This window comes from Durio zibethinus, chromosome 8 (assembly GCF_047325235.1).
Source record: "Durio zibethinus cultivar Kanyao isolate XHJ-2024 chromosome 8, ASM4732523v1, whole genome shotgun sequence".
NCBI classification, from domain to species: Eukaryota; Viridiplantae; Streptophyta; class Magnoliopsida; order Malvales; family Malvaceae; genus Durio; species Durio zibethinus.
Genome location: NC_143169.1, coordinates 26,730,393 through 26,874,571, shown reverse-complemented (window position 1 = coordinate 26,874,571; position 144,179 = coordinate 26,730,393). Strand labels below are relative to the sequence as shown.

Below are 144,179 nucleotides of genomic sequence, written 5' to 3'. Positions count from 1 at the left end.
TCCAAGGTCTATAGCCTCTAGTCAATGGAACAATGTAGGCAAAGAAAGTCAGCAAAATGGATCCATAACCTCAGGAAAAGGATTGGCTCTGAAGGCTGGGTATAGGGGTCCCAGTCTCGAACCCATCAGCTGTCAGTGCATTGCTCAAGCTGCTCCCACGGTGAGAGCAGGTCACCGCGTCCCGATTGAGGGACGGACTAGGAATAGCTCCCTCGAGGGCCTTCCCTGGGTGATGAACAATCGACTCAAAATTGGTATGGACAAGGGTAATCTGACTATTTAATTAAAACAAAGGATTATGATGGTCCCTACGGATGCTCACGTAATGTGATTTCTACCTAGTGTTCTGAATATCAAAGTGAAGAAATTCAACCAAGCACGGGTAAATGACATGAGTAACTATGACTTTTTTAAGGTAGCTAAATGCCTCTTCATCTAATTAGTGAGGTGCATGAATGGATTAACAAGATTCCCACTGTCCTTGTCTACTATCAAATGAAACCACAGCCAAGGGAACGGGCTTGATGGAATCAGCAGGGAAAGAAGACCCTGTTGAGCTTAACTCTAGTCCGACTTTGTGAAATGACTTGAGAGGTGTAAGATAAGTGGGAGCCCCCGAGTGAAATTGAAATACCACTACTTTTAATGTTATTTTACTTATTTCGTGAATCGAAGGCAGGGCATGACCCATTCTTTTGGGCCCAAGGTTAGCCTCGATCGATCGATCTGGGTAGAAGACATTGTCAGGTGGGGATTTTGGCTAGGGTGGCACATCTATTAAAAGATAACACCGATGTCCTAAGATGAGCTTAACGAGAATAAAAATCTCATGTGGAACAAAAAGGTAAAAGCTCGTTTGATTCTGATTTCTAGTACGAATACAAATCGTGAAAGTGTGGCCTATCGATCCTTTAGACCTTCAGGATTTGAAACTAGAGGTGTCAAAAAAGTTACCATAGGGATAACTGGCTTGTGGCAGCCAAGCGTTCATAGCGACGTTGCTTTTTGATCCTTCGATGTTGGCTCTTCCTATCATTGTGAAGCAAAATTCACCAAGTGTTGGATTGTTCACCCACCAACAGGGAACGTGAGCTGGGTTTAGACCATCATGAGATAGGTTAGTTTTACCCTACTGATGGCAATGTCGCGATAGTAATTCAACCTTGTACGAGAGGAACCGTTGATTCGCACAATTGGTCATCGTGCTTAGTTAAAAAGCTAGTGGCATGAAGCTATCATGCACTAGATTAGGACTGAACACCTCTAAGTCAGAATCTGGGCTAGAAGCGATGCGTACGCCCACCGCCTGATTGCCAACCCACAGTAGGGGCCCATGGCCCTCAAAGACACATGTCGTAGGTGCAGCCCCTGGGGTGGACGAGCCATACGGGCCTCCTTGGAGCTTAATTCCCATCGATCAATGGGTAGAATCCTTTGTAGATGACTTAAATACATGACGGCGTATTGTAAGTGGTAGAGTGGCCTTGCTGCCATGATTCACTGAGATTTAGCCCTTTGTCGCTTCGATTCGTCCCTCCCTCCCTTTCCTCCACCTACCTTCCTGCTTTTCACATCGCCTCCCTCCAATGTTGGGCATGACCCGGGGCCTTCCATCCCTCGGTCCTGATCAAGAATGAACTCTGCTCACCCCAGTTGGCCCATGAAATGAGTGTACAAGCACTAAACCAACCACGAGGGCAAGATGCCTGAGCCAAGGATCCCGCTGCAGGTTCCCCTTGGTTGTTGCCCCAAATGTCGTCGATAGCATCTAGCCCTTAGTTGGTCAAGACTGGGAATGCACTACGTATGCCTAAGTCAACCCATGAAATAAGCGTACGGGCATTGAACCGATCGGAGAGCCAGAATGCGCCAGCTAGGGATCGACCCGATCCCCCTCGATGTGCTGCGGATCCTGCTATGGGTCCCTCGGTCCGATTGGGACTTAGACTGGGAATGAACTTCGTATGCCTAAGTCAACCCATGAAATGAGCATCCGGACACTGGGCCGACTAGAGAGGTAAAATGCATTAGTCAAGGATCAACCCAATCCCCCTCTGCGTGCTATCGATCCTACTGTAGGTCTTTTTGTCCGACTGGAGCTTAGACTAGGAATGAACTCTGTATGCCTAAGTTAACCCATGAAACGAGCGTGCAGACACTGAGTCGGCCAGAGAGGCAGGATGCTCAAGCCAAGGATCGACCCGATCCCCTTCTGTATACTACCGATCTTGCTACGGGTCCTGCTGTCCCAACCCTCGATCTGGTCTGAACTTAGACTGGAAATGAACTCCGTATTCTTAGACTAGGAAAGAACTCCGTATGCCTAAGTCAACCTACAAAACTAGCATGTGGGCACTGAACCGGCCAGAGAGGCAGGATGTGCAAGCTAAGGATCAGTCTAGTCGCCCACTACGTACTGCCACAACCCTCGGTCCGATCCGATCTTAGACTGGGAATGAACTCCATATGCCTAAGTCAACCTATGAAATAAGCAGGCAGGCATTACGTCGGCCAAAGAGGTAGGATGCGTAAGCTGAGGATCAGCGAGGTTCCCCTCTGCATGCTGCCAATCCTTTTGTGGGTCCTGCTGCCACAACCCTTGGTTCGGTCGGAGCTTAGACTGGAAATGAACTCCATATGCCAAAGCTATTTTTATGGCCCATGAATTCATATGAGCCCTCCCTAACGCTCGCGCACCACGCGCGGGTGTCTTAAGCCCAGGCCAAGCACCAATGCGTGCCATGATCGGGTGGTAGGTGGGTTTAGGCACATCTTCATATTTCTACCATGCCAATACCATTTTTATGGCCTGTGAATTCACATGAGCACTCCTTAGCACCCGCACACCATGCGCGGGTGTCTTGAGCCTGTGCCGAGCACAATGCACACCATGATCAGGCGATAGGTGGTTTTAGGCACATCTTCATATTTTTGCCATGCCAATGCCATTTTTATGGCGTGTAAATTCATACAATGGTCCCCTAAGCCTTCATTTGATGTTTCATGGCAAGATGACTCGTTTTCTATTTTTCATGATTTTCAAAAGTTTTTACGGTTTAGGATTTTTTTAAATTTTTTTAGGAGTTTAGCCCTAAATTTGGTAGATGTGATCCTTGTATTTTTTTTGGCATGCACAAAAAAATTTAGCTAAAACCTCAAAGTGTAGAAGATTTTGTGACCATTTGAAAAAAGTGTCCCCATTTCAGACACTTGAATGGCTACCGGTAGCAAACCTGTAAAATCTCATATGCTCATTAAGGGGGTGTGAGTTCTCAAGGTTTGTTAAGGGATAGGGGGCCAATATAAGGGCCAAGTACCAGCACCCATCGCACATCATGTGCGCACACCCCCGGCCCCCCAATCATCGGAACCCATATTGTCGCCAGTCAGGTTCTCTGGCAATGCTTTGGAGAAGGTGCCCCGAGCAAAAAAAATGTGTAATCAGTACATGCCTAAGCCTAGCATGTGCATCATGGCTCAAAATTGAACTTCGGCCAAGGCCTCGACCATCAACGGCACATGACGGCGTATGGTGATGGCACATGCATCGACCATGATCGACACGGGCTGCCCTTTGGTACAGGCACTTGCCTCGACCACCATCGGCACTAGCTGGCCCTTGGTACAGGTGTCACACCCTGGGTGGATGCGCCAGGCACATCAGGTGCACCAACAGGTGAGCTAGACGTTAAGGCCCGCACACCAGGAGTGCTGGCGGGCATTTACGCGCTAGGCCTAGGAGACAAACCAGAACGCCTACCTAGCTTGTAGGCTAGCCTGTGAGGCCAAGGCCTGGCTTATAGGCTGCTCACACCATATCCAAAGGGGCCCAAGGTGAGAGATACGTAAGTGAATTTTTTGAAAGCTTGTAGGATCAGTAGGAGCCTCCTAGCAGATTTGGTTATCCCTAGAATTTAGGAGTTTGAATCCTGATTGATTGTAATATTTGTAATCCCTTGATTTTAGCCTTTATTCTAGGGATATTGCCATTAAGTGTAGCTAGAGCCTTGACTATAAATAGAGGGTTGTTCCACCCTTATTTGTACACCATCAAACACTTCTGTTTCAGTGAATACAAAGCATATTTCTAGCATTTTGCCTTGTTATCCTATTTCTCTTTAACTTACGTAATCAGCCCTTCCCATTGTTCTAGTGTCTGCATGCTTGTGTTTTGGCTAACTTAGGCATAAAAGAGGAGATCCAAGCCTAAAGCTACATGGATTCTGAGTCTAAAGTCAGAGCCTGTGACAGTTGGTATTAGAGCAAGTTTGGTTCTGCATATTTGTGTTGTGCAGGTTAGATCATGATTGAGGAGATGGATCCCAAAGTGACGTTGCTAGCCAACAACCAGAGGCCCAATAGCAGGGGCATGGAAGAGGCAGGAAAGCCAGTTCAAGAGATATATGGTCTACCATGGACGGTAGGCTACCAAGGTGGAGGTCAGCATGGGCGATATGGAAGAGAAGCTTGAGGAAGTGGAGACTCACATTGCATTGCTAGACTTCATGGGGGAGGAGATCCAAGGTAAGCTACAAGCTACTCTCAATAAAGCATGGACTTGATCACCTAAAGGAATGAGGCCTTGGAGGCTGAAATGCTGACTTTGTGCAATGGCATTGAGGCCATGCGTCAGCGGATGGAGGAGCTTGCCAGTAAGCTCGTTGCTTGCAAGACTGCCATTGGGAATGGCATGTTTGCTGGAGTGTCCAAGTCCAAGATGGATGTCCCCAAGCCTAAAGAGTTCAAGGGAACTAGGGTGGCTAAGGAAGTAAATAGACAACTACCTATGGGGTATGAAGAAGTATTTCTAGGCCATGGGCATGCAAGACGAGGCAATAAAGGTAAGCACCGCTGCTATGTATCACACTGATGTAGCCTTGTTGTGGTGGAGGCACACGTGTGACGATGTTAGGCATGGGAGCACCAAGATTGCAACCTAGGTAGAGTTCCAAAAAGAGTTCAGAGAGCAATTTTACCTGGAGTACACCGATGATAAGGCATGGGTAAAGTTACACAGGCTGAGCTAGCAAGGGGACATAAGGGAGTATGTCCAAAAATTCTCTGAACTGATGCTACAGATCTTGGATCTAGGTAAGAAGGATGCCTTATTTGCTTTCATGGATAGGTTGAAGTTATGGGTGAGGCATGAGCTACAACGGAGGGGAGTTCATGACTTGGCTAAAGCCATGACTACTGCTGAGTCCTTGATAGAGTTTAAGCTTCTGAACAAGTTTGAGTCTTTCAAGCCCAAGGGTAAAGGCAAGGACGATAGGGATCAGAAGAAACAGTCCAAGAGGATGGGTCATGATCGGGAGTCCAAGGAAAGAGATCGAGATCATTCAACTAAGGATGGCAAGAGGAAGCCACCAGCAGGCAAGTGGAAAAAAAAAGGGGACTGAAAGCCACTAGCATGCTACCTATGTGGAGGGAGCCACATAGTGTGTAATTACCCATAAAAGGGTAAGCTGGTTGCTATAAACAAGGATTCTGATGAGAAGCCAGAGTCAGGGGCAACAAAGCTTGGGTCATTGGTGCTCAATGTTATCCAAAGTAAGGGGAGCCACAAGCTAAAGGGCTTGATGTTTACAGATCTAATGGTTACGGGTCAGAAGGTGAGCACACTGGTGGACACTAGTGCCTCACATCTTTTTATTTCTAGTGATGGAGCTCGAAAGCTCAGACTAAAGGTGTAGAAAGGGATTGGTACCATTAAATCAATGAACTCCAAAGAGATTCCAACCATTGGAGTAACAAGGGGAGTGGAGTTACAGCTTGGAAACTAGAAAAGCAAGGAAACCATAGAGGTAATACACCTTGATGACTATGAGTTTGTGATTGGGTTGGATTTTCTTGTTCGGATTAACACCGTTTTTGTGCCTTTCGCCAATTGTATTTGTATCTTGGATGCACGGTGCCAATGCCTAATACCATTGAGGAGGGGGTTCAGAGTTGGGTTCCAGGTGGTGTCAACCATCCAATTTGCCAAGGTAGTAAGTAGAGAAGAAGACACGTTCTTGGTAGCCCTAAAGTATGAAGAGCCAAGGGAGAAGGAGATTGAGTCACCCTTGGAGGTGCTAAAGGTGTTAAAGACCTTTAGTGATGTGATACCCGTAAAGCTACCCAGTCAGCTACCACCTAAGAAGGAGGTGGACCACAAGATCGAGCTGGTGTCCGAGGCCAAGTCACCAGCTAGAGCCCCTTACCGAATGTCCCCACCAGAGTTGAAAGAGTTAAGGTAGCAGCTCAAAAAGTTAGTTGATGCTAGCTTCATCAAGCCATCGAAGGCACCAAATGGTGTATCGGTTCTATTCCAACGTAAGCATGATGGGTCGTTGTGGTTGTGCATAGACTATTAGGCTTTGAATAAGTTGACCATCAAGAACAAGTACCCTATCCCACTCATTGCAGACTTGTTCAACCAACTTGGGAGCGCAAGGTGGTTCACCAACTTGGATTTGAGGTCGGGCTACTACCAAGTCAGGATTACGGAGGAAGATGAGCCAAAGATAGCATGTGTCACTCGGTATGGTTCGTATGAGTTCCTGATTATGCCCTTCAAACTCATGAATGCCCTAGCAACATTCTGCACCCTTATGAACAAGGTACTTCAGTCATTCCTTGATCGATTTGTTATGGTTTATTTGGGTGACATTATGATCTACAGCCAGACTTTGGGAAAACATGTAGACCACTTGAGATAGGTGTTCGAGGTGTTGTGGGTGCATAAGCTATTTGTCAAGAGGGAGAAGTGCTCATTCACCCAGCAAGAGATCCCATTCCTAGGCCACATAGTGAGAGATGGCAAGATACACATGGATGAAGGCAAAGTGCATGCCATCTTGGAGTGGGAACCGCCATCCAAGGTTACTGAGTTGAGGTCATTCCTTGGGCTGGTTAACTACTACAGGCGCTTTATCAAAGGTTACTTAGCAATAGCCATGCCATTGACTGACTTGCTAAAGAAAGGGAAAGCATGGGAGTGGAGCGCAAGGTGCCAGGAAGCCTTTGATAGGTTGAAGTAGGCTATGACCGAAGAGCCAGTCTTGGCGTTGCCAGACCATGCCAAGCCATATGAGGTACATATGGATGCATCAAAATTTGCCATAGAGGGCGTGTTGATGCAGGAGGGACATTCAGTCATGTTCAAAAGCAGAAAGCTAAACAAGACTGAACGCAAGTACACGATCCAAGAGAAAGAGATGATTGTAGTGGTGCACCGTTTGCACACTTGACGTCATTACCTGTTGGGGTTGAGGTTCATAGTTAGGATGGACAATGTGGTGACCAGCTACTTCCAGACGCAGAAGAAGCTATCCTTCAAGCAGGTGAGATGGTAAGATTTTCTTGAAAAATTTGATTTCCAGATGAAATACAAACCGTGGCAGGCGAACCTGGTGGCAGATGCCCTGAGCATAAAGGCTAACCTTACTGCCATTAGCCAACCAGAGGGGTCACTGGTGCGTATCAAGGAGGGACTTACGCATGATCCTATAGCCAAGGCTCTTATGGAGTACGCCCAGTAAGGTAAAACTAGGCGATTCTAGGTGCAAGATGGTTTGTTGTACACTAGGGGTAGTAAACTATTTATGCCGTAGCATGGGAAGCTCCACAAGGAAGTTTTGCAAGAGTGCCATGATTCAAGGTATGCTGGACACCCAGGAGTGAGCCACACCTTGGCATTGCTAGAGGACCGGTACTACTAGCCGTACATGAGGGACGATGTGAAGACTTATCTTATATGCCAACAGGACAAGGTGGAGCTCAAAAAACCAGGCGGTTTCTTGGAGCCATTGCCAGTGCTAGAGCAACCATGGGAGAGTGTTTCATGGACTTTATAGTCAGTTTACCCAAAGCAGAGGGGTTTGGAAGCATCATGGTAGTGGTGGATAGGTTTTCCAAGTATAGAATCTTCATTCTAGCAACCAAGGAGTGCCCAGCCGAGGAGGCAGCTCGATTGTTCCTGAAGAACATGGTTAAGTACTGTAGAGTGCCAAGGACCATTATTAGTGATCGGGATGGGCGTTTCACGGGCAGGTTCTAGACTGAGTTGTTCAAGCTATTAGGGTCAGACTTGAACTTTTCCACCAGCATGCATCTGCAGACCGATGGGCAGATAGAGCATGTGAATGGACTATTGGAGTTCTACCTCAGGCACTATGTGAGTGCCACAAAAAGGGACTGGACAAAGCTACTAGATGTTACGCAATTTTCCTACAACTCGTAAAAGAGCAAGGCAATGAACCAGAGCCCATTTGAGGTTTTGATAGGTCAACAACCACTAACACCCGGTTCGATTATCGTAAGTTATACAGGGCCAAATCTAGTAGTATACAATTTGCCAAGGTGTGGTAGGAGCAAACTAACTTGGCCAGAGTCTGTCTACACAAGACAGCAAAGAGGTCAAAGAAGTGGGTAGACCAGAATAGACGGGACATATAGTTTTAGGTTGAAGACTTGGTGTTGGTAAAGCTACATCCCATTGTATGCCACAGGGGGCTGCACAAAGGCCTAGTCCAGAGGAATGAAGGACCTTTTCGAGTAGTCCAGAGGGTAGGCAAGGTTGCCTACAAGTTGGATATGCCACCCAAGTTGAAGGTACATTCGGTGTTCCATGTAAGCATGCTCAAGCCATTCCATGAGGATGAGAGAGATCCATAGTATTTCAACCTAGTATGAGAGGAATCATTGATTCATACAATTGGTCATCACGCTTGGTTAAAAAGCCAGTAGTATGAAGCTACCGTGCGCTGGATTATGACTGAACACCTCTAAGTCAGAATCTGAGCTAGAAGCAACGCGCGCGCTCGTTACCCGATTGTCGACCCACAATAGGGGCCCATAGCCTCTAAGGGAACGTGTCGTAGGTGCAACCCCCACTGTGGACGAGCCACATGAGCCTCCTTGGAGCTTAATTCCCACCAAACAAGGGGTGGAATCCCTTGCAGATGCCTTAAATACGTGACGGGGTATTGTAAGTGGCTAAGTGGCCTTACTGCCACGATCCACTAAGATTTAGCTTTTTGTCACTTCGATTCGTCCCTCCCGCCCTTCCCCTATCAACCTTCCTTCTTTTCACGATGCCCTCTTCTGGGGTTACACATGACCCAAGGCCCTCTGTCCCTTGATCCTGACCGAGAATGAACTCCGCTCACCCCAATCGACCCATGAAATGAGCGTGCGGGCACTAAACCAACCACGAAAGCAGGATGCACGAGCTAAGGATCTCCCTGTAGGTCCCCCTCGATGGTTGCCATAAATGCCATCGATAGCATCTGGCCCTTGGTTGGTCAAGACTGGGAATGCACTATGTACGCCTATGTTAACCCATGAAACAAACGTGCGGGCACTAAGCTGGCCAGAGAGACAGAATGTACAAGCTAGGGATTGACCCGATCCCTCTCGATGTGCTGTGGATCCTACTGTGGTCCCTTGGTTCGACTGGGGCTTAGATTGGAAATGAACTTCGTATGCCTAAGTCAACCCACAAAATGAGTGTACGGGTACTGAACCGACCAAAGAGGTAGGATGCATAAGCCGAGGATCGACTTGGTCCCCCTCTGCGTGCTACAGATCCTACTGCGAGTCCCTCAGTCTGGCTGGGGCTTAGACTGAGAATGAACTCCATATGCTTATGTCAACCCATGAAACAAACATGCGGGCGTTGAGCCGGTCAGAGAGCTAGGATGTGCAAGCTAAGGATCGACCCGATCCCCTTCTATGTGCTACAGATCTTACTGCAAGTCCCTTGGTCTGGCTGGGGCTTAGACTGGGAATGAACTCCATATGCCTACGTCAACCCATGAAACAAGCATGCGAGCACTGAGCCGGCCAGAGAGGCAGAATACGTAAGCTGAAGATTGACCCGGTCTCCCTCTATGTGTTACCGATCCTCTTGCGGGTCTTGCTACACAACCATCAGTCCGATCTGAGCTTAGACTGGGAATGAACTTCATATGCTTAGACTGGGAATGAACTCTATATGCCTAAGTCAACCTATGAAATGAGTGTGCAAGCACTGAGCCGGCCAGAGAGGTAGGATGCGTAAGCTAATGATCAACTCGATCCTCCTCTGCGTGCTGTCGATCCTGTTGCGGGTCCTACTGTCACAACCCTCGGTCTAGTTTGAGCTTAGGCTAGGAATGAACTTCGTATGCCTATGTCAACCTACAAAACAAGTGGGCAGGCACTATGCCGGCCAGAGAGGTAGGATGCGCAAGCTGAGGATCGATCGGGTTCCCCTTTGTATGCTATCGATCCTGCTACGGGTCCTGCTGCCACAACCCTTAGTCCAATCAGAGCTTAGACTGGGAATAAAATTTGTATGCCAAAGCCATTTTTGTGGTCCATGAATTCATATGAGCCCTCCCCAATACCCGTGCACCACGCGCAGGTGCCTGAGCCCGAGCCGAGCACCAATGGGTGCCACGATTGGGTGGTAGGTGGGTTTAGGCACATCTTGATATTTCTGCCATGCCAATATCATTTTTATGGCCTATGAATTCACATGAGCACTCCCCAGTGCCCGCACACCATGTGCGGGTGCCCAGAGCCTAGGCCAAGCACCATGCATGCCACGATCGGGTTATAGGTGGGTTTAGGCACATCTTCATATTTTTTCCATGCCAATGCCAATTTTATGGCTTGTAAATTCATACAATGGTCCTCGAAGCCGTCATGTGAAGTTTCATGGCAAGATGACTCATTTTCTATTTTTCACTATTTTCAAAATTTTTTGTGATTCAAGATTTTTTAAAATTTTTTAAAAAGAGTTTTGGCCCCAAATTTGGTATACGTGATCATTGTATTTTTGTTGGCACGCACAAAAAAATTCAGCTAAAAACTCTAAGTGTAGAAAATGTTGTGACCATTTGAAAAAAATGTCCCCATTTAGATACTTGAATGGCTACTGGCAGTAAACCTGTAAAATCTCATATGCTATTTAAGAGGGTGTGAGTTCTTGAGGTTTGTTGAGAGATAAGGGCCAATATAAGGGCCAAGTACCAGCACCCATCGCACATCATGTGCGCACACCCCCCGTCCCCCCATATTGCCGGAACCCCCGATATTGCCGGTCAGGTTCTCTGGTGATGCTCCAGAGATGGTGCCCCGGGCAAAAAAAATGCAGCACCAGCACATGCCCTAGCCCAAAATTTGCACCGTGGCTCAAAATCAAACTTCGACCAAGGCCTCGACCATCAATGGCACATGATGCCGCATGGTGATGGCACATGCATCGACCATCATCGGCACAGGTTGCCTTTTGGTATGGGCACTTGCCTCGACCGCCATCGGCACATGTTGGCCCTTGGTACAGGCACTTGCCTTGACCACCATTGACACATGCATGCCCTGATGAGCATCGATAGAAGATGGCCCTTGGTGCGGGCGGTTGTCTCGAGCACCATCGGCACTTGTTGGGCATTGGTGCGGGTGTCATGGGCTCCGACCTTAGACTCAGAATTCATGTGACCTTAGGCTTGGAATCTTCTCCTTTATGCCTAAGTCAGCCTAAAACACAACTGTGTAGGCACTAGGACAATAGGAAGGGCTAATTACGCAAGTTAAAGAGAAACAGGATAACAAGGCAGAATGCTGGAAATATGCTCTGTATTCACTGAAACAGAAGTGCTTGATGGTGTACAAATGAGAGTGGAGTAGCCTTCTATTTATAGCTAAGGCTCCAGCTACACTTAATGGCAATATCCCTAGAATAAAGGTTAAAATCAAGGAATTACAAAGATTACAATCAATCAAGATTCTAACTCCTGAATTCTAGGGTCAATCAAATCTGCCAGAGGTTCCTGCTGATCCTGCAAGCTTCCAGAAGATTCACTTGTGTATCTCCCACCTTGGGCCCCTCTGGATGTGGTGCGATCAGCCTGCAGGCTAAGCCTTGGCCTCATGGGCTGGCTTGCAAGCTAGGTAGGCTTTCTGGCCTTGTCTCCTAGGCCTTGCACATAAATACCCACCAGCACGTCTTGTGTGCGGGCCTTAACCTCTGGCTCGCATGTTGGTGCGCCTGATGTGCTTGGTGCACCCGCCCAGGGTATGACATTCTCTCCCACTGATTGTGCAATGCCCTTGTTACGTCTTCTACATGGTACTGCCTGATCTGGTGCCTGAACTACCATAAGTCCTCTGCTGGTTCCCAGCTCGCCTTACTATCTGGAAGTCCCTTCTAGTGCACTAAGTACTATTGTCTTGGTTGGTAGTTTTTCAGTCTCACCTCTCAATCAGCTATGATGCTGTAGACCTCCTTCTCATATGAGGCCCTTGCTCCCAATGGTGCATGCTTTGACTTGTTCATCTTGGACCCCTCTCATCTTCATGGAACGGCTTAAACATGCTTACATGAAACACCGGGTGTACCCTCAGCTTGGGTGGCATATCCAACTTGTAGGCAACCTTGCCTACCCTCTTGACTACTCAGAAAGGTCCCTCATACCTCTGGACTAGGCCTTTGTACAGCCCCTTGTGGGGCACAATGGGATGCAGCTTCACCAACACCAAGTCTCCAACCTGGAACTACATGTCTCACCTATTTTGGTTTGCCCACTTTTTCGACCTCTTTGCCACTTTGTGTAGACAGACTCTAGCCAAGTCAGTTTGCTCTTGCCATGCCTTGGCAAACTTGTATGCTGTTGGATTCAACCCTATATAATCTGTAGCAATCAAACTAGGTGTTAGTGGTTGTTACCCTGTCACAACCTCAAATGGGCTCTGGTTTGTTACCTCGCTCTTTTACAAGTTGTAGGAAAACTATGCAACATCTAGTAGCTTTGGCCAGTCCCTTTGTGTGGCAATCACATAGTGCCTAAGGTAGACCTCCAATAGTCCATTCACACACTCAGTCTGCCCATCTATCTGTGGATGCATGCTGGTTGAAAAGTTCAAGTTTGACCCCAACAGCTTGAACAACTCAGTCCAAAACCTGCCCATGAAACGCCTGTCCCAATCACTAACAATGGTTCTCGACACTCCCCAATACTTAACCATGTTCTTCAGGAACAATCGAGGTACCTCCTCAGCTAGGCACTCCTTGGTTGTTGGGATGAAGAGTTGTTGGAATGAAGATTCCATACTTGGAAAACCTGTCCACCACTACCACGATGCTTTCAAACCCCTCTTCTTTGGGTAGACCGACTATAAAGTCCAAAGAAACACTTTCTCATGGTCGCTCTGGCACTGGCAATGGCTCTAAGAGACCACCTGGTTTCTTGAGCTCCATCTTGTCTTGTTGGCACACAAGATAAGTCTTCACATAGGCCTCCACATCGTCCCTCATGTGCGACTAGTAGTATCGGTCCTCTAGCAACACCAAGGTGCGGCTCACTCCTGGGTGTCCAGCCTACCTTGATTCATGGCACTCTTGCAAAACTTCATTGCAGAGCTTCCCATGCTACGGCACAAATAGTCTACTACCCCTGGTGTACAACAAACCATCTTGCACCCTAAACCACCTAGTTTTACCTTGCTGGGCGTACTCCATAAGAGCCTTGGCTGTAGGATCATGCGTAAGTCTCTCCTTGATGTGTGGCACCAGTGACACCTCTGGTTGGCTAATGGCAACAAGGTTACCTTTCCGCTCAGGGCACCCCGGCTTGTACTCCATCTGGAAATCAAATTTTGTAAGAAAATCTTACCATCTTGCCTGTATGGGGGACAGCTTCTTCTACGTCTAGAAGTAGCTGGTTGCCACATTGTCCATCCTAACCACGAACCTCAACCCCAACAGGTAATGGCACCAAGTGCACAAGTAGTGCACCACTGCAATTATCTCTTTCTCTTGGACCGTGTACTTACGCTCAGTCTCATTCAGCTTCTTACTCTCGAACGTGACTGGATGTTCCTCCTACATTAACGTGCCCCCTATGGCAAAGTCTAATGCATCCGTATGCACCTCATACGACTTGGCATGGTCTAGCAAGGCCAAGACTGGCTCCTCGATCATAGCCTACTTCAACTTATCAGAGGCTTCCTGGCACCCTGCGCTCTACTCCCATGCTCTCCTTTTTTTGAGCAAGTCAGTCAATGGCGTGGCTATCGCTAAGTGACCTTTGATGAAGTGCCTGTAGTAGTTAACTAGCCCAAGGAATGACCTTAGTTCAGTGACCTTGGCTGGCGGTTCCCACTCCAGGATGGTGTGCAGCTTGCCTTCATCCATACGTATCCTACCACCTCCCACTATGTGGCCTAGGAATGGGATCTCCTGCTGGGTGAATAAGCACTTCTCCCTCTTAGAAACTAGCTTGTGCACCCGTAACACCTTGAACACTTGTCTCAAGTGGTCTACATACTCTTCCAAAGTCTAGCTATAGATCACAATGTCATCCAAATAAACCACAACAAACCGATCAAAGAATGATTGAAGTACCTTGTTCATAAGGATGTAAAACGTTGCCGGGGCATTCATGAGTCTGAATGGCATGACCAAGAACTCATACGAACCATACCGAGTGACACATGCTATCTTTGGCTCATCTCCCTCCGTGATCCTGACTTGGTAGTAGCCCAACCTCAAATCCAGCTTGGTGAACCACCTTGCGCTCCCAAGTTGGTCAAACAAGTCCACAATGAGTGGGATAGGATACTTGTTCTTGATGGTCAGCTTGTTCAAAGCCCGATAGTCTATGCACAACCACAATGACCCATCATGCTTACACTGAAATAAAACTGATGCACCATATGGTGCCTTTGATGGCCTGATGAAACCAGCATCAACTAACTCTTTGAGCTACTTCCTTAACTCTTCCAACTCTGGTAGGGGCATTTGGTAAGGGGCTCTAACTGATGGCTCGACCTCGGACACTAGCTCAATCTTGTGGTCCACCTCTCTCTTAGGTGGTAGCTGGCTAGGTAGCTTTACGGGCATTACATCACTAAAAGTCTTCAGTACCTTTAGCACCTCCAAGGGTGACTCGGTCTCCTTCTCCCTTGGCTCATCATACTTCAGGGCTGCCAAGAAGCATTCTTCTTCTCTGCTTACCATCTTGGCAAATTGGATGGCTGACACCACCCTTGATCTAACTTTAGACCCTCATTTCAATGGCACTATGCATTGGCATTATGCACCTAAGATGCAAATGCAATTGGCAAAAGGCGTAAAGAGGATGTTAATCTGAACAAAAAAATCCAACCCAATCAAATTCATAGTCGTCAAGGGGTATTACCTCTATGGTCTCCTTGCCTTTCCAAACTCCAAGCTGTAACTCCATTCCTCATACTACTCCAATGGCTAGAACCTCTTTGGAGTTCACCATTTTAATGGTACCAATCCTTTTTTACACCTTTAGTCTGAGTTTCTGGACTCCATCACTTGAAATAAAAAGATGTGAGGCACCTGTGTCCACCAGTGCGCTCACCTTCTGACCCACAACCATCAGATCCACAAACATCAAGCCCTTTGGCTTACGGCTCCCCTTACACTAGACAGCATTGAGCACCAATGACCCAAGCTTTACTGCCTCTGACTTTGGCTCCTCGTCAGACTCCTTGTCTACAGCAGCCAGCTTGCCTTTTTATGGGTAATTACAGGCTATGTGGCTCTCTCCACAAAAGGTAGCATGCTAGTGGCTCTTAGTACCCCTTTGCTTTCCACTTGCTTGCTGATGGCTTCCTCTCGCCATCCTTGGTTAAAGGGTCTCGATCTCCAACCTTGGACTCCCGATCACGTTCCTTCCCTTTGGATTGCTTATTCTGGACCCTATCATCCCTGCCCTTACCCTCGGGCTTAGAGGACTCGAACTTGTTCAGAGGCTTAAAGCTTAAACTCTATCAAGGAGTCAGCAGTAGTCATGGCTTTAGCCAAGTCATGAACTCCCCTCCGTTGTAGCTCATGCTTCACCCACGATTTCAGCCCATCCATGAAAGTAAATAAGGCATCATTTTCTCTTAGATCTGAGATCTATAGCATTAGTTCAGATAATTTCTGGACATACTCCCTTATGTCCTTTTGCTAGCTCAGCCTGTGCAACTTTACCCGTGCCTCATCATCGGCATACTTTGGGTAAAATTACTCCCTGTGCTCTTTTTGGAACTCTACCCAGGTTCCAATCTTCGCGCTCCCATGCCTAACATAATCACCCCTGTGCCTTTACCACAATAAGGCTACATCAATGAGATACATAGCAGCGGTGCTTACCTTTATTGTCTCGTCCTGCATGCCCATGGCCAGGAAATATTGCCCCATACCCTATAGGTAGTTGTCTACTTCCTTGGCCACCCTAGTTCCCTTGAACTCTTTAGGCTTGGGGACATCCATCCTGGACTTAGACACTTCAACAAACATGCCATTCCCAATGGCAGTCTTGCAAGCAACGAGCTCACTGGCAGGCTCCTCCATCCGTTGGTGCATGGCCTCCATGCCATCGTGCAAGGTCATGACTTCAGCCTCTAAGGTCTCATTCTTTTAGGTGATCAAGTCCATGCCTTTATTGAGAGTAGCTTGTCGCTCACCTCGGATCTCCTCTCCCACGGAGTCTAGCGATGCAATGTGAGTCTCCACTTTCTCAAGCTTCTCCTTTATGTCACCCATGGTCACCTCCACCTTAGCCAGCCTACCATCCATGGTAGACCATATATCTCTTGAACTTGCTTTCTCACCTCTTCCACACCCCTACTCCTGGGCTTCTGGTTGTTAGCTAGCAACGTCACTTTGGGATGCCATCTCCTCAATCATGATCTAACCTGCATAACACAAACACGTAAAACTAAACTTGCTCTGATACCAACTATCATGGGCTCCGACCTCAGACTCAAAATCTATGTGGCTTTAGGCTTGGAATCTCCTTCTTTATGCCTAAGTCAGCCTAAAACACAAGCGTGTGGGCACTAGAACAATGGGAAGGACTGATTACGTAAGTTAAAAAGAAATAGGATAACAAGGCAGAATGCTGGAAATATGCTCTGTATTCACTGAAACAGAAGTGTTTGATGGTGTACAAATGAGGGTGTAGCAGCCTTCTATTTATAGTTGAGGCTCTAGCTACACTTAATGGTAATATCCCTAGAATAAAGGCTAAAATCAAGGAATTACAAAGATTACAATCAATCAGGATTCTAACTCCTGAATCGTAGGGCCAACCAAATCTGCCAGGAGGCTCCTGCTGATCCTGTAAGCTTTCAAAAGATTCACTTATGTATCTCCCACCTTGGACCCCTCTGGATGTGGTACGGATAGCCTGTAGGCTAAGCCTTAGCCTCACGGGTTAACCTGCAAGCTGGGCTGGCATTCTAGCCTTCTCTCTTATGCCTTGCATACAAATACTTGCCAGTGTGCCTGGTGTGCTAGCCTCAACATCTGGCTCACTTGCTGGTGTGCCTGATGTGCTTGGTGTACCCGTCTAGGGGTAACATTCTCCCCCACCTGATTATGCAACGTCCTCATTGTATCCTCTACATGGTACTGCCTGATCTGGTCTTCGAACTACCATAAGTCCTCTGCTAGTTCCCAGCTTGCCTCACTATTTGAAAGTCTCTTCGAGTGCACCAAGTACTCTTGTCTTGGTTGATAGTTTTTTTGTCTCACCTTCCGGTCAGCTATGATGCTATGGACCTCCTTCTCATATGAGGCCCTTGCTCCCAATGGCGCACGCTTTGACTCTGCCCATCCTGGATCTCCATTATCCTCATGGAATGGTTTGAGCATGCTTACATGGAACATCGAGCGTACCATCGACTTGGGTGGCATATCCAGCTTGTAGGCAACCTTGCCTACCCTCTTGACTACTCAAAAAGGTCCTTTATACCTCTGAACTAGGCCTTTGTGTAGCCCCCTATAGTGCACAATGGGATGCAGCTTCACCAACCCTAAGTCTCCAACTTGGAATTGCACGTCCTGCCTATTCTGGTCTACCCACTTCTTCGACCTCTTTGCCGCCTTGTGTAGATAGACTCTGGCCAAGTCAATCTGCTCTTGCCATGCCTTGGCAAACTTGTATTCTATTGGTTTTGGCCCTGTATAACTTACAGCAATCGAATCGGGTGTTAGTGGTTGTTGCCCTATCACAACCTCAAATGGGCTCTGGTTTGTTACCTCGCTCCTTTGCAATTGTAAGAAAACTGTACAACATCTAGTAGCTTTGGCCAGTCCCTTTGTGTGGCATTCACATAGTGCCTGAGGTAGACCTCCAATAGTCCATTCACATGCTTAGTCTACCCATCGGTCTGTGGATGCATGTTGGTGGAAAAGTTCAAGTCTAACCCTAATAGCTTGATCAACTTAGTCTAGAACCTGCCTGTGAAATGCCCATCCCGACCACTAACAATGGTCCTTGGCACTCCTCAGTACTTAACCATGTTCTTCAGGAACAATCAAGCTACCTCCTCGACTGGGCACTCCTTAGTTGCTGGAATGAAGATTCCATATTTGGAAAACCTATCCACCATTACCATGATGCTTCCAAACCCCTCTGCTTCAGGTAGATAGACTATAAAGTCAAGAGAAACACTCTCTTATGGTCACTTTGGCACTCGTAATCACTCCAAGAGATTGCTTGGTTTCTTGAGCTCTACCTTGTCCTGTTGGCACACAAAACAAGTCTTCACATATGCCTCCACATCTTCCCTCATGTGTGACTAGTACTACCGATCCTCGATCAGCACCAAGGTACGACTCACTCCTAATGTCCAACCCACCTTGAATCATGGCACTCTTGCAAAATTTCCTTGCAGAGCTTCCCATGCTACGGCACAAATAGTCTACTGCCCTTGGTGTATAACAAACCATCTTGCACCCAAAATCACCTAGTCTTACCTTACTGGGCATACTCTATAAAGAGCTTTGATTGTAGGATTATGCACAAGTCCCTCCTTGATGTGCGGTAATAGTGACCCCTCTTGTTGGCTAATGGCAGCAAGGTTAGCCTTCCTGCTCAGGGTGTCTGCCACCAGGTTCACCCACCCTAGCTAGTACTCCATCTGAAAATTAAATTTCGTAAGAAAATCTTACCATCTCGCCTGCTTGAGGGACAGCTTCTTTTGTATCTGGAAGTAGCTGGTTGCCACATTGTTTATCCTAACCATGAACCTTGACCCCAACAGGTAATGGTGCCAAGTGTGCAAGTAGTGCACCACTGTAATCATCTCATTCTCCTAGACTGTGTACTTATGCTTAGTCTCGTTCAGCTTCCTACTCTCAAACGTTACTGGATGTCCCTCCTACATTAACATGCCCCCTATGCCAAAGTCCGATGCATCTGTATGCACCTCATATGGCTTGGCATGGTCTGGCAAGGCTAAGACTGGCTCTTTGATCATAACCTGTTTCAACCTGTCAAAGGCTTCCTGGCACCCTGTGCTCCACTCCCATGCTCTCCCTTTCTCGAGCAAGTCAGTCAATGGCATGGCTATAGCTGAGTGACCTTTGATGAGATGCCTGTATTAGTTAACCAGCCCAAGGAATGACCTCAACTTAGTGACCTTAGTTGGCGGTTTCCACTCTAGGATGGCATGCACCTTGCTTTCATCCATGTGTATCCTGCCACCTCTCACTATGTGGCCTAGGAATGGGATCTCCTACTGGGTGAATGAGCACTTCTCCCTCTTGACAAATAGCTTGTGCACCCGTAACACCTTAAACAATTGTCTCAAGTGGTCTACATGCTCTCCTAAAGTCTGGCTGTAGATCACAATGTCATCTAAATAAACCATAACAAATCGATTAAAGAACGACTGAAGTACCTTATTCATAAGGGTGCAGAATGTTACTGGGGCATTCGTGAGTCCGAAAGGCATCACCAAGAACTCATACGAACCATATCGAGTGAGACATGCTGTCTTTGGCTCATCTCCCTCTACGATCCTAACTTGGTAGTAACCCGACCTCAAATCCAGCTTGGTGAACCACCTTAGGCTCCCAAGTTGGTCGAACGAGTCCACAATGAGTGGGATAAGGTACTTGTTCTTGATGGTTAGCTTGTTCAAAGACTGGTAGTCTATGCACAGCCATAACGACCCATCATGCTTGTGCTAGAATAGAATCGGTGCACCATATGGTACCTTCGATGGCCTGATGAAGCCAGCATCAACTAACTCTTTGAGGTGCTTCTTTAACTCCTCCAACTCTGGTGGGGACATTCGCTAAGAGGCTCTAGCTGGTGGCTTAGCCTTGGACACCAGCTGATCTTGTGGTCCACCTCCCTCTTAGGTGGTAGCTGGCTAGATAGCTTTGCGGGCATTACATCACTAAAGGTCTTTAGGACCTTTAGCACCTCCAAGGGTGACTCGGTCTCTTTCTCCCTTGGCTCATCATACTTCAAGGTTGCCAAAAAGGTGTTTTCTTCTCTGCTTATCGCCTTGGCAAATTGGATGGCTGACACCACCCGTGACCCAACTCTAGACCCTCTCCTCAAAGGTACTAGGCATTGGCACTGTGCATCCAAAATGCAAATGTAATTGGTAAAAGGCACAATGAGGGTGTTAATCCGAACAAGAAAATCCAACCCAATCACAAACTCATAGTCATCAAAGGGTATTACCTCTATGGTCTCCTTACCTTTCTAATCTCCAAGCTACAACTCCACTCCCTGCGCTACTCCAATGCCTCCTTGGAGTTCATCATTTTAATGGTACCAGTCCCTTGCTGCACCTTTAGTCTAAGCTTTTGGGCTCCATCACCTGAAATAAAAAGATGTGAGGCACCTGTGTCCATCATTGTGCTCACTTTCTGACCCGTAACCATTAGATCCGTAAACATCAAGCCCTTTGGCTTGCGGCTCCCTTTACTCTAGATAGCATTAAACACCAATGACCCAAGCTTTGTTGCCTTTATCTCTGGCTCTTCGTCAGACTCCTTGTCTATAGCAGCTAACTTACTCTTCTGTGGGCAATTACGTGCTATATGGCTCCCTCTACATAGGTAGCATGCTAGTGGCTCTCAGTCCCCTTTTGCTTTCCACTTGCCTGCTAGTGGCTTCCTCTCACCATCTTTGGTTGAATGGTCTCGGTCCCCATCTTTGGACTCTAGGTCATGGTCCTTCCCCTTAAACTATTTTTTTCGGTCCCTCTCGTCCCTACCCTTACCCTTGGGCTTGGAGGACTCAAACTTGTTCAGAGGCTTAAACTCTATCAAGGACTCAGCACTAGTCATGGCTTTAGCCAAGTCATGAACTCCCCTCCGTTGTAGCTCATGCTTCACCTACAGCTTCAGCCCATCCATGAAAGTAAATAAGGCATCCTTCTCACCTAGATCTAAGATCTGTAATGTTAGTTCAGAGAATTTTTGGACATACTCCCTTATGTCCCCTAGCTGGCTTAACTTACGTAACTATGCCCCTGCCTCATCATTAGTATACTACGGGTAAAATTACTCTCTGAACTCTTTTTGAAACTTTGCCTAGGTTCCAATCTCAGCACTTCCATGCCTAATATCATCACACCTGCACCTCCACCACAATAAGGCTACATCAGTGAGATACATAACAATGGTGCTTACCTTTATTGTCTCGTCCTGCATGCCCATGGCCTGGAAATACTGCTCCATACCTCATAAGTAGTTGTCTACTTCCTTGGCCGCCCTAGTTCCCTTGAACTCTTTAGGCTTGGGGACGTCCATCTTGGATTTCAACACTTCAGTAAACATGCCATTCCCAATGGCAGTCTTGCAAGTAGTGAGCTCGCTGGCAAGCTCCTCCATCTACTGGCGCATGGCTTCCATGCCATCGCGCAAGGTCAGCACTTCAACCTCCAAGGCCTCATTCCTTTGGGTGATCATGTCCATGCCTTTATTGAGAGTAGCTTGTAGCTCACCTTGGATCTCCTCCCCCATGGTGTCTCGTGATGCAATGTAAGTCCCCACTACCTCAAGCTTCTCCCCCATGTCGCCCATGGTCACCTCCACCTTGGCCAGGCTACCGTCCATGGTAGACCATATATCTCTTGAACTAGCTTTCTTGCCACTTTCACGCCCCTACTTCTGGGCCTCTGGTTGTTGGCTAGCAATGTCGCTTTGGGATGCCATCTCCTCAATCATGATCTAACCTACACAACACAAACACGTAAAACTGAACTTGTTCTGATACAAACTATCACGAGATCTGACCTCAGACTCAGAATTCATGTGGCCTTAGGCTTGGAATCTCCTTCTTTATGCCTAAGTCAGCTTAAAACACAAGTGTGTGGGCACTAGAACAATGGGGATGGTTGATTACACAAGTTAAGGAGAAACAGGTTAACAAGGTAAATACTAGAAATATGCTCTATATTCACTGAAACAGATGTGTTTGATGGTGTACAAATGAGGGTGGAGCAGCCCTCTATTTATAGTTGAGGCTTCAGCTACACTTCATGGCAATATCCCTAGAATAAAGGCTAAAATCAAGGAATTACAAAGATTACAATCAATCAAGATTCTAACTTTTGAATCGTAGGGTCAACCAAATCTGCCAGGAGGCACCAACTGATCTTGTAGGCCCCTGTAGTAGTTAACTAGCCCAAAGAATGACCTCAAGTCAGTAACCTTGGCTGGTGGTTCCCACTCTAAGATGGCATGCACCTTGCCTTCATCCATTTGTATCTTGCCATCTCCCACTATGTAGCCTAAGAATAAGATCTCCTGCTGGGTGAATGAGCGTTTCTCCCTTTTGACAAACAGCTTGTGCACCCGTAACACCTCGAACACCTGTCTCAAGTGGTCTACATGCTCTCCCAAAGTCTGGCTGTAGATCATAATGTCATCCGAATAAACCATAATAAATCGATTAAAGAACGACTAAAGTACCTTGTTCATAAGGGTGCAAAATTTTGTTGGGGCATTCGTGAGTTTGAAAGGCATCACCAAGAACTCATACAAACCATACCAGTAACACATGCTATCTTTGGCTTATCTCCCTCTATGATTATGACTTGGTAGTAACCCAACCTCAAATCCAATTTAGTGAACCACCTTACACTCCCAAGTTTGTCTAACAAGTTCATAATAAGTGGAACAGGGTACTTGTTCTTGATGGTCAGCTTGTTCAAAGCTCGGTAGTCTATGCACAACCACAATGACCTATCATGCTTACGCTGGAATAGAACCGGTGCACCATATGGTGCTTTTGATGGCCTGATAAAGCCAACATCAACTAACTCTTCGAGCTCCTTCCTTAACTCCTCCAATTCTGATAGGGACATTCGGTAAGGAGGCTCTAGCTGATTGCTTGGCCTCGACACCAGCTCGATTTTGTGGTCCACCTCCCTCTTAGGTGGTAGCTGGCTAGGCAACTTTCCAGGCGTTACATCACTAAAGGTCTTTAGCACTTTCAGCACCTTCAAGGGTGACTCGGTCTCCTTTTCCCTTGGCTCATCATACTTCAGGGCTACGAAGAAGGTATCTTCTTCTCTGCTTATCGCCTTAGCAAATTGGATGGCTGACACCACCCATGACCCAACTTCAGATCCTCTCCTTAAAGGTACTAGGCATTGGCACCATGCATCTAAGATGAAAATGCAATTGGTAAAAGGCACAAGAAGGGCATTTATCCGAACAAGGAAATCAAACCCAATCATAAACTCATAGTTGTCAAGGGGTATTACCTCTATAGTCTCCTTGCCTTTCCAGTCTCCAAGCTGTAACTCCACTCCCTGCGCTACTCCAATGGCTGGAACCTCTTTGGAGTTCACCGTTTTAATGGTACCAGTCCTTTTCTGCACCTTTAGTTTGACTTTCTGGGCCCCATCACCTGAAATAAAAAGATGTGAGGCATCTGTGTCCACTAGTGTGCTCACCTTCTAACCCGTAACCATCAAATCTGTAAACATCAAGCCCTTTAGCTTATGGTTCCCCTTACTCTGGATAGCATTAAGCACCAATGACCCAAGCTTTACTGCCCTTGTCTCTGGCTCTTCATCAAACTCTTTGTCTACAGTAGCCAGCTTGCCTTTCTGTGGGTAATTGCACGGTATGTGGCTCCCTCCACATAGGTAGCATGCTAGTGGCTCTCGATCCCCTTTTGCTTTCCATTTACCTGTTGGTGGCTTATTTTCACCATCCTTGGTTGAACGGTCTCGTCCCCATCTTTGGACTCCCGATCACGGTCCTTCCCCTTGGACTGTTTCTTCTGGTCCCTCTTGTCCCTGCCATTACCCTTGGGCTTAGACGACTTGAATTTGTTCAGAGGCTTAAACTCTATCAAGGACTCAGCACTAGTCATGGCTTTAGCCAAGTCATGAACTCCTCTCCGTTGTAGCTCATGCTTCACCCATAGCTTCAGCCCATCCATGAAAGCAAATAAGGCATCCTTCTCACCTAGATCTGAGATCTGTAGCATTAGTTCAGAGAATTTCTAAACATTCTTATGTCCCCTTGCTGGCTCAGCTTACGTAGCTTTGCCCGTGCCTCATCATCAGTATACTACTGGTAAAATTGCTCTCTGGACTCCTTTTGAAACTCTGCCCAGGTTCCAATCTTGGTAGTCCCACACCTAATATCATCACACATATGCCTCTACCAGAATAAGGCTACATCAGTGAGATACATAGCAGTGGTGCTTACCTTTATTGTCTCGTCTCGTATGCCCATAGCCTAGAAATACTGCTTCATACCCCATAGGTAGTTGTCTACTTCCTTGGCCGCCCTAGTTCCTTTGAACTCTTTAGGCTTGGGGACATCCATCCTGGACTTTGACACTCTAGCAAACATGCCATTCCAAATGGCAGTCTTGCAAGCAGTGAGCTCGCTGGCAAGCTCCTCCATCCGCTAGCATATGGCCTCCATGCCATTGCGCAAGGTCAGCACTTCAGCCTCCAAGGCCTCATTCCTTTGGGTGATCACGTCCATGCCTTGAGAGCAGCTTGTACCTCACCTTGGATCTCTTTCCCCATGAAGTCCAGTGATGCAATGTGAGTCTCCACTTCCTCAAGCTTCTCCCCTATGTCGCCCATGGTCACCTCCACCTTGGTTAGCCTATTGTCTATGGTAGACCATATATCTCTTGAACTAGCTTTTTTGCCTCTTCCACACCCCTGCTCCTGGGCCTCTGGTTGTTGGCTAGCAATGTCGCTTTGGGATGCCATCTCTTCAATCACGATCTAACCTGCACAACACAAACACGCCAAACCTAACTTGCTCTGATACCAACTGTCACAGGCTCTAACCTCACACTCAAAATTCATGCGGCCTTAGGCTTGGAATCTCCTCATTTATGCCTAAGTCAGCCTAAAACACAAGCATACAGGCACTAGAACAATGCAAAGGGCTGATTACACAAGTCAAAGAAAAATAGGATAACAAGGCAAAATGCTGGAAATATGCTCTATATTCACTGAAACAGAAGTGTTTGATGGTGTACAAATAAGGGTGAAGCTGCCCTCTATTTATAGTTGAGGCTTTAGCTACACTTAATGGCAATATCCCTTGAATAAAGGCTAAAATCAAGGAATTACAAAGATTACAATCAATCGAGATTCTAACTCCTGAATCCTAGGGTCAACCAAATCTACCAGAAGGCTCTTGTTGATCCTGTAAGCTTCCAAAAGATTTGGTTGGAAGCTAGGCCGGTGTTCTAGCCTTATCTCTTAGGTCTTACATGTAAATACCCGCCAGGGCACCTGGTGTGCGGGCCTCAACCTTTAGCTCGTGTGTTGGTGCGCCTGATGTGCCTGGCACTCCCACCCAGGGCATAACACAGGCACATGCCTTGAATGGGTGCGAGCGGTTACCTCGACCACCATCAGCATATGCTGGGCCTTGGTGCGGGCACATGCCTCAACCTCCATCGACACAAGCTGGCCCTTGGTGCGGGCACTTGCCTTGTTCTCCATCGAAATGTGCCATTCCTCAACCAGCATCGATAAAAGATGGCCCCTGGTGTGGACAGTTACCTCGAACACCATCAGTACATGCTGGGCCTTGGTGTGGGTAGATGCCTCAACCGTCATCAGTGCATACATGCCTCAATTAGCATATGCACAAGCTGGAACTGATGCGGGCACCTACATCGATTAGCATCAACAAAAGATGGCCCTTGGTGTAGGCAATCGCATCGAACACCATCGACACGCGCTGGCCCTTGGTGTGGGCACGTGCCTCGACCACCATCGACACCTGCTCACCCTTGATGCAGGATATGCCTATGTTGGAAAAAGTGTCCCTGATTCAGACACTTTAACGTCTACTGGTAGCATATCTGCAAAATCTCTAATACTCTTTAGGGGGTGGTGGTCTGGCACCCCCTCTTCCCCCCACGGTGGGAGTAAGTGTGCGTGATGGGCCTCCCATTGCGCACACCCAAGGCAACGTTCCTCAAGCAAAATATAGGGCGTGCATGCCTTTCGATCATTTTGTCCGATGACTAGTTGTTCCGATGACCAGCAGGCACCCATGGCATCGATCGGTTGGCTTGCATATGAAAAAAGAAAGCCAAGATTGAGCCCATGCATGCAGCGGTTGCTATCCTAGACCCCAGACCAAGTCCCTGAATCGGGCAACAGCTCCCTGGGGTGGTACTAGTAGAAGCTATAGTTACGAGCTTGGCCTAGCCAAGTCTCTCGATATTTGACAGTCTCGCGGTCCCTTTTCATCGACCATAAAAATACCTTGGCCTGGACGAGGCTGTGCATGCAGTCGATGCTGCCCAAGATCCCAGGAATAAGTCCCTAAATTGGGCAATGTCCCCCTGGGGTGGTGTCAGCAGAGCTCACGTGTATGGTCCTGGCTAGGCCAAGCATTGGTGGTATCATGTCGTTGTTGCCTGTCGGATGGTAAGGGCTGTCTCGTGGCCCTTGCTTGTGTTTGTCTCTTGCCATCAGTTGTGGCATGGCCTCGCATGTCATTCCCTCTGCTCACTCGTCGAGTAAATGATCGGGTGGGTTGTGAACCAATGTGCGTGGATGCTGCCACTTGTACGCAATGGGCATATGAGTGGTGCTATGGTTGTGCATGTTGGCAAGCTCTGTGCTTGATGCATCAAACTATCGACCCGTCATCCTCTTCAATCTCCCCCCATGCGATCGTCATACCCCGGGGGCACAATCAGGATCCTGTGCTGCATACCTGAATCGATGCAAACCGGATGTCTCACCATCCCTTATCCATTTCATGTCTCAAGGGGTTACGAGTCAGACGTCAATCATGGCCAGTGTCCCAAGTGTGCCACCCAATCTTCCATGGCTGCATTGGTGCACAGGTGTTGATCATGCTCTTGGATGCGAAACATTTAGCGAGCTCGAGCTTTTGGCCCTCATTTGTTCGATGCTATGCATTTCACGTGCTCGACACGTATGATGCTTGCACTCTGCGTTAGGCTCTCTCTGCCACTCAATCGATGCATTGAGGCCCACACGGTGCCAACGTCCCGAAAGAATGCTACCTGGTTGATCCAGCCAGTAGTCATATGTTTGTCTCAAAGATTAAGCCATGCATGTGTAAGTATGAACTAATTCAGACTGTAAAACTATGAATGGCTCATTAAATTAGTTACAGTTTGTTTGCTGGTACCTACTACTCAAATAATCATAGTAATTCCAGAGCTAATACGTGTAACAAACCCCATCTTCTGGAAGGGATGCATTTATTAGATAAAAGGTTGATGCAGGCTATGCTCATTGCTCTGATGATTCATGATAACTCGACAGATCGTATGGCTTTTGTGCCGACGACGCATCATTCAAATTTTTACCCTATCAACTTTTGATGGTAGGATAGTTGCCTACTATGGTGGTGATGAGTAACGGAGAATTAGGGTTTGATTTTGGAGAAGGAGCCTGAGAAACGGCAACCACATCCAAGGAAGGCAGTAGGCGCGCAAATTACCCAATCCTGACATGAAGAGGTAGTGACAATAAATAACAATATTGGGCTTTATGAGTCTAGCAATTGAAATGAGTGCAATCTAAATCCCTTAACAAGGATCCATTGAAGGCAAGTCTGGTGCTACCAGCCACGGTAATTCCAGCTCCAATAGCATATATTTAAGTTGTTACAGTTAAAAAGCTCGTAGTTAGAGCTAGGGTTGGGTCGTCCGATCTATCTCATGGTGAGCATCGATCTACTAGTCCCTACTGCCAGCGATGCACTCCTAAACTTAATTACTTGGGTCATTCCTCCGATGCTGTTACTTTGAAAAAATTAGAGTGCTTAAAACAGGCCTACGGTTGTATACATTAGCATGGGATAACATCATAGGATTTTGGTCTTATTATGTTGGCCTTCGGGATCGGAGTAATGATTAATAGGGACAATCGAGGGCATTCGTATTTCATAGTCAGAGGTGAAATTCTTAGATTTATCAATGACAAACAACTGTGAAAGCATTTGCCAAGGATGTTTTCATTAATTAAGAATGAAAGTTGGGGACTTGAAGATGATCAGATACCATCCTAGTCTTAACCATAAACGATGTCGACCAGGGATCGACGGATGTTACTTTTCGGACTCCGCTGGCACCTTATAAGAAATCAAAGTCTTTGGGTTCCAGAGGCAGTATGGTTGAAGGTTGAAACTTAAAAGAATTGACAGAAGGGCATCACCAGGAGTAGAGCCTACGGCTTAATTTGACTCAACACGGTGTAACTTACCAAGTCCAAACATAGTAAGGATTGATAGACTGAAAGCTTTTTCTTGATTCTATGGGTGGTGGTACATGGCCATTCTTAATTGGTAGAGCGATTTGTCTGGTTAATTTCGTTAACGAACGAGACCTCATCCTGCTAACTAGCTACGCAGAGGTGATCCTTCGTGGCTAGCTTCTTAGAGGGACTATGGCCGCTTAGGCCAAGGAAGTTTGAGGTAATAACAGGTCTGTGATGCCCTTAGATGTTCTGGGCTGCACGTGCGCTACACTGATGTGTTCAATGAGTATAGCCTTGGCCGATAGGCCCAAGTAATCTTTGAAATTTCATTATGATGGGGATAGATCATTGCAATTGTTGGTCTTCAACAAGGAATTCCTAGTAAGCACTAGTCATCAGCTCACGTTGACTACGTCCCTATCTTTTGTACACACTGGTCGTCGTTCCTACCGACTGAATGGTCTAGTGAAGTGTTCAAATCGCTACGATGTGGACGGTTCACTGCTCGTGACGTCACGAGAAGTCCACTGAACCTTATCATTGGGAAGAAGGAAAAGTCATAACAAGGTTTTCGTAGGTGAACCTACGAAAAGATCATTGTTGAAACCCCACTCGAAGGATGACCTGCGGATGCATTAACAAAACACTGAGGGGATAAAGGTGCCCCATGCCTTGACAACACCGTGATGGTTGCTTTGTAACCCCTATCGGGTGGGCGAAACGATCGGCGTCATCTCGCTTGCTGCCGAACAACAAACCTCGATGAGAATCAAGCCAAGGAACCGAAACGAAAATGAAGCACGCAGGCCGTCACCATCCTGTTCACCGTGTGTATGTGGGCAGCGTCATGACTCTTTTTATCGTGAAAAAATGAAATGACTCTCGGTAACGGATATCTCAGCTCTTGCATCGATGAAGAACGTAGCGAAATATGATACTTGGTGTGAATTGCAAAATTTCATGAACCATCGAGTCTTTGAACGCAAGTTGTGCCCCAAGCCATTAGGTTGAGGGCACGCCTACCTTGGTGTGATGCACCGTCACCCCCTCTGCCCCCTACCCATCGAGCTTTAGGGGAAGGGGGCGGGTGGAAGATGGCCTCTTGCGATCCCGTTGGTTGCGATTGGCCCAAAAGCGATTCCCTAGCAATGACAACACCGTGACCATCGGTGGTAGAGCTCCTAGCGTGCCTCGTCCTCAGTGACAAGCGCTCATTGTCCATCCGGACCCCGTCGAACCCCCCGCATCATTTGATTGATGCTCACGTCGCTACCCCAAGTCAGGTGGGATCACCCGCTGAGTTTAAGCATATCAATAAGCAGAGGAAAAGAAACTTACTAGGATTCCCCTAGTAACGATAAGGAAACCAAGAAGAGCCCAGCTTGAGAATCGGGTGCCCCCAACATCCGAATTGTAGTATGGAGAAGCGTCCTCAGCGACGGACCAGGCCCAAGTCCTCTAAAAAGGGGAACAGAAGAGGGTGAGAGCCCCATTGTATCAGGATCTTGTTGCACCATGAGGCGCTGTCAGCGAGTCAGGTTGTTTGGGAATGCAGCCCTAATCAAACGGTAAATTCCATCCAAGGCTGAATACGGGCAAGAGACTGATAGCAAACAAGTACCGTGAGGGAAAGATGTAAAAGACTTTGAAAGAGAGTCAAAGAGTGCTTGAAATTACCAGGAGGGAAGCAGATAAGGGCCCAAGATGCATCCCAATCGTATATGGAATGCCGAGAGTTGGTCTGTCGATCCGTTCGGGCCGTGGACTGACATGGGTCATGACGATAGCCCAAGCACAAGCTTTTGATGTGCCCTTGGAGACATTGTCTCCGCGATCTTGAAATGCAGCATGGGTCATCTTGACGTGCCTCGACATCTCCGTGCTTTTGACGGTAGCCTGCAGGCTACCCATCCAGTTCGTCTTGAAACATGGACCAAAGAGTCTAACATGCGTGTGAGTCAATGGGCCAGGAAACCCGTAAGGCGTAAAGAAGTTGATTGGCAGGATCCCTCACGGGTGCACCGTTAATCGACCTTAATCTTCTGAGAAGGGTTTGAGTGTGAGCATGCTTATCGGGACCCAAAAGATGGTGAACTATGCCTGAGCGGGGCGAAGCCAGAGAAAACTCTGGTGAAGGCCCACAGCGATACTGATGTGCAAATCTTTTGTCTGACTTGGGTATAAGGGTGAAAGACTAATCGAATCGTCTAGCATTTGGTTCCTTCTGAAGTTTCCCTTAGGATAGCTAGAGCCCCTAGCTAGTTCTATCAGGTAAAGCCAATGATTAGAGGTATTGGGGGCGCAACGCCCTTGATCTATTCTCAAACTTTAAATAGGTAGGACGATGCGGTTGCTTCGTTGAGCCATGCCACAAAATTGAGAGCTCCAAGTGGGCCATTTTTGGTAAGCAAAACTGGCGATGCAAGATGAACCGAAAGCCGGGTTACAATGCCCAACTGTGCTCTAACCCAAAACCCATAAAGGGTGTTGGTCGATTAAGACAGTAGGACGATGGTCATGGAAGTCAAAATACGCTAAGGAGCATGTAACAACTCACTTGTCGAATCAACTAGCCTAAAAAATGGATGGTACTTAAGCGCATGACCTATACCCGACGTTGGGGCAAGGGTCATGCCCCAATGAGTAGAAAGGCATGACAGTCTCAACAAAAGCTAGGGCACGAGCCTGGGCGGAGCGGCCGTCGATGCAGATCTTGGTGGTAGTAGCTAATATTCAAATGAAAACTTTAAAGGCCGAAGAGGAGAAAGGTTCCATGTGAATGGCACTTGCACATGGGTTAGTCGATCCTAAGAGACGGGGGAAGCCTGTCCAACAGCGCGTCCCGCGTGAGTGTTGAAAGGGAATCGGGTTAAAATTCCTAAATCAAGATGCGATGGCTAACGGCAATGTTAGGGAGTCCAAAGACATCAATGGGGGCTTCAAAAAAAGTTATCTTTTTGATTTAATGGCTCGCCCACCTTGGAAACAGCTCAGTCAGAGGTAGGGTCCAGTGCCAGGAAGAGCACCATACGTCGCATGGTGTCCGATGCACCCCTGGTGACCCTTAAAAATATGGAGGATCGAGTGCTGTTCACGTCTGGTCATACTCATAACTACATCAGGTCTCCAAGGTGAACAGCATTTGGTCGATGGAACAATGTAGGCAAGGAAAGTCGACAAAATGGATCTGTAACCTTGGGAAAAAGATTGGCTCTGAGGGTTGGGCATGGGGGTCCTAGTCATGAACCCATCGACTATCGGTGCACTACTCGAGCTGTTCTCATGATGAGAATGGGTCACCGAGTGCCGATCGAGGGACGAACTGGGAACGGCTCCCTCAGGGGCCTTTCTCGGGCAACAAACAATCGACTCAAAACTAGTACGAACAAGGGGAATCCGACTGTTTAATTAAAACAAAGCATTGTGATGGTCCCTACAGATGCTCATGCAATGTGATTTCTACCCAATGCTCTGAATGTCAAAGTGAAAAAATTCAACCAAGTGCGGGTAAATGATAGAAGTAACTATGACTCTCTTAAGGTAGCCAAATGACTCGTCATCTAATTAATGACTCATCATCTAATTAGTGACGCGCATGAATGGATTAATGAGATTTCCACTGTCCCTATCTACTATCCAGTGAAACCATAGCTAAGGGAATGGGCTTGGCGGAATCAGCGGGGAAAGAAGACCCTGTTAAGCTTGACTCTAGTCTGACTTTGTGAAATGATTTGAGAGGTGTAGGATAAGTGGGAGCCCTCAGGGTGAAATTGAAATACCACTACTTTTAACATTATTTTACTTATTCCGTGAATCAGAGGTAGAGCACGACCCCTTCTTTTGGACCCAAAGTTAGCTTCAGCCGATCAATTTGAGCGGAAGACATTGTCAGGTGAGGAGTTTGGCTGGGGCGGCACATCTGTTAAAAGATAACGAAGGTGTCTTAAGATGACCTCAACAAGAACAGAAATCTCATGTGAAATAAAAGGGTAAAAGCTTGTTTGATTATGATTTCCAATACGAATACAAACCATGAAAGCATGGCCTATCAATCCTTTAGACCTTCGAGATTTGAAGCTAGAGGTGTCAAAAAAGTTACCACAGGGATAACTGGCTTGTGGCAGCCAAGTGTTCATAGCAACGTTGCTTTTTGATCCTTTGATGTCGGCTCTTCCTATCATTGTGAAGTAGAATTCACCAAGTGTTGGATTGTTCACCCACCAATAGGGAACGTGAGCTGGGTTTAGACCATCGTGAGACAAGTTAGTTTTACCCTACTGACGGTGGCATCATGATAGTAATTCAACCTAGTACGAGAGGAACCATTGATTTGCATAATTGGTCATTGCGCTTGGTTGAAAAGCCAGTGGTGCAAAGCTACCGTGCACTGGATTATGACTAAACGCCTCTAAGTTAGAATCTGGGCTAGAAGTGATGCGCATGCCCGTCGCTCGATTGCCAACCCGTAGTAGAGGCCCGTGGTCCCCAAGGGCACGTGTCATAGGTGCAGCCCCCACGATGGTAGAGCCACACGAGCCTCTTTAGAGCTCAATTCCCACCGAGTAGTGGGTAGAATCCTTTGCAAATGACTTAAATACATGACAGAGTATTATTTGTGGTAGAGTGGCCTCGCTACCATGATCCACTGAGATTAAGCCCTTTGTCACTTCGATTCGTCCCTCCTCCCTTCCCCCACTGATCTTTTTTCTTTTCACACCACCTCTCTCCAAGGTTGGGCATGACCCAAGGCCCTCCGTCCCTTGATCGTGACTGGGAACGAACTCTGCTCATCTCAGTCGACCCACGAAATGAGCGTGCGGGCACTAAACCAACCATGGGGGCAGGATGTGCGAGCCAAGGATCCCGCTGCAGGTCCCCCTTAGTGGTTGCCGCAAACACCATCGATAGCGTTTGGCCCTTGGTTGGTCAAGACTGGGAATGCACTATGTATGTCTAAGTCAACCCATGAAATGATCATGCGGGCACTAAGCCAGCCAGAGAGCTAGAATCCACAAGCTACGGGATCGACTCGATCCCCCTCGATGTGCTATGAATCCTACTGCGGGTCTCTCGGTCTGACTGGGGGTTAGATTGGGAATGAACTCCGTATGCCTAAGTCAACCCATGAAACGAGCGTACGGGCACTGAGCTGGCTAGAGAGGTAAGATGCGTAAGCCGAGGATCAGCTTAGTCCCCCTCTGTGTGCTGTGGATCCTTCTAGGGGTCCCTCGATCCGACTGGGGCTTAGACTAGGAATGAACTCCATATGCCTAAGTCAATCCACGAAACGAGCATGGGGGCACTGAGCCAGCTAGAGAGGTAGAATGTGCAAGCTGAGTATTGACCCAATCCCCTTCTGTGTGCTGTCGATCTTACGCGGGTCCTGCTACCACAACCCTCGGTCCAGTTCGAGCTTAGACTAAGAATGAACTCAGTATGCCTAAGTCAACCTATGAAACGAGCGTACGAGCACTGAGCCAACCAGAGAGGCAGGATGCGCAAGCTAAGGATCGACTCGATCCCCCTCTGTGTGCTACCAATCCTACTACCACAACCCTCGATCCAATCTGATATTAGATTAGGAATGAACTCTATATGCCTAAGTCAACCTACAAAATAAGCGGGTGGGCACTACATCGGCCAGAAAGGTAGGATGCGCAAGCTGACGATCGATCGGGTTCCCCTCTCCGTGCTGTCAATCTTGCTACAGGTCCTGCTACCATAACTCTCGATCCGGTCAGAGCTTAGATTAGGAATGAACTCCGTACGTCAAAGTCATTTTTGTGGCCCATGAATTCATATGAGCCCTCCCCAACGCCCATGCACCACGCACAGGTGTCTTGAGCCCGGATCGAGCACCAATGCTCGCCACGACCGAGTAGTAGGTGGGTTTAGGCACATCTTCATATTTCTACCATGCCAATACCATTTTTATGGCCTGTGAATTCACATGAGCACTCCCCAGCACCCGCACACCACTCGCGGGTGTCTTGAGCCCGGGTCGAGCACCATGCGTGCCACGATCTGCTAGTAGGTGGGTTTAGGCACATCTTCATATTTGTGCTTTGCCACTACCATTTTTATGGCTTTTAAATTCATACAATGGTCCCCTAAGCCTTCATGTGAAGTTTCATGGCAAGATGCCTCGTTGTCTATTTTTCATAATTTTTAAATTTTTTTATGGTTCGAGATTTTTTAAAATTTTTTTAGCAGGAGTTTTGGCCCCAAATTTGGTAGATGTGATCCTTGTATTTTTTTTTTTGGCATGCACAAAAAAATTCAGCTAAAAAGGCGAAGTGTAGAAGATTTTGTGACCATTTGAAAAAAGTGTCCCCCATTTTAGACACTTGAATGGCTACTAGCAGCAAACCTGTAAAATCTCATATGCTCTTTAAGGGGGTGTGAGTTCTCAAGGTTTGTTGAGGGATAGGGGGCCAATATAAGGGTCAAGTACAAGCACCCATCACACATCATGTGCGCACACCCCCCAATCGTCAGAACCCCTAATGTCGTCGGTCAGGTTCTTCGACGATGCTCCGACGATGCTTCGACGATGGTGCCTTGAGCAAAAAAAAATGTGGCACCAGCATATGCCCAAGCCTAGCATGTGCACTATCACTCAAAATCAAACTTCGGCCAAGGCCTTGACCATCAACGGCACATGATGGCGCATGGTGATAGCACATGCATCGACCATCATCGGCATAGGCTGCCCTTTGGTATGGGCACTTACCTCGACCGCCATCGACACAAGCTGGCCCTTGGTACAGGTACTTGCTTCAACCACCATCGACACATGCATGTCTCGATGAGCATCGATAAAAGATGGCCCTCGGTGCGGGCGGTTGCCTCGAGCACCATCGGTACGTATTGGGCTTTGGTATAGGCACATGCCTTGACCACCATCGTCACAAGCTGGCCATTGGTATGGGCACTTGCTCGGACCACCATCGGCACGTGCCATGCCTCGATCAACATCAACAGAAGATGGTCCCTGGTGCGTGCGGTTACCTCGAACACCATGGGCATATGCTGGGCCTTGGTACGGGCAGTTGCCTCGAGCATCATTGGCAAAAGATCACCTCTGGTATAGGCGGTTGCCTTAATTAGCATCGATAGAAGATGGCCCCTGGTGAGGGCAATTGCATCGAACACCATTGGTACATGCTGGGCCTTGGTATAGGTGGTTGCCTCGATCACCGTCGGTAAAAGATGGCCCCTGGTACAAGCAATTGCCTAGAACACCATCGGCACATGCTGGACCTTGGTACGGGCGGTTGCTTCGAACACCATTGACATGTGCTGGGCCTAGGTGCAATCACATGTATCGACCATTATCAGCAGAAGATGGCCCTTAGTGCAGGCAGTTACGTCAAACACCATCGGCATATGCTAGGCCTTGGTGCAGGCGGTTGCCTTGATCACCATCGATAGTAGATGGCTTCTAGTGTAGGCCGTTACCTCGATCACTATCGGTAGAAGATAGCCCCTGGTACGGGCGGTTGCCTTGAACACCATCAGCACATGTTGGGCCTCGGTACAGGTGATTGCCTTGATCACTATCGATAGAAAATGGCCCCTGTTGTGAACGATTACCTTGAACACCATCGGTACATACTGGGCCTTGGTGCGGGCGGTTGCCTCGAACACCATCGACACGTGCTGCGCCTTGGTGCGGGCACATGCCTCGGGCTGGTGTGGGCGGTTACCTCAACCACCATCGACACGTGCTGGGCCTTGGTATGGGCACATTCCTCGACCACCATCGATACAAACCGGTCTTTGGTGTGGGCACTTACCTCGATCACCATTGATATGTGCAATGCCTCGATCAACATCTACAGAAGATGGCCCTTGGTGTGGGCGGTTGCCTCGACCACCATCGGCACATGCATGCCTCAATCAGCATGCGCACAAGTTAAAATTAGTATGGGCACCTGCCTCGATCAACATCGGTAGAAGATGGCCCTTGGTGCAGGCAATCGCATCAAACACCATCGGCACCACTGGACCTTGGTACAGGTACATGCCTCGACCACCATCGGCACCTATTCACCCTCGGTGTGGGATATGGTTGTGTTGGAAAAAGTGTCCTCATTTCAGACACTTTAACGTCTATTGATAGCATATCTGTAAAATCTCTAATGCTCTTTAGGGGCTAGTGGTCCGGTACCCCCTCTCTCCCCCCACGGGGGGAGTAGGTGTGTGTGATGGGCCTCCTATTACGTATACCCAGGGTAACATCCCTCGAGCGAAATATAAGGTGTGCATGCCTTCTGGCTATTTTGTCTGGCGACTAGTAGCTCCGGTAACTGGCAGGCACCCATGGCCTCGATCGGTTGACATGTATACGAAAAAGGGGAGCCGAGCTCGAGCTCGTGCATGCGACAAATGTTGCCCTAGAGCCCAAACCAAGTCCCTGGATCAGGCAACGGCTCCCTGAGGTGATGCAAGGAGAAGCTACGGTTATGAGCTTGGCCCGACCAAGTCTCTCGGTATTTGACGATCTTAAGGCCCCTTCTCATCGACCACAAAAATGCCTTGGCCTCGATGAGGTCATGCATACAGCTGATGCTGCCCAAGACCCTAGGAATAATCCCTGAATCGGGTAACGTCCCCTGGGGTGGTGTCAGTGGAGCTCACGCGGTGGTCTCGGCCAGGCCAAGCATTGGTGGTATCACACCGTTGTTGCCTATCGGATGGTAGGGGCAATCTCGTGGCCCTTGCTTGTGTTTTTCTCATGCCAAGTGGTTGTGGCGTGGCCTCAGACATCATTTCCTCCGTTTGTTCATCAAGTAATCGATCGGGTGGGTTGTGGACCAGCATGCATGGATGCTGCCACTTGTACGTAATGGGCATATGAGTGGTGCTATGGTTGTGCATGTTGGCAGGCTCCATGCTCGATGCATCAAACTATCGACCTGTCATCCCCTTTAATCTCCCCCCATGCGGTCGTCGTACCTCAAGGGTGTGATCGGGGTCCTGTGCTGCACACTTGAATCGATGGAAATCGGATGTCTCACCATCCCTCATTCGTCTCGTGTCCTGAAAGGCTACTAGTTGGATGTCAATCGTGGTCGTTGTCCCAAGCGTGCCACCCAATCCTCCGTGGTTGCATTGGTGCACCGATGTTCGGTCGTGCTCTTGGATGCAAAATGTTTAGTGGGCGTGGGCTCTTGGCCCTTGTTCGTCCGATGCTATGCATTTAACGTGCTCGACACGCATGATGCTTGTGCTTCGCATTGGGCTCTCTCCATTGCTCGGTCGGTGCATCGAGGCCCACGCGGTTCCAACGTCCCAAAGGAATGCTACTTGGTTGATCCTGCCAGTAGTCATATGCTTGTCTCAAAGATTAAGCCATGAATGTGTAAGTATGAACTAATTCAGACTGTGAAACTGTGAATGGCTCATTAAATCAGTTATAGTTTGTTTAATGGTATCTACTACTCGAATAACCATAGTAATTCTAGAGCTAATACGTGCAACAAACCCCGACTTCTGGAAGGGATGCATTTATTAGATAAAAGGTCGACGCGGGCTATGCCCATTGCTCTAATGATTCATGATAACATGATGGATCACATGGCCTTTATGCTGGTGACACATCATTCAAATTTTTGCCCTAACAACTTCGATGGTAGGATAGTGACCTACTATGGTGGTGACGAGTGACGAAGAATTAGGGTTCGATTTTAGAGAGGGAACCTGAAAAATAGCTACCATATCTAAGAAAGGCAGCAGTCATGCAAATTACCCAGTCCTAACATGAAAAGGTACTGACAATAAATAACAATACCGGGCTCTATGAGTCTAGTAATTGGAATGAGTACAATCTAAATCCCTTAATGAAAATCCATTGGAGGGCAAGTCTGGTGCCAGTATCCGCGATAATTCTAGCTCCAATAGCATATATTTAAGTTGTTATAGCTAAAAACCTCGTAGTTAGAACTAGGGTTGGGTCATCCGATCCACCTCACGGTGAGCACTAGTCTACTCGTCCCTACTGCCGGTGATGCGCTCCTATACTTAATTGCTTAGGTCATTTCTTTGGCGATGTTACTTTGAAGAAATTAGAGTGCTCAAAATAGGCCTATGTTTGTATACATTAGCATGGGATAACATCATAGGATTTCGATCCTATTATGTTGGCCTTCAGGATCGGAGTAATGATTAATAGGGATAGTCGGGAGCATTCGTATTTCATAGTCAAAAGTGAAATTCTTGGATTTATAAAAGATGAACAACTGCGAAAGCATTTGCCAAGGATGTTTTCATTAATCAAGAATGAAAGTTAGGGGCTCGAAGATGATCAAATACCGTCCTAGTCTCAACCATAAATGATGCCGACCAGGGATCGGTTGATGTTACTTTTAGGACTTCGCCAGCACCTTATGAGAAATCAAAGTTTTTGGGTTCCGGGGGGAGTATGGTCGCAAGGCTGAAACTTAAAGGAATTGATGAAAGGGCACCACCAGGAGTGGAGCCTGCGGCTTAATTTGACTCAACATGGGGAAACTTACCAGGTCTAGACATAGTAAGGATTGACAGACTGAGAGCTCTTTCTTGATTCTATGTGTGGTGGTGCATGGTCGTTCTTTGTTGGTGGAGTGATTTGTCTGGTTAATTCCGTTAGCAAACAAGACCTTAGCCTGTTAACTAGCTATGCGAAGGTGATCCTTCATGGCTAGCTTCTTAGAGGGACTATGGCCACTTAGGCTAAGGAAGTTTAAGGCAATAACAGGTCTGTAGTGCCCTTAGATGTTCTAGGTTGCACGCGCGCTACACTAATGTATTCAACGAGTCTATAGCTTTGGCCGATAGGCCTGGGTAATCTTTGAAATTTCATTGTGATGGGGATAGATCATTGTAATTGTTGGTCTTCAATGAGGAATTCCTAGTAAGCACAAGCCATCAACTCACGTTGACTATGTCCCTGCCCTTTGTACACACCGCCCATCACTCTTACCGATTGAATGGTCCGGTGAAGTGTTTAGATCGTGGTGATGTGGACGGTTCACCACCTGCAACGTCATAGAAGTCCACTAAATCTTATCATTTAAAGGAAGGAGAAGTCGTAACAAGGTTTTCGTAGACGAATCTGTGGAAAGATCATTGTCAAAACCCCGCTCGATGGATGACCCACGGACGGTTAATGAAACACCGAGGAGGCGAGGGTGTCCCCGAGCCCCGAGCCCTTTTCGACCCCGGACAGGTGCGACGATCGCTTCGTTCCCCTTATCAGGCGGGCAAAACGATCGGCATCGTCTCACTCGCTGTCGAACATTGAACCCCTGACATGAATTGCGCCAAGGACCTGAAACGAAAATGGAGCGTACGCGCCATTACCATCCCATTCGCAGCGTGTGTGCGGATGGCGTCGCGACTCCTTTTATTGAGAAAAAATGAAATGACTCTCGAAAATGGATATCTCGGCTCTCGCATCAATGAAGAACATAGCAAAATGCGATACTTGGTGTGAATTGCAGAATCCCATAAACCATCGAGTCTTTGAACACAAGTTGCACCTCTATCACTTGTCACTACCATAGTAGGCCACTATCCTATCATTGAAAGTTAATAGGATAGAAATTTGAATGATGCATCACTGGCACAAAGGTCGTGCAATCCATCAAGTTATCATGAATCATAAGAGAAATGAACCAAGCCTATGTCAAGCTTTTATCTATTAAATGCATCATTTCTAGAATGTAGGGTTTGTTGTAAGTATTAACACTATAATTACTATGGTTATCCGAGTAGTAGATACCATCAAACAAACTATAACTAATTTAATGAGCCATTCACAATTTCATAGTATGAATTACTTCATTCTTACACATGCATGGCTTAATCTTTAAGACAAGCATATGACTACTGGTAGGATCAACTAGGTAACTTTCTTTTAGGATGTTGGCACTACATGGACCTCAATGCATTAATTGAGTGGCAGATAGGGCCAACACAAGCACAAGTGTCATGCATGTCGAGCACATAAAATGCATACCATCGAACAAATAAGGGTCAAAAGCTAGTGCCTACAAAATATTTTGCATTCGAAAGCATGATTGAACACTAGTGCAACAATGTAGCCATGGAGGTTTAGGTGTCACTCTTGGGACATGGGGCACAATTAAGGTTCAACCCATAGCCTCTAAGGACACAAGATGGATAAGGGATGGCAAGATATCCAGTTTCCATCAGTTTAGGCAAGTAAGATCCTGATTGTGCCCTCTTAGTATGATGACCACATGGATGGGGAGATTAAAGAGGATGACAGGTCAATAGTTTGATGCATCAAGCATGGAGCCTGCCAACATGCACAACCATAGCACCACTCATATGTTCATTGCGTACAAGTAGCAGCATCTATGCACATCAATGCACAACCCACCCATTCAATTACTTAATGAATGAGTATAGGAAATGAAGTATGAGGCCTTGCCCCAATTGCTTGGCATAGGAAAAACACAAGCAAGGGCCAAGGGACTGCCCTTACCGTCCAACAGGCAACAACGGCATGACAAAACCAATGCTTGATCTACTTGGGGCTGCACACAAAAACTCCACTATCACCACCCCAAGATGACACTGCTCGATTCAAAGACTTGTTCCTGGGGTCGTAGGTAGCATCGTCTATATACACGAGCTTGGCCAGGCCAAGGCATTTTTCTATTGAGGATAAGGGACCACGAGACTACCAAATACTTGATGGACTTGGCCAGACCAAGCCTATGACCATAGCTTCTACTTGCACCAACCTAAGGAGCTATTGCTTGATTTAGGGACTTGCTTTAAGGTATGGTGCAACATTAGGAGTAGGTGTCATTTTACAGGGGCTTAAGCCTAGCACACGTGTGGCCTTAGAGTAGAAACAACCATCCATGTGCCTAAGTTAGCCTTTTTTCCAACTCTATGCTAAATGTTTGTGCCGTGCATTCCATTGGCTCAATTTCATGATCCACCTTTCTCTTTGGTTATAGCCTCTTGGGCAATTTAATGGGCATCATGTTTTTAAATGACTCTAGCACCTCTAGTACTTCCAAGGGGTAGTCAACACTATTTTGCTTGGAATTTTCCATCTTCAAGGCTATAAGGTAAGTGTCTTTTTTTTTCTACTCACTCCTCTAGGCAATTGTATGGCAAACAGCATCTTGGTCCTTGACCTTGATTCTTATCTCATCGACGTGATGCATGGGTATCAACTATCCAATATGCAAATACAAATGGCAAAAGACACCACAAGTGCATTAATATGGTCTAGGAATTCTAAACCAACAACAACATCATAATCATCTAAAAGAATTACCTCGATTGATTCCTTACCTTTCCACTCCCCAAGTTATAGCTCCACTCCATGTGCTATGTCAATTGTTGGATCTCTTTAGAGTTAACTGTTTTGTCATAATAGCCCTTTTTTGTACCTTTAAGTTTAACTTTTGGGTTGTATCTCCAGATATGAACAAATGAGATACTCTTGTGTCCATAAGTGCATTCAATTTTTTACCCTCAATTATCATGTCTACAAACATCAATCCTTTCTACTTGCAGCACCCTTTGGCCTAGATTGAATTTATCACTATCAGGCCAAGCTTCGTGGTTTCCTTCCTTAACTCATCACCATCCTCCTTGTTGATGGTAGATAGCTAGGTTTTCTTAGGGTAACTCTCGACAAGTGTGGACTTTCACAAATGTAACAAGTCAGTGGCTCACGATCCTTGTTGTTCCACTACCTTGGCTTCCACTTTCCATTTGGTGGCTTGCCTTAACCATTCTTGGTCTATCGACCTTTGTCCCTATCCTTGGACTATTAGTCTTTGTCTCCCTCCATGGACTATCGATCTCTGCTATCACATTTTGGCTTGAATGACTCAAACTTCTTTTATGGCCAAATCTCTACCAAGGATTTAGTAGCTATCATGGCTTTGGCCAGATCTTTGACATCCTTTCACTGTAACTCATTCTTGGCCCACGATTTGAGTCCATCCATGAAACAAAAAAGACCTTCCTCTTCTCCAAGGTTTGAAATTTGAAGCATTAGTTCTAAAAACTCTCAAACATACTCCTATACCTTGCCTCTTTGACTAAGCTTATGAATTTTCACCCTTGACTCATCATTAGCATACTTAGGGTAGAACTACTGCTTAAACTCTACCTTAAACTTCTCCTAAGTCTAGACAACAACATCTTTATAGCTTGCATCATTACACCTACATCTCCACAATAACAATGCAATGTCAACCAAATACATAGAGGCTATACTTACCTTAGTGGCATCCTCATCAATGCCCATGGCTTGAAAGTATTACTCCATTCCCTATAGAATATTTTCCACATCTTTTGTGGACCTAGCTCCCTTACACTCCTTTGGCTTGGGAACTACCACTTAAGCCTTAGTTGTTATCGCTAACACACTATTTTCAATGGTTGCCTTTCATGTTGTTAGCTCTTCTTTGAGCTCATTCATCTCTTTGCACATCACCTTAACCATGTACTCTAAGGATTCATTCTTCTGGGTGAACATGTTGATGGTTTTGTTGAGCGCACCATGAAATCCTTCCTTCATCTCCTCTTTAGTTTCCTCAAACCTCTCCCTAAGGTCTAACACTATCACCTTCAACTTAGCTAAATGGCCAGTCATGATTGACATCATGTCTTTCAAGGTGGCCTTTTTCCCCTTTCCATAGGTTAGCTCTTAGGCCTCTAGTTGTTAACTACCAAAATATCTTTGAGATGCCATTTCCTTGAACACTTTGAGTGTGAACTAAACACAAACTTGAAGTAAATCCTGCTCTAATACCAATTATCATGGGTTAAGACTCAAGCTTGACTTATGCAACTACTCGAGAATGGACTCATTCAATGTCTTAGATCAACCTTCAATTGAACTAATGCATAGGCACGCAGTACTCTAGGGCCAACCACCTAAGTTGCTACTAGACAAGGCTACACATAATATGTTTAATGGAAAGCTAAAGAGAACAATAGAGATAGGAAAAAGAAAACTTGTATTATTCAAGTTATGGTGTGTACATCAAATGAGGGTGGGAAAGCCCTCTATTTATAGTTGAAGCCCCTATGAATCAATGGCTAGGATTGACTCAATCCAATGGATATTATAAAGTCCAAGATTACAAAGAGATTACATGAGATATATATCAAGAGTTTAAATTGTACAAGGAAATATACTATCCTTAGTAGTCTCTAAATCCTTCTAGAAAGCTCTATCTGCTATGTCTGTTTAGGCCTATGCTTTGTTGGGTCTACTAGGGATTTCATCACTTGGCTAAATCGATTGCAATGGAGAACACCATTCATTCCCAACCCCAAAAGGGTATGGTGTGAAAAAATCAAGTGAGAGGACTTTGATGGGTGTGGTAGGGGGAGGAACGAATTGAAGTGACAAAAGGCTGAATCTTAGTGGATTGTGGTAGCAAGGCCACTCTACCCCTTACAATACTCCATTACATATTTAAGTCATTTGCAAAGGATTCTACCTATTGCTCGATGAGAATTGAGCTCCAAGAGTCCTACATGGGTTGTTTGCCATGAGGGCTGCACCTACGACATTTATTCTTTTGGTCCATGGGCCCCTACTATAGGTTGGCAATTGAGTCATGGGCATGTGCATTGCTTCTAGCCTAGATTCTTACTTAGAGGCATTTAGTCATAATCCAAAGCTTGGTAGCTTCATGCCACTAACTTTTTAATCGAGTGCGATGACCAATTGAGTGAATCAATGGTTCCTCTCATACTAGGTTGAATTACTATTGTGACACTGCCATCAGTAAGGTAAAACTAACCTATCTCATGACAGTCTAAACCTAACTTACATTCCCTATTGCTGTGTGAACAATCCAACATTTGGTGAATTATGCTTCACAATGATAGGAAGAGCAGACATCGAAGGATCAAAAAGCAATGTCACTATGAACACTTGGCTACCACAAGCTAGTTATCCTTGTGTTAACCTTTTTGACACCTCTAGCTTCAAATTTCAAATGATTGATAGGCCATGTTTTCATAGTTCATATTCATACTGGAAATTAGAATCAAACAAGCTTTTACCCTTTTGTTCCATATGAGATTTCTATTCTCATTAAGTTCATTTTTAGACACTTGCATTATCTTTTAATAGATGTGCTGCCCTAGCCAATCTACCCACTTGACATTGTCTTCTACCATGATCAATCAAGTGAGGCTAGCCTTGGGTCTAAAATAAAGGGTCATGCCTTGCCTCTGATTCATCGAATAGGTAAAATAACGTTAAAAGTAGTGGTATTTCAATTTTGCTCGAGGGCTCCCACTTGTCCTACAGCTCTCAAGTCATTTCACAAAGTTGGACTAGAGTCAAGCTCAACAAGGTCTTCTTTCCTTGTTGATTCTACCAAGCCTATTCATTGGCTATGGTTTCCCTATATAATAGATAGGGATAGTGGGAATCTCATTAATCCATTCATGTGCATCACGAATTAGTTGATGAGGCATTTGACTACCTTCAGAGAGTTATAGTTACTCCTACCATTTACCTGTGCATGGTTAAATTTCTTCACTATGACATTCAGAGCACTGGGTAGAAATCATATTGCGTGAGCATCCGTAGAGACCATCGTAATGCTTTGTTTTAATTAAATAGTCAAATTCCCCTTGTCTGTACCAGTTTTAAGTCAACTATTTGTCATTTAAAAAATGCCCCTGAGGGTGCCATTCCCAACCATCCCTCGACTGGCATGTAGTGACCCACTCTCACCATGGGAGTAGTTCAAGCAGTGCACCAACACCAAATGGGTTCAAGACTGGGACCTCCATGCCTAGCCCTTAGAGCTAATCCTTCTGTCGAGGTTACAGATCCATTTTACTGACTTCCTTTGCCAACACTATTCCATTGAACACCATACAACATGCGGTGCTTTTTCTAGCCACTAGACCTTACCTCCGATTGAGCCATTTCCAAGGCCTCTACTAATGTCTTCAAACTACCTAACATTGCCATCAATCGTCATGTCCTAGTTTAGGAATTTTAACCTGATTTTTTTTTGTAGCTTATGCTGGATACATTATCGAATAGGCTTCCCTCATCTCTTAGGATTGACCAACCCATGTGCCAGTGTTGTTCACATGGGACTTTTCCTCTTTTAGGCTTAAGCCTCAACCCATGACACATGCACGAGCTTGGCTAGACAAAGGCATTTTTGTGGTCAATGAGAAAGGGCCATGAGACTACCAAATACCTAAAAGACTTGGCTAGACCAAGCCTATGATCGTAGCTTCTGCTTGCACCACCCTAGGGAGCCATTACTTGATTCAAGGACTTGGTCAGAGGTCAAGGCTCTAGGGCAGCATCAGTAGTAGGTGTCATAGGCTGGGGGTTTAAGCCAAGCACCCATGTGGCCTTAGGTTAGAAACTACTATGCATGTGCCTAAGATAGCCTCTTTTCTAACTCTATGCTAAACGTTTATGCTGTGGACTCCATTGGCTCCTTAAGAGCTTGGAAGAAAGCTAGGAAAGAGAGTTAAAGCAATTGTATTTCTATTTACTTGATGCTATGTACAATTGCTTTTACATTTACTCTTATGTCTATCCCCAAGTCTCTAATCTGACAAAGTCTATGCCTTGGTTCCTCTTACTTTTCTCTTGTTGCTTTTTCTATGAATTACAAATGAAAGGGAAGGCCTCTATTTATACCTAAGCCTTCCCAACACTTATGGCCTTTATTGATCTAAGTGTGTGGCTTTTGTAAGCCTTTTAGACACTTCCATGGCCCCTAAACACATCCTAGTTTGGCTAAGGCCTTTATAGACTCTAGCTTGTTCTAGGCTCCCTGCTAAACCTCAGGTCAGAAGAGCCTGGGCACTCCTGCTAAGTGCCCATGCCTAATGAGTTCCAGAACTTCCTCGTCTAGTCACTACTCTACCCATAATTAGGGTGTTCCTGAGCCTTCCTCATCTGGGCATTACAATACCTACTACTATTCTTGCTCTAGGCCATTCTAGAACCTTTAGTGCTTGCACAATAGGCTAGCCTCCAAGCTTCTCCAAACTCTTTTATGCCAATACACCTAGCCTATCTCCTAGCTAATCTAGAGCCATCTTTCTAACGAGTCGTCCTTATTCTTGACACTAGGTTGCTCACCTTGCCATGCTCTCGAACCTTAGCCTAGGCCCTAGTTTGCATACTCAGGCCTCTTATGTGCCTTTAGGACCTTGGTCTTGATCCTTATTGGTCTTTCGACTACACCAACTTAAACAAGCTATGTCTCATAATCCTTTAAACTTAGAACTTGCGCATGGATCATGACATTGTCCCTCACTTGTTCTAGCAACACCCCTATTGCTAGGAGATGTAATTCCTTCACTACATGTGCACACTAGATTGATGTCCCATTTTGTCCCAATGGTCCTTAGCACATGATGGTTTTTAGTACATGATAGTTCTCAGTACACCTTCATAGTCATCCCTTGCTTCGATCACAATCCCAATGATGTTCCCATAAAACCATGCTTTTCAAAGCATGTAGTGCCTTAGTTGGTGATGTGCCATTACTTTCTCCTTCTGCATAATGGGCCCTTCAGGGCATGTAGCACTCATGTCACATAGGCTTCCACAAATACTGGCTTGTTGAAGTGCTCAACACTTCTATGTCTAATGTGCCATTACCCTCTCCTTTACACCATGCATTCCTTACTTTTTTCCCACACTTAATGGGCCTTTTGAGGTGTATAGTGCACATAGGTGCAAGGCATGTAGCACTCACATCTAGGCTATTACCCTTTCTTTGAAAAACCCTCCATCTATAGGGTAGTGGCTTTTTGTAGCTAACTCATCTTGCCCTCATTATTAGCCTGAAAGATCCCCTCTTGGCTCAACCACCATCGTTACTCTTGCCATTAAACTCTCTCTAAATCCTTTCAATGGCTCCAAGCTTCTTCTACTCTGGGTGTTCCCTACCCTCATGTAGTCTTAAGCACAAGAAGTAGTTAAAAGACATAGTACCATACTTGTCCTAGATCGAACCCTTGTTCCATGCCTTCCAATGTTGTATCTCTTTATTGGCCTCATTTTCCTCAAAAGAATTGCTACTCTTATCTCTTTCACTCAAGCCCTTACCCCTAGGCTTAGTTGTTACCCTTGGGCTATGGAGACTTAGTGCACTCAACCTCAACCACAGACTTAGAAATGGTAATACTCCTACTTTAAGTCTCGTACATTGTCACTTCACTTGACTCTTACCTATGGCTTTTACCCTTTTATGCACTCTTTTGACATAGAGTCTAGCACTCATATATGATCCTTGGTGTCTTCAAACTAACTTTCATGGATGATAACCACTCTTTCGACTAGCCTTCCTCCACTTACACATGGGTGGGTAGCCATCATGCACATCACCTATGCACCCAACCATAAATGTGAAGCTCAAACTAAGGATCTTGCACACATCCTTATGAGCGCTCAAGCATCGTTGTGCCCTACTCTTAGCATCAACAACCAACAATACCCATACCATGCAAGCTGTCATCACAAGCAGCATACTAGCATACAAGCTGCCCGCATAACTCAAACTAACATCAACACTGCACATAATGAAGGTTCCAATCCCCCTCCATTGAAACTTGGTCTGATACCAATTATCATAGGCTAGAAACTTAAGCCTAGCACTCATGCAACCTTAGGCTAGAAACTACCATCTATGTGCCTAAGTTAGCCTTTTTTCTAACTCTGTGCTAAACACTTGTGTCGTGCATTCCACTGGCTCCCAAGGTGCTTGAGAGAAAGCTAGGAAGAAGAGTTAAAGCAATTGTAATTTTTATTTACTTGATGCTATGTGCAATTGCTCAATGACCTTACAGTGACTCTTATGTCTATCCTCAAGTCTTTAATATGGCTAAGTCTATGCCTTGGTTCCTCTTACTTTTCTCTTGTTGGTTCTCCTATTAACTACAAATAATAGGGAAGCCTCTGTTTATACCTAGCCTTCCCAGTACATATGGCCCTTATTGATCCAAGTGTGTTGCCTTTATAGGCCTTCTAGAGCCTTCCATGGCCTCTAGACACTTCTTAGGTCAGCTAAGGCCTTTGTAGAATTAAACTTATTCCAAGATCCCTGTTAAGCCTTGGGTTTGGAAAAGTCTAAGCACTCTTATTGAGTGCCCCACCTAGTGGGTTCCAGAACCTTCCCTGTTTGGTCACTGCTCTACCCATAGCTAGGGCCTTCTAGAGCCTTTCTCGTTTAGGCTACAGTACACGTAACTATTCCCATACTAGGCTATTTTGGAACTCTTGGTGTCATGCAGTTGGTTGGCCTCCATGCTTCTCTAGGCTATTTTGTGCCCATGAACATGGCTTGTCTCGAGGCTAATCTAGAGCCTATTGTGCCTGTTTGCCAGTGCCACTCTTTCAGGCCATTTTAGATCTTTCCAATGAGAAATCCCCATCCTTGGCACTAGGCTGCTCACCTTGCCATGCTCTTGTACCTTAGCTTAGGCCCTAGTCTACACATTCAAGCCTCATATGTGCCTTAAGGACCTTGGTCTTGATCCTTCTTGGTCTTTCACTTATACCAACTCAAACAAGCTATGTATCTTAACCCTCTTAGCTTAAGACTTGCATACAGACCATGACATTCACCCCTACTCGTTCTAGTAGCACCCTTATTATTAAGGGATCTTATTCCTTCACTGTATATGTATGCTGGATCGATGTCCTACTCTTATTTTGATGGTTTTTGCCATATTATGGTTATTGCTAAATGATGGTTCTCAGTAAACCTTCACGTCATCCCTTGCTCTGATTGTGATCCCAATGTGGTTCCCATGGAACCATGCTTGTCAAAGCATGCAATGCCTTAGCTAGTGACATGCCATTACCTTTTGGGGCATGTAGCACTCATGTCATGTACGCTTCCATAAATCCTGGCATGTTGAAAAGTGTAGCACTTTTATGTTCGATGTGCCATTACCTTTTCCTTTGCACCATAGGGTTTTTACCCTCTTCCCACACTTAATGGGCCCTTCGAGATGTGCAAGGCACACTGATGCTGGGTGTGCAATGCTCATGGCTAGGCCATTACACTTTCTTCAACAAACTATCCATTTTCTAGGCCAGTGGCTCTCTGCAACCACACTTACCTTACCCTTATCAAGAGCCTAAGAGATCCCTTCTTCTTGGCTTAATTGCCATTGCAACTCTTACCATTGGACTCTCTCTAAGTCCTTATAATGGCTCTAGGTTTCTTCCACTCTGGCTGTTTATTGGCCATATATGGTCCTAAGCATAATAAGCAGTTAAAAGACATGGTCACTGTACATTTGTCCTGGACCGAACCCTTGGTCCTTGCCTTTCGATGCTATGGTTTTACATTGGCCTCTTTTTCCCTTAAAGAACTGCTATTCTCATCTCTTCAACTCAAGCCCTTGCCCTTGGGCTTAACTCTTACTGTTGGGCTGTGGAGACTTAGTGCACTCAGCCTCGACCATCAACTCAACAATGGCAATACTCCTACTTGAAGTTTCATACCCTACCACTTTACTTAACTATTACCCATGGTTTTTACCCTTTTTTGGACTCCTCCCACATTGAGTCTAGCACTTGCATATGATCCTTGGTGTCCTCAAGTAGGTTTTCATGGTTGGCAATCTCTCATTTGAACTAACCTTTCTCTCTTTACACATAGGTGGGTGGCCCTAATGCACATAACACGTTCACTTAACCATAAATGTGAAGCTAGAAGTAAAGATCTCCCATACATCATTATGAGCACTCAAGTGTCCTTGTGCCCTACTTTTGGCACTAAGAACCAACAATGCCCACACTATGCAACCTCACATGCAAGCAATCATCACAAGCAGCACATTAGCACACATGTTGCTTGTACAACTCAAACTAGCATCAACACTGGTCATAACAAAAGTTCTAATTCCCCTTGGTCAAAACCTACTTTGATACCAATTATCATGGGCTAGAGGCTTAAACCTAGCACCCATGTAGCCATAGGCTAGAAACTACCATCTATGGATATAAGTCAACCTCTTTTCTGAACACTTATGCCATGCATTCCATTAGCTTCCAAGGAGCTTAGTAGAAATCTAAAAAAGAGAGTTAAAGCAATTGTTTTTCTATTTACTTGATGCTATGTACAATTGCTCAATGACCATACAATGACTCCAATGTCTACCCTAAGTCTCTAATATGGCTAAGTCTATGACTTGGTTCCTCTTACCTTTCTCTTGTTACATCTCTTGTTAACTACAAATGTGGGGAAAGGCCCTTGTTTATACCCACACATGGTGTGCAGCCTAGCATGTGCCAATGATGTTCAAAGCAACTATCCACACAAAGGGCTAGCATGTGCTGATGGTGGTCAAAGTATGTGTCAAGACTAAGGGCCAACATGTCCTGAGAGTGGTTGAGGCATGTAGATGATCACAATCTGCAAGTAGGTCCTAGCACATGGGTTCTCTCTGAGTTAAGGAATAGTTCTAGTTTTAACAGGATAGGTTTAGCCAAAATGACTGGGCCCTGAGCCCTACTGGAGTCTCAGGTCATAGGGAATTAGCCTAGAATAATGGTATGGCAGTGATCAAGACTCTAGAGGCTCAAGCATGGTGTTCAGGTTTGGCAGAATTGAGCTAGGCCTAGGTGCTGGCACTGGTGAGTGATTCTCAAGCACACAATCAGGACGAAGTGTGGGCATTGATGATGGAGGTGCTGGCACATAGACAATCCCATGTGCAGGCACTAATGATCGATGTGCAAGTGCACGATCAAACCTAGGTGTGGGCACGCTTGAACACAGTATTAGAAGGATTAGATTTATGGGCTTATGGAAGGCCTAGTATTACAACACAATCTTTGACAAGCTAGAATTGTGTTAAGCACTTGAGTTTTGTAGGCTAACTTAGGCAGACAAAGTCAATCCCCTATCCAAGGTTGTACAAAGTTTGGCTCAAGATCGAAGCCCATGACACATGGATTGAGTGTCATTTGGTGCCTATGGCGATCGAGAGGCAGACAAGTATCTTGAGTGGGAGGTTCATGGTACACATGCTGCACTAAGTGCCAGCATTTAGCAATGATGTCCAAGGCAACATCCTATATCAAGGGGCTAGCATCTACTGATGGTATCTAAGGCAACAATACCCATCACATATTTAAGTCATCTACGAAGGATTCTACCCATCACTTGGTTGGAATTGAACTCTAAAAAGGCCTATGTGACTTGTCTATTGCAAGGGCTACACCTATGACATATGCCCTTAGGGGGCATCGACCCCTATTGCAGGTCAGCAATTAGGCAACAGGTGCATGCATCACTTCTAGCTTGGATTTTGACTTAGAGCTGTTTAGTCATAATCTAGTGCATGGTAGCTTCATGCCACCAACTTTTCAACCATGTGCGATTACTAATTATGAGAATCAATGGTTCTTTTCACACTAGGTTGAATTACTATTGTGACGCTGCCATCAGTAAGGTAAAACTAGCCTATCTCATGATGGTCTAAACCAAGCTCACATTCCCTATTGGTGGGTGAAAAATCAAACACATGGTGAATTTTGCTTCATAATGATAGGAAAAGCTTACATCAAAGGATGAAAAAGCAATGTCACTATGAACAATTTGCTGCTATAAGCCAGTTATCCTTAAGGTAACGTTTTTTACACCTTTAGCTTGAAATTTTAAAGGTCTAATGGATCGATAGGCCATGCTTTCATCATTGATATTCATACTGTAAATCATAATCAAATGAGCTTTTACCCTTTTATTTCACATGAGATTTCAATTCTCATTGAGCTCATCTTAGGACACTTGCATTATCTTTTAACATATGTGCTACCCCAGCTAAACTCCCTACATAACAATGGTTTTTGCCAGGATCAACCAATTGAGGTTGGCCTTAGGTCCAAAAGTCATACCCCACCTCTAATACATGGAATAAGTAAAATAACATTAAAAGTTGTGGTATTTCAATTTCACCTGAGGGTTGTCACTTATCCTACACTTATTAAGTCATTTCACAAAGTCGGACTAAAGTTAAGCTCAACAGGGTCTTCTTTCCCCATAAAATCTACCAAGCCCATTCCCTTGGCTATGGTTTCACTAGATAGTAGACAGAGACAGTGGGAATCTTGTTAATCCATTCATGCTTGTTACTAATTAGATGACAAGGCATATAAGAGAGTCATAGTTACTCCTATCATCTACCCGTGTTTGGTTAAATTTCTTCACTTTGACAATCAAAGCACTGGGCAAAAATCATATTCTGTGAGCATTTACAAGGACCATCACAATGCTATGTTTTAATTAAATAGTCGGATTCCCTTTGCCTATACTAGTTCTAAGTCAATTGTTCATCACTCGAGGAAGGCCGACAAGGGAGGGATTCCTAGTCCATCCTTTAGCTAGCAAGCTATGACCCACTCACACTATGGGAACAGCTATAGTAGTGCATTGACAATCAATGGGTTCAAGACTGGGACCCCTATGCCTAGCCTTCAAAGCTGATCCTTTTCTTGAGCTTATAGATCCATTTTGCTGACTTTCCCTACCTACATTATTCCATCAATTAGAGGCTATTCATCTAGGAGACCTAATGCGATTATGAGTACAACCAAGCACAAATGGCATTGGATCTTTTAGATTTTTAAGGGCCATCAAGGGTGTACTAGACATTGCATGATGTGCGATGCTCTTCTAGCTGCTAGACCCTACCTCTGGTTGCACCGTTTCTAGGGTGGGCAAACCATTAAACAGAAAATATAACTTTTCTTGAGGCCATCACCAATGTCTCTAGACTCCTTAATGTTGTTGTTAGCTACCGTATTTTGGTTTAGGAATTTTAACCCAATTCCCTTTTAAAGCTAACACTGGACACGCTATCGGATGAATTTCCCCCATCTCTTAGGATCAACTAACCCATGTGCAAGTGTCATTCACATAGAACCTTTCCCCTTTTCAACCTTCAAAATTCTCATTTGAATATTTGTTACCACCATCAAGATCTACACCAACGGTTGCTCTGCCCAGGCTCATACCGTGGGTTTTGCAACAATCACCTTGCCTTCTCACTCATCGGGGCCTGATCTTTTCCTTGACAGCCAGGTATAGGTCACATGCTTAAGCACCATCCATTTTTGGGTCTAGTTGATTGGTAGGTGAGTTGTTATATACTTTTTAGTAGATTTTGACTTCCATGACCACCATCCTGCTATCTTAATTGATCAACCCCTTTGTGGGTTCTAAGTTAGCATGTAGTTAGGCACTGTAACTTGGCTTTCAGCTCAACCCACATTGCTAGTTCTACTTACCAAAAATGGCCCCCTTAGAGCTATTGATTCCATGGCATGGCTCAATGAAGTAGCAGCATCATCCTACCAATTTAAAGTTTGAGAATAGGTCAAGGGTATTGCACCCCTAATGCCTCTAATCATTAGCTTTACCCTATAGAACTCACTAAAGGTGTAGCTATCCTAAAGGAAACTTCAAAGGGAACTAGCTACTAGATGGTTTGATTAGTTTTTTGCCCCTATACCTAAGTTAGATGAACAATTTCAACATCAATATCACTGTGGGCCTCCACCAGAGTTTTCTTTGGCTTCACCTTGCTCAAGTATGGTTCACCATCTTTTAGGTCTTGACAAGCATGCTCACACTCAAACCTTTCTTAGAAGATCAAGGTTGGTAGGCAATGCACCCATGAGGTATCCCACTAATCAACTTCCTTATGCCTTATAGGTTTTCTAGCCCATTGACTCACACACATGCTAGACTCCTTAGTTCATGTTTTAAGATGGGCTATATTGGTAGCCTACAGGTTGATGTCAAGAGCACATGGGTACCAAGTTACACCAATGTGGTGTGTGTTGCATTCCACAATCATGGTGACAATGTCTCTAAGGGCATATCAAAAGCTTGGGCTTAGGCCGCTGTTGTGACCTAAGTTGGTCCACTCCCTGAGTTGATCGACAGACTGGCTCTTGCCATTCTACATTCGACTAGGGTGTGTACTCACCCCATCTGCTTTCTTCCCAATAATTTCAAGCACTCTTTTACTCTCTTTTCAAAGTCTTTTTCATCTTTCGCTTACAATACTTGTTTGCTATCGGTCTCTTGAGTGTATTTAGCCTTATACAAAATTTATAGCCCGATTGGGGCTGCATTTTTAAACAACCCAACTCACAGACAATGCTTCGTGGTGTGACAAGGTCTCGACACAATGGGGCTCTCACCCTTTTGGTGCCCCTTTCTAAGGGAGTTTAGCATAGTCTACTACTGAGGATGCTTCTCCAAACTGCAATTCAGATGTCGTGGGTGCTCAATTCTCAAGCTAGGCTCTACTCAGTTTGCTCATCATTACTAAGTGAATCCTGGTAAGTTTCTTTTTCTTCACTTAGCAATGTGCTTAAACTCAATAGGTAATCCCACCTAACTAAGGTCATGATGCAAGCATCAACCAAGCAATACAAAGGGTCTGATGGGGTCTAGATGGATGATGAGTGTGCATCACTAGAGACGAGGCATGTCGAAAGCTTTACCACCAATGATCATAGCACTATCATTGTCGGGGACTCACTTTTGGGCCAACCACAATCGATGAGATCACGGGATACCATCTTTTGCCTTTTCACCCAAAGCCTGATGGGTGGGGGGTTGGAGGGGGCGATGATGAATGACACCTAGGTAGGCATGCCCTCGACCTAATGGCTTGGGGTGCAACTTGCATTCAAAGATGTGATGGTTCTTAAGATTCTAACATTGACACCAAGTATCACATTTCGCTATGTTCTTCATTGATGCGAGAGCCAAGATATCATTTGTCGAGAGTCATTTTGGTTTTTTATGACAAAAAGAGTCATGGTAATGCCTATGAATGCACCGTAAATAGGATAGTCATGGCACATATGCTCTTTTTCATTCTGGTTCCTTTGCATGATTCATGTCAAGGGTTCGTTATTTAGTCATGAAAGATGATATCGATCATTTCACCTACCTAGGAGGCAAAACAAATTGACCATCATGCACAACTATGGCTAAAAGGGACTCCAAGCATAGAGGCACCCTCACCCCCTTGATGTTTCATTAATGCATTCACAAGTTGTTCATTAAATAGGTTTTGACAATGATCCTTCTTTAGGGTCACTTATAGAAACCTTGTTACGGCTTCTCCTTCCCCTAAATGATAAGGTTTAGTGGACTTTTTACGACATTGCAAGCAGAAAATTATCCACATCATTATAATCCAAACACTTCATTAGACCATTCAATCGTAGAAGTGACAAGCAGTGTGTACAAAGGGCAGGGACTTAGTCAACAGAAGCTAATGACTCGCACTTGCTGGGAATTCCTCATTGAAGACCAACAATTGCAATGATCTATCCCCATCATGATGAAATTTCAAAGAGTACCTAGGACTGTCAGCTAAGGCTATAGATTAGTTGAATACATTAATGTAGCATGCTTGTGGCCCATAACATCTAAGGGCATAATAGACCTATTATTACCTCAAACTTCCTTAGCCTAAGTGGCCATAGTCCCTCTAATAAGCTAGCCATGAAGGATCGCCTTCTTATAGCTAGTTAGTAGGCTGTAGTCTTATTCATTAACAAAATTAACTAGACAAATCACTCTACCAATTAAGAAAAACCATGCTCCACCACCCATAGAATCAAGAAAAAGCTCTCAATCAGTCAATACTTATTATGTCTTGACCTAGTAAGTTTCCTCATGTTGAGTCAAATTAAGTTGTATGCTCCACTTTTGGTGGTGCCCTTTAGTGACCATACTCCCCTCGAAACCCAAAGACTTTGATTTCTTATAAGGTGCTAACGGAGTCTTAAAAATAACATCCTCTGATCCTTGGTTAGCATCATTTATGGTAGAGACTAGAATGGCATCTGGTCATCTTCAAGCCCCTAACATTCATTCTTGATTAATGAAAGCATCTTTGGCAAATGCTTTCATAGTTGTTCATTTTTCATAAATCAAAGAATTCCACCTTTGACTATGAAAAATGAATGCCCTCAATTGTCCATGTTAATCATTACTTCGATCTTGATGGCCAACATAATAGGATCGAAATGCTATAATGTTATCCCATGCTAATGTATACAAGTGTAGGCATGCTTTAAACACTCTAATTTCTTCAAAGGAATAACAATAGAGGAATGACTTGGCCAGTTAAGGCAATGAGGGCATCATCTGTAGTAGGGACAAGTAGATTGGTGCTCACCATGAGATGGACCGATGACCCAACCTTAGTTCCAACTATGAGCTTTTTTACTGCAACAACTGAAATATATTTATTGGAGCTAGAATTACTATGGTTGTTGGCATAAGACTTGCCCTCATATGGATCATTGTTAAAGGATTTAGATTATACTCATTTCAATTACCAGACTCATAGAGCCTAGTATTGTTATTTATTATCACTACCTCCCTATGTTAGGATTGGGTAATTTGTGCACCTACTGCCTTTCTTGGATGTGGTAGCTATTTCTTAAGCTCCCTTTATAGAATCAAACCCTATTTTCCATCATCCATCACCACTACAGTAGGCCACTATCCTACCATCAAAAGTTGATAAGGAAAAAATTTGAATGATGGATCGTTGGCACAAAGGCCATGCAATTTGTTGAGTTATCATGAATCATCAGAGCAACGGGCAAAGCCCTCATTGACCTTTTATCTAATAAATGCATCCCTCTAGAAATTAGGGTTTGTTGCACATATTAGCTCTAGAATTACTATGGTTATTCAAGTAGTAGATCCATTAAACAGACTGTAATTAATTTAATGAGCCATTCACAATTACACAGCCTAAATTAGTTCATACTTAGACATGCATGGCTTAATCTTTGAGGCAAGCTTATGACTACTAGCAAGATCAACCAAGTCACATTCCTTTAGTATATTGGCATCGCGTGGGCCTCAACACAATGACTAAGTGGTAGAAAGGGCCAAAACAAAACATAAGCATTAAGTGTGAAGCACGTAAAATGCATAGCATTAGATGAACAAGGGTTAAGAGCCCATGCCTATAAAACATTTTACATTTGAGAGAATGATTGAACACCAATGCACCAATGTGGCCATAGAGGTTTGGGTGGCATACTTGGGACACAGGGCACAATTAAGGTCTGACTCATAGCCCCTAAGGACATAAGATGGATAAAGGATGGCAAGACATCTGGTTTCTATCGATTTAGGTACATAGTATAGGATCTTGATTACACCCCCAGGGTATGATGACCATATAGGGGAGATTGAAGAGGATGACAGGTTGATAGTTTGATGCAATAAACATGGAGCCTATTAACATGCACCATAGCACCATTTATATGCCCATTATGTATAATTGGCAATATCCATGCACACTGATCCATAACCTACCCAATCAATTATGCAACGAGCGAGCAGAGGAAATGATGTACAAGGCCATGCCACAACCACATGGCATGGGAAAATACAAGGAAAGGTCATCAGATTACCCTTGCCACCCAACAGATAACAATGGCATGACACCATAATACTTAGTCTGGCTAGGACAATACATGCAAACTCCTCTATAACCTCCACAAGGGATGTCACTCGATTCAATTACTTGTTCTTAGGGTCTAGGTAGCCTCAACTACATGCAAGGGCTTGGCCAGGCTAAGGCATTTTTGTGGTCGACAAGAAGGGATGCCATGACTGCCAAATACCTGAGAGACTTGGCCAGACCAAGCCTATGACCTTAGCTTCTGCTTGCCCCACCCTAAGGAACTATTGCAAGATTCAAAGACTTGGTTTGGGGTCTAAGGTAGCATGAACCATAGGCATAAGCTTAAGCTTGGCACAGTTAAGCCCTTTTTTAGTATGCACACCAATCAATCGAGGCCATAAGTACTTGTGAGTCACCAAAGTAACCAGTCACTGGACAACACTGCCAAAAGGCATACACGGCTTGGATTTTGCTCCAAAGACATTGTTGTTGATGAACACAATGATAGGTCCATCGCGTACACCTACTCCCTTTATGGAGGGACAGGGGGCCCAAACAACCACCTTTAAAAAGCATAAGAGATTTGATAGATATGCTAGTAGTAGACATTAAAATGTCTAAAATCGAGACATTTTTTCAAATAGACATATCCAGGACCAAGGATCCGTAGGTGCTAATGATGGTCGAGGTAACTACTCACATCAAGGGCCATCTTTTATCGATATTGATCGAAGCATGTGCTTGTGTCATGGGCTCCAACCTTATACTCAGAATCCATGTGACTTTAGGCTTGGAATCACCTCATTGTAGCCAAAGTTAACCTAAAACGCTAGCATGCGAACACTAGAACAATGGGAAGGGCTGAAAGCACAAGTTTGAGAGAAATAAGAAAATAGGATAGATTGCTGGAATATGCTTTGTATTCACTGAAACAAAATTGTCTAATGGTGTACAAATGAGGGTGGAGCAGCCCTCTATTTATTGTTGAGGCTCCAGCTACACTTAATGGCAATATCCCTAGAATCAAGGCTAAAATCAAGAAATTATAAAGATTACAATCAATCAAGATTCTAACTCCTAAATTCTAGGGTCAACCAAATCTGCCAAGAGGCTTCTGCTGATCCTACAAGCTTCTAGAAGATCTTACGTATCTCTCACCTTGGGTCCTTCTGGATATGGTACGGGCATTCTGTAGGCTAGGCCTTGGCCTCACGAGCCGGCCTGCAACCTATGCGGGCATTCTGGCCTTGTCTCCTAGGCCTTACGCGTAAATACTTACCAGCATGCCTGATGTGCGGGCTTTAAACTCTGGCCCGCGTGCTGGTGCGCCCGATGTGCCTGGCATACCCATCTAGGGTGTGACATTCTCCCCTACCTGATTATGCAATGTCCTCATTGCATCCTCTGCATGGTACTACCTGATCTGGTCTTTAAATTGCCATAAGTCTTCTGCTAGTTCTTAGCTTTTCTCACTGTCTGAAAGTCTCTTCCAGCGCACTAAATACTCTTATCTTAGTTGGTAGTTTTTTTATCTCACTTCTCGGTCAGCTATGATGCTGTGGACTTTCTTCTTATATAAGGCCCTTGCTCTCAATGGTGCACACTTTGACTTTGCTCGTCCTGTATCTCTCTCATCCTCATGGAACAGCTTAAGCATGCTTACATGGAACACTGGGTGTACCTTTGGCTTGGGTGGCATATCTAGCTTATAGGCAACCTTGCCTACCCTCTTGACTACTCAGAAAGGTCTTTTCTACCTTCAGACTAGGCCTTTGTGCAGCACGCTGTGGTGCACAATGGGATGCAGCTTCACCAACACCAAGTCTTCAACCTGGAACTACACTTCCCACCTATTCTGGTCTACCCACTTCTTCTACCTCTTTGCCGCATTGTGTAGATAGACTCTGGCCAAGTCAGTTTACTCCTACCATGCCTTAGCAAACTTGTATGCTGTTGGATTTGGCCTTGTATAACTTGCAGCAATCAAACCAAGTGTTAGTGGTTGTTGACCTGTCACAACCTTAAATGGGCTCTGGTTCGTTGCCTCGCTCCTTTGCAAGTTGTAGGAATACTATGCAACATCTAGCAGCTTTGGCTAGTCCCTTTGTATGGCACTCACATAGTGCCTGAGGTAGACCTCTAATAGTCCATTCACACGCTCTATTTGCCCATTGATCTATGGATGCATGCTGGTGGAAAAGTTCAAGTCTGACCCCAATAGCTTGAACAACTCAGTCCAGAACCTGCCCGTGAAATGCCCATCCTGATCATAACAATGGTCTTCAGCACTCCCCAGTACTTAACCATGTTATTCAGGAACAATCAAGTTGCATGCTTGGTTGGGCACTCATTGGTTGCTGGAATGAAGATTCCATACTTGGAAAACCTGTCCACCACTACCATGATGCTTCCAAACCCCTTTGCCTTGGGTAAACCGACTATAAAGTCTAGAGAAACACTCTCTCATGGTCGCTTTGGCACTGGCAATGGCTCTAAGAGACTGCTTGGTTTCTTAAGCTCTACCTTGTCCTATTGGCACACAAGACAAGTCTTTACATAGGCCTCCAAATCGTTCCTCATGAGTGGCCAGTAATATTGATCCTCTAGCAACACCAAGGTGCAGCTCACTCCTGGCTATCTAGCCTACCTTAAATCATGGCACTCTTGTAAAACTTCCTTGTGGAGCTTCCCATGCTGCGACATAAATAATCTACTGCCCCTAGTGTACAATAAACCATCCTGCACCCAAAACCACCTAGTCTTACCTTGCTGGGTGTACTCCATAAGAGCCTTGGCTGTAGGATCATGTATAAGTCCCTTCTGGATGTGTGGCACCAGTGACCCCTCTGGTTTGCTAATGCAACATGGTTAGCCTTCCTAGTTAGGGCATCTACCACCAGGTTCACCTGTCCTAGCTTGTACTCCATCTGGAAATCAAATTCTACAAGAAAATCTTACCATCTCGCCTGCTTGAGGGATAGCTTCTTCTGTGTCTGGAAGTAACTGGTCACCACATTGTCCGTCCTGACCACGAACCTCAACCCCAACAAGTAATGACACCAAGTGCGCAAGCAATGCACCACTACAATCATCTCCTTCTCTTGGACCGTGTACTTATGCTTAATCTCGTTCAGCTTCCTAGTCTCAAATGTGACTAGATGTCCCTCCTGTATTAACACACCCCCTACGGCAAAGTTTGATGCATCCATATGCACCTCATACGGCTTGGCATGGTCTGGTAAGACCAAGATTGGCTCTTCAATCATAGCCTACTTCATCTTGTCAAAGGCTTCTTGGTACCCTGCGCTCCACATCCATGCTCTCCCTTTCTTGAGCAAGTTAGTCAATGGTGTGGCTATTGCTGAGTGACCTTTGATGAAGTGCCTGTAGTAGTTAACCAGCCTAAGGAATGACCTCAACTCAGTGACCTTGGCTAGCGGTTCCAACTCTAGGATAGTGTGCACCTTGCTTTCATCTATGTGTATCCTGCCACCTCTCACTATGTGGCCTAAGAATGGGATCTCCTACTGGGCAAATGAGCACTTCTTCCTTTTGAAAAATAGATTGTGCACCCATAACACCTTAAACACCTATCTCAATTGGTCTACATACTCTCCCAAAGTCTGGCTATAGATCACAATGTCATCCAAATAAACCATAAAAAACTAATCAAGGAACAACTGAAGTACCTAATTCATAAGGGTGCGAAATGTTACTGGGGTATTTGTGAGTTCGAATGGCATGACCAAGAACTCATACGAACCATATCGAGTGACACATACTATCTTTAGCTCATTTCCCTCTGTGATCCAGACTTGGTAATAGCCTGACCTTAAATCTAGCTTGGTAAACCAACTTGCGCTCCCAAGTTGGTCGAACAAGTTCGCAATGAGTGGGATAGGGTACTTGTTCTTGATGGTTAGCTTGTTTAAAGCCCAGTAGTCTATGCATAGCTGCAATGACCCATCATGCTTACGTTAGAATAGAACCGGTGCACCATATGGTGCCTTCGATGGCTTGATAAAGCCAGCATCAACTAACTCTTTGAGCTGCTTCCTTAACTCCTTCAGCTCTAGTGGGGACATTCGATAAGGGGCTCTAGTTGGTGGCTTGGCCTCAGACACTAGCTCAATCTTATGGTCCACCTCCCTCTTAGGTGGTAGCTAGCTAGGTAGCTTTGTGGGCATCACATCACTAAAGGTCTTCAACACCTTTAGCACCTTCAAGGGTGACTCGATCTCCTTCTCTCTTAGCTCCTCATACTTTAGGGCTGGCAAGAAGGTGTCTTCTTCTCTACTTACCACCTTGGCAAATTGGATGGCTGGCACTACCCGTGACCCAACTCCAGACCCTCTCCTTAATGGTACTAGGCATTGGCACCGTGCATCCAGAATACAAATACAATTGGTAAAAGGCACATGGAGGGCATTAATTCAAACAAGGAAATCCAACCTAATCACAAACTCATAGTCATCAAGGGCTATTACCTCAATGGTCTCTTTGCCTTTCCAATCTCCAAGCTGTAACTCCACTCCCTGCACTACTCCAATGGCTAGAACCTCCTTGGAGTTCACCATTTTAATGGTACCAGTCCCTTTTTTCACCTTTAGTTCAAGCTTCTGAGCTCCATTACCTGAAGATGTGAGGCACCTATGTCCACCAGTGCTCTCACCTTCTGACCCATAACCATCATATCTGTAAACATCAAGCTCATTGGCTTACGGCTTCCCTTACTCTAGATAGCATTGAGCACTAATGACCTAAGCTTTACTGCCTTTGACTCTAGCTTCTCGTCAAACTCTTTGTCTACAATAGCCAGCTTACTCTTCCGTAGGTAATTGCACACTATGTGGCTCCCTCTACATAGGTAGCATGCTAGTGGCTCTCGGTCCTTTTTTGCTTTCCACTTGCCTACTGGTGGCTTCCTCTCACCATCTTTGGTTGAACAGTCTCGATCCCCATCTTTCGACTCTCGATCACGATCCTTCCCCTTGGACTGCTTCTTTTGGTCCTTCTCATCTCTGCCCTTACCCTTGGGCTTGAAAGACTCGAACTTGTTTAGAGGCTTAAACTCTATCAAAGACTTAGCAGTAGTCATGGCTTTAGCCAAGTCATGAACTCCCCTCCATTGTAGCTAATGCTTCACCCACGGCTTCAGCCTATCCATGAAAGCAAATAAGGCATCCTTTTTACCTAGATCTAAGATCTGTAGCATTAGTTCAGAGAATTTCTGGACATACTCCCTTATAGCCCTTTACTGGGTCAGCCTGTGTAACTTTGCTCGTGCCTCATCATCAGTATACTCTGGGTAAAATTACTCTCTGAACTCTTTTTGGAACTCTACCCAGGTTTCAATCTTGGCACTCCCATTCCTAACATCATCACACCTGCACCTCCACCACAATAAGGCTACATCAGTGAAATATATAATAGCGGTGCTTACCTTTATTGTCTCATCCAAATGCCCATGGCCTGGAAATACTGCTCCACCCCATAGGTAGTTGTCTACTTCCTTGGCCACCCTAGTTCTCTTGAACTCTTTAGGCTTAGGGACATTCATCCTGGACTTAGACACTCTAGCAAACATGCCATTCCCAATGGTAGTCTTGCAAGCAATGAGCTTACTGGTGAGCTCCTCCATTCTTTCTCTTAAGGCCTCCACCACAGCCTCCAAGGTCTCATTCTTTTGGGTGATCATGTCTATGCCTTTATTGAGAGTAGCTTGCAACTTGCCACTGAGCTCTTTCTTCATGGAGTCTAGCACTTCAACGTGAGTTTCCACATCTTCAAGGTTCTCTTGCATGTCATCCATGCTCACCTCTACCTTGGCCAACCTACTATCTATGGTAAACCAGATGTCTCTCGAACTGGCCTTTTACCTCTTCCATGCCCCTGCTCCTGGGCCTCTGGTTGTTGGCTAGCAACGTCACTCTGGGATGCCATCTCCTTGACTGTGATCTAACCTAAAAAACACAAACATGCAGAACCAAACTTGCTTTGATATTAATTGTCACAAGCTCTGACCTTAGACTCAGAATCTGTGCGGCTTTAGGCTTGGAATCACCTCTATGTAGCCTAAGTCAACCTAAAACACCAATGTACGGGCACTAGAACAATGGGAAGGGCTAAATGCGCAAGTTTGAGAGAATCAGGAAAATAGGATAAATTGCTGGAATATGCTTTGTATTCACTGAAACATAAGTGTCTGATGGTGTACAAACGAGGGTGGAACAGCCCTCTATTTATAGTTGAGGCTCTAGCTACACTTAATGGCAATACCCCTAGAATCAAGGCTAAAATCAAGGAATTACAAAGATTACAATCAATCAGGATTCTAACTCTTGAATTCTAGGGTCAACCAAATCTGCCAGGAGGCTCCTACTGATCTTACAGACTTTTAGAAGATCTTACATATCTCCCACCTTGGGCCCCTCTGGATGTGGTGCGGGCATTCTGCAGGCCAAGCCTTAGCCTCATGGTCTGACCTGCAAGTTATGCGAGCGTTCTGGCCTTGTCTCCTAGGCCTTGCATGCAAATACCCGTCAGCGCACCTGGTATGCGGGCCTCAACCTCTGGCTCATGTGCTGGTGCACCTGATATGCCTGTGCACCCGCCCAGGGCGTGACACTTGCACCAAGTCTAGATTATGCGGATGCTAGTCAAGGCATGTGCTAGCACCAAGGGCTAGCATGTGCCGATGGTCATCGAGAAGTGCTCATACCAAGGGCTAGCTTGTGCCAATGATGGTTAAGGTATGTGCCTGCACCATGCACTTGTATGTGTCATTAATGGCCACGACCTTGGCTAAAGTTTGATTTTGGGCCATGGTGCACATGCTGGGCTTGGCCATGTGTTGGTGCCACATTTTTTTGCCTACAGTACCATTACATGAGAACTTAGTTGGTGGCATTGGGGGTTCCGATTATTGGGAGTGGGGGGTCAGGGGGTGTACGCACATGATGTGTGATGGGTGCTGGTCCTTAGCCATTATATTGGCCCTTTATCCCTTAAGGAATCGCAACAACTCACACCCCCTTAAAAAGGGTAAGAGCTTTTACAAGTTCGCAACCAGTAGCCATTCAAATGTCTAAAATGGGGATGTTTTTTTCAAATGGCAACAAAATCTTCTACATTTCTATTTTTTGGCTAAATTTTTTTATGGATGCCAACAAAAATACAAGGATCATGTATACCAAATTTGGGGCCAAAACTCCTAAAAAATTTTCAAAAAAATCTAAACCATGAAAAAATTTAAAAATTATGAAAAATGGAAAATGAGTCATCTTGCCATCAAACTTCACACGAAGGCTCAAAAGACCATTATATGAATTTTCAAGCCATAAAAATGGCATTGGCATGGCAAAAATATGAAGATGTGCCTAAACCCACCTATTGCCTAGTCATGGTGTGCATGGTGCATGACCTAACATCTTCTAATAGTATTCAAGGGAGCTACCCACACAAAGGCCAACATGTGCCAATGGTGATTGAAGCATGTGCTGAGATAAAAGGCCAAGAAGTCCCAATGGTGGTTAAGGTAGGTGCATGCATCGAAGGTCATTTAGTGCCGATGGTGGTTAAGGCATGTGCATGTGTCATAGTCCACAAGCTGGTCTAGGCCCAAAGGTTCTCTTTGAGTTAAGGAGCAGTTCTAGTTTTAGTGGGATAGGGTCTAATAGCTAGAGGGACCAACATTAAGGCCTACTGGTGGCCCAGCTCATAAGGAAATAGCATAGAATAGTGGTATGGCTAGTGATCAAGACTCTAGAGGCTTATGCACAGTGTTCAAGTTTGACAAAATTGAACTAGGCCTAAGTGCGGGTGCTAGTGAGTGATGTGTGGGCACACAATCAGACCCAAGCTTAGGCACTGATGATTGAGGTGTGGGAGCACAGTCAAACCCAAGTGTAGGCACTCCTAAACATAGTCATGGGAAGATCAAATTCAAGGCATTCTAGAAAGCCTAATACTACAGCATAATCTTTACAAACTGGAATTATAATGAGCACTTGAGTTTTGTAGGCTTACTTAGGCACAGAAAGTCAATTCCCTATCTAAGGCCACATAAAGTTTGGCTTATGGTCAGAGCTTCTGACACATGCACCAAGTGCCATTAGGTGTCAATAGCACTTAAGGGCTAGACAAGTGGCTTGGAAAGGATAAAAAAGTGGTGGGAGGGTCATGGTATACATGCTGCACCAAGTGCCAACATCTGGCAATGGTGTCTAAGGCAACAACCCCCCAAGGGCTAGCATATACCAATGGTGGTCAACATATGTGCTGAGACCAAAGGCCAAAATGTCTTGATGGTGGTCAAGACATGTGCATGTGTCATGGTTTATAAGCTCGTCTAAGCCTAAAGGTTCTATCTGAGTCAAAAGCAATTCTAATTCTAGTGAAACAAGGTCTGATAATAAGAGAGACCAGGTCTTAAGGTATACTAAAGGCCCAAGTCATAGAGAACTAGCCTAAAATAGTGGTATGATGTCACAGGCTAAGCTTTCACTCAATGAAGTAATAGACCATGTAGCACTTGTATGGACACTTTCACATAAGTTAGCTTAGTTTGATATCTTAGCTAGTGTGGTAGCCTAACAATACACCGATTGCTCACTCCCTCTAAAAAGCTTAAGAGAATTTATAGCTATGCTACCTAAAGCCATTACAATGTTTGAAATGGGGACAATTTTTTCTAGCACATGAGATCTATCATCCCCCTTAGCACCTCTACTCAATCATGGCCCTATACATGGGTGGCTAATGACATCCTATGCCCAATCATGGCCCTATACTAGGTTGGCTCATGACATCTTCCCCCACATATTCTGTCAATGCCTTCATTGACTTGTTCATGTAAAATTCTTCAATCTTCAGTTGCAACACTTAGAGGCCATGGTATCTTTCCTAACTAGGTTCTTTTGGTCTTAAGTCCTCCTACTTTATTAAATATTTATGAACTATTCTTTGAGATACTCGGGATACCCTATTAGCTAAAATCTCTTCAACTTAATGTTTTGATGGTGGCTTCATGGTAATGGTAACCTTGGTTGATTCACCGTGACTTGCATCTATGGGGTTTACATGTTAGGGCTTTAAGTTGCTTACATAGAATATTGGATACACCTTCACCCATTTTGGTGGGTTGATTTTGTTAGAGGCATTCCCCACTTTGGAAAGAATCTTAAATGGACCATTATATTTATGCACCAACCTACGATCCTATTTCCTTAGGAACTTGTTTTGTTAGAGCACTAGTATGACAAGAACAAGATCACCAACTTTAAATTGTTGTGCCGTTCGGCCCTTATCTACCCACTTTTTCATGTGGTTTAATGCCTTTTCTAAGTATGCTTGTGTAATTTTTGTGTTTTGTCTCCATTTTTTGTTAAGGTTGAAGGCTCTTAGATTTTTCCCTCAATATGGCTCAAGGGATGTATACGGCAGTCCTGGTAGTTGTCCAGTGACCACTTTAAATAGACTCTTGTTTGTAAAAGAACACTTATTGGAATTAAAATAAAGCTAAGCTACATCCAACAATGAAGGCTAATTCTTCTTATTAGCTTGAACAAAGTGTCTTAAGTCTCTTCTGACAACCCATTAAATTGTTCAATTTGACCATTAGTTTAAGGGTGATAACTTTAAAAAATGTTGAGCTAAGATCCTAAGATCTTGAAAAGCTCTCTCCAGAATGGCCCAGTGAATGTCAGATCCCTGTCACTAACAATGGTTTAACGGAGGCCCCAAATCTTGATTACATGTTTAAATACTAGTCGAGCAGTATCTTTCACGATGTAATACTTTTTGGTGGGAATGAAGATAGCATATTTTGAAAAATAGTCAATAACCATTAGGATAGACCCAAGATCAACAACCTTAGGAAGGTAAGTCAATAGAGATATTTTCCCATGGTTTTGTAGGCACAGGTAATGGTTCAAGCACGCCTGCTAGTCTCTTCTTTTCAACATTGTTCTATTAGCAAATGAAGCAAGTTTTCATATAGTCTATCTTATCTTATCACATGTGAGTGCTATAATAGCCTTGTTTTAGTAAAGCCAAAGTATGTTGCAAACCAAGGTAACCTACCCATAGTGTGTCATGGCATTCCCTCATTACCATCTATCTTAGGCCTCCCACTTTTGACATAAACAACCAAGGACCCTTGGTCAATAAGACCCCATTTTCTTACCAAAAGTACTTGGATTTCCCTTCTTCTACTAGCTTCAAGATGGCACTAGCCTATGGGTCTTTATTCAGATTATCTTCAATTAGGTTGCAAATATCTATTGTGATTTTACTAGCCACCATATGGATGATTCTCCTAAAGGTAGCCAACTCTGCCCATCTACTTAATGCATATGCCACTCGATTGGTTCTTCTAGCTGTGTGTTCAAAACAAAATTCAAATTTGGCTAGAAACTCCTACCATCTAGCTTGCTTAGCTTTGAGCCTCGGTTGGGTGAGAAAACAACTAACCATTGCATTATCTATCTTAACTACAAATTGTGAAACCACAAATAATGTCACCATGGATTACTGCCTGGAGTTCTTTCTCTTAAAATGTATATATCCTTTTAGCTTCACTCAAATTTCAAATACTATCGGGTGCCATTCTTGCAAAAGCACTCCCCTAAAAGCAAAATCAAATGCATTTATTTGAACTTCAAAAAGCTTCCCAATGTCATGGAGAGCCATGATAGGGTCCTTCATCATGGTTTTTTCCAAACCCTCAAAAGCCTCATGACGTTTACTTGTCCAACACCATTTATACTTTTTTTCAATAGCTCCATGAGAGTTGTGATTGTACGAGAGTACCTATCCATAAATCTACTATAATTATTGGCCAATCCTAAAAATGATAGGAGTTCGCTGACATTCTTTAATGTTGCCTACTCCTTGATAGCATTAGTTTTTTCCATGTCCATTCGAATTTGGCTTAGAAAGTGAATCTTGGTTTGAGCAAATGCACATTTCTCCCTTTTAACATATAGTTGATGGTCTTATAGTCTTTGAAATGCAAGACACAGGTGCTCTTGGTGCTCTTCCATGGTAGAACTATAAAACACTATGTCACCTAAATAGATGACCATAAACTTGTCAAGTTAGTCATGGTCCACCTGATTCATCAAGGTACAAAATGTGGCAGGGGCATTAGTCAACCAAAAGGCATACAAGAAATTCAAATGCACTATACTGCATTACACAAGTGGTTTTTGGCTCATCTCTTTCAACAATTCTAACTTGATGATATCCAGATCTCAAGTCCAATTTGGATAAGTACTTGGCCTGGCTTAGTTGATCAAACAAATTCATAATAGAAGGAATAGGATATTTGTTTCTTACAGTGACTTTGTTCAAGGCCCTGTAGTCCACACATAACCACAAACTCCCATCATGCTTTCTCTGAAATAGCATGGGTACCCCAAATAGTGCTTTTGATGGCCTAATGAATTCGGCTTGTAAGGGGTCATCTAATTGTTTTCTCAATTCAGCCAATTCTAGTGGAGCCATGCAATATAGGCCTCTAGCTAGTAGCTTAACTCTTGAAAGAAGCTTAATCTCATGGTCCACTGATCTTCAAAGAGATAAGACCTTGGGAAATTACTCTGGCATCACATTCTCAAACTCTTCCAATACTTTCTACACCCTATCAGGTATCAATTCTAGCTCAATCCCATCATTGTAAATTCACATGGTCACATAGAAGGGCTTCCCTTTCTTTACCTCTTTCTTGAATTATATGCTGAAATCATTTTCTTCCCACTCTTAGGGAGGATCATGGCTAGCACAATATGCGAGCACTCCCAAAAGAACAATAAAAAACTAGTGATGGGGTTTGAGATTACTTGAGCCAACATCATGAAGTCCAATCCTAGGTCAACATCAAAGTTATCTATGGGGCTACTATGAAATCTACATTTCCTTCCTATGGCCTCAACTTGGTCATCACACTCTTAGAGCATCCATTAATTGCAAAGGTTAGTGAATTAACCACTTTCATTTGCCAATAGTCTTTGTTAACCTTGAAACCACACCTTTTTGCTTCTTCTGGTGTGATGAAGGTATTAGTTGCACCCGTATCTATCATAGCCTTTGTGGTTTTACCATTGAGTACTAGGTCCACATACATCAGACCTCTCTCAGGTTCTTTTTTTATCATGTTTAGTTGGGTACAACGAGCACTAAGAAACCATATTGAGCCCATCCTTACAGGCTCCTCCTTAACTTTTTTGATAATTTCAGGCACTTTGAAAGACTTTTAAGAGAGGATCTTAGAGCATTAAGGGCATATCTATATGGGCATTTAGCCACCCAATGTGGCCCTTGGCATAGGAAACAAGCTAGCAGTTGCTTCAGCTTGAAATTCAATGCATTGTTTGCCTTGGGTTGGGTATTGTCTCGACTAGGAGGCCTCTTATCTGATCCCCCATAGAAGGGTCAGTCTATTATGGCCATCTTTCCCCTATTCCCAAAGTTAGAGTTACTACCACCTGATGGAAGGTTCTTTCTTTTTTAGGGCCCATTGTTACAGTCCTTAAGATGTTTAGTGGCAACCATCACTATGGCCACATCTTGCACCTTTTATGTTTGCAATTCTATCTTGGCCCAAGGTTTGAGGCCCTCAAGAAAATAAAACATCTTATCTTTTTTAGAGATGTCTTTAATGTCCAACATTAGGGTAGGAAAGCTCCTCACAAACTCTTGTACCATTCCTATTTGCACAAATTCTTGAAACTTCCTTTGGGCCATATACTTCACATTCTTAAGAAAGAATTGGTTTTCAACTCTTGCTTAAGATCCACCCAAGCTTTGATAGGGCATTCATCATTTACAAATTTTGAATGCCAACATAGCTTGGCATCCCTATCAAGGTACATTAAAGCCATTACAACCTTATCCTCCTTTGATTTTATGTGTACATCTCAAAATTATTTTTCTATGTCAAATAGGAAGTTTGCAAGCTCTTTGGCATCTCTTACCTCCTCGTAACATCAAGGCTCCAACACTTTGGCCTTTTTCCCTTTCTCTATTGAGCTAGAACTTGACATGGCCATAGCCATTTGTAGCACACTCACTTGGGCCCTAAGCTTCTCAAATTCTCTCTAAATGACACTTAAGGCATCTTTGGTCTCCTCACCCAATCTATGTAGAGTATCAGACAACTCCCGTTAGGATGTCTCAATCTACCTTAGTCAACCACAAGTTACTACATGAGGTTTAAGGGCAACCATTGTAGCTTTAAGCTCCTCGATCCTTTGTCAGTCATTAAATCCACCACTTGTAGCCATCTCTAGCACTTTTCAACAATGCTCTAATACCACATGTCATGGACTAAGCTTTCTCTCAATGAAGCAATAGACCATATGACACTTGGATGGATGTTTCCATATAAGTCAACCAAGGATAGTTCAATATCCTAGCCAATGATGTAGCCCAATAATATTCACCCCTTTTAAAGAGCTTAAGAGATTTTATAGCTGTGCTACCTAGAACCATTACAATGTTTGAAATGGGGACATTTTTTCCTAGCACATGAGATCTATCCTCCTCTTTAGCACATCTTATGCCTAGTCATGGCCCTATATTTGGGTGGCTCATGACATCCTATGCCTGGTTCTAGCCCTCTACAAAGTTGAATCATGACATACAAGTAGTGGTCAAGACTCTATAGGCTCAGGCACAGTGTTCAAGTTTGGTAAAAATGAGCCAGGCTCATGTACAGATGCTAGTGAGCACTGATATGAATTTACAAGCCATAAAAAAGGCACTGGCTTTGTAAAAATATGAAAACGCACTTGATCCCACCTATTGCTCAATCGTGGTGTACAGCAAGGGGCTAGGATACCTATTCATGATGCATGGCCCAACATGTTGATGGCACATGCACACACACTATGAATATGATGTTGATGGCATATGCTTTCATTTTTGTTTCAATTTCATGGTGCGATTCATGCTAGGGGTTTGTTATTTAGCTATAAGTGATGATACTGATTATTTAGCTAAACAAATCAATCATCATGCACACCTAAGGTCAAAAAGGGCTCAAGGCACAAAGGCACCCTCGCCCTCTTAGTGTTTTGTTAACGCATTTATGGGTTGTTCATTAAGCAAGTTTATACAATGATTTTTCCATAGGTTCACTTAAAGAGACCTTGTTATGACTTCTCCTTCCTCTAAATGATAAGGTTCAGTAAACTTTTTATAACATCATGAGCAATGAACCATCCACATTGCCACAATCCAAACACTTCACTGAACCATTCAATTAGTAAGAGCAATGGGTGATGTGTGTACAAAGGGTAAGGACATAGTCAACGTGAGCTAATGACTCACACTTTCTAGGAATTCCTTGTTCAAGACCAACAATTACAATGATCTATCCCCATCATGATGAAATTTCAAAGATTACCTCTCGTTGAATACATCAGTCTAGTGTGCATGTAGCCCAGAACATCTAAGGGCATCACAAACCTATTATTGCCTCAAACTTCCCTGGCCTAAGTGGCCATAGTTATTCTAAGAAGCTATCCACAAAGGATCACCTCTGTGTTTAGCAAGTTGAGGTCTCATTTTGTTAATGGAATTAACAAGACAAATCACTCTACCAACTAAGAATGGCCATGCCATACCACCTATAAAATTAAGAAAGATCTTTCGATCTATCAATACTTGCTATGTATGGACTTGGTAAGTTTCCTTGTGTTGAGTCAAATTAAGCTGCAAGCTCCACTCTTAGTGGTGCCCTTCCATCAATTCCTTTAAGTTTCAACCTTGCAACCATACTCCCTTCGAAACCCAAAGACTTTGATTTCTCATAAGGTGTCGGCAGAGTCATAAAAGTAACATCTATTGATCCATAGTCAACATCATTTATGGTTGACACTAGGATGGTATTTGATCATCTTCAAGCTCCCAACATTCATTCTTGATTAATGAAAACATCATTGGCAAATGCTTTCATACTTGTTCGTCTTTCATAAATCCAAGAATTTCACCTCTGACTATATGAATGCCCCTGACTGTCCCTATTAATCATTACTTTGATCTCAAAGGCCAACACAATAGGATTGAAATCCTATGATGTTATCCTATGCAAATGTATACAAGTGTAGGCTTACTTAAGCATTTGATTTTTTGAAAGTAACAGCACCAAAGGAATGACCCAGTCAAATAAGGCCAAGATAACATTATTGATAATAGGGATGAGTAAATCGTTGCTCATCATGACGTGAGCTAGATGACCCAACCCTAGTTCCAACTATGAGTTTTTTAACTACAACAACTTAAATATACACTATTAGAGCTAGAATTGCCATAGCTACTGGCACTAGACTTGCCTTCCAACGGATCCTCACTAAAGGATTTAGATTATACCCATTTTAATTGCCAAACTCATAAAGCCCAGTATTGTTATTTATTGTCACTACCTCTCTATTTGTGAATACTTTGCGAGAACATTCAATTGGTAAGAGCAACAAGCGATGTCTACAAAGGGTAGGGATATAGTCAATGCAAGGTGATGACTCATGCTCACTAAGAATTCCTCATTAAAGACCAACATTTACAATGATCTATCCCTATCATGATTAAATTTCAAGGATTACCTAGCTTGTTGGCTAATGCTATGGGCTTATTAAATACATCAGTGTAGCATACATGTGGCTTGGAACATCTAAGGGCATTGTAGACCTATTATTGCCTCAAACTTCCTTGACCTAAGTGACCATAGTCCCTCTAAGAAGCTAGCCATGAAGGATCACCTCTATATAGCCAGTTAGCAAGCTGTGATCTCATTTGTTAATGGAATTAACTAGACAAATCGCTCTACCAACTAAGAATGGCCATGCACCACCACCAATAAAGTCAAGAAAGAGCTCTTAGTCCATCAATCCTTAGTATGTCTAGACCTAGTAAGTTTCCCCATGTTGAGTCAAATTAAACTATAGGCTCTACTCTTGGTGGTGTCCTTCCGTTAATCCTTTTAAGTTTCAAACTCATAACCATACTCTCTCTAAAACCCAAAGAGTTTGATTCTCATAAGGTGCTGGCATAGTCCTAAAAGTAATATCCACCAATCCCTAGTCAGCATAATTTATGGTTGAGATTAGGATAGTATCTTATCATCTTTGAGCCCTCAACTTTCATTCTTGAAATGAAAACATCCTTGGTAAATGCTTTCATAGTTGTTCATCTTTCTTAAATTCAATAATTTCACCTCTGACTACAAATTTTGAATGCCCTTGATTGTCTTTATTAATCATTACTCCAATCTTGAAGGTCAACACAATAGGATCAAAATCCTATGATGTTATCCTATGCTAATGTATACAAGTGTAGGCCTACTTTGAGCACTATAATTTCTTCAAAGTAATAGTGCCAAATGAATAACCTTACCAATTAAGGTTAGGAGTGTATCATCGATAGTAGGGATAAGTATATCAGTGTTCACTATAAGACAGACCAAATGACCTAACCCTTGTTTTAACTACTAGCTTTTTAACTGCAACAACTTAAATAAATGCTATTGGAGATAGAATTACTCTGGTTGCTAGCACTAAACTTGCCCTCTAATTGATCATCGTTAAGTGATTTAGATTGTACTCATTCTAATTACTAGACTCATAAATCCTAATATTGTTATTTATTGTCACTACCTCTCCATGTTAGGATTGGGTAATTTATGCACCTGCTGCTTTTTTTGGATACGGTAGCCATTTCTTAGGCTCTCTCTCTAGAATTGAACCCTAATTCTTTGTCACCCATCACCACCATAGTAGGCCACTATCCTACCATTAAAAGTTGATAGGGAAAAATTTTGAATGATGCATCATTGGCATAAAGGTTGTGCGATTCGTCAAGTTATCATGATTATCAAAGCAATAGGCAAAGCCCGCTTCGAATTTTTTTCTAATAAATGCATCCTTTTCAAAAGTTAAGGTTTGTTGCACATATTAGCTCTAGAATTACTATGGTTATCCGAGTAATAGATACCATCAAACAAACTATAATTGATTTAATGAGCCATTCACAATTACACAATCTGAATTAGTTCATAGTTTCACATGCATGGCTTAATCTTTAAGACAAGCATATTACTACTAGCCAAATCAACTAGGTAGCATTCTTTCAAGATGTTGGCACTGTATGGCCTCAACACAATAATTTAGTAGTGGAAAGAGCCAACATAGAGCATAAGCATCATGCATGTCGAGCACGTAAAATGCATAGCATCGAATGAATAGGGGCCAAGAGCCTGTGCCCATAAAATGTTCCATATCTAAGAGCACGATTGAACACCAGTGCACCAAAGTGGCCATGAAGGTTTAAGAGGCACGCTTAGGACATGAGGCATAATTAAGGTTTGACCCATAGCCCTTAAGGACACAAGATGGATGCAGGATTGAAAGACGTCATGTTTCTGTTGATTTAGGTATGTAGCACAAGATCCTAATTGTGCCCCCAAGGTATGATGAACACATGAGGAGAGATTGAAGAGGATGATAGGTTGACAGTTTTATACATTGAGCATGAAGCCTACCTACACACATAACCATAGCACCATTCATGTGCCCATTATGTACAAGTGGCAGCATCCATGCACATCGATCCAAAACTTCTTCTAAAAAAATTTTCAAAAAATCTTGAATTATGAAAAATTTTAAAAATCATGAAAAATAAAAAGCAAGTCATTGTGCCATGAAACTTCACAAGAAGGCTTTGAGGACCATTATATGAATTTACAAGCCATAAAAATGGCATTGGCATGGCAAAAATATGAAGATGCACATGAACCCACCTATTGTTCGATCGTACACAAGATGCATGGCCCGGGACCGAGGTACCAATGCATGGTGTGTGGCTCAACATGTGCAGTTAGTACTCGAGGGAACTATCCATGCTAAGGGCTAGCATGTGCCGATGGTAGTCGACGCATGTGTCGATGGTGTTCAAAGCATGTGTCGAGACCAAGGGCCAACATGTCCTAATGACAGTCAAGGCATGTGCATGTGTCATGGTCCATATACTAGTCCAGGTGCAAAGGTTTTCTTCGAGTCGAGAAAAAGTTCCAGCTCTAGTAGAACAGGGTCTGACAACTAGGGAAACTAGGCCTGGAGGCATACTAGAGGTCCAAGTCATGAGTAACTAGCCTAGAATAGTGGTACAGACAATGATCAAGACTCTAGTGGCTTAAACCTAGTGTTTAGGTTTGATAGAATTGAGCCAAGCCTAGGTATGAGTGCTGGTGAGCATTATATGAATTTGCAAACCATAAAAATGGCATTGGTATGGTAGAAATATGAAGATGTGCTTGAACCCACCTACTACCCAGTCATGGTGCACATGGTGCATGGCTCAGGCCTAGGATAACTATGCTTAGTGTATGACCTAGCATGTACTGATGGTGTTCGATGGAACTACCTGCACAAAAGGCCAACATGTATGGATGTTGGTTAAAGTATATGCCAAGACCAAGGGCTAACATCTCCTGATGGTATTTTAGGTATGTTCATGTGCCATGGACAACAAGTTGTCTAGGCCTAGAGGTCTTTTTAAGTTGAAGATCAGTTCTAGTTCTAGCGGGATAGAGTCGATAGCCAAAGGGACTAGGACTTAAGGTATACTAGAGGTCTAGGTCATGGGAAACCAACCCAAAATAGTAGTATGGGTAGTGATTAAGACTTTAGTAGCTCAAGCATAATGTTCAAGTTCAACGAAATTAAGCCAAGCCTAGATGCGGGCGCTAGTGAGCATTATATAAATTTACAAGCTATAAAAATGGCATTGGCATGGCAGAAATATAAAGATGTGCCTAAACCCATGTACTATCTAGTCTAGGTGCACATGATGCGCAGTCCAAGCCCAGGATACCCATGCTTGGTATGCAACCCAGTATATGCTAATGGTGTTTGAGAAAACTACCCACATGAAGGGCTAGCATGTGCCAATAATGGTCAAACCTTATCGAAGATCGAGGCTAACATGTCTCGATGGTGGTCAAGGCATGTGCATGTGTCATAGTCCACAAACTAGTCCATGCCCAAAGGTTCTCTTTAAGTCAAAGAGCATTTCTAGTTTAAGTTTGAAAAGGTTTGATTGCTAGGGGGACTAGGCCTTGAGGCCTAATGGGAACCTAGGTCATGGGGAACTAGCCTGAAACCATGGTATGGGCAGTGATTAAGACTTCAGAGGCTCAGGCACGGTGTTCAACTTTGGTAGAATTTAACTAGGCCCAAGTGCGAGCATTGGTAAGCATTTATGTGAATTTATAGGCTATAAAAATGGCATTGGCATGGTAGAAATATGATGTGCCTAAACCCACCTATTACCCAGTTGTGGTGCGCATTATGCACAACTTAAGCCTAGGGTACTCGCGTGTGGTGTGCAACCTAGCATATATCAATGATGATTGATGAAACTACCCGCACAAAGGGTAAACATGTGCCGATGGTGGTTGAAGCATGTGCTGATACCAAGGGCCAACATGTCCTGATAGTTGTCAAGGATGGGCTTATGTCAGAGTCTACAAGCTAGTCCAAGCCCTAGGGTTCTCTCTGAGTCAAGGAACAGTTCTAGTTCTAGCAAGATAGGGCTGAAATGGTAAGGGGACCAGGCCTTAAGGCCTACTTGGGGCCCAAGCTATGGGGAACTAGCCCAAAATAGTGGTATGAGCAGTGATTAAGACTCCATAGGCTTAGGTATGGTGTTCAGGTTTGGCAGAATTGAGCCAGGCCTAGGTGCTGGCACCAGTGAGGCCTTATATGAATTTTCAAGCCATAAAAATGGCATTGACATGGCAGAAATATGAAGATGTTCCTAAACCCACCTATTACCCAATCATGGTGTGCACGGTGCATAGCCTGAGCCTAAGATACTCGTGCTTGGTGTATGACCTAGCATGTGCCAATGGTGGTTGAAACATGTGCTGAGACCAAGGGCCAACATGTTTCAATGGCATTCGAGGCATGTGCATGTTCCATGGTCGACAAATTGGTTTGGCCCATAGGTTTTTTTTTAGTCAAAGAGCTATTCTAGTTCAAGTGGGACACAGTTTGACAGCTTAGGGGACCATGCCTTGAGGCATACTGGAGGTTCAGGTTATGGGGAACTAGCCTAAAATAATGGTATAGGCAATGATCAAGACTTCAACAGCTTAGGCATGATGTTTAGGTTTGGTAGAATTGAACCAAACCTAGGTGCGGGCACTAGTGAGCATTATATGAATTTACAAGCCATAAAAATGGCATTGGCAAAGTAGAAATATAAAGATGTGCCTGAACCTACCTATTACCTGATCATGGTGCGCATAGTGCATGGTTCGAGCCTAGGATGCCTATGCTTGATGCACATTCTAGCATGTGCCAATGGTGTTCAAGGTAGCAAATATGAAGATGTGCCTGAACCTACCTATTACCTGATCATGGTGTGCATAGTGCATGGTTCGAGCCTATGATGCCTATGCTTGATGCACATTCTAGCATGTGCCAATGGTGTTCAAAGGAGCTACCCACACAAAGGGCCAGCATGTGCTGATGGTGGTCAAATCATGTATGAAGACCATGGTTCAACATGTCCCAATGGTGGTCGAGGCAGGTACATGTGTTACCCGCAAGCTAGTCTAAGCTTAAGGGTCCTCTCTAAGTCAAGGAATAGTATTAGTTCTAGTGGGAAATGGTTTGATTTCCAGGTAGACCAGGCCTTGAGGCCTAAGCCATAGGGAATTAGCCCAGAATACTGGTACAGGCAGTGATCAAAACTTAACAGGCTTAAGCATGACGTTCAGGTTTGACAGAATTGGGCCAGGCCTAGGTGTAGGCCTTAGTGAGCGCTTATGTGAATTTACAAAACATAAAAATGGCATTCGTATTGCAAAAATATGAAGATGGGGTTAAACCCACCTATTGCTTGATCATGGTGTGCATTGTGCGTAACCCAAGGCCAACATACTCGCGTATGCATGGCTTAGCATGTGGTATGGTGTTTGAGGAAACTACCCACACAAAGGGCTAGCATGTGCTGATGGTGGTTCAAGCATGTATAGAGACCAAGGGCTAACATGTCTTGATGGTGACTGAGGCATGTGCTTGTGTCATAATTTGCAAGCTAGTCTAAGCCCATTGGTTCTCTCTAAGTCAAGGAGCAGTTCTTATTCTAGCAAGAAAGGGTTCGATTGCCAGGAGGATTAAGCCTTGAGGCCTATTAGAGGCCTAGGTCATAAGGCACTAGCCTAAAACAGTGGTATGGGTAGTGATTAAGACTTCAGAGGCTTAAGCACAATGTTCAACTTTAATGGAATTTAGCTAAGCCTAGGTAGGGGTGCTAGTGAGCACTTAGATGAATTGACAGGCCATAAAAATGGCATTGGCATTGAAGAAAATTTAAGATGTGGCATAACCCTCCTACTTTCCAATCATGGTGTGCAAGGTGAGCAGCCTGAGCCTAGGATCCCTACACGTGGTGTGCAACTCAATATGTGCCAATGGTGTTCGAGGGAACTACCCACATAAAGGACCAGCATGTGTCGATAGTGGTCAAAGTATGTGCCAAGACTAAGGGCCAACATGCCCCAAAGGTGGTCAAGGCATGTTCATGTGTCATAGTCCTCTAACTGGTCCAAGCCTAGGGGTTCTCTCTAAGTCAGGGAGCATTCTAGTAAGACAGGGTCTAACTACCAAAGAAACCAGACCTTAAGGCTTACTGGAGGCCTAAGTCATGGGGAACTAGCCTAAAACAATGGTACAGGTAGTGATCAAGACACCAAAGTCTTAGGCACGTTGTTTAGTTTTAACAAAATTAAGCCAGGCCCAGGTGCAAGTGCTAGTGAGTGCTTATATGAATTTAGAAGCCATAAAAATGGCATTGGCACATTAGATGTGCCTGAACCCACCTACTACCAGGTCATGGGGTGCATGGTGTGCAACTCAGCATGTGTTGATGGTGTTCAAGGTAACTACTCACACAAAGGGCTAGCATGTGCCCCTATAATGGGTTGACAATTGAGTGATGGGCACGTGTGTCACTTTTTGCTCAGATTTTGACTTAAAGTCATTCAGTCATAATCCAATGCATGGTAGCTTTGTGCCACTAGCTCTTCAACCAAGCACAATGACCAATTGTGTAAATCAATGGTTTCTCTCATACTAGGTTGAATTAATAGTGCGATGTTGCCATTAGTAGGGTAAAATTAACTTGCCTCACAACAGTCTAAACTTAGCTCACATTCTTTAGTGGTGGGTGAACAATCCAACACTTGGTGAATTTTGCTTCACAATGATAGGAATAGCCAACATCAAAGGATCAAAAAGCAACATCGTTATAAATGCTTGGCTGCCATAAGCTAGTTGTACCTATGATAACTTTTTTGACACCTCTAGCTTCACATTCTGAAGGTCTAAAGGATCTATAATCCACGTTTTCATGGTTCATTTTTGTATTAGAAATCAAAATCAAACGAGCCTTTACCTTTTTATTCCATGTGAGATTTTTGTTCTTGTTGAGCTCATTTTGGGAGACCCGTGTTATCTTTTAACAGATGTGCTACCTTAGCCAAAATCCCCACTTGACAATGTCTTATGCCCAGATTGATTGACCAAGGCCTGCCTTGGGTCCAAAAGAAGGGGTCATGCCTCACCTCCAATTCATGGAATAAGTAAAACAACATTAAAAGTAGTGGTATTTCAATTTCATTCAAGGCCTTCCATTTATCCTACACCGATTAAGTCATTTCCCAAAGTTAGACTATAGTCAAGCTCAACAAGGTTTTCTTTCCCTACTGTTTCTTCCAAACCTATTCCCTTGGCTATGGTTTTTATGGATAGTAGGCAGGGATAGTGGGAACCTCATTAATCCATTCATGTGAAACACTAATTAGATGATGAGGCATTTGGCTACATTAAAAGGGTCATAGTTACTCTTGTCATTTACCCATGCTTGTTTGAATTTCTTCACTTTGACATTTAGAACACTGGGTAGAAATCACATTACGTGAGCATATGCAAAAACCATTGCATTGATTTGTTTTAATTAAATAGTTGGATTCCCTTTGTCTATACTAATTCTAATTTGATTACTCTCACCTAAGAAAGGCCCCTGAGGGAGCAATTCCCAATCCCTTTGACCAGCACATGGCAACCTGCTCTTACCATAGGAGTAGATTAAGTAATGTATCGATAGCTGACAGGTTTAAGATTGGGACCCTTGTGCCCAACCCTTAGAGCCAGTCCTTTTCCCAAGGTTATGGATCCATTTTGCAACTTCCATTGTCTATATTGTTCCATTTACTAGAAGCTATTCACCTTAGAGACCTAATGCAATTATAAGTACGACTAGGCATGGATGGCACTTGGTCCTCTAAATGTTCAAGGGCCACCAAGGGCACACTTGACATAATAAGACATGTGGTGCTCTTTTGGTTGTTGGACCCTACCTCCAACTAAGCCATTTCCAAGGTAGGCAAGCCATTAAACAAAAAAGATAACTATTCCTAAGGCCCCCATAGACTTTTCCAAACTCCCTAATGTTGTCGTTAGCTACTGCATCCTAATTAAGGAATTTTAGCCTAAATCCTTTTTGAAACTCATGCTAGACATGCTATTAGATGAGCTTTCCCTTTCTCTTAGGATCGACTAACTCGTTTCATTCACATGGAACCATTCTTCTCTTTGGCCTTCAAAGTTCTCATTTGAATATTGGCTACTACCTTCAAGATTTGCACCGATGGTCGTTCCACCTAGGTTCACACCCTGGGTTTTGTGGTGACTGTTGTATCCTCCTATTCATCGAGGCTTGGCCCTTGCCTCAATAGCTGGGTATAGGTCACATGCTTAAGTGCCATCCATTTTTTGGGTTAGTTGATTTGGTAGGTGACTTGTTTCACATTTCTTAGTGGATTTTGACTTCCATGACCACCATCCTACTGTCTTAATCGACCAACACCCCTTATAGGTTCTAGGTTATAGCACAATTGTGCACCATAACTTGGCTTCTAGTTCATCTCTTATTACCAATTTTGCTTACCAAAAATGACCTACTTAGAGCTCTCGATTCTGTGGCACAACTAAATGAAGCAATCACACTGTCATGAGCCAACGTTGTATAGGGCCATGATCGGGCATAGGATGTCATGAGCCATTCATGTATAAGGCCATGATTGAGTAGAGGTGCCAAGGTGGAGGGTAAATCTCATGGGCTAGGAAAAAGTATCCCTATTTCAAACTTTGTAATGGTTCATGGTAGCATAGGTGTAAAATCTCTTAAGCTCTTTAGAAGGGTGAGCAGTCGACATATTGTTAGGCTATATCACTAGCTAAGGTATGTGCTAGACCACCCATTTAGGGCTACCCCTCAGAACTCGACGATGGTGGGAAGACTCAATGCTCTTTTTGTACTTATTATACTATTCTTGATGTTAATAAAACATGTTTTTCTTATGAGAACACTGGGGGTTACCTTGGTGTGCTCCCATTATGTGCCGATATATTGTTATGTATTCTTGAGATTAACTTGTGGCTTGTTGGTTGCCTATTCATATATCAAACTATCCTTGGCTGACTTGTGTGGAAGTATCCATCCAAATGCCACATAGTCTATTACTTCATTAAGTGAAAGCTTAGCCTATGACATGTGGTATTAGAGCATAATTGAGAAGTGCTAGAGAATTGATAAAATGGCTACGAGTGGTGGATTTAATGATCAACAAAGGATCGAGGAGCTTGAGGACATGGTGGCTATCTTAAAAGCTTATATGGTAACTCATGATCCACTGAAGGTAATCAAGATATCCTAGTGGGAGTTATCTGATACTCTACATAGCTTAGGTGATGAGACCAAAGATGCCTTGAGTGTCCTCTAGAGAGACTTTGAGGAGCTTAGGGCCCAAGTGAGTATGCTACAAATGGCTATGGCCAGGTCAAGTTTTAGCTCGTGGAGAAAGGGAAAAAGGCCAAAGTGCCAAAGCCTTGATGTAATGAGGGGGCAAGAGATGTCATAGAGCTTGAGAGCTTCCTGTTTAACATAGAACAATTCTTTTAGCTATGCACACATAATCAAAGGAAGATAAAGTTGCAATGGCTTCAATATACCTTGCCATGGATGCCAAGCTATAGTGGTGTTCAAAATTTGTAAGTAATGAATGCCCTATTAAAACTTGGGCAAATCTTAAGCAAGAGTTGAAAAATGAGTTCTTCCTTGAGAATGTAGAGTATATGGCCCGAATGATGCTTCCAGAATTAGTGTAAACAAGAACAATGTGAGAGTTTTTAAGGAGCTTTTCTACCTTGAAGTTGGACATTAGAGACAAGTCTAAAAAGTACAAGATGTTCTAATTCCTAAAGGGCCTCAAACCTTGGGCTAGGATGGAATTACAAAGATAAAAAGTGCAAGATGTGGCCACGACCATGGCTGCCACCAAACGTCTTAATGACTATAACAATGCCCCCTCAAAATAAAAGAACCATCTATTAGGTGGCAATAACTCTAACTTTGGGAATGGTAGAAAGATGGTCAAAATAGATAGACCCTTCAATGAAGGATTGATTAAGATGCCTTCTAGTTGAGACAATACCCAACCCAAGGCAAACAATGTATCGAATTTCAATCTGAAGCAACTACCAACTTGTTTCTTATGCAAGGGATCACATTGGGTGGCCAAATGCCCACGTAGAAGTGCCTTTAATGCTTTGAGAGCCTCCTTTCAAGAGTCCTCCAAAGTAGTCAAAACTATTGAAGAAGTTTAATAGGAGCCATCATGGATGGGGTCAATATGGTTCCTTAATGCCTTTTGTACCCAACTAAACATGATAAAGAAAGAATCTGTGAGAGGTTCGATGTATGTGGACCTAGTACTCAATGGTAAAACCATAAAAGCCATGGTAGATATAGGTGTAATTGATACCTTCATCACACTAGAGAAAGCAAAAAGGTGTGGTCCCTAGGTTAATAAACACTGTGGGCAAATGAAAGGAGTTAACTCATTAGCCTTTGTGATAAGTAGAAGTTCTAAGAGTGTGATGAGCAAGTTAAGGCCATGGGATGAAAATGTAGACTTCATGATTTCCCTCATTGATGACTTTGATGTTATCCTAGGATTGGGCTTCATGATGTTGGCTCAGGCAATCCCAATCCCTATTGCTAGTTGTTTATTGTTCTTGGGGGAAAGCTTATGTGTTGTGTCAGCCACAATCCTCCATAAGAATAGGAAGAAAATGATTTCAACATTACAATTCAAGAAATGAGTAAAAAGAAGGGAGCCTTCTTATATTGCTATGCCAATTTACAAAAATGGGATTAATGAGAGTTTGTGGTTATGTATGGACTATAGGGCATTGAACAAAGTCACTATGAGAAACAAATATCCTATTCCTCTTATTGTAGATTTGTTTGATCAACTAAGCTAGGCCAAATGCTTCTCCAAATTGGACTTGAGATCTAGTTATCATCAAGTTAGAATTGCTAAAAGAGATGAGCCAAAAACCACTTCTGTAATGTAGTATGGTGCATTTGAATTTCTTGTTATGCTTTTTGGATTGACTAATGCCCTTGCCATATTTTGTACCTTGATGAATCAAGTGTTCTATGACTATCTTGACAAGTTTGTGGTCATCTATTTAGGTAACATACTGGTCTATATTTCTACCTTGGAAGAGTACCAAGAGCACCCACATCTTATGTTTCAAATACTACAAGACCATCAATTATATGTTAAATGATTAAAAAATGCATTTGCTCAAACATGAATTCACTTCTTAGGCTATAATGTTGAACAAGGCCACATTCGAATAGATATGGAAAAAGTTAAGGCTATTAAGGATTAGGCAACACCAAAGAATGTTATGTGAACTCCACTCATTTTTGGTGTTAGCCAACTATTATAGGAGATTTGTGGAAGGATACTATCATAGAATCATGGCTCTCATGGAGCGATTGAACAAGAAGCATAAATGGTGTTGGACAAGTGAATGTCAAGAGGGTTTTGAGGGCTTGAAGAAAGCCATGATGAAGGACCTTGTCTTAACTCTCCCTTACATTAGGAAGCCTTTTGAAGTTTAACCAAATGCATCTAATTTCACTATTGGGGGAGTGCTTTTATAAGAATGGCACCCTATAGCATTTGAAAGTCAAAAGTTAAGTGAAGCTAAAAAGTAATATACGGCTCAAAAGAAAGAACTTCTAATGGTAATCCATTGTTTGAAACCATGGCTACATTATTTGTTAGGTTCACAATTCGTAGTTAAGATAGACAATACAACAGTTAGTCATTTTCTCACCTAACTGAAGCTCATGGCTAAGCAAGCTAGATGGTAGAGTTTCTAGCCAAATTTGAATTTTGTTTTGAGCACACAACTAGAATAACCAATCAAGTTGTAGATGCACTAAATAGATAGGCAAAGCTAGCTACCCTTAAGAGAATTGCCCTCATGGTAGCTAGTAAAGTCACAACAAATATTTGTAAGCTAATTGAAGATAATCTGAAGAAAGACCCATAAGCCAGTGCCATCTTGGAGCTAGTAGAAGAAGGGAAGTCCAAGTACTTTTGGCAAGAAAATGGGGTCTTATTAACAAAAGGTCCTTAGTTGTTTGTGCCAAAATAGGAGGTCTAAGATAGATGCTAGGGAATGCCATGATACACCATGGGCGGGTCACTTGGTTGGCAACGTACTTTAGCTTTACTAAAACAAAACTATTATTGGCCTCACATATGGCAAGATGTGATGGACTATACAAAGACTTGCCTCATTTACCAACAGGACAAAGTTGAAAAGAAGAAATCGACAAGCATACTTGAACCATTACTTATGCCCACAAAACTTTAGGTAAGTTTCTCCCTTGACTTCACATTGGGCCTTCCTAAGGTTGGTGATCTTGTGTCTATTCTAGTAGAGATTGACCATTTCTTTAAATATGCTACATTGATTCTCGCCCAAAAGTATTACATCATGAAGATATGGCTTGAATAATATTTAAACATGTAATCAAGTATTAGGGCCTTTCTTAAAACATTGTTAGTGACAGGGATCCAAGATTCACTAGTCATTCTCGAGAGAATTTTTCAAGATCTTGGTATCTCAGCTCAACATCTTTTCAAGTTATCACTTGCAAGCTAATGGTCAAACTAAATGATTTAATGGGTTATTGGAGGAGTACTTAAGACACTTTTTTCAATCTAATCAGAAAAATTATCCTTTATTGTTGGATGTAGCTCAACTTTGTTTTAATTCCAACAAATGTTCTTCCATGAAAAAAAGCCCATTTGAAGTGGTCATTGAATAACTACGAAGACCATTACATACATCCCTTGAGCCATATCGAGCGAAGAATCCACGAGCCTTCAACCTTAGCAAAAAATCAATACAAAACACAGAAATTATGCAAGTAGACTTAGAGAAGGCATCGAACCACATGAAAAAATGGGCAGATAAGGGTTAAAAGGTACAACAATTCAAAATTGGTGATCTTATTCTTATCAGATAAGTGCCCGAACAAACTAGGTTCCTAAAGAAGCAGGATCATAGGTTGGAGCACAAGTATGAAGGTCTAGTGAAGATCCTTTCCAAAGTTGGGAATGCCTCTTATAAAATCGACCCACCAAAATAGATGAAGGTGGACCTAATGTTCCATGTGAACAATTTAAAGCCTTATCATGCAAACCCCACAGATACAAGTTGAGGTGAATCAACTAGAGTTGCCATTACCGTGAAGCCACCATCAGAACATCGAGTTAAAGAGATTTTAGTTGACAAGGTATCTTGAGTATCTCAAAGAATAGTTCACGAATATTTAGTGGATTGGGAGAGCTTAGGACTAGAAGAAACTAGTTGGGAGACAGATCATGTCCTCCAAGCATTCAAGCAAAAGATTGAAGAATTCTATGCCAACAAGTCAATGAGGTCATCGACAAAATAGGTAGGGGAGGATGTCATGAGCCAACCTTGTATTGGGCCACAACTGAGCATAGGATGTAATGAGCCACCCATATATAGGGCCATGACTAAGTAAAGGTACCAAAAATGAGGGTAGATTTCATTGGCTTGGAAAAAGTGTCCCCATTTCAAACTTTGTAATGGTTCTTAGTAGCATCAATATAAAATCTCTTAATCTCTTTCGAAGGGTTAAGCAATCGACATATTATTGGGCTACCTCACTGACTAAGGTACATGTTAGACCACCCATCTAGGGCTACCTCTCTGGCCCTGACGATGGTGGGAAGACTCAATGTTTTTTTTATACTTGTTGTACTTTCTTGATATTAATAAAACATTTTTTTCTTATGGGAACATCGAAGGTTACCTTGGTGTGCTCCTAATATGGCCCAATATATCGTTATATATTCTTGAGATTAATTTGTGGCTTGTTAGTTGCCTATTTAGATATCAAACTATCATCGGCTACTTGTGGGGAACCATCCATCCAAATGCCACATGGTCTATTACTTCATTAAGAGAAAGCTTAGCTAGTGACACATGCCATCTTGCCTATTTATAGTTTGAGAATAGATCAAGGGCGTTGTCCATCCAATGCCTCTAATTATTGGCTTTACCCTATAGAACATGCCAAGGGCTCTAACTATCTTAAAGAAAACTTTAGAGGAAACCAGCTATAGATGGTTCGATTAGTCTTTCACCCCTATGCCTAAGTCATACAAATGATTTGCACATCATTATCACTGCAGACCTCCACCAAAGTTTCATCTAGCTTTGCCTGTTTAGGCATAGTTCATAATCTTTTGGGTTCTAACAGGCAGCTCACACTTGAACCCTTCATAAAAAAGTTCAAGGTCAGTCGGTGGTGCACCTGTGAGAGATCCCGCCAATCAATTTCCTTGCACCTTATGGGTTTTTTAGCTCATTGACTAGCACACATGTTAGACTCCTTGGTCTGTGTTTGAAAATGGTCAAATGGTGAAACCACAGGCTAATGTCTAGAGCATGCCAGTGTTAAGGTACACCAAGATGATGTGTGCTACATTCCATGATCACAGTGATAACATCTCTATAGGCATATCGAAAGCCTAGGCTTGGGCCACCATCATGACCCATGTCGATCCATGCCTTGAGCTTATTAGCGAATCGGCTCTCACTATTCCACATCTGATCAAGGTGCATTGTCAACCCTCATCTACTTCCCTTTCGACAATTTAAGCACTGTTTGACTCTTTTTTTAAAGTCTTTTTCATCTTTCCCTCATGGTACTTGTTTGCTATCAGTCTCTCACCCATATTTAGCCTGGATAGAATTTACCCCTTGACTATGGTTGTATTCCCAAATAACCCAACTCACAGACAATGCCTAGTGCTATGAAAGGGTCTAGGCACAACAGGGCTCTCACCCTCTTGGCACCCCTTTTTAGGGTGCTTTGGCCCAGTCTACCATTGAGGACACTTTTTCATACTACAATTTAGACACTGAAGGTGTCCAATTCTCAAGCTAGGCTATTCTCAGTTTGCTCACCACTACTAGAGGAATCTTGGTTAATTTCATTTCTTTTACTTATTGATATGCTTAAACTTAGTGGGTAATCTTGCCTAACCTAAGGTCATGATGCAAGCATCAACCAAGTGATGCAGGGGATCTAATAGGGTCTGGGTGGACAACAAGTACATGTCATCAAAGATGAGGTACATTAGGGGCTTTACCACTAATGGTCACAGCGCTATCATTGCTAGGGACTCACTTTTAGGCCAACCATGATCGACAAGATCACAAGAGGCCATCTTCCACCCCTTTCACCTAGAGCTCGATGGATGGGAGTTTAGAAGGGGTGATAGTGCATGACATCGAGGCAAGCGTGCCCTCAGCCTAATGGCTTGGGGCATAACTTGCATTCAAAGACTCGATGGTTCACAGGATTTTGCAATTCACACCAAGTATTGCATTTCACTAATTCTTCTTCAATGTAAGAGTTGAGATATCCATTATCAAGAGTCGTTTTTGGTTTTTCATGACAAAAGAGTCACAATGCTGACTATGCACACATCACGAATAGGATGATGATGGCACATTCTGGTTTTTTGGCACAATTCACACTATGGCTTTGTTATTCAGTCATAGGCAGTAATACCAATCATTTCACCCTCCGAGAGGTAGAATGAAGTGTCACACCCACCTGAGGCTAAAAAAGGCTTATGGCATGAAGGCACCCTCACCCTTTTGGTTTTTCATTAATGTGTTCATGAGTCATTCGTTAAGTGGGTTTCAACAATGATCCTTTGGACAATGATCCTTCTGTATGTTCACCTACTAAAACCTTGTTATGACTTTTCCTTCCTCTAATTGATGAGGTTCAGTGGACTTCCTATGATGTCACAAGTAGCGAATTGTCCATGTCACCATGATTCGAACACTTCATCAAACCATTCAATCGATAGGAGTAATGAGTGGTGTACAAAGGGTAAGGACATGCTCAACATGAGTTGATAACTTACACTTACTAGGAATTCCTTGTTAAAAACCAACAATTACAATGATCTATCCCCATCATGATGAAATTTCAAAGATTACCCAGGCTTGTTAACCAAGGCTATAGACTCTTTGAATACATCAATGTAGGAAGTGTGTGGCTAAGAACATCTAAGGGCATCACAGACCTATTATTGCCTCAAACTTCCTTAGCCTAAGTGGCCATAGTCCCTCTAAGAAGCTAGCTATGAAGGATCATCTCCACGTACCTAGTTAGCAGGCAATGGTCTTGTTCTTTAATGAAGTTAACTAGACAAATCACTTCACTAACTAAGAACATCCATGCACCACCACCCATAGAATAAAAAAAGACCTTTCAATTTGTCAATCCTTACTATATCTAGACCTAGTAAGTTTCCCTTTCTTAAGTTAAATTAAGCCACATGCTCTACTCTTGGTGATGCCCCTTTATCAATTCCTTTAAGTTTCAACCTTGTGACCATACTCCCCCGGAACCCAAAGACTTTGATTTCTCATATGGTGCTAGTGGAGTTCTAAAAGTAATATCCATCGATCCATGGTTGACATAATTTATGGTTGAGACTAGGATGGTATTTGATCATCTTTGAGCCTTAACTTTCATTATTGATTAATGAAAACATCCTTAGCAAATGCTTTTACAGTTGTTCATCTTTCATAAATCCAAAAATTTCACCTCTAACTATGAAATTTGAATGCCCCTAATTGTCCCTGTTAATCATTACTCCTATCTCGAAGGCTAACACATTAAGACTGAAAGCCTATGATGTTATCCCATGCTAATGTATACAAGCATAAGCCTACTTTGAGCACTCTAATTTCTTCAAAGTAACAATGTTAGAGGAATGACTTGGCCAATTAAGGCTAGGAATGCTTTACTAGTAATAGGAAAGAGTAGCTTGGTGCTCATTATGAGGTGGACCGCACGACCCAATCCTAGTTTCAACTATAAGCTTTTTAACTGCAAAAACTTAAATATATGCTATTAGAGCTAGAATTGCCACAGCTACTAGCACTAGACTTACCTTTCAATGGATCCCCATTAAGGGATTTAGATTGTACTTATTCTAATTACTAGACTTATAAAACTTGGTATTGTTGTTTATTTTCACTACCTCCTTATGTTAGGATTGGGTGATTTATACACCTGCTGCCTTCTTTGGAAGTGGTAGACGTTTCTCAAGCTCCCTCTTTTGACCCTAATTCTCCATCACCCATCACCATCATAGTAGGCCATTGTCCTACTATCAAAAGTTGATAGGGCAAAATTTTGAATGATGTATCTTCAGCATATAGGCTGTGTGATCTATCAAGTTATCATGAATCATCAGAGTAATGGGCAAAGCCTGTGTAGACCTTTTATCTAATGAATGCATCCCTTCCAAAAGTTAGGGTTTGTTGCATATGTTTGCTCTAGAATTACTACAGTTATCTTAGTAGTAAATACCATCAAATAACCTATAATTGATTTAATAAGCCATTCATAGTTTCACTATCTAAATTAGTTCAAACTTACATAAGCATTGCTTAATCTTCGAGACTAGCATATGACTATTTGGTAGGATCAACCAAGTAGCATTCTTTTAGGATGTTGGCACTGCATGGGCCTCAATGCACTGACTGAGTGATGGAGATAGCCAACACAAAGCATAAGCATCATGAGTGTCAAGCTCATAAAATGCATAGCAATAGATGTGCAAGGGTTGAGAGCTTGTACCCATAAAACATTCCACATCCAATAGTATAATCGAACACTAGTGCACTAATATGGCTATAAAGGTTTGGGTGGCACACTTAGGACACAACACATGATTGAGGTTTGACCCATAGCCCTTAAAGATAAAAAAAGAATGATGGATTGCAAGACATCCAGTTACATCAATTTAGGCATATAGCATAGGATCCCGATTGCACCCTTAAGGTACGATGACCACATAGGGGGAGATTAAAAAAGATGATGGGTTGACAATTTGATGCATCAAGTATGGAGCCTGCCAACATGCATAATCATAACATCACTCATATGCTGGTTGCATACAAGTGGCAGCATCCATGCACACTAGTCCACAACCTACCCAATCAATTACTCAATGAGCGAGAGGAGGAAATGATGTACGAGGCCATGCCACAACCACTTGGCATGGGAAAAACATAAGCAAGGGCCATAAGATTGCCATTGCCATCCAATAGGCAATAATGGCACGACACCACCAATGCTTGGTCTAGCCGAGACAGCACACAAAACCTCCGTAGCCACCACCCTAAGGGGATGTTGCTTGATTTAGGGATTTGTTCCTAGGGTCTTTGGTAGCATGGGCTACATGCACGGGCTTGGCCAAGCCAAGGCATTTTTATGGTCGATGATAAGGGACCACGGGACTACCAAATACTCAAGAAACTTGGCCAGACTAAGCCAGTGACTGTAGCTTCTGCTTGCACCACTTTAAGAAGATATTGCCCGATTTAGGGACTTGGTCTAAGGTTTAAGGCAGCATCAATCATAGGCATGGGCTTGAGCTTGGCACAACTGAGCCTTTTTTCCATATGAAGACCAACAGTTAAGGCCATGAGCTCTTATAGGACACTAAAGTAACTAGCTACTTGACAACATGACCAAAAGGTATGCTGGCCTAGATTTTACTCTATGGACATTGCCATGGATGTTTTCAACAACAATCCTATCATGCACACCTATTCCCTCATTGAGGGAAAAAAAGGGACCAGACAATCACCCTTAAAAGGCATGATAGATTTTACAGATATGTTAGTAGTAGACATTAAAGTGTCTATAATGGGGAACTTCTTTCAAACAAGCATATCTTGCATAAGGGTTTGTAGGTGTTGATGGTGGTTGAGGCATGTGCCCGCACCAAGGCCCAGCTTGTGCTGATAGTGTTCAAGGTAAGTGCTCGTAGCAAGGGCCAGGATATGCTGATGGTGTTTGAGGTAAATACCTGTACCAAAAGCCATTTTCTACTGATATTGATCGATGCATATGCCTTCACCAAGGGCCAGTATGTACCAATGGTGGTCAAGGAAATTACCCATACCAAAGCTAGCTAGTGCCAGTGGTTGTCGAGGTAGGTACCCTTACCAAAGGCTAGCTCATGCTGATGATGGTCAAGGCATGTGCTTGTACCATGTGCTAATGATGGTCAAGGCCTTGGCTAAAGTTTGATTCTGGGCCCTGATGCACATGCTAGGCTTAGGCATATACTGGTGCCATATTTTTTACCTAGGGCACTATCACCAAAAGATTGTTGGAGAACCTAGTCAATGGCATTGAGGGTTTCAACGATTGGGGAAGGGTGCCAAGGGGTGTGTGCACATGATGTATAATGGGTGCTAGTCCTTAGCCTTTATATTGATCCCTTATCCCCCAAGAAACCTCAACAACTCACAACCCCTTAAAAAAGCATAAGAGCTTTTACAGGTTTGCAACCAGTAGCCATTCAAGTGTTTAAAATGGGGATGCTTTTTTCAAATGGCCATAAGATCTTCTACACTACGAGTTCTTAGCTAAATTTTTTTATGGATGCCTATAAAAATACAAGAATCATGTATCTAAATTTAGGGCCAAAACTCCTTTTAAAAGAATTTTAAAAAAATCCCAAACCATGAAAAATTTTAAAAATCATGAAAAACAAAAAATGAGTCATCTTGCCATGAAACTTCACATGAAGGCATAAGGGATTGTTATATGAATTTACAAGCCATAAAAATAGCATTGGCAGGGCAAAAATATGAAGATGTGCTTGAGCCCAACTATTGCCCAGTCATAGTCTGCATGATGCACGGCCCAGCATGTGCCAATAATATTTGAAGGAATTACCTACACTAAGGGCCAACATGCATCACTAGTAATCAAAGCATGTGCCAAGACCAAGGGCCAACATGTCTTGATTGCAGTTGAGGCATGTGCATATGTCACAGTCTATAAGTTGGTCTAAAATTAAGAGTTCTTTTCGAGTAGAGAAACAGTTCCAATTCTATTATGACAAGGTCTGAAAGCTAAGGGGACCAAGCCTTGAGGTGTACTAGAGGTCCAGGTCATGGGGAACTAGCCTAGAATAATGGAATAGGTAATGATCAAGACTCTAGAGGCTTAGGCCCAGTGTTCGGGTTTGACAAAATTGAGCTAGGCCTAGGGGTGTGTGTGTGTGTTGGTTAGCATTTTATGAATTTATAGGTAGTGATCAAGACTCTAAAGGATTAGGCTCGATGTTTAGGTTTGGTAGAATTGAGCCAAGCTTAGATGTGGGTGTTGGTTAGCATTTTATGAATTTACAAGCCATAAAAATGGCATTTGTATGGCAAAAATATTAAGATGTGCTTGTGTCACTGGTTGAGACTCAAGCTTCAGGTTCGCATAACTCCAAGACTCAAGAATGGAGTCTTCTGCATCCCAAATTAGCCTAACATAAAAAATGGTGCATGGACACTTTAGACTACAAGACTTGGCCACCTAGTAAGTTACGAAATGAAAGGCCATAATAAATGCTTGCAGAAAGGCTAACAAAAGAATAAAACAAAGTTTAAGGCAAAAGTAAGGATGTTATTACTTAATGGTTCTAGTGTGTGTACAATAAGGATGAGAATCTCTCTATTTATAACTGAATCCCCCTTACAATTAGTGCCAAGATACATTTCTAAACTCTAAGGATTACACTGGCTTGAATCCTATGATTTTAGGAGATAAGATACAATTCTTGATTCTAAGGGATTGGTGTTGCTGCACAATCTTTGACTTGATGATATCATGCTGAATATCAGGCCTTTTAGAAGCCCTAAAAACCGATCCTCCCAGGATTGTGTTCAGGTGTGCCCACACCTGGGCTCGACCGTGTACCTACTATTTAACCATCAATGTTCTCACCTGGGTTTGATTAGATGCTGATGCAATGCTCATCAATGCCTACCCTTGGGCCTAGCTCAATCCTACCCAACCTAAACACCTTTCCTAGGCCTTTAGAGTCTTTATTACTACTTGCCCCATTGTTTTAGGCTAGTTCCCCATGACCTGACATCTAGTGAACCTCAAGGCTTGGTCCCCTTAGATGTCAAACTCTATCTTGCTAGAACTTGAACAACTACTTAACTTGGAGATAACACTTTGGCTTGTACTAGCTTATGAACCTTAACACTTGAACCCATCTACTGCTTGGTTGTGGTGCACATGATGCATGACTATGGCCTAGGATACCTACACTTAGTGTACGACCTAGCATGTGCCGATGGTGCTCGAGGGAACTACTCGCACAAAGGGCCAATATATGCCAATGATGGTCGAAGCATGTGCTAAGACCAAGGGCCAACATGTCCTGATGGTAGTTGAGGCATGTGTATGTGCCATGGTTTGTAAGCTAGTCCAGGCCTAGAGGCTCTTTTTTAATCGAGCAATAGTTCCAATTCTAGCAAGATAAAGTCTGATAGCCAGGAAGACCAGGCCATGAGGCATATTGGAAGTTTAGGTCATAGGGATGTAGCCCAAAATAGTGGTAAAGGTAGTGATCAAGACTCCAATGGCTTAAGCACGATGTTCAAGTTTAGTGGAAATGAGCCAAGCTAAGGTGCAGGAGCTAGTAAGCATTATATGAATTTACAAGCCATAAAAATGGCATTAGCATGGCAAAAATATAAAGATGTGCTTGAACCCATCTACTACTAGATCGTGGTGCGCATAGTATGTGACCTACGCCCAGGATACCTGTGCTTAGTGTATGGCCTAGCATGTGCCATTGGTGTTCAAGGGAACTACTTGTACAAAGGGCCAGCATATGCCAATAGTGATCGAAGCATGCATGAAGGCCAAGGGCCAGCATCTTTTAATGGTGGTCAAGGCATATACATGTGTCATAATTCATAAGTTGATCTAGGCCTAGGGTTCTCTTTGAGTCAAGGAGCAATTCTAGTTCAAATAAGAAAAAGGGTTCAATTACGAAGGGGACTAGGCCTTAAAGCCTACTAGAGGCCCAGGTCATAAGGAACTAGCCTAAAACAGTGGTACGAGTAGTGATCAAGACTCTAGAGGCTTTAGCACGGTGTTCGGGTTTGGTAAAATTGAGCCAAGCCTAAGTGCAGGCACTAGTGAGTGCTTATGTGAATTTATAGGCCATAAAAATGGCATTGGCATGGCAAAAATGCGAAGATGTGCAGAAACTGACTACCCAATCATGGTATGCATTGTGCAAGGCTTAGGCCCAGGATACTCATGTATGGTGCATGGCCTAGCATGTGTTAATGGTGTTCAAAGGAACTACTGGCACAAAGGGCCAACATGTGCTATTGGTGGTCGAAGTATGTGCCAAGACCAAAGGCCAATATATCCTGATGGTGGTCAAGGCATATACTTATATCATGGTTTGCAAACTAGTCCAGGCCCAAGGTTTTCTCTAAGTTGAGGAACAGTTCCAATTCTACCAAAAAAGGGTCTAACTACTAGGGGGATTAGGCCTTGAGACCTACTGGAGGCCCAGGTTGTGGGGCACTAGCGAAGAATAGTGGTATGGGCAGTGATTAAAACTCTAAAGGCTCAAGCACGGTGTTCGGGTTCCAAGAAATTGAGCCAACCCTAGGTGCAGGTGCTAGTGAACATTTAGATGAATTGACAAGTCATTAAAATGGCATTCGTATGGCAAAAATGTAAAGATGTGCTTGAACCCACCAACTGCTCGATAGTAGTGTTCATGGTATATGGTCTAGGCCCAGGATATCACACTCGGTGGGTGGCCCAGTATATGCTAATGGTGTTCAAGGGAACTACTTATACAAAAGGCTAGCATGTGTTGATAGAGGTCAAAGTATGTATAAAGACTAAAGGCCAACATGTCTCAATGGTGGTCGAGGCAAGTGCATGTGACATGGTCTAAACACTGGTCCATGACCCAATGTTCTCTCTGACTCAAGGAGCAGTTCTAGTTTTAATAGAAAAGGGTCTAATTGCCAAGAGGACCAAGCCTTAAGGCCTACTGGAGGCCCAGGTTAAGGGGCACTAGCCTAGAATAGTGGTATGGGCAGTGATCAAGACTCTAGAGGCTCAGGCATAGTGTTTAAGTTTTATAGAATTGAGCCAGGCTCAGGTCTAGGCATTGGTAAACACTTAGATGAATTAAGGCATGTGTATGTGTCATGGTCTGCAAGCTAGTCCAAGCCCAAGAGTTCTCTCTAAGTTAAGAAACAATCTCAATTCTAGTATGACAGGGTTCGACTACCAAGCAAACCAAGCCACAAGGCTTACTAAAGTCCTAGGTCATATGGAAATACCAAAAACAATGGTATGGACAATAATCAAGACTCCAAAGACATAAGCAAGGTTTTCAGGTTTGGTAGAATTGAGCTAGGTCCGAGTACATGCGCTTATGAGCAATGTGCAGTCACACAATCCAACCCAAGTGTAGGCACTGATGATCAAGGTGCGAGTGCACAATCAAACCCATGTGCGGGATTACCTAAACATAGTCTTGGGAAGATCAAATTTGTGGGCTTCTAGAATGCCTAATACTATAGCACAATCTTTGACAAGCTAGAATTATGCTAAGCACTTGAGTCTCATAAGTTGATAATTTTTTACAAGTGCCAGCATCTAGCGATGGTGTTCAAGGTAGCATCCTGAACTAAGGGGCCAGCATTTGCTGATGGTATTTAAGGAAATAATAGGCCAACATCTGCCAATAGTGTTGGATACGATTGCCCGCACAAACCAAGGGCCAAGTGCTGTCAATGGTGTGTAGGCAGAATTAATCCAAAGGCCAGCTGCACCAAGGGTGAGCCTGTTGCTATAACAAATACCAAAGGCATTTGGTTGTCATTTACTTGGATGCTTGATAATTTTTGACAAGTGCCAGCATCTAGCGATGGTGTTCAAGGTAGCATCCTGAACTAAGGGGCCAGCATTTGCTGATGGTATTTAAGGAAATAATAGGCCAACATCTGCCAATAGTTTCGATTGCCCGCACAAACCAAGGGCCAAGTGCTGTCAATGGTGTGCATGCAGAATTAATCCAAAGGCCAGCTGCACCAAGGGTGAGCCTGTTCCTATAACAAATACCAAAGGCATTTGGTTGTCATTTACTTGGATGCTTGAGGCAAGGATGTCATCCACCAGCCCAACTGATTACAATGGAGAACACCATTCATCCCCTACCCCAAAGAGGTACGGTTTAAAAAAAATAAAGTGAATAAACTTCAATAGGTGTGAGGGGAAAGGATGAATTGAAGCAAAAAAGGGCTAAATCTTAGTGGATCATGGCAGAGTGGTAGCAAGGCCACTCTACCACTTACAGTACTCCATCACATAATTAAGTCATCTGCAAAGGATTCTACCTGCCACTTTGTGCGAATTAAGCTCTAAGGAGGCTCGCATAATTTGTTCACCTTAGAGGTTGCACCTACAACATGTACCTTTGGGGGCCACAGGCTTCTACTGTGGGTTGACAATCGGGTGACAAGCGCATGTGTCACTTTTAGCCCAGATTCTAACTTAGAGGTGTTTAGTCATAATCTAGCACATGGTAGCTTTGCACCATTGACTTTTAACAAAGCACAATGACCAATTGTGTGAATCAACAATTCCTCTCTACTAGGTTGAATTACTATTGTGACACTGCCATCAATAAGGTAAAACTAACCTATCTCACAATAGTCTAAACCCAGCTCATGTTCTCTATTAGTGGGTGAACAATCCAACACTTGGTGAATTTGGCTTCACAATGATAGGAAAAGTTGGCATCGAAAGATCAAAAGCAATGTTGCTACGCATGCTTAGCTACCACTAGCCAGTTATCCCTATGGTAACTTTTCTAACACCCCTAGCTTCAAATTCCAAAGGTATAAAGAATTGATAGGCCATGCTTTCATAATTCATATTCGTACCAAAAATCAAAATCAAATGAGCTTTTACCCTTTTTTTCCACATATGTTTTCTGTTCTCATTGAGCTCATCTTAGGACACCTGCATTATCTTTTAACAAATTTACCTTCCCAGCCAAACTCCCTACCTAAGAATGTTTTTTGCCTAGATTGACTAACTGAGGCCGGCCTTGGGTCTAAAAAAAAGGTCGTGCCCTACTTTTGATTCACAGAATAAGTAAAACAACGTTAAAAGTAGTGGTATTTCAATTTCATTTGAGGTCTCCCACTTATCCTAGACCTCTCAAGTCATTTCACAAAGTTAGACTAAAGTCAACTTAATAAGGTCTTCTCTTTCTATTGATTCTACCAAGCCTGTTCCCTTGGCTGTGGTTTCACTAGATGGTAGATAGGGACAATAGGAATCTTATTAATCCATTAATGTGCATCACTAATTAGATGACAAGGCATTTGGCTACTTTAAGAGAGTCATAGTTACTTCTATTGTTTACCCATGCTTGGTTGAATTTCTTCACATTGACACTCAAAGCACTGGGTAGAAATCACATTGCGTGAACATCCATAATGACCATCATAATGCTTTTCTTTTAATTAAACAATCAAATTCCCTTTGTTTATATCAGTTCTAAGTCAACTATTCATCATCCGAGAAAAGCCCTTGAAAGAGCCTTTCCTAGTCCATCCCTTGGTCAGCATGCGGTGACCTACTCTCGCCATGGAAGCAACTCGAGTAGTGCTCTAGTAGCTTATGGGTTTGACACTAGGACCCTTGTGCCTAGCCCTTAAAGCCAATCCTTTTCTCGAGGTTATAGATCCATTTTGTTAATTTCCTTTGCCTACATTGTTCCATCGACCAGAGGCTATTCACCTTGGAAACTTGATGGGTTTATAAGTACAACTGGACACGGATAGCATGATCCTTTAGGTTTTCAAGGGTTGTTGAGGGTGCACCAGACACCACGTGACATGTGGTGCTCTTTCGACCATTGGACCCTACCTCCAGTTGAGCCATTTATAAGGTGGGTAGGTAGTTAAACAAAAAAGATAACTCTTCCCGAGGCCCCTGTCGATGACTTCAAACTCCCTAACGTTGCCATTAGCCTTCGTGTTCTGGCTTAGGAATTTTAACCCGATTCCCTTTCAAAGCTCGCACTCAATACACTGTTGGACTAACTCCCCCCATCTCTTAGGATCGACTAATCCATGTTCAAGTGTTGTTCACATGGAACCTTTCCCCCCTTCAGCCTTTAGAGTTCTCATTTGAATATTTGCTATTTATTTCAATTAGTTATAACCTTTTGTTTTGTGATAAACAAATTGTTTCTGTCCATACAAGCTTATTTGAAATATAATAATACTAGTTTATTAATATTTCAAAAATTAATAAATAAAAGATTTATAAAATGAATATGTTTATTGAGTAAGCTCAAATTATTATGACTATTTGAGCAATTTTTTATTTCAAAAAGTTAGGATCTTTTGTTTTGTCATAAAACAATTGTTTCTATTCATACAAGTTTATTCAGAATAAAATAATACCACTTTATTAATATTTTGTAAGTTAATACGTAAGAGATTTAAAAAATACATATATGTTTATTGAATAAGTTTAAATAGTTAAGTCCATTTGAACAATTATCTATTTTAAATTATTATGACCTTTTGTTTTGTGGTAAAACAATTGTTTCTGTTCATACATAATTTATTCAAAATAAAATAATACAAATTTATTAATATTTTAAAAATTAATAAGAGATTTAAAAACTAAATCTATTTACTAAACCAATTTAAATAGTTATAACTATTTGAACAATTATCTATCTCAAATTGTAATGATCTTTATTTTGTCATACAACAATTGTTTCTTTTCACATAAGCTTATTCGATTAAAATTATACTAATTTAATAATATTCTAAAAAATTAATAAGTAAGATATTTAAAAAATAAATATGTTTGTCAAACCAATTTAAATAGTTAAGACTATTTGAACAATTATCTATTTCAAATCGTTCTAACGTTTTCTTTAGTCATAAAACTATTATTTTAGTTCATACAAACTTATTCGGAATAAAATAATACTAATGTATTAACATTCGAAAAATTAATAAGCAAGAGATTTAAAAAAATAAATCTATTTGCTGAATAATTTTAATTAGATATGACTACTTGAACAATTATCTATTTAAAATTGTTTTAACTTTTTGTGTTGTCATAAAACAATTGTTTCAATTAATAACGTATCTGGAATAAAATAATACTACTTTATTAATATTTTAAAAATTATTAAGCAAGAGATTAAAAAACTAAAGCTGTTTTCTAAAGTAATTCTAATAGTTACGACTATTTGGACAAATATCAATCTCAAATCATTATGATCTTTATTTTGTCATAAAACAATTGTTTCTGATCATACAAGTTAATTCAGATAAAAATAATACTAATTTAATAATATTTTCAAAATTAATAAATAATTAAAAAAATAAATATGTTTGCTGAATCAATTTAAATAGTTAAGATTATTAGAATAATTATCTATTTCAAATCATTTTGACCTTTTGTTTAGTCATAAAATAATTTTTTAGTTCAAAAAAGCTTATTCAAAAGAAAATAATTCTAATTTATTAACTTTCCAAAAATTAATAAGGAAGAAATTTGAAAAATAAATATGTTTACCGAACAAGTTCAAATAGCTATAACTATTTAAATAATTATCTATTTAAAATCGATATGAACTTTTATTTTGTCATAAAACAATTGTTTTAGTTCACAAAAGTTTATCCAAAAAAAATAATATTAGTTTATTAATATTTTAAAAATTAATAAGAGATTTAAAAAATAAATCAGTTTACTGAATCAATTTTAAATAATTATGGATATTTAAATAATTATCTATTTCAAGTCGCTATTACTTTTCATTTTGTCATAAAACAATTATTTTTCAACATACAAGCTTATTTGAAATAAAATTGTTAGTACTTTTCGTTTTGTCATAAAACAATAATTTTGAACATACAAGTTTATTTGAAATAAAATAATACTAATTTATTAATATTTCAAGAATTAGTATGAGATTCAAAAAATAAATCTATTTATTGAATAAGTTCAAATAGTTATGACTATTTGAACAATTATCTATTTCAAATTTTTACAACCTTTTTGTTCTGTCATAAAATAATTATTTCTGTTCATATAAATTTATTTCGAATAAAATAATACTAAATTAATAATATTCTAAAAATTCATAACTAATAGGTTTAAAAAATAAATTTATTTGTCAAACCACTTCAAATAGTTAAGACTATATGAATAATTATCTATTATTTTAAATCATTATAACCTTTTGTTTTGTTATAAAACAATTATTTCAACCTATCCAAGTTTATTCATAATAAAATAAAACTAATTTATTAATATTTTAAAATTTTATAAGAGATTTAAAAAATAATGTTATTTATGGAACCACTTCAAATAATTATACTTATTTGAACAATTATATATTTTAATTTGTTATAGCCTTTTTGTTTTCTCATAAAATAATTATGTCTATTCATACAAGCTTATTCAGAATAAAATAATACTAATTTAATAATATTTTAACAATTAATAACTAAGAGATTTCAAAAATAAATTTGTTTAACTATTTGTACTAGTCAGGCCAGTAAATTCATTTTTTAAATCCGTTATTTATTAATTTTTAGAATATCAATAAATTAGCATACTTTATTCTGAATAAGACATACCAATAGAAACAATTGTTTTGTGAGAAAACAAATGGTTATAATGATTTGAAATAAATAATTGATCAAATTGTTATAATCTCTTATTGGTTTGAAATAAATAACTACTTGAATTGGTTTGGTAAATAGATTTATTTTTTAAAATCTCTTATTAATTTTCAAAATATTAAAAAATAAATGTTATTTTATTCAAAACAAACTTATATGAACAGAAATATTTGTTTTACGACAAAACAAAAAGTTATAACGATTTGAAATAGATAATTATTCATATATCCTTAACTATTTGAATTAGTTCGACAAACAAATTTATTTTTTAAATCTCTTAGTTATTGATTTTCATAATATTATTAGATAAGTATTATTTTATTCTGAATAAGCTTGTGTGAACATAAATAATTATTTTATGATTTGAAATATATAATTATTCAAATAGTAATAACTATTTAAACTAGTCCGGTAAGTATATTTATTTTTTAATTCTCCTACTTATTAGTTTTTGAAATATTAATAAATTAATATTATTTTATTTCAAATAAACTTGTATGATTAAAAATAATTGTTTTATAACAAAATAAAAAGTTCATAACGATTTGAAATAGATAATTGTTTGAATGGCCATAATTATTTAAACTAATTTGATAAACTGATTTATTTTTTAAATCTCCAACTTCTCAATTTTTGAAATATTAATAAAGTAATATTATTTTATTTTGGATAAGTTTTATTAAACTAAAATAATTTTTTTATGATAAAAAAAAGTTTATAACAATTTTAAATAGATAATTATTCAAATAATCATAACTATTTGAACTTATTCAGTAAACAGATTTATTTTTTAAAATTTTTTGCTTATTAATTTTCTAAATATTAATAAAATTATATTATTTTATTTCAAATTAGCTTTTATTAACTGAAAAAAAAAATTTTTTGACAAAACAAAAGGTCAGAATGATTTGAAATAGACAATTATTCTAATAGTCTTAACTATTATAACTAGTTTGACAAGCACATTTATTTTTTAAATCTCTTACTTATTAATTTTTAGAATTTATTAGTTTAGCATTATTTTATTTAGAATAAGCTTGCATGAATAGAAACAATTTGTTTTATGACAAAACAAGATCATACTATTTGAGATAGGTAATTGTTGAAATAGTCATAACTATTTAAACTGATTTGGTAAACAGATTTAGCTTTTAAATGTCTTATTAACTTTTGAAATATTAATAAATTAGTATTACTTGATTCTGAATAATTTTGTATGAATAAAACAATTGTTTTCCAACAAAACAAAATGCCATAATGATTTGAAACAGATAATAGTTCAAATGGATATGACTATTTGAATTTGTTTGGCAAACATATTTATTTTTTTAAATCTCCAACTTATTAATTTTTAGAATATTAATAAATTAGTATTATTTTATTTCAAATAAACTTGTATGAATAGAAACAATTTTTTTATGACAAAACAAAATATCATAATGATTTAAAATAAATAATTGTTCAAATAGTCATAACTATTTAAACTTGCTCGTTAAACAAATTTATTTTTTAAATATTTTACTTATTAATTTTTAGAATTTTAATAAATTAGTATTATTTCTATTCTGAATAAGTTTTTATGAGCAATAACAATTAGTTTATGATGAAACACAAGATCATATGATTTGAAATAGATAATTGTTCAAATAGTCATAACTATTTGAATGTGTTCAGAAAATATTTTTTTTCTTATTAATTTTTGGAATATTAATAAATTTAAATTATTTTGTTCAAAGTAAGCTTGCATGAACAAAACCAATTATTTTGTGGCAAAACAAAAGGTCATAATGTTTTAAAATAGATAATTGTTCATATAGTCATAACTATTTGAACTTATTTGGTAAATGGATTTTTTTGTGTTCTCTCATTAATTTTTGGAATATTAATAAATTAGTATTATTTTACTTCAAATAAACTTATATGAACTGAAAAAATTGTTTTATTACAAAAGAAAAAGTCATAATGATTTGAAATAGATAATTATTTAAATAGTCATGACTATTTGAACTTATTTGGCAAACATATTTATTTTTTTAAATCTTTTACTTATTAATTGTCAAAATATTAATAAATTAATATTATTTTAATCTAAATAAACTTGTATAAGCATAAACAATTGTTTTATGATAAAACAAAAGGCCATAACAAGTTGAAATAAATAATTACACAAATTGTCATAACAATTTGAACTTGTTTGGTAAACAAATTTATTTTTTAAATCTTTTGCATTTTTAATTGTCTTAATATTAATAAATTTGAATTATATTATTTGAAATAAGATTGTATGAATAGATAAAATTCTTTTGTGACAAAACAAAAGGTTATAGCAATTTTCAAATAGATAATTGTACAAACAGTCATAATTATTTAAACTTTTTCAGTAAACAGATTCATCTTTTTAAATTTCTTTATTATGAATTTTTGAATTACTAATAAATTGGTATTATTTTATTTCAAATAAACTTATATGATCTGAAACATTTCTTTTATGACAAAAAAAATGTCATAACGATTTGAAATAAATAATTATTCAAAAAATCATGATTATTTGATCTAGTTTAGTAAACATATTTATTTTTTAAATTTTACTTATCAATTGCTGAAATATTAATAAATTAGTATTATTTTAGTCCAAATAAGCATGTATGAATAGAAACAATTATTTTATAATAGAACAAAAAGTCATAAGATTTAAAATAAATAATTGCTCAAATAGTCAAAACTATTTGAACTAGTTTGATAAATAGATTTATTTTTAAATCTTTTATTAATATTTGAAATATTAATAGATTAGTAGTATTTTATTTCAAACAAATTTATATGAACAAAAGCATTTGTTTTATGACAAAACAAAAGGTTATAATGATTTGGAATAGATAATTGTTCAAATAATCATAATTATTTTAACTGGATAGGTAAATAGAATTATTTTTTAAATCTCTTACTTATTCATTTTTGAAATATTAATAAATTCGTTTTCTTTTATTCCAAGTAAGCTATTATGAATTCAAAAAAACTTATTTTATGACAAAACAAAAGGTCATAACGATTTGAAATAGATAACTGTTCATATAGTCTTAAATATTGGAACTGATTCGGTAAATAAATTTATTTTTTAATTCTCTTAGCTTTTAATTTTCATAATATTATTATATTAGTATTATTTTATTTCGAATAAGCTTGTATGAACAAAAATAATTCTTTTATGATGAAATAAAAGGTTATAACAATTTGAAGTTTATAATTGTTCAAATAGTCATTGATGTTTGAACTAGTTTGGTAAATATATTTATTTTTTAAGTCTCTTACTTATTAATTTTTAAAAGATTAATAAATAGTATTATTGTATTCTGAATAAAATTGAATGCTCAAATACAATTGTTATATGATAAAACAAATGGTCATAATGATTTCAAATAAATAATTGTTCATATAGTCTTAACTGTTTAAGCTACTTCAGCAAACAGATTTATTTTTTAAATCTCTTAGTTATTAATTTTGGGAATATTATTAAATTACTATCAGTTTATTCCAAATAAGCTTATATGAATTGAAACAATTATTTTACGATAGAACAAAAGGTTACAATAATTTAAAATAGATAATTGTTTAAATAGGAACTAATTCAATAAATAGATATATTTTTTAAATCTACTTCCTATTAATTTTTGAAATTTTAATAAATTAATACTATTTTATTCCAAATAGGCTTGTATGATGAAAAACAATTATTTTATGAAAAAACAAAAGTATGTAATGATTTGAAATATATAATTGTTCAAATGGTCATAATTATTTGAACTAGTTCGATGTATTTTTTAAATCTCTAATATATCAATTTTTGAAGTATTAATAAAGTAATATTATTTTATATCAGGTAAGCTTTTATAAATTGAAAAAAAAAATTTATGATAAAACAAAAGGTCATATTTATTTTAAATAGATAATTATTCAAATAGTCATAACTATTTGAACTTGTTTGATAAGCAAATTTATTTTTTAAAATTTCTTGTTTATTAATTTTCTTAATGCTAATAAATTAGTATTATTTTATTTTGAATAAGCATGCATGAGCTAAAAATACTATTTTATGACAAGCAAAAGGTCAAAACGATTTGAAATAGATAATTGTTCTAATTTTCTTATCTATTTGAATTAGTTTGGCAAACACATTTATTTTTTAAATCTTTTATTAGAATATTATTAATTTATCAATACTTTACTCCAAATAAGCTTGTATGAACAAAAACAATTGCTTTATGACAAAAAAATATCATAACGATTTGAGATAGATAATTGTTCAAAAAATCATAATTATTTGAATTGGTTCAATATATAGATTTAGTTTTTAAATCTTTTATTAATTTTTGAAATATTAATAAATTAGTATTATTTTATTTTAAATAATTTTGTATGAATAGAAATAATTATTTTATGACAAAACAAAATATAATAACAATTTGATATAGATAATAGTTCAAATGGACATGACTATTTAAGCTTGTTTGGTGAACAAATTTATTTTTTAAATTTTCAACTTATTAATTTTTAAAATATTAATAAATTAGTATTATTTTATTTTGAATAAACTTGTATGAATAGAAACAATTGTTTTATGACAAAACAAAAGATCATAATGATTTGAAATAAATAATTATTCAAATAGTCATAACTATTTGAACTTGCTCGATAAACAAATTTATTTTTTAAATCTTTTACTTATTAATTTTTGGAATTTAATAAGTTGGTATTATTTCATTTAAAATAAGCTTTTTATGAATAGAAACAGTTGGTTTATGACAAAACAAAATGTCATAACAATTTTAAATAGATAACTGTTTAAATAGTCATAACTATTTGAAAATGTTTAGAAATATATTTATTTTTAAATTTTTACTTATTAATTTTTGAAATATTAATAATTTTTTTTATTTTATTCAAAATATGCTTGTATGAATAGAACCAAATGTTTTATGAGAAAACAAAATGTCATAATATTTTAAAATAGATAATTGTTCAAATAGTCATAACTATTTGAACATGTTTAGTAATAAGATTTATTTTTTAATTCTCTTTCTCATTAATTTCTAGAAAATATTAATAAATTAGTATTATTTTATTTCAAATAAGCTTATATGAACTAAAACAATTGTTTTATTACAAAACAAAAGGTCACAATGATTTGAAATAGATAATAATTCAGATAGTCATAACTATTTGAACATGTTAAGTAACAAGATTCCTTTTTTAATTCTCTTTCTCATTAATTTTTGGAATATTAAAAAATTAGTATTATTTTATTTCAAATAAGCTTATATGAGCTAAAACAATTGTTTTATTACAAAACAAAATGTCACAATGATTTGAAACAGATAATTATTCAAATAATTTTGACTAGTTGAACTTGTTCAAAAAACATATTTATTTTTTAAATATTCTTCTTATTAATTGTCAAAATATTAATAAATTAATATTTTTTTAATCGAAATAAACATGTATGACAGAAACAATTATTTTATGATAAAACAAAAAGTCATATCAATTCGAAAGAAATAATTTTGCAAATAGTCATAAAGATTTGATATTGTTCAATAAATAGATTTATTTTTTAAATCTTTTACTTATTAATTGCCTTAATATTAATAAGTTTGTATTATTTTATTCAAAATAAGCTTGTATGAATAGAAAAAATCATTTTATGACAAAACAAAAGGTTATAGTGATTTCAAATAATAATTATCAAAATAGTCAAAATTATTTAAACTTTTTCGACAAACAGATTCATTTTTTTAATCTCTTAGTTATTAATTTTCATAATATTAATAACTTAGCATTATTTTATTTCAAATAAGCTTGTATGAATTGAAATAATTTTTTTATGACAAAGGAAAATGTCATAACCATTTGAAGTTGATAATTGGTCAAATAGTCATGACTATTTGATCTAGTTTAGTAAGCATATTTATTTTTTAAATTTTTTACTTATTAATTGTTAGAATATTAATAAATTGGTATTATTTTCATCCGAATAAGCTTATATGAACAAAAACTATTGTCTTATAACAAAAAAAAAAGGTCATAACAATTTGAAATAAATAATTGCACAAATAGTCATAACGATTTGAACTTGTTCGGTAAACAAATTTATTTTTTTAATTTTTTACTTGTTAATTGTCTTATTTGTATTATTTTATTCGAAATAAGTTTGTATGAATAGAAAAAAATCATTTTATGATAAAACAAAAAGGTTATAGCAATTTCAAATAGATAATTGTTCAAATAGTAACTTGTTTCTTAAATAGATTCATTTTTTAAATCTCTTAATTATTAATTTTTAAAATATTAATAGCTTAGTATTATTCATTTCAAATAAGCTTATATGAACCGAAATGATTTTTTTATGACAAAACAAAAGGCCATAACGATTTGAAAATGATAATTATTCAAATAGTCATGACTATTTGATCTAGTTCAATAAGCATATTTATTTTTTAAATTTTTTACCTATTAATTGTTGAAATATTAATAAATTGGTATTATTTTAATCCAAATAAGCTTGTATGAACAAAAACTATTGTTTTATAATAGAACAAAAAGTCATAACAATTTGAAATAAATAATTGCTCAAATAATCATAACTATTTGAACTAGTTTGATAAAAAGATTTATTTTTTAAATCCGTTATTAATTTTTGAAATATTAATAGATTAGTATTATTTTATTTTGAGCAAACTTACATGAATGAAAAACATTTGTTTTATGACATAACAAAAGGTCATAGCCATTTGAAAAAGATAATTGTTCAAATAGTCATAATTATTTAAACCGGTTAGGTAAATAGAATTACTTTTTAAATCTCTTGCATATTAATTTTTTAGTATGAATAAATGCATTTTATTTTATTCCAACTAAGTTAGTGTGAATTGAAAAAATTGTTTTATGACAAAAAAAATGATTTGAAATAGATAAAGGTTCATATAGTCTTAACTATTTGAACTAGTTTAGCAAACAAATTTATTTTTTAAATCTCTCAGTTATTAATTTTTGGAATATTTTTATATTAGTATTATTTTATATTGAATAAGCTTGTATAAATAGAAATAATTTTTTTATGACAGAACAAAAGGTTATAACTATTTGAAGTATACAATTATTCAAATAGTCATAACTATTTAAACCGGTTCGGTAAATAAATTTATTTTTTAAATCTCTTATTAATTTTTGAAAGATTAATAAATTACTATTATTTTATTTTGAATAAACTTTGTATAATAAAAAACAATTGCTATATATCCAAACAAAATGTTATAACGATTTAAAATAGATAATTGTTGAAATGGCCATAATTATTTGAACTGATTTGGTAAACCAATTTACTTTTTAAATTGCTTACTTATTAATTTTTGAAATATTAGTAAATTAGTATTATTTTATTTTGAATAAGCTTTTATGAATTGAAACAATTTTTTTATGACAAAACAAAAGGTCATAATGATTTTAAATAGACAATTGTTCAAATAAGTATAACTATTTAAATTTATTTGGTAAACTAATTTATTTTTTTAAACTATTGCTTATTAATTTTTGAAATATTAAGAAATTAGTATTCTTTTATTTTGGATAAGCTTTTATAAACTGAAACAATTGTTTTATATCAAAAGAAAAAGGTCATAATGATTTTAAATAAATAATTGTTCAAATAGTAATCACTATTTGAACTTGTTTGATAAACAGATTTATTTTTTCAAACTTTTCCTTATTAATTTTTCAAATGTTAATAAATTTGGATTATTTTATTTCGAATAAGATTGTAAGATATGAAACAAATATTTTCTAACTAAACAAAAGGTTAGAATGATTTAAAATATATAATTATTCTAATAGTTTTAACTATTTGAACTGGTTCGACAAACACATTTATTTTTTAAATTTCTTACTTATTAATTTTTGAAATGTTAATAAATTAGTATTATTTTATTTCAAATAAGCTTGTATGATAAAAAAACAATTATGTTATGACAAAAGAAAAGATCATAATGATTTGAAATAAATAATCATTCATATAGTCTTACTATTTGAAATGGTTTATCAATTTGATTTATTTTTTAATTTTCTTGGTTATTAAGTGTCAAAGTATTATTAAATTAGTATTATTTTATTTTGAATAAAATAGTATGAATAGAACCAATTGTTTGTTGACAAAATAAAAGGTTATAATGAATTGGAATAGGTAATTATTCAAATAGTCAAAACTATTTGAAAGGGTTTGGTAAACAGTTTTACTTTTTAAATCTCTTACTGATTAATTTTCCAAGTATTAATAAAAGGTTAGAATGATTTGAAATAGATAATTATTTTAATGGTCTTAACTATTTGAACTAGTTCAGCAAATACATTTATTTTTTAAATCTTTCACTAATTTTTGGAATATTATTAAATTAATATTATTTTTATTCGAATAAGCTTGTATGATTAGAAACAATTGTTTTATGAAAAAACAAAAATCATAAAGATTTGAGAATGATATTTTTTCAAATAGTCATAACTATTTGAACTAGTTCAGAAAATAACTTTAGTTTTAAATCTCTTGCTTATTAATTTTTGAAATATTAATAAAGTAGTATTATTTTATTTCGAATAAGTTTCTATGAAATGAAACAATTGTTTTATGACAAAACAAAAGGTTATAACAACTTTAAATAGATAATTGTTCAAATAGTCAAATTTATTTGAACTTGTTTGATAAATAGATTTATTTTATTTAAATCTCTTACTCATTAATTTTTTAAATATTAATAAATTACAATTATTTTATTCTGAATAAGCTTATATGAACTGAAATAATTTTTTTATGAATAAACAAAAGGTAAGAATGATTTGAAATAGATAATTGTTCTAATAGCCTTAACTATTTGAATTGGTTCAATTAACACATTTATTTTTCAAAGCTCTTATTCATTTTTGGAATATTATTAATTTAGCAATATTTTACTCATAATAAGTTTGTATGAACAGAAGCATTTGTTTTATTACAAAACAAATATCATAATAATTTGAGATAAATAATTGTTCAAATAGCCATAAGTATTTGAATTGGTTTGATAAACAGATTTAATTCTTAAATTTCTTATTAATTTTTGAAATATTAATAAACTAATATTATTTTATTTTGAATAATTTTGTATGAATAGAAACAATCACTTTATGACAAAACAAAATGTCATAAATATTTGAAATAAATAATAATTCAAATAGACATGACATTTGAACTTGTTCAGTAAGCATATTTATTTTTTAAATCTCCAACTTATTAATTTTAGAATATTAATAAATTAGTATTATTTTATTTTAAATAAAATTATATGAATAGGAACAATTATTTTATGACAAAACTAAAGATCAAAATTATTTGAAATAAATAATTATTTGAATGGTCATAACTATTCGATCTCGTTCAGTAAACAAATTTATTTTTTAAATCTTTTACTTATTAATTTTTAGAATTTTAATAAATTAGTATTATTTTATTCTAATAAGCTTTTATGAATGAAACAATTGGCTTATGACAAAACTAAAGGTCATAATAATTTGAAATAGATAATTGTTCAAATAGTCATAACTATTTGAACGTGTTCAAAAAACATATTTATTTTTAAAATTTTTACTTATTAATTTTTAGAATATTAATAAATTTATATTATTTTATTCAAAATAAGCTTGCATGAACAGAACTAATTGTTTTATGACAAAACAAAAGGTCATAATGTTTGAAATAGACAATTATTCAGATAGTCATAACTATTTGAACATGATTGGTAAATAGATTAATTTTTTAATTCTCTTACTCATTAATTTTTAGAATATTAATAAATTAGTATTATTTTATTTCAAATAAGCTTATATAAACTGAAACAATTATTTTATTACAAAATAAAAGGTCACAATGATTTGAAATAATTAATTATTCAAATACTCATGACCATTTGAACTTGTTCGATAAACATATTTATTTTTTAAATCTTTTACTTATTACTTTTCGAAATATTAATAAATTAATATTTTTTAATCCAAATAAGCTTGTATGAACAGAAAGAATTGTTTTATGACAAAACAAAAGATCATAACAATTTGAAATAAATAATTATTCAAATAGTCATAAAGATTTAAACTTGGTCGGGTAGATTTATTAGATCTTTTACTTATTAATTGTCTTAATATTAATAAATTTGTATTATTTTATTCAAAATAAGCTTGTATGAATAGAAAAAAAATCATTTTATGACAAAACAAAAGGTTATAATGATTTCAAATAGATAATTGTTTAAACAGTCATAATTATTTAAACTTATTCATTAAACAAATTCATTTTTTAAATCTCTTAATTATTAATTTTCAGAATATTAATAACTTAATATTATTTTATTTTGAATAAGCTTATATGAACTGAAATGATTTTTTTATGATAAAACAAAAGGTCATAACGATTTGAAATAGATAATTATTCAAATAGTCATGACTATTTGATCTAGTTCGGTAAGAATATTTATGTTTTAAATTTTTTAGTTATTAATTGTTGAAATATTAATAAATTGGTATTATTTTAATCCAAATAAGCTTGTATGAACAGAAACTATTGTTTTATAACACAATAAAAAGTCATAACAATTTGAAATAAATAAATGCTCAAATAGTCATAACTATTTGAACTGGTTTGATAAATATTAATAAATTAGTATTATTTTATTTTGAACAAACTTATATTAACAAAAACAAATATTGTTTTATTACAAAATAAAAAATAATAATGATTTGAAATAGATAATTATTTAAATAGTTATAATTATTTAAACTGGTTTTGTAAATAGAATTATTTTCTAAATCTCTTATAAATTTTTGAAATATTAATAAATTAGTTTTACTCTATTCCGAATAAATTTCTACAAGCTAAAATAATTATGTTATGACAAAACAAAAGGTCATAACAATTTAAGTTAAATAATTATTCATATAGTCTTAACTGTTTGAATTGGTTCAACAAACATATTTATTTTTTAAATTTCTTAGTTATTAATTTTCACAATATTATTAAAATAGTATTAGTTTATTTCAAATAAGCTTGTATGAATAGAAACAATTGTTTTATTATAGAATAAAATGTTATAACAATATAAAATACATAATTGTTCAAATAGTTATAACTGTTTGAACTGTTTTGGTAAAAGGATTTATTTTTTAAAAAACAATTGTTTTATGACAAACAAAAGGTAATAATAATTTGAAATAAATAGTTGTTTAAATGGCCATAATTATTTGAATTTATTTAGTCAACTGGTTTATTTTTTAAATCTCTTAGTTATTAACTTTCGAAATAATAATAAAGTAGTATTATTTTCTTTTGGATAAGCTTTTATGAACTAAAACAATTGTTTATGACAAAACAAAAGGTCATAATGATTTTAAATTGATAATTGTTCAAATTGTCATAACTCTTTGAACTTATTCGATAAACACATTTATCTTTTCGAATCTCTTGCTTATTAATTTTTAGAATGTTAATAAATTAGTATTATTTTATTCCAAATAAGCGTGTATAAACTGAAACAATTATTATAGGACTAAATAAAAAGTTAGAATGATTTGAAATAGATAATTATTCTAATAGTCTTAACTATTTGAACTAGTTCAGCAAATATATTTATTTTTTAAATCTCTCACTAATTTTTGGAATATTATTAAATTAGTATTATTTTGTCCACATAAGCTTGTATGATCAAAAAAGATTGTTTTATAAGAAAACAATAGTCATGTCTATATGAATAATTATCTATTTCAAATTATTATGACCTTCTGTTTTGTCATAAAATAATTGTTTCTATTCATGCAAAATTATTCAAAATAAAATAATACCAATTTATTAACATTTTGAAAATTAATAAGAGATTTACAAACTAAATCTGTTTACCAAAACAGATTAAATAGTTATTATTATTTGAATAATTATCTATCTAAAATTGTTATCATATTTATTTTGTTATAAAACAATTATTTCTTTTCATACAAGCTTATTCGAATTAAAATAATACTAATTTAATAATATTCCAAAAATTAATAAGAGCTTTGAAAAATAAATGTGTTTGTTAAACCAGTTTAAATAGTTAAGACTATTACAATAATTATCTACTTCAAATCGTTATGACCTTTTGTTTAGTCATAAAACAATTATTTCAGTTCATACAATCTTATTCAAAATAAAATAATAGTAATTTATTAACATTCAAAAAATTAATGAGCAAAAGATTTAAAAAATATAAATCTATTTATCAAACATGTTCAAATAGATTTGAATATTTGAACAATTATCTATTTAAAGTCATTATGATCTTTTGTTTTGTTATAAAATAATTGTTTCATTTCATAAAAACTTATTAGAAATAAAATAACATTACTTTATTAATATTTCAAAAATTAATAAACAGGAGATTTAAAACTAAAGTTGTTTTCTGAACTAGTTTAAATAGTTATGACTACTGGAACAAATATCAATCTCAAATAATTATGAACTTTGTTTCCTCATAAAGCAATCATTTCTGATCATACAAGCTTATTTGGACAAAAATAATACTAATTTAATAATATTCCAAAACTTAGTGAAATATTTAAAAAATAAATGTATTTGCCGAACCAGTTCAAATAGTTAAGACTATTAGAATAATTATCTATTTCAAATAGTTCTAACCTTTTGTTTAGTCTTATAATAATTGTTTCAATTCATACACGCTTATTCAAAATAAAATAATACTAATTTATTAGTATTCCAAAAATTAATAAGCAAGAGATTTGAAAAGATAAATGTGTTTACCGAACAAGTTCAAAGAGTTATGACTATTTGAACAATTATCGATTTAAAATTGTTAAGACCTTTTGTTTTTTCATAAAAAAATTGTTTTAGTTCAGAAAAGCTTATTCAAAAGAAAATAATACTACTTTATTATTATTTCAAAAGTTAATAATTAAAAGATTTAAAAAATAAATTAGCTTACTAAATAAGTTCAAATAATTATGGCCATTTGACCAACTATTGATTTCAAATTATTATTACCTTTTTTCTATCATAAAGCAATTATTTTTCGAAAAATAAATCTGTTTACTGAACCAGTTCAAATAGTTATGAATATTTGAACAATTATCTATTTCAAATTGTTATAACATTTTATTTTATAATAAAACAATTGTTTCTATCCATACAAGCTTAATTCAAAATAAAATATATACGAATTTAGTAATATTCTAAAAATTAATAACTAATAGATATAAAAAATAAATCCATTTACCGAACCAATTCAAACAATTAAGACTATATAAATAATTATTTATCTTAAATTGTTCTGACCTTTTGTTTTGTCACAAAACAATTATTTTAACTTATAGAAGCTCATTCGAAATAAAGTAAAACTAATTTATTAATATTTGAAAAATTTATAAAAGATTTAGAAAATAATTCTATTTACTGAACTAGTTCAAATAATTATATCTATTTAAACAATTATCTATTTCAAATAATTATTAGTTTTTATTTTGTAATAAAACAATATTGTTTGTTAATATAAGTTTGTTCAAAATAAAATAGTACTAATTTATTAATATTTATCAAACCAGTTCAAATAGTTATAACTATTTGAGCAATTATTTATTTCAAATTGTTATGACTTTTTGTTTTATTATAAAATAATATTTTTTGTTCATACAAGCTTATTCAGATTAAAATAACAGCAATTTATTAATATTTCAACAATTAATAAGTAAAATATTTAAAATATAAATATGTTTATCGAACTAGATCAAATAGTCATGACTATTTGAATAATTATCTATTCAAATTGTTATGACCTTTCATTTTGTCATAAAAAAATCATTTCGATTCATATAAGCTTATTTAAAATAAAATAATACTAAGTTATCAATATTCTGAAAATTAATAATTAAGATATTTAAAAAATGAATATGTTTAATGAATAAATTTAAATTATTATGACTATTTGAATAATTATCTATTTGAAATCATTGTTTTGTCATAAAATGATTTTTTTTTTCTATTCATACAAGCTTATTTCGAATAAAATAATACAAATTTATTAATATTAAAACAATCAATAAGTAAAAGATCTAACAAATAAATCTATTTACCAAACAAGTTCAAATCTTTATGACTATTTGAACAATTATATATTTCTAATTATTATGACCTTTTGTTTTGTCATAAAGCAATTGTTTCTATTCATACAAGCTTATTTGGATTAAAAAAATATTAATTTATTAATATTTTGACAAATAATAAGTAAAATATTTAAAAAATAAATATATTTATCGAACAAGTTCCAATGGTCATGACTATTTGAATAATTAATTATTTCAAATTAATGTGACCTTTTTTTTAATAAAACAATTGTTTTAATTCATATAAGCTTATTTGAAATAAAATAATACTAATTTATTAATATTCTAAAAATTAATGAGTAAGAGAATTAAAAAATTAATCTATTTGCCAAACATGTTCAAATAGTTATGCTATCTGAATCATTTTCTATTTCAAAACATTATGACTTTTTATTTTGTCATAAAACAATTGGTTCTATTCATGCAAGCTTATTTCGAATAAAATAATATAAATTTATTTATATTTCAAAAATTAATAAGTAAAAATTTAAAAAATAAATATGTTTTCCGAACACATTCAAATAGTTATGACTATTTAAATAATTATCTATTTCAAATTGTTATGACCTTTTGTTTTGTCATAAACCAATTGTTTCTATTCATAAAAGCTTATTCAGAATAAAATAATACTAATTTATTAAATTTTCAAAAAATAATAAGTAAAATATTTAAAAAATAAATCTATTTACTAAGCAAGTTCGAATAGTTATGACCCTTTGAATAATTATTTGAACAATTATCTATCTCAAATCATTGTGGTCTTTGTTTTGTAATAAAACAATTGATTCTATTCACATAAACTTATTCGAAGTACAATATTGCTAAATTAATAATATTCTAAAAATTAATAAGAGCTTTGAAAAATAAATGTGTTAATTGAACCAGTTCAAATAATTAAGACTCTTAGAACAATTATCAATTTCAAATTGTTCCTACCTTTTGTTTAGTCATAAAACAATTATTTTAGTTCATACAAGCTTATTTAGAATAAAATAATAGTAATTTATTAACTTTCAAAAAATTAATGAGCAAAAGATTTAAATAAAATAAATCTATTTATCAAACAAGTTCAAATAGATTTGACTATTTGAACAATTATCTATTTAAAGTTGTCATGACCTTTTGTTTTCTCATAAAACAATTATTTCATTCCATAAAAACTTATTTGGAATAAAATAATACTACTTTATTAATATTTCAAAAATTAATAAGCAAGAGATTTAAAACTAAAGTTGTTTTTTGAACTAGTTCAAATAGTTATGACTATTTGAACAAATATCAATCTCAAATCAATATGATCTTTGTTTTCTTATAAAATAATTGTTTCTAATCATACAAGCTTATTCGAATAAAAATAATATTAATTTAATAATATTCCAAAAAATAGTGAAAGATTTAAAAATTAAATGTATTTGCTAAACAAGTTCAAATAGTTATGACTATTAGAGCAATTATCTATTTCAAATCATTCTAACCTTTTTATTAATATTTAGAAAATTAATCAGTAAGAGATTTAAAAAGAAAAATTGTTTACCAAATCATTTCAAATAGTTTTAACTATTTGAATAATTATCTATTTTAATTTGTTATAATCTTTTATTTTGTCATCAAACAATTAGTTCTATTCGTCCTATTTTATTCATAATAAAATAATATAATTTAATAATATTCCAACACTTAATAACTAAGAAAATTAAAAATAAATCTAATTGTTTAACCATTTCAAATAGTAAGACTACATGAACAATTATCTATTTCAAATCATTATGGCCTTTTGTTTTGTCATAAAACAATTGTTTTTTATCATACATGCTTATTCAAAATAAAATAATATCAATTTATTAATATTTCAAAATTAATAAGTAAGAGATTTAAAAAATAAATCTGTTTACCAAACCAGTTTAAACAATTATGACTATTTGAGTAGTTATCAATCTCAAATCATTAAGATCTTTGTTTTGTCATAAACAATTGTTTCTGATCATAGAGCTTATTTGGTTAAAAATACTACTAATTTAATAATATTTCAAAAATTTATAAGTAAAAGATTTAAAAAATATATATGTTTGTCGAACTAGTTTAAATAGTTAAAACTATTAGAATAATTATATATTTTAAATCATTTTGACCTTTTGTCTAGTTAGAAAATATTTGTTTCATATCTTAAAATCTTATTCGAAATAAAATAATCCAAAGTTATTAATATTTGAAAAATTAATAAGGAAAAGATTTGAAAAAATAAATCTGTTTATAAAACAAGTTCAAATAGTGATGACTATTTGAACAATTATTCATTTAAAATCATTATAACCTTTTGTTTTGATAGAAAACAATTGTTTCAGTTCATAAAAGCTTATCCAAAATAAAATCATACTAATTTCTTAATATTTCAAAAATTAATAAGCAAGAGTTTAAAAAAATAAATTAGTTTACCAAACAAATTCAAATAGTTACAACTATTTAAACAATTGTCTATTTCAAATCATTATGACCTTTTGCTTTGTCATAAAACAATTGTTTCAATTCATACAAGCTTATTCAAAATAAAATAATACTAATTTATTAATATTCTGAAAATTAATAAGTAAGTGATTTAAAAAGTAAATCTGTTTACCAAATTAGCTCAAATAATTGTAGCCATTTCAACAATTATCTATTTTAAATTATTACTACCTTTTGTTTGGTCATATAACAATTATTTTTTATTACACAAGTTTATTCAGAATAAAATAATAGTATTTTATTAATCTCTCAAAAATTAATAAGTAAGAGATTTAAAAAATAAATCTATTTACTAAACCAATTTAAATAATTATGACTATTTGAATAGTTGTATACTTCAAATAGTTATAACCTTTTGTTTTGTCATAAAATAATTATTTATGTTCATACAAGCTTCTTCAAAATAAAATAGTACTAATATAAAAATATTCCAAAAATTAATAACTAAGAGATTTAAAAAAATAAATTTGTTTGCTAAATTAGTTTAAATAGTTAAGACTACATGAACCGTTATTTATTTCAAATCATTTTTTTGTCATAAAATAGTTTTTTCAATTCACATTAACTTATTCAAAATAAAATAAAATAAATTTATTCATACTTAAAAAATTAATATGTAAGAGGTTTAAAAAATAATTCTATTTACCTAATTAGTTCAAATAATTATGACTATTTGAACAATTATCTTTTTCAAATAGCTATGCCCTTCTGTTTTGTCATAAAACAAATGTTTTTATTCATATAAGTTTGTTCAAAATAAAAGAATACTAATCTATTAATATTTCAAAAATTAATAAAAGATTTAAAAAATAAATCTGTTCATCAAATCAGTTTAAATAGTTATGACTATTTGAGAAATTATTTATTTCAAACTGTTATGACTTTTTTTTCTATTATAAAACAATAGTTTTTTTTCATACACGCTTATTCGATTAAAAGAATTCCATTTTATTAATATTTCAACAATTAATAAGTAAAAAATTTTAAAAATAAATATGCTTATTGAACTAGATCAAAAATAGTCATGACTATTTGAATAATTATCTATTTCAAATCGTAATGACCTTTTGTTTTGTCATAAAAAAATCATTTCAGTTCATATAAGCTTATTCGAAATAATATAATACTAAGTTATTAATATTCTAAAAATTAATAATTAAGATATTTAAAAAATAAATCTATTTAATGAATAAGTTTAAATAATTATGATTATTTGAATAATAATCTATTTGAAATCGCTATTACCTTTTATTTTGTCATAAAATGATTTTTTCTTATTCATACAAACTTATTTTGAATAAAATAATATAAATTTATTAATATTAAGACAATTAATAATTAAAAGATCTAAAAAATAAATCTATTTGCCAAACAAGTTCAAATCTTTATGACTATTTGAATAATTATTTATTTCAAATTTTTATGACCTTTTGTTTTGTCATAAAATAATTGTTTATATTCATACAAGCTTATTTGGATTAAAAAATATTAATATATTAATATTTTGAGAATTAATAAGTAAAAGATTTAAAAAAATAAATATGTTTATCGAACAAGTTCAAATAGTCATGAGTATTTGAATAATTAATTATTTCAAATCATTGTGACCTTTTTAAAAAAAAATGATTGTTTCAGTTCATATAAGCTTATTTGAAATAAAATAATACTAATTTATTAATATTATAAAAATTAATGAGTAAGAGAATTAAAAAATTAATCTATTTACGGAACACATTCAAATAGTTATGACTATCTGAATAATTATCTATTTCAAAACATTATGACCTTTTGTTTTATCACAAAAAAATTGGTTTTGTTCATGCAAGTTTATTTCAAATAAAATAATATAAATTTATTAATATTCTAATAGTTAATAAGTAAAAATTTAAAAAATAAATATGTTTTCTAAACACGTTCAAATAGTTATAACTATTTGAACAATTATCTATTTCAAATTGTTATGACGTTTTATTTTGTCATAAACCAATTGTTTCTATTCGTAAAAGCTTATATAGAAAAAAATAATACGAATTTATTAAAATTCCAAAAATTAATAAGTAAAAGATTTAAAAAATAAATCTATTTACCCAGCGAATTCAAATAGTTATGACCCTTTGAACAATTATTTATTTCAAATCATTTTGTTTTGTCATAAAACAATTGTTTCTATTCATACAATTTTATTTGAAATAAAATAATACTAATTTATACAATATTCTAAAAATTAATAGGTTGGAGATTTAAAAAATAAATTTGTTTACCGAACAAGCTCAAATAATCATGTCTATTTGAATTATTATCTATTTCAAATCATTATGACATTTTGTTTTGTCATAAAATGATTGTTTCTATTCATGCAAAATTATTTAGAATAAAATAATACTAATTTATTAATATTTTAAAAATTAATAGGAGATTTAAGAATTAAATCTATTTATCGAACCAGTTCAAATACTTATGGCTATTTGAACAATTATCTATCTCAAATCGTTATGATCTTTATTTTGTAATAAAACAATTGCTTCTGTTCATACAAACTTATTTAGAGTAAAATATTGCTAAATTAATAATATCTTAAGAAAAAAGAAAGAGATATAAAAAATAAATTTGTTTACCGAACTAATTCAAATAGTTAAGACTATTAGAACAATTATCTATTTCAAATTGTCTTATCTTTTGTTTAGTCATAAAATAATTATTTTAGTTCGTACATGCTTATTCAAAATAAAATAATACTAATTTGTTAACATTCAAAAAATTAATAAACAAGAAATTTAAAAAAAATAAATATGTTTATTAAACAAGGTCAAATTGTCATAACTATTTAAACAATTATCTATTTAGAATAAATATCACCTTTTGTTTTATCACATAACAATAGTCTTATTTCATAAAAGCTTATCTGAAATAAAATAATATTACTTTGTTAATATTTCAAAAACCAATAAGTTAAAGATTTAAAAAAAAAAAGTCAGTTTATCAAATTGGTTTAAATAATTATGGTTACTTGCATAATTATCTATTTCAAATTGTTACAAACTTTTGTTTTGTCATAAAACAATTATTTTTCATCATACAAGCCTATTCAAAATAAAACAATACTAATTTATTAATATTTCAAAATTAATAAGTAGGAGGTTTAAAAAATAATTTTGTTTACTGAACTAGTTTCTATTTGAACAATTATCTATTTCAAATCATTATAACCTTTTGTTCATTATAAAATAATTGTTTTAGTTCATATAAGCTTATTTGGAATAAAATAATACTAATTTAATATTATTTTGAAAATTGATAACAGGGAGATTCAAAAAAACAAACCACTTTGCTAAAACAGTTCAAACAATTAAGACTATATGAACAATTATTTGTTTACTAAAAATTATGGCCTTTTGTGTAGTCATATAACAATTGTTTTTCATCATTTCAGCTTATTCGAAATAAAATAATACTAATTTATTAATCTTTCAAAAATTAACAAGAGATTTAAAAAATAAATTTGTTTACTGAACTAGTTCAAATATATGACTATTTAAACAATTGTAACTTCAAATTGTTATAACCTTTTGTTCTATCATAAAACAATTAATTTTGTTCATACAAGTTTATTTAGAATAAAATAATACTAATCTAATAATATTCCAAAAATTAATAACTAAAAAAATTAAAAAATAAATTTATTTGCTGAACTAGTTTAAATATTTAAAGACTATATGAATAATTATCTATTTCAAATCGTTATGACCTTTTGTTTTGTCATAAAATAAGTTTTTTGAATTCATACTAGCTTATTTGAAATAAAAAAAATGAATTTATTAATATTTCAAAAATTAATAAGTAAGAGATTTAAAAAATAATGTTGTTTACCTAACCAGTTCAAATAATTATGATTATTTGAACAATTATCTATTTCAAATCATTATGATCTTTTGTTTTGTCATAAAATAAATGTTTTTGTTCATATAAGTGTGTTCAAAATAAAGTAATATTAATCTAATAATATCTCAAAAATTAATAAGAGATTTAAAAATTAAATCTATTTATCAAACAAGTTCAAATAGTTCAAATAGTTTTGACTATTTGAGCAATTATTTATTCAAATCTTTATGACTTTTTGTTTTGTTATAAAACAATTGTTTCTATTCGTACAAGCTTATTCCAGTTAAAATAATACTAATTTATTAATATTTCAACAATTGATAAGTAATTAATTTAAAAAGTAAATATGTTTACTAAACTAGATCAAATAGTCATGACTATTTGGAATAATTATCTATTTCAAATCATTATGACATTTTGTTTTATCTTAAAAAATTATTTCAATTCATGTAAGTTTATTCAAACTAATTTATTAATATTTTGACAATTGATAAGTAATTAATTTAAAAAGTAAATATGTTTACTGAACTAGATCAAATAGTCATAACTATTTGGAATAATTATCTATTTCAAATCATTATGACATTTTGTTTTGTCTTAAAAAATTATTTCAATTCATGTAAGTTTATTCAAAATAAAATAATATTAAGTTATTAATATTATGAATATTAATAATTAAGAGATTTAAAAAATGAATCTGTTTGTTAAACAAGTTTAAATAATTTTGACTATTTCTACAATTATCTATTCGAAATTACTAAAACCTTTTGTTTTGTCATAAAATGATTTTTCTGTTCATACAAGTTTATTTTGAATAAAATAATACAAATTTATTAATATTAAGACAATTAATAAGTAAAAGATTTAAAAAATAAATCTAGTTATCGAACAATTTCAAATCTTTATGACTATTTGAAAAATTATTTATTTGAAATTGGTATGACTTTTTGTTTTGTCATAAAATAATTGTTTCTATCATACATGTTTATTCCGATTCACAAAATATTTATTTTTTAATATTTTGACAATTAATAGTAGAACATTTAAAAAATAATATATGTTTCCCAAACAAGTTCAACTAGTCATAACTATTTGAATAATTATCTATTTCAAATCATTGTAACCTTTTGTTTTGTAATAAAACAATTGTTTCAGTTCATATAAACTTATTTGAAATAAAATAATATTAATTTATTAATATTCCAAAAATTAATGAGAAAGAGAATTAAAAAAAGAATCTTGTTACCGAACATGTTCAAAAAGTTATGACTATATGAATTATTATCTATTTCAAATCATTGTGACCTTTTGTTTTGTAATAAAACAATTGTTTTAGTTCATATAAGCTTATTTGAAATAAAATAATACTAATTTATTAATATTCCAGAAATTAATGAGAAAGAGAATTAAAAAATGAATCTTGTTACCGAACATGTTCAAATAGTTATGACTATCTGAACAATTATCTGTTTTAAAACATTATGACATTTTGTTTTCTCATAAAACATCTGGTTCTACTCATGCAAGCTTATTTCGTATAAAATAATAAAAATTTATTGATATTTCAAAAATTAATAAGTAAAAATTTAAAAATAAATATATTTTTTGAACACTTTCAAATAGTTATGACTATTTGAACAATTTTCTATTTCAAATCGTTATGACCTTTTGTTTGGTCATAAACCAATGTTTCTATTCATAAAAGCTTATTTGAAATAAAATAATACTAACTTATTAAAATTCCAAAAATTAATAAGTAAAAGATTTAAAAAATAAATCTATTTACTGAACGAATTCAAATAGTTATGACTATTTAAACAACTATTTATTTCAAATCATTATAATCTTCTGTTTTATTATAAAGCAATTGTTTCTATTCATACAAGTTTATTTGAAATAAAATAATACTAATTTATTAATATTCTAAAATTAATAAGTTGGAGATTTAAAAAATAAATTTGTTTGCCGAACAAGCTCAAATAGTCATATCTATTTGAACTATTATCTATATCAAATTGTTTTGACATTTTGTTTTATCGTAAAACAATTGTTTCTATTCATACAAAATTATTCATAATAAAATAATTCTAATTTATTAGTATTTCAAAAATTAATAAAAGATTTAAAAACTTAATCTGTATATCAAACCAATTCAAATAATTATGATTTTTTTGAACAATTATCTATCTCAAATAGTTATGATATTTATTTTGTCATAAAGCAATTGTTTTTGCTCATACAAGCTTATTTGGAGTAAAATATTGATAAATTAACAATATTCAAAAAAATGAATAAGAGATTTAAAAAATAAATGTGTTTGCCAAACCAATTCAAATAGTTAAGAATATTAGAACAATTATTTATTTCAAATTGTTTTGACCTTTTGCTTATCATAAAATAGTATTTTCAGTTCATACATGCTTATTCAAAATAAAATAATATTAATTTATTAGCATTTAAAAATTAATAAACAACAAATTTTAAAAAATAAATTTGTTTTTCAAACAAGTTTAAATAGTTATGACTATTTAAACAATTATCTATTTAAAATAAAAATGACCTTTTGTTTTATCATAAAACTATTGTTTCAATTCATAAAAGCTTATCTAGAATAAAATAATATTACTTTATTAATACTTCAAATTTTGATATATTAGAGATTTAAAAAATACATCGAATTGGTTCAAATAATTATGCCCTTTTAAACAATTATCTATTTCAAATCGTTACAAGCTTTTGTTTTTTCATAAAATAATTTTTTTTCATCATACAAGCCTATTTGGAATAAAATAATATTAATTTATTAAAATTTCAAAAATTAATAAGAAGTAGATTTAAAAAATAAATTTATTTACTGAATCGGTTCCTATTTGGACAATTATCTATTTTAAATTGTTATAACCTTTTGTTCTATTGTAAAATTATTGTTTCAGTTCATATAAGCTTATTTGGAATAAAATAATAATAATTTAATAATATTCTAAAAACTAATAACTAAGAGATTTAAAAAATAAATTTGTTTGCTAAAGTAGTTAAAACAGTTAAGACTATATGAATAATTATCTTTTTGAAATCGTTATGATCATTTGTTTTATCATAAAACAATTGTTTCAGTTCATAGAAGCTTATTCAAATAAAATAATACTAATTTATTAATATTCTAAAAATTAATAAGTAAGTTATTTAACAAGTGAATCTATTTATCGAATCAGTTTAAATAATTATGGCTATGTCAACAATTGTCTATTTCAAATTGTTATTAACTTTTTGTTTTGTCATATAACAATTGTGTTTGAACATTCAATTTTATTTGAAATAAAATAATACTAATTTATTAATCTTTCAAAAATTAATAAGTAAGAGATTTAAAAAATAAATTTGTTTACTGATCTAGTTCAAATAGCAATAACTATTTGAACAATTGTAAACTTTAAATTATTATAATCATTTGTTTGTCATAAAACAATTATTTTTGTTTATACAAGCTTATTTGAAATAAAATAAAACTAATCTAATAATATTTCAAAAATTAATAACAAAGAGAATTAAAAAATAAATTTGTTTGCCGAACTAATTCAAATATTTAAGATTATGAACAATTATCTATTTGAAATCATTATGACCTTTTGTTCTGTCATAAAATAACTTTTTTTTGAATTCATAATAGCTTATTTGGAATAAAATAAAATAAAATGAATTTACTAATATTTCATAAATTAATACATAAGAGATTTAAAACATAATTATATTTACCTAACTAGTTCAAACAATTATGATTATTTGAACAAATATCTATTTCAAATCATTATGACCTTTTGTTTTGTCATAAAACAAATGTTTTTGTTTATATAAGTTTGTTCAAAATAAAGTAATACTAATCTATTAATATTTCAAATATTAATAAGAGATTTAAAAAAAAAAACATTTATTTATTAAACTAGTTCAAATAGTTTTGACTATTTGAACAATTATTTTTTTCAAATCATTACAACTTTTTGTTTTGTTATAAAACAATTGTTCATATATGCTTATTCGGATTAAAATAATACTAATTTATTAATATTTTAGCAATTGATAAGAAAAATTTAAAAAACAAATATGTTTACTAAACTAGATCAAATAATCATGATATTTTGAATAATTGTTTATTTCAAATCGTTATGACATTTTGTTTTATCATAAAAGAAATGTTTCAGTTCATATAAGCTTATTCAAAATAAAATAATGCTAATTTATTAGTAATCCAAAAATTAATAAAAAAGAAATTTAAAAATATGAATCTGTTTACTGAAAAAGCTTAAATAATTATGACTGTTTGAACAATTATCTATTTGAAATCACTATAACCTTTTGTTTTGTCATAAAAGAATTTTATCTATTCATACAAACAATCTTATTTCAAATAATATAAATCAAATTTATTAATATTAAGACAGTTAAAAATGTAAAAAATTTAAAAAATAAATTTGTTTACCAAACAAATTCAATTTGTTATGACTACTGATGCAATTATTTATTTCAACTTGTTATGCCTTTTTGTTTTGTCATAAAACAATTATTTATGTTCATACAAGTTTATTCATATTAAAATAATATTAATTTATTAATATTTCAATAATTAATAAGTAAAAAATTTTAAAAATAAATATGTTTATCAAACAAGTTCGAATAATCATGACTATTTGAATAATTATCTATTTCAAGTCATTATGACCTTTTCTTTTGTAATAAAACAATTGTTTCAGTTCATATAAGTTTATTTGAAGTAAAACATTATTAATTTATTAATATTCCAAAAATTAATGACTAAGAGAACTAAAAAAAGAATATGTTTATCGAATAAGTTCAAATAGTTATGACTATCTAAACAGTTATCTATTTTAAAATATTATGACCCTTCGTTTTGCCACAAAACAATTGGTTTTGTTCATGCAAGCTTATTTTGAATAAAATAATTTAAATTTATTAATATTCTAGAAATTAATATGAAAAAAATGTTTTCTGAACACGTTCAAATAATTATGATTATTTAAACAATTATCTATTTTGAATTATATGATTTTTTGTTTCGTCATTGTTTTTGTTCATAAAAACTTATTTAGAATAAAAATAATATTAATTTATTAAAATTTTAAAAATTAATAAGTGAAAGATTTAAAAAGTAAATATGTTTAACGAGCGAGTTCAAATAGTTATGACTATTTGAACAATTATTTATTTCAAATCGCTATGATCTTTTGTTTTGTCATAAAATAATTATTTCTATTCATACAAGTTTATTCGAAATAAAATAATATTAATTTATTAATATTCTAAAAATTAATAAGTTGAAGATTTAAAAAATAAATATATTTACCGAACAAGTTCAAATAGCCATGCCCATTTGAACTATAATCTATTTCAAATTATTATGACATTTTATTTTGTTGTAAAACAATTGTTTTATTCTTACAAAATTATTCAAAATAAAATAATATTAATTTATTAATATTTCAAAAATTAAAAAGAGATTTAAAAACTAAATCTTTTTACCAAATGAGTTTAAATAGTTATGACTATTTCAATAATTATTTATCTCAAATAGTATGGTCTTTGTTTTGTCATAAAACAGTTATTTCTATTCATGAAAGCTTGTTAAAAGTAAAATAATACTAAACTAATAATATTATAAAAATTAATAAGTAAGAGATTTAAAAATAAATGTATTTGCTGAACTAGTTATACTAGTTAAGACTATTAGAATAATTATCTATTTCAAAACGTTCTAACCTTTTTCTGTCATAAATTTTTTTTTAGTTCACACAAGCTAATTTGAAATAAAATAATATAATTTTATTAACATTCAGAAAATTAATAAGCAAGAAATTTTAAAAAATAAATCTATTTATTGAAGAATTCAAATAGTTATGACTATTTGAACAATTATCTATTTAAAATCATTATCACCTTTTGTTTTATCATAAAACAATTGTTTCAGTTCAATAAAACTTATCCAAAATAAAATAATATTACTTTATTACTATTTCAAAAATTGAGAAGTTGGAAATTTAAAAAATAAATCAATTTCTTGAATCAGTTCAAATAATTATAGCCATTTAAACAATTATCTATTTCATATCGTTATGAACTTTTATTTTGTTATAAAAAAAATTGTTTTTCATCATACAAGTTTATTTAGAATAAAATAATACTAATTTATTAATATTTCAAAAATTAATAAGTAGGAAAATTAATATAGTTATTGGACTGATTTAAATAGTTATTACTATTTGAATAATTATATATTTCAAATCATTATAATCTTTTGGTTTGTCATAAAACAATTATTTATGTTCATTCAAGCTTTATTTAGAATAAAATAATACTAATCTAATAATATTATGAAAATCAATAACTAAGAGATTTAAAAAATAAATTTATTTGTTGAACCAATTCTAATAATTAAGGCTATATGAGTAATTATCTATTTTGATTCATTATGACCTTTTGTTTTGTCATAAAACAAATACTTTTGTTCATATAAGTTTGTTCTAAATAAAATAATATTAATTTATTAATATTTTAAAAATTAATAAGAGATTTAAAAAAATAAATCTATTTACCAAACGAATTCAACTAGTTATAACAATTTAAACAATTATTTATTTCAAATCATTATGACTATTCGTTTTGTCATAAAACAATTGTTTCTATTGATACAGTCTTATTTGGAATAAAGTAATGCTAATTTATTGATATTCAAAAAATTAATAAGTAACGGATTTAAAAAATAAATCTATTGGTCTGACCAACACAAATAGTTAAACAAATTTATTTTTTAAATCTCTTAGTTATTAATAGTCAAAACAGTATTAGATTAGTATTATTTTATTATAAATAAGCTTGTATGAACAGAAATAATTATTTTATGAAAAAACAAAAGGTTATAACAAATTGAAATATATAATTGTTCAAATAGTTATAATTATTTAAACTAGTTCGATAAGTAATATTATTTTTAAATCTCTATAAATTTTTGAAATATTAATATATTAATTTTATTTTATTATGAGTAAACTTGGATGAGTTGAAATAATTGTTTTATAACAAAACAAAAGGTTATAACAATTTGAAATAATAAATAATTATTCATATAGTTTTAACTATTTGAACTTATTCAAGAAACAAATTTATTTTTTAAATCTCTTAGTTATGAATTTTTAGAATGTTATTAATTTAGTATTATTTTATTTCGAATAAATTTATATGAACAGAAATAATTATTTTATGACAGAACAAAAAGTTATAACAATTTGAAATAGATAATTATTCAAATAGTCATAGCTATTTGAACTTATTCAGTAAACAGATTTATTTTGTGAATCTCATACTAATTCTTGAAATATTAATAAATTAGTATTATTTTATTTCAAATAAACTTGTATGTTCAAAAATTATTGTTTTATGACAAAATGAAAAGTACTAACAATTTTATTTCAAATAAGCTTGCATGTTGAAAAACTATTTTTTTATGACAAAATGAAAGGTAATAACGATTTGATATAAAAATTGTTTAAATATCCATAATTATTTAAACCGATTCAAGAAACTAATTTATTTTTTAAATCTTTTGTTAATTTTCAAAATATTAATAAAGTAGTATTATTTTATTTTGGATAAACTTTTTTGAACTGAAACAATTGTTTTATGACAAAACAAAAGTTCATAATTGTTTTAAATAAATAATTATTCAAATAGTTATAGCTATTTGAACTTGTTCAGTAAACATATTTATTTTTTCAAATCTTTTGCTTATTAATTTTTTGAAAGTTAATAAATTAGTATTATTTTCTTTCAAATAGCTTGTATGAACTGGAACAATTATTTTATGACTAAACAAAAGTCAAAATCATTTGAAATAGATAATTATTCTAATAATCTTAACTATTTGAATTGATTTGGCAAACACATTTATTTTTTAAATCTCTTACTTATTAATTTTGAAAATATTATTAAATTAGTTTTATTTTTACCTGAATCAGCTTATATGATCAGAAACAATTATTTTATGAAAAAATAAAGATCATAATGATTTGAGATTGATATTTATTCAAATAGTCACAACTACTAGAATTGCTTCAGAAAATAGCTTTAGTTTTTAAATCTCTTGCTTAATAATTTTTGAAATATTAATAAAGTAGTATTATTTTATTTTGATAAGTTTCTATTAACTGAAACAATTGTTTTGTGACAAAATAAAAAGGTTAAAACAATTTTAAATAAATAATTGTTAAAATAGTCATATCTAATTGAAATTGTTCAGTAAATAGATTTTTTTTAAATCTCTTGCTTATTAATTTTTCAAATGTTAATAAATTAGTATTATTTTATTTCGAATAAAATTGTATGAACTGAAATAATTGTTTTATGACTAAACAAAAGGTTAGAATGATTTGAATTAGATATATGTTCTAACAGTCTTAACTATTTGAACTAGTTCAACAAACATATTTATTTTTTAAATCTCTTACTTATTAATTTTCAGAATATTATTAAATTATTATAATTTTAATCAAATAAGCTTATGTGAAGAGAAACAATTGTTTTATGACAAAATAAAGATCATTATGATTTACGATAGATAATTGTTCAAATAGTCATAACTATTTGAACTGGTTTAGTAAATAGATTTAGTTTTTAAATCTCTTATTAATTTTCAAAATGCTAATAAATCAATGTTATTTTATTTTGAATAATTCTGTATGAACAGAAATAATTGTTTTACTACAAAACAAAAGGTCATAACGATTTGGAATAGATAATTGTTCAAATGAATATGACTATTTGAACTTGTTTAGTAAAAAAATTAATTTTTTAAATCTCCTACCTATTAATTTGCAAAATCTTAATAAAATAGTATTATTTTATTTCGAATAAACTTGTATGAATAGAAACAATTATTTCATGACAAAACAAAAGATCATGACTATTTGAAATAAAAAAATTGCTCAAACAGTCATAGCTATTTGAGCTTACTTAGTAAACAAACTTATTTTTTAAATCTTTTACTAATTAATTTTTGGAATATTAATAAATTATTATTATTTTATTTCTAATAAGCTTGTATGGATAGAAACAATTGGTTTACCACAAAACAAAAGGTCATAACTATTTAAAATAGATGATTATCCAAATAATTAAAATTATTTGAATGTGTTAAAAAAATTATTTTTTAAATTTTTACTTATTAAAATTTGGAATATTAATAAATTTAATTATTTTATTTAGAATAAACTTGTTTGAATAGAAACAATTAATTTATGACAAAACAAAAGGTTATAACAATTTGAAATAGATAATTATTCAAATAGTCATAACTATTTGAACTTGTTCAGTAAACAAATTCATTTTTTTTTAATCTCTTACTCATTAATTTTTAGAATATTAATAAATTAGTGATATTTTATTCCAAATAAGCCTATATGAATTGATACAATTATTTTATGACAAAATAAAAAGTCATAACAATTTGAAATAGATAATTATTCAAATAGTTATGGCTCTTTAAACTTGTTCAGTAAATATATTTATTTTAAAATCTTTTACTTATTAACTTTTAAAATATTAATAAATTAATATTATTTTAATCCATATAGGCTTGTATGAAGAAAAACAATTGTGTCATGACAAAATAAAAAGTCTTAATGATTTGAAATAACTAATTGTTCAAATAGTCATAACTATTTGAACTTATTTGATAAACAAATTTTTTTAAAAATCTTTTACTTATTATATGTCTAAATATTAAGAAATTTATGTAATTTTATTTGAAATAAGCTTTTATGAAGAGAAAATTTTGTTTTATGACAAAACAAAATGTTATAGCGATTTAAAATTAATAATTATTAAAATAGTCATAATTATTTGTACTTATTCAATAAATAGATTTATTTTTTAAATCTCTTACTTATTGATTTTCAGAATACTAATAAAATAGAATTATGTTATTCAAATAAGCTTATACGAATAGAAACAATTATTTTGTGATAAAACAAAAGTTCATAATGATTTGAAATAGATAATTGTTCAAATAGTCATAACTATATGCACTAGTCAGGCCAATAGTTTCATTATTTAAATTTGTTACTTATTAGTTTTCAAAATATTAATAAATTAGCATTACTTTATTCCAAATAAGACTATATGAACAGAATAATTGTTTTATGACAAAACAAATGGTCGTAATGATTTGAAATAAATGATTGTTCAAATAGTTATAACTAATTGAACTGGTTTAGTAAACAAATTTATTTTTAAATTTCTTACTTCTTAATTTTCAAAATATTAATAAATCATTATTATTTTATTCTTAACAAACTTATATAAACAAAAACATTTGTTTTATGACTAAAGAAAATGTCATAATGATTTGAAATAGATAATTATTCAAATAATCATAATTATTTGAACTAAACATAATTGTTTTTTAAATCTCTTACTTATTAAGTTTTGAAATATTAATAAATTTGTTTTATTTTATTCTGATATGCAACTAAGAACTAAAAAAATTGTTTTACGACAAAACAAAAGGTTATAATGATTTGAAATAAAAAATGTTCATATACCCTTAACTATTTAAACTAGTTCAACAAAAAAAATTTATCTTTTAAATTTCTTAGTTATTAATTTTCATAATATTATTGCATTAGTATTATTTTATTTTGAATAAACTTGTGTGAACAGAAATAATTGTTTTATGAGATAACAAAAGGTTATAACAATTTGAAATATTTGTTTTCTCATAAAACAATTGTTTCTGATCATAAAAGCTTATTTAGACAAAAAAATACTAATTTAATAATATTTCAAAAATTAGTGAGATTTAAAAATATATATGTATTTGTCGAACCAGTTCAAATAGTTAAGACTATTAGAATAATTATCTATTTCAAATCATTCTAACCTTTTTTTAGTCATATAATAATTGTTTCAGTTCATACAAGCTTATTCAAAATAGAATAATACTAATTTATTAACGTTCGAAAAATTAATAAGCAAGAGATTTGAAAAAATAAATTTGTTTACTGAACAAGTTCAAAAAGTTATGACTATTTGGACAATTATTGATTTAAAATCATTATGACCTTTTTTTTTGTCATAAAACAATTGTTTTAGTTCATAAAAGCTTATCCAAAAGAAAATAATACTACTTTATTATTATTTTGAAAGTTAATAAGTAAGAGATTTAAAAAAATAAATTAGTTTACTGAATAAGTTAAAATAAGTATGGCCATTTGAACAACTATCTATTTCAATTTGTTATTACCTTTTGTTTTATCATAAAAAAATTGTTTTTCAACATATAAGCTTGTTTGAAATAAAATAATATTAATTTACTAATATTTCAAAAATTAATAAGAGATTTAAAAAATAAATCTGTTTACTAAACCAGTTCAAATAGTTATGACTATTTGAACAATTATCTATTTCAAATTGTTATAACATTTTGTTCTATAATAAAACAATTGTTTCTATTCATACAAGCTTATTTGGAATAAAATAATACTAATTTAGTAATATTCTGAAAATTAATAGCTAAGAGATTTAAAAAATAAATTCATTTACTAAACCAATTCAAACATTTAAGACTATATGAACAATTATTTATCTCAAATTGTTATGACCTTTTGTTTTGTCATAAAACAATTATTTTAACTCATACAAGCTTATTCAGAATAGAGTAAAACTAATTTATTAATATTTAAAAAATTTATAATAGATTTAGAAAATAATTCTATTTACTAAACCAGTTCAAATAATTATAACTATTTGAACAATTATCTCTTTCAAATCATTATTACTTTTTATTTTGTCATAAAACAATTATTTTTGTTAATATAAGTTTGTTTAAAATAAAATAATACTAATTTATTAATATTTATCAAACCAATAAAAAATGTTATGACTATTTGAGCAATTATTTATTTCTAATTGTTATAACTTTTTGTTCTGCTATAAAACAATAGTTTCTATTCATACAAGCTTATTTGGATTAACTTAATACCAATTTATTAATATTTCAACAATTAATAAGTAAAAAATTTTAAAAATAAATATGCTTACCAAACTAGATCAAATAGTTATGATTGTTTGAATAATTATTTATTTCAAATCGTTATGACTTTTTGTTTCGTCATAAAAAAAATCATTTTGGTTCCAATGAGCTTATTCGAAATAAAATACTACTAAGTTGTTAATATTTTAAAAATTAATAATTAAGAGATTTAAAAAATAAATCTATTTAACGAAAAAATTTAAATAATTACGATTATTTGAACAATTATCTATTTGAAATTGCCATAACCTATTGTGTAGTTATAAAATGATATTTTTTTCTATTCATAGAAGTTTATTTTGAATAAAATAATATAAATTTATTAATATTAAGACAATTAATAAGTCAAAGATCTAACAAATAAATCTATTTACCGAACAAGTTCAAATCTTTATGATAATTTGAACAATTATTTATTTCAAATTGTTATAACCTTTTGTTTTGTCATAAAACAATTGTTTATGTTTATATAAGCTTATTCAGATTAAAAAAATATTAATTTATTAATATTTCAACAAATAATAAGTAAAATATTTAAAAAATAAACATGTTTATCAAACAAGTTCAATTGGTCATGAGTATTTGAATAATTATTTATTTCAAATCATTGTGACCTTTTGTTTTGTAATAAAACAATTGTTTTAGTTTATATAAGCTTATTTGAAATAAAATAATACTAATTTATTAATATTCTAAAAATTAATAAGCAAGAGAATTAAAAAATTATTCTATTTATCGAACATGTTCAAATAGTTATGACTATGTAAACAATTATCTATTTCAAAACATTATGATTGTTTGTTTTGTCATAAAATAATTGGTTCTATTCATGCAAGCTTATTTCGAATAAAATAATATAAATTTATTAATATTTCAAAAATTAATAAGTAAAAAGTTTAAAAATAAATATATTTTTTGAGCATGATCAAATAGTTATAACTATTTAAACAATTATCTATTTGAAATTGTTATGAGCTTTTGTTTCGTCATAAACCAATTGTTTATGTTCATAAAAGCTTATTTGGAATAAAATAATACTAATTTATTAAAATTCCAAAAATTAATAAGTAAAAGATTTAAAAAATAAATTTGTTTACCGAGCAAGTTCGAATAGTTATGACCCTTTAAGTAATTATTTATTTCAAATCATTTTGATCTTTTGTTTTGTCATAAAACAATTGTTTCTATTCATACAATTTTATTTGAAATAAAATAATACTAATTTATGAATATTCTAAAAATTAATAAGTTGGAGATTTTGAAAAAATAAATCTGTCTACCGAACAAGTTTAAATAGTCATGTCTATTTGAATTATTATCTATTTCAAATCATTATGACATTTTGTTTTATCGTCAAATGATTGTTTCTATTAATACAAAATTATTCAGAATAAAATAATACTAATTTATTAATATTTTGTAAATTAATAAGAGATTTAAGAATTAAATCTGTTTATCAAACCAGTTCAAATACTTATGACTATTTGAATAATTATCTATCTCAAATATTATGATCTTTTTTTTGTAATAAAACAATTGCTTTTGTTCATACAAGCTTATTCAAAGTAAAATATTACTAAATTAATAATATTCTAAAAAATAATAAGAAAGAGATTTAAAAAATAAATGAGTTTACCGAACCAATCGAAATAGTTAAGACTATTAGAACAATTATCTATTTCAAACATTCTTACCTTTTATTTAGTCATAAAACAATTATTTTAGTTCATACAAGATTATTCAAAATAAAATATTAGTAATTTATTAACTTTTGAAAAATTAATGAGCAAGAGATTTAAATAAAATAAATCTATTTATCAAATAAGTTCAAATATATTTGATTATTTGAACAACTATCTATTTAAAGTCATTATGACCTTTTATTTTGTCATAAAACAATTGTTTTATTTCATAAAATCTTATTAAAAATAAAATAATACTACTTTATTAACATTTCAAAAATTAATAAGTAAGAGATTTAAAACTAAAGTTGTTTTCTGAACTAGTTCAAATGGTTATGACTATTTGAACAAATATCAATCTCAAATCATTATAATCTTTTTTTTCTCATAAAATAATTGTTTCTAATCAAACAAGCTTATTCGGATAAAAATAATACTAATTTAATAATATTCCAACAATTAGTGAAAGATTTTAAAAATAAATGTATTTGCCAAACCAGTTCAAATAGCTAAGACTACTAGAATAATTATATATTTCAAATCATTCTAACCTTTTGTTTAGTCATATAATAATTGTTTCAGTTCATACAAGCTTATTTGGAATAAAATAATACTAATTTATTAACATTCCAAAAATTAATAAGCAAGAGATTTGAAAATATAAATTTGTTTACTGAACAAGTTCAAAGAGTTATTACTATTTGAACAATTATCGATTTAAAATCATTATGACCTTTTGTTTTATCATAAAACAATTGTTTTAGTTCACAAAAGCTTATTCAAAAGAAAATAGTGCTACTTTATTATTATTTCGAAAGTTAATAAGTAAGAGATTTAAAAAATAAATTAGTTTACTGAATAAGTTCAAATAATTATGGCTATTTGAACAACTATCTGTTTCATATTGTTATTACCTTTTGTTTTGTCATAAAACAATTGTTTTTCAACATACAAGCTTATTCAAAATAAAATAATACTAATTTACAAATGTTTCAAAATTTAATAAGAGGTTTAAAAAATAAATTTGTTTACCAAACCAAATCAAATAATTATGACTATTTGAACAATTATCTATTTCAAATTGTTATAACATGTTATTCTATAATAAAACAATTATTTCTATTCATACAAGCTTATTCGAAATAAAATAATACTAATTAAGTAATATTCTGAAAATTAATAACTAAGAGATTTAAAAAATAAATCCATTTGTCAAACCAATTCAAACAATTATGACTATATGAACAATTATTTATCTTAAATTTTTATGACCTTTTATTTTATCATAAAACAATTACTTCAGCTCATACAAGCTTATTCGAAATAGAGTAGAAATAATTTATTAATATTTTAAAAATTTATAAGAGATTTAGAAAATAATTTTATTTATCAAACCAGTTTAAATAATTATAACTATTTAAACAATTATTTATTTCAAATCACTATGACACCAGAGTGTCAACACATCTTACAACTTGGGCTGAGACTAAGGAAGACTTATCCAAAAATAAGATGGGCCTATCATTGGTCCAAATCCACTAAATAAATGCAAAAATAATGTGGGTTGGAATAAGGAGATTATGTTCACACTAGGTGGAAAAGAAGAGCATGAAGATGGATGAGATCATGGTTAGATTCATTATTATGTAATCTATAAGAGTAAATGGGTTCACATGCAAATTCCTTGATTTTAAGCACAATTCTAGCAATTCAATTTGAAAGTTCCCATGCTTGGAGGGATGTGTCTAGCTTATTTATTTTCTATTATTCTTTAGTAGAAGGTAGAATAGAGTTTTCTTTATCCTTAAGCAATCTTTTAGATTATTTTTCAAGTTTTGTATCTTTTAGGTGGATTTCTTAGAGTGGTGAACTTCTATTGTTTTCTATCCTTGATTAGAATTCTTATGGTGATGTTTTGTATCCCTTAGTGTTTAGTCTTGGTGGTGAACTTTTATCCCTTTCAATCCAATAATCATATTCTACCGTTATTCAAATTCTTGTGAGTTTTCTTCTTTGTGAGCTTTTTCTATTTGTAGTTACTCTTCAACATCTCAACCATCAATTCCTAGCATCAAATTGGTATCAGAGCTATGGCAAGTCATCATCATCAAGCACCAATAGAAGATGTTGAAGCTAACACTGATGTTGTAGCAACTATAAATGTTCACCCAAGGGATGCCCTCATAAAGGAAATGCGACAATAGATTCTTCAACTATAACAATAACTACATATACAAGAAAAAAGAAAGGAGATAAAGAGGCAAAGAAGGAAGAATGAAGAAGATGAAGGAGAAGCCAATCCATACCATGGAAACAACATTGATTCTAATGATAGCACCCCACCTTACCCACAATAAGTCAAAGACTATCTACATAGAAACCAACTTCAACCTAGCATATTCAATCTGAAGATAGGATTCCTGAGTTCAAAGGGAAGATGAAACCTAAATAATTCTTAGATTGGCTATACATAATGGAATACATATTTCATTACCATGATGCCACTGAACATCCCAAAGTAAAGCTAGTGGCCATCAAACTTAGAAAGCATGCATCCTTTTGGTGGAAATTTTGAAAAAGCAAAGGGAAAGAGAAGGCGAGAGAAAATTTTCAACTTGGGAAAAGATAATAAGAGAGTTAAAGAGAAAGTATCTCCTAAATGACTTTTGACAAGATGTCTTACTTAGGCTCTATAACTTGAAGCAAAGAGATCTCTTAGTGGAGAAGTATACAACTGAGTTTGATCACCTTATGTTAAAATCTGAATTGATAGGACATAAAAAGCATACTATTACCTAGTATCTTAGAGGATTGAAGATTGAGATAGCTAATATGGTACAACTATAACCCTATTGGACTTCAATGATGTATGCAAGCTTGCCTATAAGGTTTAAAGACAAAAAAATGAGGCCCGTGGTAGCAACTTAAGATTTGGGTCTCAAGAAGGCTATATCAATAAAAGTGGCTCATCTAAGACTATTGTTCCTTTTAAGCCCATTCCAAAGTAGCCCCAGAAGAAAGATGAAACCTCAACAAGTAGGCCTCAGTTTAGTGCATAAACCAGAAGGTATTTTAAATGTCAAGGGCTTGGATGCATTGCCTCAAAATGCCCAAACAAGAAGATTACGGCTCAAGTTGAGGAAGACTTGGAGGAAAATGAAGAGAAGCTAGCTAAAAAGGATCAAAACCTTGAAAATGAGGAAGAGGTTACCTATGGTGATTGTGGAGCATCCTTAGTCGTACAATGTAGCTGGAGTACTACACCTACTAAAAAAGAAGACTAATTGTGTAAAAATGTGTTCCACACTCGGTGTACTACCCAACAATTTGAAATAAATAATTGTTCAATTAGCCATAAAGATTTGAACTTGTTTTGTAAACAAATTTATTTTTTAAATCTTTTAACTATTAATTGTCTTAGTATTAATAAATTATATTATTTTATTCGAAATAAACTTGTATGAATAGAAAAAATCTTTTGGTGACAAAACAAAAGGTTATAGCGATTTCAAATAGATAATTGTTCAAATAGTTATAATTATTTAAAATTGTTTGGTAAATATATTCAATTTTTAAATCTCTTAATTATTAACTTTTAGAATATTAATAACTTAGTAATATTTTATTTCAAACTAGCTAATACGAACTAAAATAATTTTTTATGATAAAATAAAAGGTCATAACAATTTTCAAATAAATACTTATTCAACTAGTCATGACTAGTTGATTTTGTTCAATAAACATATTTATTTTAAAAAAATTTTACTTATTAATTGTTGAAATATTAATAAATTAGTATTATTTTAATCTAAATAAGCTTTTACGAGCAAAAATTATGGTTTTGTAATAGAACAAAAAATCATAAGAATTTAAAATAAATAATTGCTCAAATAGTCATAACTTTTTGAAGTGATTTGATAAACAGATTTATTTTTTAAAATCTATTATTAATTTTTGAAATATTAATAGATTAGTATTATTTTGTTTTGAACAAACTTATGTGAACAAAAACATTTGTTTTATGACAAAACAAAAGGTCATAGCAATTTGAAATAGATAATTATTCAAATAGTCATAATTATTTGAACTGTTTAGGTAAACAGAATTATTTTTTAAATCTCTTACATATTAATTTTTGAAATATTAATAAATTCAATTTTGTTTTTCAAATAAGCTAGTATGAATTGAAAAAAATTGTTTTATGACAAAACAAAAATGATTTGAAATAGATAATTGTTCATATAGTCTTAACTATTTGAACTAGTTTGGCAAATAAATTTATATTTTAAATCTCTTAATTATTAATTTTAAAATATTTTCATATTAGTATTGTTTTATTTTGAATAAGCTTGTATGAGCAAAAATAATTGTTTTATGACAAAACAAAAGGTTATAATGATTTGAAGTATACAACTGTTCAAATAGTTATAACTATTTAAACTAGTTCGGTAAAAAGATTTTTTTTTTAATATCTTACTTATTAGTTTTTCAAAGATTAATAAATTACTATTATTTTATTTCGAATAAACATATATGATAAAAATCAATTGTTACATGACCAAACAAAAGGTAATAACGATTTGAAATAGATAATTGTTAAAATGGTCATAATTATTTGAACTGAATCGGTAAATAGATTCACCTTTTAAATCGCTCATCAATTTTTGAAATATTAATAAATTAGTATTATTTTATTTTGACTAAGCTTGTATGAATTCAAACAATTGCTTTATGACAAAACAAAAGGTCACTACATTTTAAATAGACAATTGTTCAAATAGTCATAACTATTTGAATTTGTTCGATAAACAAATTTATTTTAAACTCTTAGTTATTAATTTTTGAATTATTAAGAAATTAGTATTATTTTATTTTGGATAAGCTTGTTATGAATTGAAACAATTGTTTTATGTTAAAACAAAAGATCATAATAATTTTAAATAAATAATTATTTAAATAGTCATCACTATTTGAACTTTTTTGATAAATAGATTTATTTTTTCAAATCATTTCCTTATTAATTTTTTTAATATTAATAAATTTAGATTATTTTATTCTGAATAAGCTTTTAAAATATGAAACAAATATTTTACGACTAAATAAAAGGTCAAAATGATTTGAAATAGATATTTATTCTAATAGTTTTAACTATTTAAATTGACTCGATAAATACATTTATTTTTTAAATATCTTACTTATTAATTTTTAAAATATTATTAAATTAGTATTATTTTTAATCGAATAAGCTTCTATGATCAGAAACAATTGTTTTATGACAAAACAAAGATCTTAACGATTTGAGATTAATAATTGTTCAAACAATCATAACTATTTGAACTAATTCGATAAACATATTTATTTTTTAAATCTCTTACTTATTAATTTTTGAGATATTAACAAATTAGTATTATTTTATTTTGAATAAGTTTGTATGATGAAAAATAATTGTTTTATGACAAAATAAAAAGTCATAACAATTTGAAATAGATAATCGTTCAAATGGCTATAGTTATTTTAACTAATTTGATAAACAAATTTATTTTTTAAGTTTCTTACTTATTGTTTTAGTAAGTATTAATATATTAGTATTATTTTATTCCTTCTAAGCTTGTATTAACTAAAACAATTGTTTTGTGACAAATTAAAAGGTTATAATGATTTTAAATAGACAATTGTTCAAATAGTAATAACTATTTGAACTTGTTTCATAAACAAATTTTTTTAGATCTCTTTCTTATTAATTTTTTGAATGTTAATAAATTAGTATTAATTTATTTTTAGATCTCTTTCTTATTAATTTTTTGAATGTTAATAAATTAGTATTAATTTATTTTGAATAAGCTTGTATAAACTAAAACAATTGTTTTATGACTAAACAAAAGGTCAGAACGATTTCAAATAGATAACTATTCTAATAATCTTAACCATTTGAACTAATTCAATAAACAAATTTATTTTTTAAATATCTTACTTATTAATTTTTGAAATATTATTAAATTAGCATTATTTTAATCAAAATAAGCTTGTATGAATAAAACATTGTTTTACGATAAAAGAAAAAGGTCATAATTATTTAAAACAGATAATCATTCATATAGTCTTAACTATTTGAATTAGTTTGGTAATTAGATTTATTTTTTTAATTTTCTTGGTTATTAAGTTTCAAAATATTATTAAATTAGTATTATTTTATTTTAATAAAGTAGTATGAACAGGACCAATTGTTTGATGACAAAATAAAAAGTTATAATAATTAGAAATAAATAATTATTCAAATAGTTAAAACTATTTTAAATGGTTTAGTAAACAGATTTATGTTTTAAATCTCTTACTGATTAATTTTTTGAAATATTACTAAATTAGTATTATTTTATTCTGAATAAATTTATATGAACAGAAAAAATTATCTTATGATAGAACAAAAGGTTATAACAATATGAAGTAGATAATTATTCAAATAGTCATAACTATCTGAACTAGTTCGGAATACAAATTTATTTTTTAAATCTCTTATTAATTCTTAAAATATTAGTAAATTAATATTATTTTATTTCGAATAAGCTTCTATATTGAAAAACAATTGTTTTGTGAGAAAACAAAATGTAATAACAATTTGAAATAGATAGTTATTTAAATGGCCATAATTATTTGAACTAACATTGTAAACTAATTTATTTTTTAAATCTCTTACTTATTAACTCTTGAAATATTAATATAGTAGTATTATTTTATTTTGGATAAGTTTTTGTAAACTAAAACAATTTTTTATGATAAAACAAAAAGTCGTAACGATTTTAAATTGATAATTATTTAGATAATCATAACTATTTGAACTTGTTTAGTAAACAAAGTTATTTTTTCAAATCTCTTACTTATTAATTTTTTGAATGTTATTAAATTAGTTTTATTTTATTTCGAATAGGCTTGTATGAATTGAAACATTATTTTATGACTAAACAAAAGGTCAGAATAATTTGAAATTAAAAATTATTCTAATAGTATTAAATATTTGAACTAGTTCAGCAAATACTAATTTTTAGAACATTATTAAATTAGTATTATTTCTATCCAAATAAGCTTGTATGATTAGAAACAATTGTTTTATGAGAAAACAAATATCATAATGATTTGAGATTGATATTTCTTCAAATAGTCATAACTTGCTTTTTAATTTTTGAAATATTAATAAAGTAGTATTTTTTTATTTCAAACAATTTTTGATGAATTGAAACAATTGTTTTATGTCAAAATAAAAGGTCTAATGACTTTAAATAAATAATTGTTCAAATAGTCAAATCTATTTGAACTTGTTCGGTAAATAGATTTTTTTTAAAATCTCTTACTCATTAAATTTTTGAATGTTAATAAATTAGTATTACTTTGTTATGAATAAGCTTGTATAAATTAAAATAATTATTTTATGACTAAACAAAAGGTCAAAATGATTTCAAACATAAAATTATTCTAATAGTCTTAACTATTAGAACTAGTTTGGCAAACACATTTTTTTTTAATGTCTTACTTTTAATTTTTGGAATATTATTAAATTAGTATTATTTTAATCTAAATAAGTTTGTATGAAGAGAAACAATTTTTTTATGATGAAATAAAGATCATAATGATTTGAGATAGATAATTCTTCACATAGTCAAAATTATTTAAATTGTTTCTGTAAACAAATTTAGTTTTTAAATCTCTTATTAACTTTCAAAATATTAATATATCAGTATTATTTTATTTTGAATAATTTTGCATGAACAAAAA

General features: G+C 36.0%; 5 non-coding genes and 10 pseudogenes across 5 annotated transcripts in view; 6 read left to right on the top strand and 9 right to left on the bottom strand.

The window, feature by feature from the left end:
- Positions 1-1,532, top strand: part of LOC149517730 (25S ribosomal RNA) — a 3,374-nt gene extending 1,842 nt beyond the window's left edge. The window contains exon 1 of the ribosomal RNA XR_016344414.1: positions 1-1,532. This exon is cut by the window's left edge and continues 1,842 nt beyond it. This is a non-coding gene — a ribosomal RNA (25S ribosomal RNA).
- A 25,752-nt stretch (positions 1,533-27,284) lies between these two features.
- On the top strand, positions 27,285-29,088 carry LOC149517729 (18S ribosomal RNA; annotated as a pseudogene).
- A 277-nt stretch (positions 29,089-29,365) lies between these two features.
- Positions 29,366-29,521, top strand: LOC149517728 (5.8S ribosomal RNA). The gene has a single exon (XR_016344511.1). It is a non-coding gene; the product is annotated as a 5.8S ribosomal RNA (ribosomal RNA).
- Positions 29,522-29,757: 236 nt separating this feature from the next.
- On the top strand, positions 29,758-33,165 carry LOC149517727 (25S ribosomal RNA). The gene has a single exon (XR_016344413.1). It is a non-coding gene; the product is annotated as a 25S ribosomal RNA (ribosomal RNA).
- A 4,632-nt stretch (positions 33,166-37,797) lies between these two features.
- On the top strand, positions 37,798-39,603 carry LOC149517726 (18S ribosomal RNA; annotated as a pseudogene).
- A 294-nt stretch (positions 39,604-39,897) lies between these two features.
- On the top strand, positions 39,898-40,028 carry LOC149517725 (5.8S ribosomal RNA; annotated as a pseudogene).
- A 3,848-nt stretch (positions 40,029-43,876) lies between these two features.
- LOC149517724 (25S ribosomal RNA) lies at positions 43,877-45,371 on the bottom strand (annotated as a pseudogene).
- Positions 45,372-51,567: 6,196 nt separating this feature from the next.
- LOC149517723 (25S ribosomal RNA) lies at positions 51,568-54,918 on the bottom strand. Its single transcript, XR_016344420.1, has one exon. It is a non-coding gene; the product is annotated as a 25S ribosomal RNA (ribosomal RNA).
- Positions 54,919-55,150: 232 nt separating this feature from the next.
- Positions 55,151-55,306, bottom strand: LOC149517722 (5.8S ribosomal RNA). Its single transcript, XR_016344388.1, has one exon. It is a non-coding gene; the product is annotated as a 5.8S ribosomal RNA (ribosomal RNA).
- Positions 55,307-55,597: 291 nt separating this feature from the next.
- On the bottom strand, positions 55,598-57,374 carry LOC149517721 (18S ribosomal RNA; annotated as a pseudogene).
- A 16,071-nt stretch (positions 57,375-73,445) lies between these two features.
- LOC149517720 (18S ribosomal RNA) lies at positions 73,446-75,076 on the bottom strand (annotated as a pseudogene).
- Positions 75,077-79,818: 4,742 nt separating this feature from the next.
- On the bottom strand, positions 79,819-88,491 carry LOC149517719 (25S ribosomal RNA; annotated as a pseudogene).
- A 233-nt stretch (positions 88,492-88,724) lies between these two features.
- LOC149517718 (5.8S ribosomal RNA) lies at positions 88,725-88,879 on the bottom strand (annotated as a pseudogene).
- Positions 88,880-89,166: 287 nt separating this feature from the next.
- LOC149517717 (18S ribosomal RNA) lies at positions 89,167-90,965 on the bottom strand (annotated as a pseudogene).
- Positions 90,966-97,596: 6,631 nt separating this feature from the next.
- LOC149517716 (25S ribosomal RNA) lies at positions 97,597-99,983 on the bottom strand (annotated as a pseudogene).
- Positions 99,984-144,179: the final 44,196 nt, after the last annotated feature.